The sequence below is a fragment of the Schistocerca gregaria genome, chromosome 5 (genome assembly GCF_023897955.1).
Source record: "Schistocerca gregaria isolate iqSchGreg1 chromosome 5, iqSchGreg1.2, whole genome shotgun sequence".
NCBI classification, from domain to species: Eukaryota; Metazoa; Arthropoda; class Insecta; order Orthoptera; family Acrididae; genus Schistocerca; species Schistocerca gregaria.
In genome coordinates, this window is record NC_064924.1 from 285,092,200 (window position 1) to 285,236,378 (window position 144,179).

A 144,179-nucleotide genomic window follows, 5' to 3' on the forward strand; every position below is an offset into this window, starting at 1 on the left:
ATGTTGCTGCGTTATCACCATGGCGGTTCCAGCATGGCAAGCTGCTCCTGATGAAAGCTTATCCCAGTACGCCAGTTGCAAAATCCATACCTTGTTACACATGTTAAACAAATCCATAAGATGGAAAATGAAAACTTTTGGAGTACATCACTGTTAGAAAAAATATAGTCGACAGAAAGCATGACATACACAACAACAAAGTTAATTGGTTGCAACTTCTTCGAATAAGAATAACCAAGGAGAAACCTTATTCATTGTTGATGAACAAGACTTAGATGAGAATGTCGTTGAAGTAAATACTCAGAGACGTACTGTAGGCGGCCTAAAGCTCCGCCAGACCTAACAACATTATTGACAAATTTGTGGCCAAATGATAAACCAGTATCACTGCCAAAATCCCAGGACATAAAATCAATAATGCATCTCATTCCAGTGAACGCCAGGTAGTTTTATCGAAACTTAACTTCAGAGCCTGACATTGTGGATGATGTCTATGATGAAGGTACAGTTGATTCCACTTTGAAGTAGTTTTAAAGTACATCAGTGTGTAAAAGAATCATATGGGTATAATTCATTTATGTACTTAACAGCAGTAATAAGTGTTAAAATATCAACTTTCATAAAATTTAATGAGATACTATAAAACAGTAGTGCATTTGATATAATGTTTCAACCATTTTTGTATTTACTTCTTCAGTTTGGTAGTCTTACATAGACACTGAATTGTTGAAAGATGAATTCCGAAATGTATTCATTTCAGTTGTATAAGTGTTGACTCATTTCCGCTCTTTCCAGCTACAAACCACAAGAACCAATTCCCGGTGTTAAATTTTAAGATAAGCAATAAAGAACTAGTTCCAATTTCGGCCCCCTACTCCCAGTGGATCAATAAATGTTGAGACTTAACAGTATTGATCTGATAGAGCATTAGCAACTGTTTATAATGCGAGAAATGCCATCGGGATACCGTCAAATCTGAATTTTATTTGTAAAGTTGCGCTAAAACAGTTCCAGTTCATAATGTAGATTTTGGAGTTGGTTCCATATTACATAACCAATTTTGACATATGACCGCCATAGCTTGGCAACCCATGTAGATTTTTGTTGACACAGGCAACGACTGATGCAGTATAGGATTTTTTTAAATTGTCTTTCGAACCTTATTGCTTATATGGAGGCAACGGATAAAGCTTCCACAAAACAACAGGACGACCATTAAATGCATGTATTTCTCTTCGTTCTTACAAAATTTGAATCGTTTCGCGCAAGTCTGAAACATGTTAAGTTGCGCAAGTATACATATGTACAAAAACGTGTTTTTTGCATATAATATCCAAATGAAGCTAGATTTTTGAAAGCAAATTTCAATTTCATCGTGACAATGATTTTTTTTTGTCTGACTCTCTGTAATTCGTTTCCTCGCATTCAGTTTGCATAAGAATGATTTTTATGTGCTACATTTACCTCGACTTGAAACCATAGTATCTCCACAGCGAATAAAGATTACTGGATGAAAATAATTCGTTTTGACTTTATTTTTTTACTCCATGTTTCTAGCTCACCCTCAGATAGGAACCGAGCACCAACACCAGCTTCCCCCACCCCTCCAAACCACGATTCTGCACACAGCCTTCTCCAACATGTTTTGTTAGTGAAAAAAGTTTGAACCGATTCGTACATGTTTAACGTATAGAGACAAGCTCAAAAAAAAAAAAAAAAAAAAAAACAAGATAACGTGTTTTTACACGTAGTTGTACGTAAAATGCGAATGGTGCACGTACAAATGTTGCTCTTAGCTAAACATTAATTTCAGCCCAATTAACAACTTTTGCAAAAGAATCAAGTATGGTGACTTTTACGTTTAAATTCGCTGACAGCACTAAAGACTGCTAAATTTAACGTTTAAGGTACAGTAGTAAATGATGACACTGACAACGCTAAAGATTAAACTGACTATACTACAGTACTTGTAACGTCCATGTTTGATCTTCAGTGCTGTCAGCCAACTTTAAACGTAATCTTTAGTCCTTTCAACCAGCTTTAAACGTAAGTCACCATGCTGGAAATAGAAAATGTACCTTTATCCAACGTCACTGTATATTTTACGTCAATGTAAGTATTATCTCAGTTTGTATCTTTTACTATGTACATTCCGACATTGCTCTTGTTCATTTGAAGAGCGAAAATAGTAAATAAAAATCACTCAGTGCGACTGGGGGCTGATTTTAAAAACTTGCTTCTAGAATTTTTTATCGCTTACGTGCTTAATGTCAAATATGTAAAACTTTAACTCATTTGTAAAGTAATTTCATGTTGAAACTGTTTTATACATGGAAGTTCGATTCGTTAAATAATTAGGGACATAGTGGTGATTTTAATATCTATTTAGCTGGAACACTGGAGCTGCAACAGTCTAGTACTTTACGTAAGTTGGTACATTTTCATTATCTCTTTCATAAATTGTTTATAAATAGCTTAGATGATGGGGGATAACTAATGTTTAATCTTGATTATTCTAATTGTAAATTTGAGGACGGCCTAATTCATCCGAACCCTCTCGTAGGAGTTAGATAAAACATCATATAGACTTCTTTTTGCATAGACAATTTAAAAAATTTCACTGGATTTTCGTGCGACAAAGTGCCGCCTTTCTGTAAATCTGTAGAGGTAACTTCTCTGACATCGTTGTCGTAATATCGCTGACAACAACAACACACTAGAGCGGACGTAGCCACGCAACACGTCACTGCTCTTTCAAAATTCATAGTGTTCGGGCGTCGTCCCAAGGTGCGGCCATCATGTGGCGTCTGGCGAAGCATCTCTCACGCCGGCCCACACTGCTGCTGCCCGGATGGACGGCGCAGCGGACGATGGCGAAGAAGGGCAAAGGCGAGGAGTTCGTGGTGACTCCGTGCGAAGTGGTTCGCTTCTGCGAGGAGGTGCTGGTTAGTGCAGGCGCCTGCCAGAGCAATGCGAAGGAGGCGGCGCACGTTATAGCCGCAGCAGACTACTTTGGCCGCAGCACACACGGCATCTTGCGGTTGGGTAAGTAACTAAACCAGCGTATGCGCCATAATTTTTAAATTACAGTGCGACATATCGTGTATATATTGTCGTAGTATATAATGGCCAAGTATCACGGCAAGTTGAGCAATGCACACGGGATGACAGACATCCAAACCACTAACAATTTAAATTCACATCTTCGAGGCAAAATGGGCATAATTATTGCCTATCAAACACGTGGTGGGGCCCAACGACATGTATTGAATGTGCGACTCAGTGTCGACTTCTATGAGCTGATTCCTGTCCCCCATCTGCTCCTATTCCTCGAACATATCCGCATACACTGCACCTCCCGCCGCCTTGATCCCCCTCATCCCCTGATTGCTCCTCTCCTCTCCAACCCCCGCACTCTGCCATGGCTTCACCGTTGTCCCCCCTACATCTCTACACCCTTCATCTCCTTTCCCAACGTGGCTTTCGTCGACTCCACCTCCCAGATGATGCCCTCTCTCCCTCCATTTATCCGTCCTATCAACTCTGATCCCCACCTCCCACTCCCTTCCCTGTCTTGTCCTGGCTCCCTCTCCCCCCCTTCCATCCTGTTTTTTCCCCACCTACCCTCACTTTGCCTCCCTTCTCTCACCTCCCCCCCCCCCCCCGAGTTCTTTTACATTTCCTTCCTCTGCCTTTCCCCATTCCTTCTCGCGTCCGCCCTGTCCCCTCTTATGAATCCTCTCCCTCTGTTGGTCCCCCCCCCCCCTCCTTCGTTTTTCCTCTCCTCCCTCCCATTTTCCCCCTCCTCTGTCCAGATCCTCCCCACCCCCCATCTACCCTTGGATGTGGTGTGTCACCTACATGTCGACTTTTTAGTGCAGTGTTTTCAGTGAGTGTTAAGTCTTGTGCATCTTTTCCAATGTGTTGCAAACGGAAATCATACTGTTGCTGGATGTGATTTTTGTATCTCTTGCGAACAGAAACCAGATTGTCGCCCTGTTTTTTCATTTTCTGTCTACTGTTTTACCTGTCTACTTCCTGCGTATTTTATCAGCATCGCCAACCCGTTGTTGTATGTTTTAACTTTCCAAAATTTTCCGCCGTCTTACAATTTAAGTCACCGTTTTATCGCCCGCTTTAATTCTTTCTTCTCTTCTTTTTATGTTTTAAAAACTCTGTAGGCTGAAGAGCAGCGTGCTAAGCAGAAGCCAGCCGACCCCATTCTGGGGGAATCGAAAGTCAATAAAGGAAAGAAAAGGAGTGTCGACCACACGACCATTGTGGTGTGAATTTTGGTAGTAATGGTACATGTGAAGTGCGTTGCCAGGGAAACACAGTTTATCGTTTTCAGATCTATTTTTTACTTTCACGTTAAGTTCCGTAGGACCAAATTGAGGAACTAATCTCCAAGGTGATAGAACATGTCAGTGCATGAAATTACAACCTAAAAGTAATAACACATAAAAATAAAATGTTCATGAACCCGAAAAAAGACAATCCATAAGTTTAAGTAAACGCAATCAACAATACAACAAGAATCAGCTTAATTTTTCAAGGAACTCCTCGAAAGAATAGAAGGAGTGACCCAAGAGGAAACTCTTCAGTTCGATTTGAAAGCGCTTGGATTATTGCTAAGATTTTTGAATTCAAGAGGTAGCTTATTGAAAATGGACGCAGCAGTATACTGTACACAAGAGTTAAGCAAGTCCGACCCCAAATGCAGGTTTGATTTCTGCCGAGTATTAACTGAGTGAAAACTGCTTATTCTTGGGAATAAGCTAATATTGTTAACAGGAAATGACAGCAAGGAATGTATATATTGAGAGGCCAATGTCAATATACGTAGACTCGTAAACAAGGGTCGACAAAAGTTTCGTCAACTTACACCACATATTGCCTGAAGCGCCCGTTTCTGTGCCAAGAATATCCTTTTAGAAAGGGAAGAGTTACCCCAAAATATAATACCATACGACATAACGAAAATAAGCAAAAAGTAGACTAATTTTCATGTCGAATGGTCACACCCTTTAGATCTTGCCCGGATAGTAAAAATGGCAGCATTAAGTCTTTGAACAATATACTGAATGTGAGCTTTCCACGACACCTAGAAATCTGAACTGTTCAGTTTCACAAATCATATGCTCATTCTGCGAAATTAAAACGTCAGGTTTTGATGAATTGCGTGTTAGAAATTGCAAAAACTGAGTCTTACTGTGATTTAGCGTTAGTTTATTTTCTAAAAGCCATGAACATAGGTCATGAACTGCACTATTTGAAATCAGGCCAATGTTGCACACAACATCCTTTTCTACCAAGATAGTGTCATCAGCAAACGTAAATATTTTAGAGTTACCCATAATATTACAGGGAACATCATTTATATACATAAGGAACAGGAGTGGCCCCAACACCAATCCCTGAGGCACCCCTCCACTCAGACCCCACATCACAACCGTTATCAACATTGTTAATAATTCCTTTTGCTGCCTGTTGCTAAAGTAAGAGGTGAACCGATTGTGAGCTACTCCTGTATTCCGTAATGGCCCAACATCTGGAGCAATATTTTGTGGCCAGCACAATCAAATGCCTTAGTTAAATAAAAAAACCTATGCCTAGCGTTCTAAAACTTTTGTTTAACCCATCCAATATCTTGCAGAGAAAAGAGAATATACCATTTTCAGTTGTTAAACGACTTCTAAAGCCAAACTGTACATTTGATAACAAATCGTGTGATATAAAATGATCAATTGTCTTTATGTACATAGACTTTTCATAAACTTGACAAACACTGATGACATAGAAATAGGTCTAAAATTGTCTACATTTTCTTTTTCTACCTTTTTATAAAGCAGCTTCACTACTGAGTTCTTTAATCGTTCAGGAAACTGACCAGCCCTAAAGAAAAAATTACAAATATCCACAAGAGTCGTTAGTTTTTAGTGACTTAATTATTGACTCTATCTCCCCCTTGTCTATGTCAAAGAGGAGTATTTCAGACATCAATCTCACAAAGGTAGTTGTCAAAAACGTTATATGATTACCTGTAGAAACTAAATTTTTATTTGATTCACCAGCAATGCTCAGAAAATGATTGTTAAGTACTGTACATATATCAGATTTATCAGTAACAGAAATATTTTTATTACGAACTGACTTTATATCGTCGACCTTGTGCTGTTGACCAGACACTTCCTTCACAACCGACCATATTGTTTTAATTTTATCCTGAGAATTGGCTATTCTATTTGCATACCACATACTCTTAGCCTTCCTAATAACATTTTAAGCACCTTACAATACTGTTTGTAATGGGCTACTGTAGCTTGATTGTGACTACTTCTAACATTTTGATATAATTCTCACTTTGTTCTACATGATATCTTTATCCCACTAGTCAGCCACCCAGGCTGCCTATTACTGCTAGTGCCCCTTTTAGAACTTTCTAATGGAAAGCAATCCTCAAAGAGCATGAGAAATGTGTTAAGGAAAGCATTGTATTTATCATCTATGTTATCGGTACTATAAACGTCCTGTCACTCTTGTTCCTTGACAAGGTTTAAAAAACTCTCTATTGCTGTTGCATTAACTTTCCTACATAGTTCGTGATTATATGTGCCATCTGTTTGAGAACAAAAGCCTTTTAATGTTAAAATTTGTGCATCAAGATCTGAAAGGCCATTCACCATTGTAATAATGGAATGCCCATCTAGTAAGGAAGAATGACTAAAAATATTGTCTATTGCTGTGCTACTGTTCCTCAGCACCCTAGCTGAAAAAAAAAAACAGTCTGCATGAGATCATATGAATTTAGGAGATCTACCAACATCCGTTTTCTTCACCATCATATACAAAATTTATATTGAAGTCAATCCATACAACTAATTTCTGGTACTCCCTACAATGTGAATCAAGAACCCTCTCTAGCTTGAGCAGAAATGCTCTGAAGTCATAGTTAGGAGACCTATAAACAACAACAATTAGAAATTTAGTTTCACTAAATTCAACTTCCCTGCACAACATTCAAATATCTGTTCAGTGCAGTGCCATGATACGTCTATGGACTCAAATGGAACACTGTTTTTTACTTAGATAGCCACTCTCCGACCTGGCAAGGAACTCCTTGAATAACAGCCACCTGGCAAAGGAAACCTCTGAATTGTCAAATTATTTAAGTGGTGTCCGATATAACAGTAATTTCAGAGTATCATCTATAAGCGGTTCACTAACGTAATCTCAAAATGGTTCAAATGGCTCTGAGCACTATGGGACTTAACAGCTGTGGTCATCAGTCCCCTAGAACTTAGAACTAATTAAACCTAACTAACCTAAGGACATCACATACATCCATGCCCGAGGCAGGATTCGAACCTGCGACCGTAGCAGTCGCACAGCCCCGGACTGCGTGCCTAGAACCACGAGGCCACCGTGGCCGGCGCTTAATCTCTAATACCTCTTATATACTGACGAAATATTCTAATTCTTTCTCTACTTGGAAACATGATGTCCCCTGAAGGTGAGCCATTAGATAGAGGGACTTCCTTTAAGCATGTATACCTATCAGCTGACTTCAATCTAAAAAATGTGTAGCTGTTACACCAACTACTACAGGAATTTTTCCATGAGTGATCCCACCACCACCCACTACTCTGTCATCTATAAGCTTTGCCAGCCTACCCTTACCATACCTAGTGAGGTGCAGGCTATGCCTAGTGAAACTCGATCTACTGATAGACCCAACTGGCACCATGGAAATGTGACCCATGCCCTCTGTCATCAGCACCCTCGCCAGCCCCCTGTTAACGCGCTTAACAGCCGCATTAAGATGAGTCCGATCATGACGCTGAAACCATTGCACGAAATGCACATTAGTGCCACCAGTTTTACCAGGTCACCGCCTACGTCATATTTCTCGTTCCTGTCAAGACTGTTCCCTGCTCCACCCACTATCACCACCTTATCCTCCTTTGTAAAATTCCTACATAACTCCCCTATGCTGTCAGTCACCTGCACCAACCCTACACTAGGCTTCCCAATGCTGGTGACCTGGTGCTCACTCCCCACACTTCCTGCGACTGCTGGTCCACACCTCTACCATGCGAACTACCTAGCAGCAGAACCTTCTTCCTTCCACTACTCACAAACCTACGACAGAGCCCACACTTCTCACTCGTGGTAAAATTTTACAGTTACTGAAAAAACTATACATCTACTCTACGTAAGTTTATTTACACCAGGATAACTAATTATAGACCTAACAATAGCGGTCTCGAAATTCCCTCTCTGCTAAGAAAGCAACTACTTGTATTAATATTACTACACCACATGTAATACCAACATCAACAAAACGTAACAATATTATTAGCTCAAACCAAAAATTCAAGCGGCCCCTGTAACACTCAACGATGCTGAAACACTGAATGAAAATTTTACTGAAATATTTCACTAGAAACAATAAGAAACCACTGCTTAAAACTTAAGCACGAAATTTACTAAACGACTTCGACGCACATAAAACTCTAAAAAAAAAAAAAAGCGATCGAACGTTTCCAAAAGTTTATTAAATCGTTATTTCTCCGCAAACAGCGCGAAACATCGCTGAAAACTGCTAAATTTAGTAACTGTATAACACTGCACAAATAACTTTGTCAATACTTAGCTTTATAACCGCTACAGCTGCAACTGCACGCCGCAAAATGTAAAAACACCACTCAATGTGAGTAGTAATGAGTGAAAGTACTGGAATTTCGACTGCCGAAGGTCTCACATAGAGAATTCTAATTCCTCAGTTACGTAGCGTGAAGAGTTGATTGATATTATGTTTGGAGTTCGGATTGCTTCCAAATGAGAATAAGCAGGAAATGATTAGAATGTCATGGATTCATCTCTGTGAACCTTCGCAGTAAAAGAGCGGATGCTGATTTTCTTTTGCAACTGTTTTGCACCCAGTGCCACAAGAGAACATTTTTAAGAAAGAAAACATGGTCTGATAGTTCCAAGCTATCCATCGAGAAGAACGTCATTTTAGTTTCTTGTTGGATAAGAGATAAGAGATTAAATGCAACAAGCGACTGCTTCTGAAACACTGTTGTTCAAGAACACCGTGAGCGATGACTGCGGTTTCTGCCAAGAACTCGCTTACGTCACGAGAGTGTTCCAATCAGAGGACAAAGCAAGGTTGTCGAAATATACGTATCGCATATAGCTACTAGGAACTTTGGTTCAAATGGCTCTGAGCACTATGGGACTTAACTTTTGAGGTCATCACTCCCCTAGAACTTAGAACTACTTAGACCTAACTAACTTAAGTACGTCACACACATCGATACCCGAGGCAGGATTCGAACCTGCAACCGTAGCGGTCGCCCGGTTCCAGGCTGAAGCGCCTAGAACCGCTCGGGCACCCTGGCCGGCTACTAGGAACTACCAGGATGTAGGAACGAACTCTAACTCTTCCAGTATCTATACGTAAAGATATGGTACCAAACTATGAACACTTTAAATTCACTTCTGCGACACAAAATTGGCCCCGAACGTGACAATTTTCTTAGTTCTGGCGTACACAAAGTTAGCTACAATGACTGTGAACAGCAGACGCACGCTCTTTTTAAACGCGATTTAGGGAAAACACTTATTTCCATAATAAGACAGGTTTTTGAGCACATATCAGTACAGAAAAGCATTCTGTTCAAGATATTAACGATAATATTTGCAAATATTAAATACGGGTTCAGGCGCCGCAAGACAGCTCAAAACATTTTTTTCTCGGCTTTGAACTGCCAACATAAAAATATCCAGTTCACAATGGAGTTTGACAGAAAACCCTTAAATATTACCATTACCCTCAATACACTAATACATTGTTTCAAAACTTATACAAGTACTATAACCTTCTTGCTCACGACGTCCAGTTACACTCAAAAATGCAGCTTTCCACTCAGTGATGCACCGTTTCATATCTGTTCCCATGTCAGAAGAAAATTTCAAAGGAAATTTGGACTGACTAATAACATTTATTGCCTCAACCAATAAGCGCAACTCTGTCTTGATTGACCACATATGGCAAAGCAAACAAAAATTGCAAATTGTACTCCTCCCCTATGCTCATTTGTTGCTTCTTCCAATGTCTGTACGAAATGGTGTGTAATCCTCCACTTAGGACAGGTATCACAGAGTGTAGCAAAAGCATTGATATCCTGCAGCTATAGGTTCCAAGAGTGAAATTTTCACTCTGCAGCGGTGTGTGCGTTGATATGAAACTTCCTGGCAGATTAAAACTGTGTGCCGGTTCATGACTCGAACTCTGGCCCTTTGGCTTTCTCAGGCAAGTGCTCTACCAACTGCGCTACCCAAGCTAGGTATCTCAGTTGGCAGAGCACTTTCCCACGAAAGGCATGAATCCCACGTTCGAGTCAGTCCGGCACAGGGAACTTAGAACTACTTAAACCTAACTAACCTAAGGACATCACACACATCCATGCCCGAGGCACGATTCAAACCTGCGACCGTAGCGATCGCGCGGTTCCAGACTGTAGCGCCTAAATCCGCTCGGTCACTCCGGCCGGCGATTTTCTTGCAGTATGAGGAATGTCACACCCCAGCGTATTACCAAAAACGAACATAAGACACAGTTATTAGCCTACAGTGACTAATGCAAAATTACTTGTTCTGATTGTGAGCAGTTTTACATTGTTTAGTCAGGCAGAGACAGCAACTTTGTCGGCTGACATTGAATGCATGCAGGTTACAGAATTATGACTCCGTATCTGAGTCAATGAGATGTAAGGACCCTGTGACGCGGATCAATGCACGTGACACTACAGGTCTTGCGACTTGCAGCGACCATCTCCAGCGAAGGGTGAGATCCTACTTGAGGCCATTTTAACATATGATAAAGTTCAGGTCATTATTGGGTATCTTTTCGTTGACATAATGATTTCCTGCCGAGCGTTCGCGATGTATGTCTGGCAAGGCAACTAGTGTGACGTCAAAAGTTCCTTGCCGAGACCCACGAGAAAGACAGGCCGTCGCGCGGTCGTCACAATACGGGACGCTGCATGTCTTACGAGTGACAGCAGTAGTTTCCGACGGCGAGCGAGTAATATTCCAGACGAGTTTAATAATTCTTGAGTGCGAGTTTTAACTACATGCAAGTTGGCTATAGCACACGGCAAAATTAAGGTCTTTAGTGGATACTTTTTGAATTAAATATTGATGTACTGTGGGTCTTGGAAGTAGCCGAGCCTTCACGAAGTGTGGCAGACAAGCCGACAAGTGTGACGTCATAAGTTCGCTGTAGAGCCAATATATCTCATTGGTTCCGTTCGTTGCAGTGCCCGTGGGCACAGCTCCACATTTGCTGAGCATGTACTGAGTGAAAGCCACAGCTACTAACCAGTCCATGTCCACCACTTAGCAAACAAAGATAAAAAAAACTCACCTTGTTGGAAGGTCTGGAAATCAACAGCATCTGGTCCACAGACCTGATTTAATATTAAAGGATCAAACACAGTTCAGTATTTCGCACAATCGATACTTCACTTAATCTTCACAGTTTTCCAATGCTTCCCAAACCATCATTTCCTTTCTATTCGTCAATTACCCTGTATTTATTTGTTTTATTGCGACTGCCTAAGTACTCCATATATTCAGTTATTGCGGTTGCCAATTCTATCTGTTACTGTGTTTCTGTATCACTTTCAGCATATAATACTTCTTTAAACCATTCTTTATAGTACTCTTTTCAAATACTGATTTTATTTTAATGGGATTTTTAATTTCATGTAAATGCTACGTAGGCAATTGTTCTCGAGTTTAGCACTAATATCTTTCCTGGTTTACTCCCTTTTTATTTATTTATTCTTCATATTTTTACGCTGAAGAGCCAAAGAAACTGGTACACCTGCCTAATATCGTGTAGGGCCCCGTGAGCACACAGAAGTGCCACAACACGACATGGCATGGACTCGACTAATGTCTAAAGTAGTACTGGACGGAACTGGCACCATGAATCCTGCAGGGCTGCCCATAAACCCAAAAGAGTGCGATGGGGTGGAGGTCTATTCTGAACAGCACTTTGCAAGACATCCCAGATATACTCAATAATGTTCATGTATAGGGATTCTGGTGGTCATGTTTAAACTCAGAAGAGTGTTCCTCGAGCCATTCTGTAGAAATTCTGGAAGTGTGGAGAATAGCATTGTCCTGCTGGAATTGCCCAAGTCCGTCGGAATGCACAGTGGACATGAGTGGATGCAGGTGGTCAGACAGGAAGCTTGCGTATGTGTCACCTGTCAGAGTCGTATCTACACGTTTCAGTGGAGTATAGCATTGTCCTGCTGGAATTGCCCAAGTCCGTCAGAATGCACAGTGGACATGAGTGGATGCAGGTGGTCAGACAGGAAGCTTGCGTATGTGTCACCTGTCATCTGTCATCTGCACACGGCCACATCATTACAGAGACTCCACCAGCTTGAACAGTCCCCTGCTGACATGCAGGGTCCATGGATTCGTGGGGTTGTCTCCATACCCATACACGTCCATCCGCTCGATACAATTTGAAATGAGACTCGCCCCACCAGGCAACATGTTTCCAGTCATCAACAGTCCACTGTCGGTGTTGACGGGCCCAGGCGAGAAATAAAGCTTTGTGTCGTGCAGTCATCAAGAGTGGCTCCGAAAGCCCATATCGATGATGTTTCGTTGAACGGTTCGCACGCTGGCCCAACATTGAAATCTGCAGCAATTACTTAAATCTTGGTAACTTGCCATTGTAGTAGCAGTAGCCGATCTAACAACTGCGCCAGACACTTGTTGTCTTATACAGGCGTTGCCGACCGCAGCGCCGTACTCGGTCTTTTTACACATCTCTGTATTTGAGTACACAAGCCTATAACAGTTTCTTGGGCGCTTCAGTGTATTTACGAGGATAGCCATGTGAGTAATGAATTTTCTTTTCCGGCAGAACAATTTTGTGACTATCATCGCAAAGGTATTAACTTGCATCGCAACATTTGTCAATACTTTCAGAATGTGTAGCTAGTGCCAAACAATTTGTTTAAACACTTTTGTTCTTTCTGCTCAGTAATATTGGTAAAATTTATGTTGTGATAATTTTTGATTCAAGAGTTTTAGTCTTCCTCCAAGCAAAGTTGAACGTCATCTGGATGCAAACCATCAGAGCTATGAGTCTTGCACAACAGAGATGTGTTTCATAGCAGTGATGGTGAACAAGTGTTCTTAGCTGCTCAGGCGTCCATTTTACAGCCCTTGTTTACTGGACATTTGTTTTCTTATTTTCGTCTATAATACCGCCTCTGAAGGGTGCCTACCAGACAATCGTAATATCAATGTCGGTACGTTTATTGCACTGTCAGAGGTATCACAACGATTTTAGTTTATAACTTTCGAATTGTTCGCTTGCAGACCAGGGTCCCTTATCCCAAACTGATATGTTTATCTCTTTACGCCATCCCTGAAAGTCTGCAACATTATCACGGAATCACTCTATATATACATACATATACAGTCGCTGGCACCTATTACTTTGATGCACTGTAGCGTCGTTCGATGAAGTTTCTGGACATGGGTTTCTATCCTCATTTTGTTTCTTAAGGCAGCTTCTCCATCCTGTCGAAGTTTGTAGGTATATGATTTTGAAACGTCCTGCGTAGATCATTTAATGTAAAAAATGTCAAACATCGATTGAAATTAAAAAAGGAAATGAAACGTATTATTCCTTAAAATATCAGGAACAGTACTAGTATATGTAGCAAAATCTAACATCATAACAAGAATGCAAACTAAAATGATTAAGTGGATTGATCACAAAATGGCATCAAAGGAAGTCAGATCCATGTCTGTTGCCCAGAAGCGAATAACTAGGAGGATGATCGAGAACGAGATCTAAAGACACTCTGAAAAGGGAACTAAAATCTTTAAAGGTTTCTAATTGAAGTTCGGTAAAATAGTTTCAGATCATCTGACATACTATGTTTTGCTTGATATCATTATATTATTATTTATTTCTTATCTCAGACATTATGTCTGCTCAGAAGTAGAAAGTGACGCGGACCTTGATCAAGCGTGACTTCCTTTTAACTGTACGGTATATGTTATATTGCATTTAGGAACTTTTGGGTAATTGAACATGTATCAGTAATTACGGATTTCTGTAGTTGTATATATAAGTTTAGATGTAGCTGTATTGCATTGATGTACTGGTGGATATTGTGTGGTATGACTCCTGTAGTTGATAGTATAATTGGTATAATGTCAACTTTATCCTGATGCCACATATCCTCGACTTCCTCAGCCAGTTGGATGTATTTTTCAATTTTTTCTCCTGTTTTCTTTTGTATATTTGTTGTATTGGGTATGGCTATTTCGATTAGTTGTGTTAATTTCTTCTTTTTATTGGTGAGTATGATGTCAGGTTTGTTATGTGGTATTGTTTTCTCTGTTATAATGGTTCTGTTCCAATATAATTTGTATTCATCATTTTCCAGTACATTTTGTGGTGCATGCTTGTATGTGGGAACGTGTTGTTTTATAAGTTTATGTTGTAAGGCAAGCTGTTGATGTATTATTTTTGCTACATTGTCATGTCTTCTGGGGTATTCTGTATTTGCTAGTATTGTACACCCGCTTGTGATGTGATCTACTGTTTCTATTTGTTGTTTGCAAAGTATGCATTTATCTGTTGTGGTATTGGGATCTTTAATAATATGCTTGGTGTAATATCTGGTGTTTATTGTTTGATCCTGTATTGCAATCATGAATCCTTCCGTCTCACTGTATATATTGCCTTTTCTTAGCCATGTGTTGGCTGCGTCTTGATCGATGTGTGGCTTTGTTAGATGGTACGGGTGCTTGCCATGTAGTGTTTTCTTTTTCCAATTTACTTTCTTTGTATCTGTTGATGTTATGTGTTCTAAAGGGTTGTAGAAGTGGTTATGAAATTGCAATGGTGTAGCAGATGTATTTATATGAGTGATTGCTTTGTATATTTTGCTAGTTTCTGCTCTTTCTAGAAAGAATTTTTTAAATTGTTTACCTGTCCATAATGTAGGTTTTCTATGTCGATAAATCCCCTTCCTCCTTCCTTTCTGCTTAATGTGAATCTTTCTGTTGCTGAATGTATGTGATGTATTCTATATTTGTGGCATTGTGATCGTGTAAGTGTATTGATTGCTTCTAGGTCTGTGTTACTCCATTTCACTACTCCAAATGAGTAGGTCAATATTGGTATAGCATAAGTATTTATAGCTTTTGTTTTGTTTCTTAATGTCAATTCTGTTTTCAGTATTTTTGTTAGTCTTTGTCTATATTTTTCCTTTAGTTCTTCTTTAATATTTGTATTATCTATTCCTACTTTTTGTCTGTATCCTAGATATTTATAGGCATCTGTTTTTTCCATCGCTTCTATGCAGTCGCTGTGGTTATCCAATATGTAATCTTCTTGTTTAGTGTGTTTTCCCTTGACTATGCTATTTTTCTTACATTTGTCTGTTCCAAAAGCCATATTTATATCATTGCTGAATACTTCTGTTATCCTTAGTAATTGGTTGAGTAGTTGATTTGTTGCTGCCAGTAGTTTTAGATCATCCAGGTATAGCAAATGTGTGATTTTGTGTGGGTATGTTCCAGTAATGTTGTATCCATAATTTGTATTATTTAGCATGTTGGATAGCGGGTTCAGAGCAAGGCAGAACCAGAAAGGACTTAATGAGTCTCCTTGGTATATTCCACGGTTAATTTGTATTGGCTGTGATGTGATATGATTTGAATTTGTTTGGATATTAAGTGTGGTTTTCCAATTTTTCATTACTATGTTTAGGAACTGTATCAATTTAGGATCTACTTTGTATATTTCCAATATTTGTAGTAACCATGAGTGGGGTACACTATCAAAAGCTTTTCAGTAATCAATGTATGCGTAGTGTAGCGGCCTTTTGTTTAGTTTTAGCTTGATATGTCACCTCTGCATCTATTATCAGTTGCTCTTTACATCCTTGTGCTCCTTTGCAACAGCCTTTTTGTTCTTCATTTATAATTTTGTTCTGTGTTGTATGTGTCATTAATTTCTGTGTAATGACTGAAGTTAATATTTTGTATGTTGTTGGTAGGCATGTTATGGGGCGGTATTTAGTTGGGTTTGCTGTGTCTGCTTGATATTTAGGTTTCATATAAGTTATTCCATGTGTAAGTGTATCAGGGAATGTGTATGGGTTTTCAATGTAACTGTTAAATAATTTAGTTATATGTGAATGTGTTGAGGTGAACTTCTTTAGCCAGAAATTTGCTATTGTATCTTTTCCAGGGGCTTTCCAGTTGTGCTTAAAATTAATTGCTTGGGTGACTTCATGTTGCAAAATTATCACTTCAGGCATTTGTGGTATCATCTTGTATGTGTCTGTTTCTGCTTCTATCCACCGTGCATGCCTGTTATGTTGTACCGGGTTTGACCATATGTTGCTCCAGAAGTGTTCCATGTCTGTTATGTTTGTTGGATTGTCTATTTTAATGTGTGTGATGTCTATTGTCTGGTAAAATTTCTTTTGGTTTGTGTTGAATGTTTGGTTTTGTTTCCTTCTATTTTCACTTTTTTGTATCTTCTAAGTCGTTTGGCCAATGCTTGTAATTTCTGCCTCTTTTCATCTAATTGCTCTATCGCTTCTTGTTGTGAGATTTTACCTAACCTTTTTCTTTTTTTCTGACATTTGATGTCTTATAAATTGTGTTATCTGTCCAATGTCTTTTCTCAGTTTTTGTATTCTGATCTGTAGCCTGTGTTGCCATGCTGGTTTTGTGGGTTTCTTCTGTGCGTTGGTTGGTTCTAATCTCTGACTAGTGTGTATATTTAGTGTAGTGAGTGCTCCTATATAAACCAGTAGTTGTAACTCTTCTATAGTTGTGTTTTCATTTATTTTGTTGTGTATGATTGAGTTGATAGTTTTTATAGTTGTTTCGACTTTTGGGTTATTTGGCGGTCTATGCAAGAATGGTCCAATGTCTGTATTTGTATCCTTGTATTCTATATATATCAGCTGAAATTTTTCTTCTATATCTAACATGTGTGTCACTTCGTGTTCTATTTGTACTTGTTCTGGTGACAGTCTTAAGATTTCGTTTTCCTCTGATTGTTTAATTGATGTGTGTTGTTCTTTGTTTGTTTGCTCTGGGATGTTTGAGTCCATTACTGTATTTTCTTCTTATTCTGATTGCACATTATTTTGTTGCAGTATTTGTTGTACTTGTTGTTTGATGTCTTCTCATTCTGACTGGGGTATCCTGTTATTTTTGATTATTACACGGATCTGATCAGCTGGTCGTTGTTCTGTTAAAAACTTTAATTCTGGGTATCTGGTAATAAATGTTGTGTATACTTGTGATCTGTATCCAGTTGTGTTGGTTCCTAGGTTTGTTGCTTGGTAATAACAGAACATGAGGTGTCGATTAACTTCATCTGACCATCTCATCCTCTGTCTTTGTTTTCCTTCTAGGGTGGTTGCAGGAAGCGTATCCTGCAAAACACCTCTATTTGGATTTAAATCATTTTCCAGTTGGCTAGCAGTGTCGTTACCATTGTGGGCGGGCATAGGTTTCAAGCGTCGTCCCCGACCATGACGGCGCTTGTCCGAGGCTTCTTTAGTTGTGTCCTGAACCAACTAATCACACTAAAAGGGGTTAGCCCTATTAGTGGTTTGTTCTTTTCATCGCCTTTTACGACTGGCAGAACATACCGGAGGCCTATTCTTTTCCCGGGCCTCCACGGGGATATTATTATTATTATTATTATTATTACTGATTTTATTGTCGTGGTGATTTCTTAGCTTTAACGCACTTCCATAGAACTCTACAACTTGAGTAGTTTATCGACTTAGTTCTGTTCTTTTAATGTCTCATAAAAGGTTTTAGCCCGCATTTCTCTTTATGTACGAAGAAGTCTGCATAATCCTTCTTCTGTTTAATTTGAGCCCAATAATTCTCGATTGCTTACCATTCAGTGACTTTAATTTCAAGTATCTGTTTCATTTATTATTATTATTGCTCTAAGAGTTCAAATAATACTCAGCATCTGTTATAAAAATTTCTTATCTCCATGGTGGACTCACCTGAATCTGGATCACAGTACCGAGCAGTCTACCGAGTGTTGAGTGCTCTAAGGGAGGGGTGTGTTTGTGTTACAGGCTTTTATGTGGACGAGCTGTGCAGCGGCAGAGTGAATGGGCAAGCGCGTCCGTGCCTCATACAGGAGACGTCTGCCACAGCCAATGTGGATGGCTGCAACGCAATGGGCGCAGTCGTCGGCAACTTCTGCAACAACCTCGCCTTGAAGAAAGCCAGGGACTGCGGCGTCGGATACGTCTGCGCCAGGCGTAAGAGGCACAGTGATTTACTTCATACAAAGCGCACTGCTAGCCATTAAAATTGCAACACTACGAAGAACGGTACTGAATGAAATTTTATTTATTGTGTGTAGAGTATAGTAGGAAGATACAGCGCGTGGCAGATCCAAACTCGATCACTAACTCGGGACTTCTCTTGATCATGGCAGCCATCTATGACACATGTACAGACACACACATTCAGAAAACATAGCAAACGCACTGCAACTGTAGAATATGTGGTTGCAGGCGACTGGATACACTCGAGTACAGTGCTATACTATGCTGTCCGACTAGGAAAACAGTGCATCTGCGTCATGTGTTGACAATTGTACTACTTCTACAAGCAATTTTAGAATACGTGGCGAGAAGTTATGTCATGATCGCACGGGCAGAAGTGACATAAAATCGATGAAATTACAAAAAATGACGAAATACGTATAAATTGGGGAGGGGGGGGGGGGGAAGAATACGTCAAAATGTGGGAGAAATTGAGGGGAATGAGGGACTACTTGCATGTCATTTGCTTGATGCGGGAAAATTATTGTTCATGGGAACGAATATGCGACACCAAGAGGAATACAGGGAAATGTAGACACGGAAGCACCAGGAAGCAGGGAAACAAGTCACTTTTCGTCGAGAGCGATAAAACGGTTGGAACAGAATGTTTAACGTGGATATCACCGAATGTAAACTAATAAATTTTTATGTGTCGGATCACAAGCCCCGGGGGACTCCAAAGATATCGGCAACCGCCTTATAAAATTTTATAAAGTATTCTTAGCTAAAGAGCGATGTATTACCAGCTTGGGTAACTGCAATATACATCTACAGAATGGACCGCGTGTTTGACCGTGCACAGGGCTGTTTAGCTGTTTTAAACCCTAACAATCAGTACTTACAATGTGCCTCTCTGTACTCTCCACTAATCACAACCTTGCGGCGTCAGCTAACAAATACCTCAAACAGCTTCTGTATGTTTTTTTAACAACATTCTACTATATGTATATTGAGGTAATAGTCATACATGCAAGTTGACTGGAAAAGAGAGCCATATGCCTGTTAACTGAAATAGATCTGCGTTAAAGGGTGGTAGAAATTAGGTGAAAAGATTGTTTGAAAGGGATTGTAATGAGGTATGATTTAATGTTAGATTGATGATACATTCTAGGGAGAAGGTGATGTTGCTGAAGGTCATTTATCACACATTTAACCATTTTTTTCCTTTGTTCTCTTGGGGTGTATCAGTTGTATGGTATAACTTGCGGTCGACTCGTATACAATTGTGTGTTCTGTGTGTGACTTAGAGCACTGTCTACCTGCGATCGTTAACAGCAAACCTCTCCATACCACAGTCATCAGCGGACTTCCAACACATGTGTGATGAAACATGTCCATCGATGGACATTGTACCCTCCTCTAGACAAACGAAGATGAGTGCAAAGTACCGCATTTCTCTGTCGCATCTTGGAGATAATTCGAGTCTTCAGTTCCATATAGCTACGCAGCCACTGTTACTACACTTTTCATTTTCGTCCTACCAAAAATGCATGCATATGGATCATTAGGGAGAAGGCAGGTCTTAGGATTCTTTAGTAGGTTAGTGTACAAGATGCGCTAATATTCTCGCAGAAAATCAAACAGTACAAGGGGTTTGTCAGCAATATGACCATATACATACGGAAAACTGTGAAAACATACGAAAAATGACATAAAACCGTTAAAATTCGAGGAAAACGTGACATAATTACGAAAAATCGATATGAGATATATAAAAATATAGGGAGATACGATGAAATATCTGAAATCTCGAAAACACAGTAAAAATACGGAAACTGACTGATAATACATAAAATTAGAGAAAAATACCATGAAATAAGAACTGAGCAAAATCAATAAAATTGTGTGTTCTGGAAAAGGAGAGTAGACTGAGGCTAGATATACACAATTTAATAGCGGAGAGAGGAGGCTTTCTGAAAACGATTCGCTCGCATCTCGTGGTAGTGCGGTAACGTTCTCGCTTCCCACGCCCGGGTTCCCGGCGGGGCCAGGGATTTTCTCTGCCTCGTGATGGCTGGGTGTTGTGTGGTGTCCTTAGGTTAGTTAGGTTTATGTAGTTCTAAGTTATAGGGGACTGATGACCATAGATGTTAAGTCCCATAGTGCTCAGAGCCATTTGAACCATTTATTTGGAAACGATTCGTCAAGGGGAATGGCAATATTATCCTGCAAATGAGTAATGCAACCTAACACCGGACCATGACTTCTGTGTGCAAATGAAAGGTTACCAGGGGTGGTGGTAAACTGCGGGATTGTACTTCATAAACAGCAGGCGTTCTGCATCTCTGGAAACATATGTACTTCTTTGTGTTACAAAGAATCGATTTTTTCTTTGGTGTGCAAGGTAGTCGTTTTATCAATTCATAGTTTGTTACCATCGTTTACTATGGAGAAAGATCAGGGAGAACGTAGGTCATGCTTTGGAAATGTATTTCTTACACTGGAATATTAACAGCGGTGCAATCAACAAGACCAATATATCAGACACCAGACAGCTCTAGCACTATAGCGTGTTTAAATGCAGGACCCATAAATTGGGAATAGTGCAGTCTAGTAATTGATCGGCGTTGAAATTACGGATAAAACTGGTAAATTTGATAAACCTGATCATGCTATCAGCTGTGGTGCTTATTACAGTACACCGCCTCATATTGACGGTGTCCTTTCCATCTCATCCGTCAACTGGTAACGCTGATGATTACCACATAATGGTTGACTGACAGCTCTTGTTTGAGATGGACAGAGAGTCTTGATGGGATCAGCACCTTCTGGAGATGGCCTTCACCCAAACAGTGATAGCAATATGAGGAATCAATTGCAAAGGAACACCTAGATATCTGCTACCGCGTTACTGTGGAAGATGAATTTATGTAGATGTCATCAATCACGTTCGGACAGCTGTTTGGAAACGCCCCACAATGCCGCAAACTTTTCCAATTTCCATGTGTTGTGATTCCTCCCACAATTTTTTTGTCAATAAGAACCGCCATCTCTGTATTTCATTCCAATAACCCTGTATTGTGAGTGTAGCAGCATAGTTTACAAAGAGCGATGTCCAGTTTCCTTTGAGAGCCAATGGATCGAGACATGTTAATTACTTTAGCACCTCTTACAGACCTCGAAGTCATAGTGGAAAAACAAAATGTGTGTAGTCATATATTGCCATATATTGCTCGGATGTGTTAAAAAAAAAAACCCACATCAGACTGCTAATGAAAGAACAACACAGGGCCCCTCCTCTTGAAATTGATAGCCTCTGGTATATGGTCCTCCTACAGTACAGATGACGAAACTTTACACTGGTCTGTGGAAGCGACTTCGATCACTGCCCAGCTGATCCAGTGGAGCAGTGCATGTACATTTCGTGGTATCACCACATATGGTCAATCCCAGCTCCCAGGTGGTATTTATTTTATGATATATCAGAAGACGTGCGTGCAGTAATAAGTTCTCAACCGGCTGACGTTAACAGAGATTTTATAGTTTGTAGTTTTTCTTTGTTGTATGGTACAAAATAACAAGGAGGGTAAGAGTGTTTGGGCCACAGTCATGTATGCACCCTGAGAGACTGCAGAAGCCCGCATCTCGTGGTCGTGCGGTAACGTTCTCGCTTCCAACGCCCGGGTTCCCGTGTTCGATTCCCGGCGGGGTCAGGGATTTTCTCTGCCTCGTGATGGCTGGGTGTTGTGTTCTGTCCTTCGGTTAGTTAGGTTTAAGTAGTTGTAAGTTCTAGGGGACTGATGACCATAGATGTTAAGTCCCATAGTTCTCAGAGCCATTTGAACCATTAGACTGCAGAACCTGTATGTAGTTTGGAGACAGTAGCAAAATCCTCATTCTCTTTCCAGCTCCTGTATGATGGGGCGTCTTCCTAATTTTCCTGATAAGAAACACCATCGTAACTGCTCTTACTGTCTTTTCTCCTGTTGAAGGAGAAAGCTTCGTTTGGCAGAGGCGTTACATACTGTACACAGTTGGCTGAGCTATGACAACACATTCCGATTTCCACCGAATGGTCAAAACACAGCCTTGTCACATTAACTCAGCTCACCTTGTTTCTCTATGGTATGCAGAATGTGTTAGATATGGTTCTCACTGAATCCGTCTTAAATTGGAATGATCACATGGACAAAGCTGCAGGAAGGGCGGGGTAGAGAATGAGCAACAGTTACAAGATGCATAGGGACTGTCAAAAAAACCACACTGAATTTTTCTGTATGGGATCCTTAGCAGATAGGTTTGAAAAAGGTGACTCGTTTTGAGACATGAGAGTGGCACTAATATGATTCACCATTGGTTGTAATCATTAAAAGACGTCTCGATAGCATCCAAAGGAAATGTGTGGCTGAATTTCTTCTGTCACCCAAGGATTTATACTAGCCCTCGTCTTTTTACCTACTTGATCCTCTGGTGCCTTCACTACTTCATCTCTCAAAGCTACCCATTCTTCTTCTACTGTATTTCTTTCCCCCATTCTTGTCAATTGTTCCCTTATGCTCTTCCTGAAACTCTGTACAACCTCTGGTTTAGTCAGTTTATCAAGGTCCCATCTCCTTAAATTCCCACCTTTTTGCAGTTTCTTCAGTTTTAATCTACAGCTCATAACCAATAGATTGTGGTCAGAGTCCGCATCTGCCCCTGGAAATGTCTTACAATTTAAAACCTCTTTCCCAAATCTCTGTCTTACCATTATATAATCTATCTGAAACCTGTCAGTATCTCCAGGCTTCTTCCATGTATGCAACTTCCTTTTATGATTCTTGAACCAAGTGTTCGCTATGATTAAGTTGTGCTCTGTGCAAAATTCTACGAGACGGGTTCCTCTTTCACTTCTCTCCCCCAATCCATATTCACCTACCACATTTCCTTTTCTTCCTTTTCCTACTATCGAATTCCAGTCACCCATGCCTATTAAATTTTCGTCTCCTTTCACTATCTGAATAATTTCTTTTATCTCATCATACATTTCTTCAATTTCTTCGTCATCTGCAGAGCTAGTTGGCACATAGACTTGTACTACTGTCGTAGGTGTGGGCTTCGTGTCTATCTTGGCCACAATAATGCATTCACTATGTTGTTCGTAGTAGCTTACCCGAACTCCTATTTTTTATTCATTATTAAACCTACTCCTGCATTACCCCTATTTGATTTTTTGTTTATAACCCTGTATTCACCTGACCAGAAGTCTTGTTCCTCCTGCCACCAACCTTCACTAATTCTCACTATATCTACAGTCCTGGAAATTGAAATAAGAACACCGTGAATTCATTGTCCCAGGAAGGGGAAACTTTATTGACACATTCCTGGGGTCAGGTACATCACATGACCACACTGACAGAACCACAGGCACATAGACACAGGAAACAGAGCATGCACAATGTCGGCACTAGTACAGTGTATATCCACCTTTCGCAGCAATGCAGGCTACTATTCTGCCATGGAGACGATCGTAGAGATGCTGGATGTAGTCGTGTGGAACGGCTTGCCATGCCATTTCCACCTGGCGCCTCAGTGGGACCAGCGTTCGTGCTGGACGTGCAGACCACGTGAGACGACGCTTCATCCAGTCCCAAACATGCTCAATGGGGGACAGATCCGGAGATCTTGCTGGCCAGGGTAGTTGACTTACACCTAGAGCACGTTGGGTGGCACGGGATACATGCGGACGTGCATTGTCCTGTTGGAACAGCAAGTTCCCTTGCCGGTCTAGGAATGGTAGAACGATGGGTTCGATGACGGTTTGGATGCACCGTGCACTATTCAGTGTCCCCTCGACCATCACCAGAGGTGTACGGCCAGTGTAGGAGATCGCTCCCCACACCATGATGCCGGGTGTTGGCCCTGTGTGCCTCGGTCGTATGCAGTCCTGATTGTGGCGCTCACCTGCACGGCGCCAAACACGCATACGACCATCATTGGCACCAAGGCAGCAGCGACTCTCATCGCTGAAGACGACACGTCTCCATTCGTCCCTCCATTCATGCCTGTCGCGACACCACTGCAGGCGGGCTGCACGATGTTGGGGCGTGAGCGGAAGACGGCCTAACGGTGTGCGGGACCGTAGCCCAGCTTCATGGAGACGGTTGCGAATGGTCCTCGCCGATACCCCAGGAGCAACAGTGTATGGTGGGTCTGACACACCGGTGTCAATGTGTTCTTTTTTCCATTTCCAGGAGTGTAACTTTAACCTATCCATTTCCCTTTTTAAATTTTCTAATCTACCTGCCTGATTAAGGGATCTGACATTCCACACTCCGTAGAACGCCAGGTTTCCTTCTCCTGATAACGATGCCCTCCTGAGTAGTCCCCTCTTGGAGATCCGACTATTTTACCTCTGGAATATTTTACCCAACAGGACCCCATCATCATTTAATCATACAGTAAAGCTGCATGCTCTCGGGAAAAATTACGGCTGTAGTTTCCCCTTGCTTTCAGCCGTTCGCAGTACCAGCATTGCAAGGCCGTTTTGTTTAGTGTTACAAGGCCGGATCAGTCAATCATCCAGACTCTACTGTAGTTGCAGGTATCAGTATAAGGGCTGCCACCATCTGGCGCTTTTGATCAGGGATTAGCACGACATCCAGTCTGTCAGCACAGGGTCCAAGTGGAAGTAGTGTGGTCTCTTGAACAATGGCGCGTGGTGCGGCCCAGCGAAGCGATCGGCTCGGTGCACAGGCTGTGCATTTGGTGCAAAAGATTTTTAATGGTGTAATTACTTTCAGTGAATTATGTTGATGGTATTCCTTGCACGATCAGGATTTAAAAAAAAAAACACCACAATCGTTCAATTATTGCATACTGCCTTGTCCCCCTTAAAACATTTAAATAAACAGTATAGTACACACTGCAACAGATTTCCCATCACGTTCTTTAAGTAAATAAATAAACTATATTCCAAACACTGCCTTTTGTCCTATAAATTGTTGAATAACCAATATTCCACACATTGCCTTGTCTGCCAGAAATTGCTTAAACACTATTTCGTACACTAGAATCGATGTAAACCAAATGGCCACTCAGCTGTATCTTTTCCCCTCCAGCTCCTGGGTGGGGGAGCAGAGGGGGAGAGTTAAGGGCTTTCCCAAAGGGGAAGCGATTAATTAGTTGATTGATTTAATTAATTACTGTGGCTTGAATCGGTGAGGGTAGTTGCCAGAGGAGTGTGGGAAGAGGAGGGGAAGTGGGAGGAGGAGTTTAAAGTGGAGGAATGGGGGTTTCTCGGACACACAGATTATCCCCGGGGGATTATAATCCTCTTAGCAGAACAATACCGGTAGTTTAAGGATGGATTATCTCCAGGGTGTCATAAACCTTTTTGCAGAGCAATAGATTAAGGACCTGTCAATCAATAGAGTACAATAAGTTTGCACCTGAATGCACACTTGTCCCTGATTAGGCAACCATCACTATCAAATTGTCCCCTTACCCCCATTGCTCTACTACTATCAACAGCAGCAGTCAACTTCGCCTGTGTAGTAATGGAAATCCCTACAGCAAGAAGGGAGCATGTTGCAGAGCATACATTCCCCTCTGTCGTGATCACACAGACTATTAAGTACCATGTTCCGCCTTGTGTAATGTCCTGGGGAATATCACGAATGGTGGTGAGTTCAATGCAATTATTGTCTTTGAATAAAAGTGTCATTTCTGTTCGTCTCGCTGCATATTTCTCTCAATTACCTACTGCTCTATACTACAGCAGTTTGATGGAGTTATGTTGCTTGACAGTGACACATCATGCAGGAGTTACTTGCATCCTTCAGTTTTGCACACTAATATATGTTGGCAGAAACCAAAAACAAATGAATACCGGCTGAAGACTTCTGGATTCTTCTGATACAGGTCTTGGGAGTTGATCAGCCAGCTTACAGTTGATGCATTGCATGGATTCTAGAACAACCTGCACATCTGACTCTTTTCTTGTTTCCAGATGCAAACCATTTTGGGATAGCATCGTACTACACCAGATTCATCGCGGACTGCGGTATGATTGTAAGTGATCCACTTCCAGGCTGCTGTATGGCAGAAGCGGCACCTGGTGGCCACATGTGAGCTCTCACTTTGTTCTGATCACCATTTGCAGGGAGTCGCGATGTCTGTGGCCGCCCCCTCAGTTGTTGCAGCAGGCTCGAAGCAGGTGAGACGTACTGATAAACGTAACACAAAACGTAACTTAATGCTGGACTTCGAATGTTTCAAAATGAATAACGAGCTTAGTGGTATTTATTACATTCAACTTACGATTATAAATAATACATCAAATGAAAGAGCAACTCAGACAGCTTTGTTTGTATACCTGTGTGCATGTGTATGCGCCGTTTCCTGAGTTTGCCGATAGAAAGCGCTAGTAGCAATGGTGGTGACTGGTGAGCAGAAAGCTTTTTGTGCTTTACCATTTGCAAGGAGTGAGTCTGTAGTTTCAGTGCAACATGCGTTCCGTATTTTTTATTTGTTTTGTTTATTCATTTATTTTACCTGATCTGATTAGGGCCATCAGGCTGTCTGTTACATAAAAAGAGGTTGCAAAAGTGGATAACCTTTTTTTACATCGTAGTTACCTAAGAAATAACAATTCTAATATGATAATTAGTATTAAAATTATACGAGTGTCTATAGAGATAATGTGAGTAAATAAAACAGACTATGAACTAATAATGTTAATACTAGCAGTACTTGTGCTACTGATGCTGCTGTCACTAATAGTGATAGTGATAGTAGTAGTAGTAGTAGTAGTAATTACAATAATAACAATTATTATAGTGGCACATTTAAAAATAATTTATTGATTTACGAAATAGATGTTTTCTTATATAGCGAGTTCTAGGGAAGGAAATTTAAGGAGACTGCACCATCTAAGAATATTGGGAAATGAGGGAGATCTGGATGGAAAGAAGGATGTATAAGTGTAACAAGTCCATACAGGCACAACGATAGTCATTACTCTTGCATTAGTAGACAAGTCATTAACTGTCTTCTGAAGCTAAGGATGTTATTCAGTTCTCTAATATAAAGCAGATGGTTATTCCAGAACAGTGTTGGTGTTATTGAGAAGGACCTAAGTGGCTGAACAATGTAATGGGACAGAAAGGATTTTACTCTGACGTGAACAGGTGTTTTTGCCATGTTGTTCAAACAAGAGGGTAAAGGCTGAGGACAGATATGACGACTGTGTACGTTGCTAAGACGGTAGCGAAGACAGAGGGTATGAAAATCTCTGTACTTACACTCCTGGAAATGGAAAAAAGAACACATTGACACCGGTGTGTCAGACCCACCATACTTGCTCCGGACACTGTGAGAGGGCTCTACAAGCAATGATCACACGCACGGCACAGCGGACACACCAGGAACCGCGGTGTTGGCCGTCGAATGGCGCTAGCTGCGCAGCATTTGTGCACCGCCGCCGTCAGTGTCAGCCAGTTTGCCGTGGCATACGGAGCTCCATCGCAGTCTTTAACACTGGTAGCATGCCGCGACAGCGTGGACGTGAACCGTATGTGCAGTTGACGGACTTTGAGCGAGGGCGTATAGTGGGCATGCGGGAGGCCGGGTGGACGTACCGCCGAATTGCTCAACACGTGGGGCATGAGGTCTCCACAGTACATCGATGTTGTCGCCAGTGGTCGGCGGAAGGTGCACGTGCCCGTCGACCTGGGACCGGACCGCAGCGACGCACGGATGCACGCCAGGACCGTAGGATCCTACGCAGTGCCGTAGGGGACCGCACCGCCACTTCCCAGCAAATTAGGGACACTGTTGCTCCTGGGGTATCGGCGAGGACCATTCGCAACCGTCTCCATGAAGCTGGGCTACGGTCCCGCACAACGTTAGGCCGTCTTCCGCTCACGCCCCAACATCGTGCAGCCCGCCTCCAGTGGTGTCGCGACAGGCGTGAATGGAGGGACGAATGGAGACGAGTCGTCTTCAGCGATGAGAGTAGCTTCTGCCTTGGTGCCAATGATGGTCGTATGCGTGTTTGGCGCCGAGCAGGTGAGCGCCACAATCAGGACTGCATACGACTGAGGCACACAGGGCCAACACCCGGCATCATGGTGTGGGGAGCGATCTCCTACACTGGCCGTACACCTCTGGTGATGGTCGAGGGGACACTGAATAGTGCACGGTACATCCAAACCGTCATCGAACCCATCGTTCTACCATTCCTAGACCGGCAAGGGAACTTGCTGTTCCAACAGGACAATGCACGTCCGCATGTATCCCGTGCCACCCAACGTGCTCTAGAAGGTGTAAGTCAACTACCCTGGCCAGCAAGATCTCCGGATCTGTCCCCCATTGAGCATGTTTGGGACTGGATGAAGCGTCGTCTCACGTGGTCTGCACGTCCAGCTCGAACGCTGGTCCAACTGAGGCGCCAGGTGGAAATGGCATGGCAAACCGTTCCACAGGACTACATCCAGCATCTCTACGATCGTCTCCATGGAAGAATAGCAGCCTGCATTGCTGCGAAAGGTGGATATACACTGTACTAGTGCCGACATTGTGCATGCTCTGTTTCCTGTGTCTATGTGCGTGTGGTTCTGTCAGTGTGATCATGTGATGTATCTGACCCCAGGAATGTGTCAATAAAGTTTCCCCTTCCTGGGACAATGAATTCACGGTGTTCTTAGCTCAGGATAGCTGTGCATATGATGGTGAAATATGATTAAGAGTCGAACAACACAGATATAACGAACACAGGCACTCATAGCCAGTTCCAAGGTAGCGTGATGCTTTCTGAGAAAGATTTTGCAGAATAATATTGCTGCAATGAATAACTGCAAGTATAAGTGTTTGTAGAAGTTTCTTTTTCAGATCAGGAAGGAATAGTTTTTTATAGTTTTGTAGGGCATAGAGAGATGCTGATGCCTTCTTACACGCTGCGGTTAAATGCTTCGTCAAATTTAGATTTTCATCTGTTATTACACCTAGAATCTTTGCTGAAGGAGGAAGTTGATATTTGTCCCATTTATGATTAAAGATGTTAGGGATTCCCAGTATTTCGGGCTAACGAGCCTAGAATGACCAACCGGTACCGCCTGGTTTTTGGATAGATTGAGCTATAACCTTATATTCTCCGCCGATTTTTATAGTGTATACATGTCGGTATTCAGGTTCTCGGTAGCAGTCTTCATGTTTAGATACGACTGGATGTCATCAGCGTACATGTGGCATTTGTAGTAGGACAAAACTGATACCATATCATTAATATGCAATGAGGCTTTTATTAACTGCCCCAAATTATGACTTTATGCTACTGGAAATGACGCACTACTGGCGAGACGTTAGGTATAAGTGAAACCATTGAACTTCACTTCGCGAGAAATTTAGACTGGTAAGTTTGGCAAACGAAATGTCGAAGTCGACAGTGTCAAAGGCATTACTGATGTCTAAAAAGCACATGATAGTCGCCTCTTATGCATCCACGCCAAGTTTCAGGACTTGCTGCAATGTTTACGGAAACCTGTTTGGTATTTGTCTAGTAGGTTATTTGTAGTTAGATAGTTTATATAGTTTGTATTTGTCTAGTAGGTTATTTGTAGTTAGATAGTTTACATAGTTTTTATTTGTCTAGTAGGTTATTTGTAGTTAGATAGTTTGTTATCTGGTCACGGACTAAATGTTCTAAGAACTTGGACAATGTAGGAAGAATGCAGATACGTCGGTAATCAGAGGGTCCTGTGGCAACGTGCTTTCTTGATAGTGGCTTAACTAGTCCCTGTTTCCAGGCCTCAGGGAAAACACTTGTGGTTAAGGAGTGGTTAAAGATATCTATTGTAGTGGACAGTAGTGGTTCAATAATAAGGTTATCATTTGAATTATGATGCCATTACGTCTAGTAGATGCAGATCTGATTCGCATGATGCCTGTTTTAATGGTATTGCAAGTAACATGCTTTAGACTGAATTTTTTCATGGCTACAGTCGTTTACTCCCTTGATGTAATCAATGAGTCTCTGTTCCGTTTGTGTTTCAGTTGTGGCTCTAGATAACATGAAGTCCCCGTTCTGATCTGTGGGTGGGCAATGACGTCAGCTGTAGCTTTTACTTTGCCTATACCAAGACCAGGCAGATTTTCCTACAGGAGAGCTGGCCTACTTCTGTTGTCGGTTGATGTACGGGCTTGTCTGAAGCTTTGCATTTCTCACAGCTTGACACTGCTTGTAATCAAAATGATTTTCAAACATGGGGCACAGTTTGTATGCCTGATGTGCAGCGTCTCTGAGATTCATGAGCTGTTTTAGTTATTCATTTAGCCAAGGTGCAGGTTTACTTCTTACTTTTCTGTCTTTAGGGAAGCATATTTTTTAGTGTCACCAGCTATAATTATATGCTCTTGTACTGTTTCGGGACTTTAAAGAACAGTTTGCAAGCCGATAAATCTTCCTACTTTCGGAGGTTTGGAGAGGACTCACATCATGTACTTCCTGTTAAAGGATTTGATCTCTGTGAACATATACTTGCTCCATTAAGTTTCTATGATGCAGCAGCATAAATTCCAAGTCGTCTTCAGACATTTCGGCAGTGTATCGTTCGGCCACCTTCAAAGTCAGCCAAACGACTGACGCTTCAGTTTTTTCCTCTTTATTGTTATTTCATGCCCCAGTGCCCCATATGGACTTCGATGTGGGCTGTCAGCGGTACAGGCAACCCGCTCTTCACAATGAGATATACAGTGGATGACTTTTTGCACTGTTACTTAAAACAGTAATAATAAAATGTAAAATAAAATACAATAAGCACACATTTAAAACATTAAAACCTACTGTTGAAGCACTGATGTGTAAATGAAGCACTTTCGTGTCACTAGAAATTGGAAAAACCTTCTATGGGAAGGTAGTCAGTTGTTGAAGGACGGAAGGATGGTGGGTGAAGAGTGTAGGAATGTGTGAGTATGAACATTAAGGACTGCAGCGATGGGGTAGTAGGCTGTTGGGACAGAAGAAGGTATCTGTTGGGAAAGGTGGGTGGAGAAAGAAAGACAGCAGGGAAGAAAAGCGGATTGAGGATATGGGGATGGGAGTGAGAAGAAGTCCTGTAAAATGAATGGGTGGGGTAGACTTATAGCTGGTAGGAACGGTAAGTACCAAGACAGAGCTCATAATCAGGGAGGGGGATATGCTTGGAGTTCCTTTGGGAGATCATGTGTAGGGTGTGTGAGTGGAGGGTTGGTGGAAGGTGTTGGTAGAGCCACAGCAGAGTAAGATGACTGGTAAATAGAGGAGAAACGATAGGGTTATTGGAGCCAAGTTTGTGGGTGGTGTAGATTGTTCAGAGATGTTTAGTGTGAATGATGAAAGGATCTTTGTGTGGCAACGTAAACGGATGCAGTAAGCAAGGTGGAGTCATGGAGTTCCAGGATCTGGAGGGAGTGAAGTAGTCCCAACATTCATCCATTTATTAGTTTTAGTCTGTTGTGGACTTTTCTGTTGGATGGTAGGGTTCCCACGTTAGTTGCCAGTCGAAGATGAGTCCAAGGTAGCTGGATGGGATGGTCATAAACGGTGAGGTAGAAGTCATGGAGGCAGGAGGTTGGGGTAATGAATCTTAAATTATTACCTGGCTTTCGGAGCGTTTAATCCTAAGGAGACATTAGTTACACCAGGAGATAAAGTGATTGAGATGCATTTGGAGCAATTGTTGGAATTTTGGGATTGAGTAATGCCAGTTGCATATGAGTGTATTCCAGTCACAAGTCCAGAGGAAGGAACAATATAAGCGGAGCAATATAAGCGATGGAGTTCTCAGAGAAGGAGTACAGCTTGTGGTGAGAGAGTGGGGTGGTGAGGATATATGGCTTTAATAGTGTTATTGGCATATTTAATGAACAAAGTAAGAGCATACGGACTATCAGATCAATTGTGTGATTGGATTGAGGAGTTCCTAGATAACAGAACGCAGCACGTCATTCTCAATGGAGAGAAGTCTTCCGAAGTAAGAGTGATTTCAGGTGTGCCGCAGGGGAGTGTCATAGGACCGTTGCTATTCACAATATACATAAATGACCTGGTGGATGACATCGGAAGTTCACTGAGGCTTTTTGCAGATGATGCTGTGGTGTATCGAGAGGTTGCAACAATGGAAAATTGTACTGAAATGCAGGAGGATCTGCAGCGAATTGACGCATGGTGCACGGAATGGCAATTGAATCTCAAGGTAGCGAAGTGTAATACATAGAAAGATAGGTCCCTTATCATTTAGCTACAAAATAGCAGGTCAGCAACTGGAAGCAGTTAATTCCATAAATTATCTGGGAGTACGCATTAGGAGTGATTTAAAATGGAATGATCATATGAAGTTGATCGTCGGTAAAGCAGATGCCAGACTGAGATTCATTGGAAGAATCCTAAGGAAATGCAATCCGACAAAAAAGGAAGTAGGTTACAGTATGCTTGTTCGCCCAATGCTTGAATACTGCTCAGCAGTGTGGGATCCGCACCAGGTAGGGTTGATAGAAGAGATAGAGAAGATCCAACGGAGAGCAGCGCGCTTCGTTACAGGATCATTTAGTAATTGCGAAAGCGTTACGGAGATGATAGATAAACTCCAGTGGAAGACTCTGCAGGAGAGACGCTCAGTAGCTCGGTACGGGCTTTTGTTAAAGTTTCGAGAACATACCTTCACCGAAGAGTCAAGCAGTATATTGCTCCCTCCTACGTATATCTCGCGAAGAGACCATGAGGATAAAATCAGAGAGATTAGAGCCCACACAGAAGCATACCGACAATCCTTCTTTCCACGTACAATACGAGACTGGAATAGAAGGGAGAACCGATAGAGGTACTCAGGGTACCCTCCGCCACACACCGTCAGGTGGCTTGCGGAGTACGGATGTAGATGTAGATGTAGAGATGGAATCTGACAATGTTTGCTGCAGGAGGGCTGTGGGATAGGGGATACCATTGGTTTGCTGGAAGGTTAGGCAGTGGCTTCGTATCTAGGTATCTATGGATTCCCAGTAAGCATTCCAGTTGGCACTGGTGTAGTCACGGACCATTTTTGGATGGTGATGGGGATGAGGCACATGACAACGAGGTATTGTGTAGGTTATGGTGAGGAGGACTGTTAGGTTGCCACTCCCAGTTGGGTCGAGGATTTCTGCCGTGAAGCAGCCAAGGAGGTTGGGAGACATGAGGACGACATTTGTGTTGATGTTGCTTTCAGGATGCGTGTGCTGACGTGCCCCGGCTTGCCGAGCGGCCCGTGTGGCCACGCCAACTCTGAAGTTAGAATATTTTCAGGGCGCCACAACTCGCCCGTTACCTCACACACCTCCACTTATTAACATTCGAGCTTGTGACAGAATGTTCAGAAGTAACACCCTTCAGTTCATACAAGTACATATAAAACAAATTACAAAGAACAGAATTAAATGAATAAAATTCCAGGCCAATATTGGTTCCAAAATTTTTGTAGTGGTGTTGAATGAATTTCGAAATGAACTGAAACTTACACAAATTATGAACGAAACGATATAATTAAAAATTACAACAGCTTTTCATTTATCCCTTAATAAATCATTTTCTACGGCTCGTCCCTTCTCTTCCAATTCTAGCGCACACACGTCCTGTTCTGTTCATCCCTCAATCTCATGTTGATCCCAAAATAATTCATTAAATATTTCCTTCGCCCCATATTCATTGCTTCCCTTTTCTAAACCTCTAACAATTTTAAACTTCTCTCGCTTCCACACATTCGGCAGTAATGACCGTAACGTTCTACTGAACCAACGCCAATCAGTCACACTAAAATCACACTCCTACTTCACATACAAATTCGTACGAACTTCATTACGCAAACTACCCCCATCCACACTATTTACTTCAGCCCTCTCTAAATTTTTTGTTAGTTCCGCCACAATTCTCGCCGATTAACTACCCACAGCTTGCACAACTTTACTGGTTTTTCCCTCCAAAATATGGACACTTGCAGCTTCAGCAAAATTACACATATGTTAAACACTTTATCTTCCTGAAATAATACATCGATGCCTAGGCCATCATCACGATAAACATTCATCTCAGCAACATTATCTGCTGATACGTCGTTTAAATCACTACATAATTCACATCAGAAACCTTACTTTCCTCCGTCGACAAATTAACTTTACGTGAATCGTACACAACTTTATCTTCCGCCGCTACATTACACAAATAGGAGCTACCTTGTCGTACGATTTTTGGACTTCCAGACTTGCTACATTCCGCTTAGATCGTACAAAAATCAGCACATACTGTCATTTCTACACACTTTTCATCCAGATTAATCCCCGATCTTAGTTTACATACATTCTCACATTCATACTTTGACAAACGTTTTAGATCCACACATTCATCAATAAGTTTCGTTTCGCCTTCATTCGTGACTGGAAATGCGTGAATTCCTTCCTCCGAAGTATCAACACCAGTAGCTTTTTCATCATTATATAAATTATCATTACTCTGTTCCTTTAAACAGAAATCATCCGCCGATACATTTTTAACTTCAACTGCTGGGGAGACCAGTGCTAAGCCACCCTATTAACATTGACGCTTTCTGCCGAAACACAATCACCCTCACATGCAGCTGGCGAGACCACAGCTACGCCGCCTTCACTAACAGCAACGCTTTTCGCCGGCTCACAAATACTTGCTACTGCAACACCTTGTTTACTGCAATTGCTACTATTTGCTAACACCTTTTCAGAACTCTCCACACAATTTGCTTTCACAACATTCATCTCCTCTTTAACTACTTTTTGAACCACTGAATCTTTCCATTCATCGCCGTTCAGACACTCATTCATTACACATTCATAGCTTACATCATTCCCCGCAAATTTATTCCCATTACTTTTAGTCAAAACTCTCACAAATCTATGCTTCTGCCGTTCGCGCCTGCTGTTATTGAAAGAGCCACATATATTGCCTTCCTCTTTAACGTACTCCATCTTACTTATTTGTTGCCTTTCTCCACACCTCTCAACATTTCTTCCATTACCATTATCTCCAGTCCTTTTCACCGCCTGTTCAGATCGCCATCCCCGGACCTGAGTTGTGACGAACATCAGTTTCGCCACCGGTTGTTATGCGACTGCAATTCGCGCGAGTTTCCCCTGTCAAATCTGCGTTCTTTACTTGATTCCCGTTGACAGAAGTTATCACTCCTGTTCGTTCTTCGGCCATTCTGCTCATTCCAGCTACTATCTCCCTGAGATATTTTGGTGATGATTATTTGGATTCCCATTTTGATAACTACCACTCTGAGGTTTGAACTTGAAAGCCCTCTCTATTTTTTCTACAAATGCTAGAAATTCGTACACGGAATCATATGGACTATGGTCAAGATCCCACTGCAAATTTTCGGCTAATCACCATTTTAACGTGGTGATTTCCATTAAAACCCCCAACAGATATTTCACATGCATAAGCTTGCCAAGTTCGCCCTTGCAAAAATCTCTCATCGTCCCATTACCGTACCCGTAACTCGGCCCATTCGAAAATTCATGCAGGGCGGAGTGGCCGAGCGGTTCTAGGCGCTTCAGTCTGGAACCGTGCTACTGCTACGGTTGCAGGTTCGAATCCTGCCTCGGACATGGATGTTTGTGATGTCCTTAGGTTAGTTAGGTTTAATTAGTTCTAAGTTCTAGGGGACTGATGGCCACAGCAGTTAAGTCCCGTAGTGTTCAGAGCCATTTGAACTATTTGAAAATTCATTTTAGATCCACGTCTGTTTTGCCTCGCTCCAAAATTTATTCAAAAAACACTTTTGGAACTCTTCGTACGATTCTCACGAACTACATTTAACATTTTCCAAAGACTGTGGGTCTCCCTCCAAATGCCGTTTAACGTATTTTATTTTTTCTTCCTCCGAAATGCCATGAACAAAAGCGTCCCTACACGCAACCAAGAAATTTACTGGGTGATGTCTTCCATCATCTGTGTAACATTTCACAGATCCAGTATTTGCCCAAGGGAAATTTATAAGTGGCGTGGCCTGTTGGGAGGCTAACGAATTTAAATAACTCTTTATCTTTTGCATTTGCTTTTTAAATTCATTTAACGAGTGATACTGGATTTTATTTTATCTTTAATTTCGCCACATCTTTCTCCCCCTCACCTACACGATTGGCAATGTCAGTAATTGCTAAATTTATATCGCTTGTACGACCATCTTGCGCTATTATACAGTCGCTTACCTAGCCCCCAAGTGCCGTCTGACCTTATCCATTTTTTCCGCAAGATCTTTTTCCACTGATTCGATTTTAGATGTTACTGTTACAACTTGGTCTGTAATTTTCCCCATATTCACTCGTACACAATTTATCATCAATAGCTTTTTCAAGGTTACCCATAAGTTTTTTAACTTCCTCTTTCATAGCGGAAACTTTCAGTTCGCATAGTACCTATATCTGTCTTAATTGTATCCGTAACTGTTTGCAATGTGCCCATATCTGTTCGCAATGTACCCATATCTGTTCGAATTGTGTTGATATTATTTGCCATTGTATTCATGTTATTTCCCAATCCCTGGATCATTTGCGTTAGCTAAGACATAATATCTCCCCCACATTCATTCCCTTTACCTGAATTCCTACCAGTTACACTTTGTCACTCTGATTTCGGACAAACCGGTTCACTTCTGTTTTCAGAATTACACATACTAGGTGACTGTTCTATAGAGGGTGAAAAGTATTTAAACCGACAAACTGTGGGAGGTTGTAGGGGACATCAAAACAAATATTTTTCCCTAATGTCATTTTTTCGAATGAGGAGTAGTTAAACCGGCAGAGGAAGATTTCTCAGGTGGCAAATTAATTAAACCAACAACCACTTTTCCATTTTTTTAAGACCAAGAGACAATACATTAACACAACCCAATTTCAATTACAGTAGATTTTCAAATATGCATCCACTGACACGTGAACAAAAGTTACACCGTCGGATCATGTTATGACACGGGCAAAACCCCAGGAGTATCTTGAATTGTTCCTGTTCCTGCTGCTGCTACTATCCGAGCAACCAGATCCTCTTCTGATGCAACAGGAGTTGCGTAAACAAGGTTGTGCATCTCTTCCCACACAAAGAAGCCCAGAGGGGACATATCTGGGGATCGAGCAGGCCATGGTACAGGACCACCTCTGCTAATCCACGTTTCTGGGAACCGTCGGTCCAGGAATCGAAGCACACGACGACAGAAAAGTGCTGGCGCCCCGTCATGTTGGAACCACATGCGTTGTCTTGTAGGGAGCGGGCCGTCTTCCAGCAATTCTGGCAATGCTCTGGCGAGAAAATTATAAGGTTCCTGCCATTTTATTGTCTACAGAGCAGATACCGCCCAATTAAACAGTCCCCAACTACACCGACCCACACATTAACGAAGAACCGCACTTGATGAGCGCTCGTAACTGTGGCATTTGGGTTATCCTCACTCCAAACATGCGAATTCTGCATGTTGAAGACTCAATCGCGCACGAACGTTGCTTCATCGGTAAACAAGACAGAGGATGGATATGTAGGATGCATTTCACACTGTTCCAGGTACCACTGCAAAAACTGTGCTCTGGGTGGATAATCAACTGGTTCCAGTTGGCTGGCTGTAAGTGAAATGGACGTAACAATTGCTCTCGAAGGACTGTTCTCACATTCATCTGATTCGTCCCCATGTTACGTGCAATTGCATGAGTGCTGATTGAAGGATCCCGCTCCACATGCTGCAAGACAGCTTCTTCAAATTGCAGCGCTCTTACCGTGCGACGGCGTCCCTGTCCAGGTAATTTGCTAAATGAGCCTGTCTCACGCCGACTTTGGATACGGCGTTTAGGATATTTTTGTTGATGAACCCGCTGTGCAGCTCGTCCATTGTGGTGCGCTACGTAGCAGAGAATGCACTACTACACAGGTGGACAGCAGCTGCCTACAACTGAAGAGCCTAATACGCCCTCTAACAACTGAAGATCGTAATACGGCCTCTAACAAATGACGAGCGTAATACCGCCTCCACCGGTTTAAATGATCCTCATAGGAAAAAATTACATTATGGAAAAATATTTGTTTAGATGTCCCCTACAACCTCCCAGAGTCTGTCGGTTTGAAATACCTTTCACCCTGTATTCGCGAGATCTATTAGTGGAGCGTGAACTTCAGAGTTAAACACTATCTCACTATTTGCGCAGGCGCTTATTTGATCTGAGATGGTTCCCTCTGCCATGGTGATGCCTTCGGTTGTAGTGGATGTCGACATTGAAGACTGCCCTGGAATACTCGAAGACGCTGCTATTGTACTGCTGTTGATCTGCGTCTGCCACAGGAGAAGTCGCTTGATGTAACTGTAGCTGCTGCCGGTTACCACTTGTTCCAACTGTCTCCTATACAGCTATCTGTTAAACGCGCGCACCGCTAGTGTTCCCTGCACTCTTACTAAAGCCATGCCATAGTACCAAACAGCAAAGCATTGTTGCCTAATCTTGCAAGACCAGATCGACTTGTTCTAACTCTAAATATAGATAAATGTAAATTAATGCAGATGAATAGGAAAAAGAATCCTGTAATGTCTGAATAGTCGATTAGTAGTGTAGCGCTTGACACAGTCACGTCGATTAAATATTTGGGCGTAACATTGCAGAGCAATATGAAGTGGGACAAGCATGTAATGACAGTTGTGGGGAAGGCGGATAGTCGTCTTCGGTTCATTGGTAGAATTTTTGGAAGATGTGGTTCATCTGTAAAGGAGACCGCTTATAAAACACTAATACGACCTATTCTTGAGTACTGCTCGAGCGTTTGGGATGCCTATGAGGTCGGATTGAGGGAGGACATAGAAGCAATTCAGAGGCGAGCTGTTAGATTTGTTACTGGTAGGTTTAATCATCACGCGAGTGTTACGGAAATGCTTCAGAAACTTGGGTGGGAGTCTCTGGAGGAAAGGAGGCGTTTTTTCGTGAATAGTTACTGAGGAAATTTGGAGAACCAGCATTTGAGGCTGACTGCGGTACAATTTACATTACGCGGAAAGACCACAAAGATACGATAAGAGTGATTAGGGCCCGTACAGAGGCATATAGGCAGTCATTTTTCCCTCGTTCTGTTTGGGAGTGGAACAGGGAGAGAAGATGCTAGTTGTGGTACGAGGTACCCTCCGCCACGCACCGTATGATGGATTGCGGAGTATGTATGTAGATGTAGATGTAGATGTAGATGTATACAGACATTGGCCGCTGTAACTGTCGACAAGGTTGCTGTCGCTCTTCAGTAACCAGACGTTCGTCTGACCAAATCTCAGACAGCCCTCCTGTATGGTTCACCTATGGTACAGTGAATAGTACCATAAGCCAATTAACTGCAGCAAAGTTCATGGTTCCTGAGTTGGGAAATAAGCTCTATCTAGTCAAAAGTATCTGGACACTCGTTTGTACTTAGGAACTGACCACTAAATGTCACGAGACGCAACCCATCAGTATGAAGGAGTTATGCAGTGCTGTGCTGTCAGTAGAGAAGCAGTGACACCACAATGGATCGATCAAGGGAACACAGTGAGTTCGAACATGGTCCAGCCATTGGATGTCAACCCTTCCAAAGTTGTCCAAATCGACTGTTGGTAAGGAAACTGTGAAACAGGAACCCAAAGGAACAACCTGAGCTAAACCAAGACCAGGCAGATCTCATGTACTGGCAGGCAGGGCTGGCGATGATTGTTGAGGTTAGGTGAAATCAGCGGAAGGGATCATTCGTGGGTTCCAAAATGCTACCAGCAGTCCATCTAGCACAATGACTGTGCGTAAGGACTTAAAAAGCTCCTCAACCTACAGGTCACTGGTAGGCGACGCTTGAGGTGGTGTAACGAGGGATGACACTATGCGTTGGGTGACTGAAAACGACCGATTTGGAGTAGTGATTACGCTGTATCCTGTGGCAAATCGATGTGAGGGTTTGGGTTTGGGGAATGCTTGGAGAACTTTACCTGCTATCAGTGAAGTGCCAGCAGCGAAGTACAGGGGAGATAGCGTAACAGGGCGTGGTCCATTACTGCGCTTTGGAAAACGCTAAATGCGGAAGGATATGAACTTATTTTACAGCACTGCGAAATCCTCACAGTGTAGGAACAAGACACCTTGTTTCCGCATCGTAATGCGGCGTACGATAAAACAGCATCTCTGGAGCAGTGGTTTGTGGACAATAGCATTCCTGTAGTGGACAGGTCTGCCTGCTATCCCAGCCTTTTCCCAACAGAACACCTTTGGGGTGAGCCAGAAGGTCGACCTCACTCCACACCCCACACCCTGATTTTAGCTCATGAGGAAGAATGGGCTACCATTCATCCATACACATTCAGACACCTCATTCAAAGTGTCGCCAGCAGAGTTCAAGCTGTCATAATGGCGAAGGGTGACACATCCAAAGTTAAACGTCGACCAATAGGTATCCAGATACTTTTTATAAAATAGTGTTGTGCACTTAAACTTGTTGCCTTAAATCCTGTGCCGGCCGTGGTGGCAGAGCGGTACTAGGCGCTTCAGTCCGGAACCGCGCGACTGCTACGGTCGCAGGTTCGAATCCTGCCTCAGGCATGGGTGTGTGTGAAGTCCTTAGGTTAGTTAGGTTTAAGTAACTTTACGTTCTTGGGGACTAATGACCTCCGATGTTAAGTCCCATAGTGCTCAGAGCCAAGTGAACCATTTAAATCCTGTGTTCTGAAGTCAGTATTGAAACAATACGTTAGACAGTTCTCAGGTGATAAAGTATTACCATAAGTGCGAACTGTCGTCTGCTTGCTTCTAATCACACATGATCTCGTTGGGTCATGGATTATTACACTTTTTCAAACAGCCCGGTATGGTCTCAAATTATTTCGCAAACTTCCGTGAAACATTGATGAACTACTGGGATATTAGGAATGTATTATGCAGATATAAGTTATGCTTTAAAGAATGGACCCTTAGGCGTTAAGAAAACCACAATATTAAGATGGTTCTTGGTGTAACAACTGCGTAAGTTCTTGCATCAGCCATTGAGCTCCCCTGTGACTCTCTTGAACCATCCATAAACACTGTATTCTAAGTATTACGCGGACACTCTAGTTGGGTGGTAGGTGAGGGGGGGGGGGGGGGGGGTTGTTTTGAACTATGGTTGCAGAAGATACCGGTATACATCGGGCCTAAACTATCTCGTTCGCGACTCCCTAAGATAGCAATTGCGCTGTAGTCGATATAAATGCTTAGTGTACTCTATCATGCTTTGGATTGTGCTTTGCTTGTTGTTTTCTTTTCTTATTATGATTCTCACAACACCAGGAGTTGGTGATTCCTACGATCGTGTGTCTACTTTAGAAGAAGCAGAGAACACGTGTGTAGGCTACCAGCCCTGCTTGGTGCTGATGGGGTTTGTTCCCCTGTACCACTCCTCATCCCTCTGGCTGTCAAAGTTCTCATTTGCTTACACTCGCGACCGTCTGCCGTGTTATAGTGTCTGCACTACATGTGCACTTGTTCCAGGCAATGTTTGGAACCAACCCATTGTCAGTGGCTGCACCAGGATGCGACGGGGACAACTTCGTCCTGGACATCGCCACGTCTAACGCCTCTGTCGGCAGGGTGAGTACGAGTATTCGGGACATACAGTTTTCTGTGAAGTCCAGTAAGTATCTTAACGCAACTTATCTGTCAGTATCTTAGTGCTCGATGCTCCGCTTGTGTATACTGTACGGTCTGTACAGATTATTGTTTGTTTTTCTTTAATTGAATTTTTATGATGTTCACAAATTGCAACATCTAAACTTCGCACGCTAATTAAGGCCACAGATGCGTGGCCTTCTCCTAATGTACTTCTGACCAAGCGAATCTTGTTGCTAGAGTCGGAGGTCTTGGTTAATCCTGGCTTTTGAATTCTTGTGGTGAAATTTATATAGAAATTGTCATCCCTATTTCTTTAGAAGTCAAATACAAACTTTCATAGATTTATCTTTGAAAGTGTTTTAATAATACGATGTACTTAGATAACAGTTTTCATCCCTTTGAAAGTATCTAGCCAAAATTGTTTCCTTTTAATTAGTGAAAGTATCAATGATAAAATTGTTTCAAATTAATTATTCAACAAACCTGCATCTGACTGTGTCTGCGAACTTGTTTCTTGCACTCCTCCATATTGCCAGTAATGAAACATGTATTTGACTCAGCAATCAAGTGTAAGAGAATAATGCCGTTTGTGCAATGGCATTAAGATGGTACTGAAAAATTAACTTTTGGCCCTGACGTTTACTTAATGAAATTATATCTTGACTTGAATAACGCCAGTTTTACAAACGCATAAAATTAGTTATTTTAAATAACTTTCATCTGATAACTTTAGTTATACCAAAATCGATTTCAAATCATGAACTGCACATATATGTTTCATAGAGGCCTCATTTTCTTTACGTTCTTTCATTGGTCGGTAACATTGCTTTCCTACTCATTTTCATATTCAATACAAGCAAAGGATGTGTGGATTATGATTCAGGCTGTTAGATTTAAACACCCTGTTGATCTCAATATATATATATATATATATTGTTAAAATTTTAAGTAATACGCAAAACCTACCATTTCCAACGTTTTTGTAGCACGAATCACTCTCACGAAAAATTTTACAAAATGCTTACCGCATCAAACCTTGGACATACAAATCCTGACGCTGAACATTATCTAACAAAAGCCACTTTTGAAATCATTATATATCTTCACTCATATTCGTGCTAAAGTTTGCTCAGTGTAACTGCACAATGAGGGCGCGTCCTACCTTAAAGCTGTCACCACATGTCTGCTTCCTCTGGGCACCTAGCTGCGACTCAAGAGTTTTTTTATTGCGTGCGCCTGGCTCTCTTAACCATCAAAGATCCTTCTACTCAAAGATATTACATTCATTCCACCTTGCGGTTGGCAACTACCGACTTTATTTTCTGGATCTACCCTGATCAGAGCTTAGCATATACCTTTCATAACCCCCTGGTCGGCTAGACCATAATTTTGTTGGGGCATCTGTGCTGTTAGCACAGGTTTCTCCACGAAATTCGTAAAGAAATACAATGTAAGATGCAATACAAAACATACATAGTATTCCAATTAAAAGAGTATCACACAACAATAAAATTTACCAGTAGAAATATAGAATGGGAACTTAAATACATAATGTCAATAGATCGTCAAATCTCAGTGAATCAAAGAACATCAAAATGTACAAAACAGAAACACGTAAATGTAGAGCAAAGACATCAGACATTTAGATTATTAAGAGAAATGTATGAAATAGTACTAAAAGATACAAAATAGAAGCATAGGAATGTGAGGTAAAATTTCTCAAATAATATCAAACTTTACGAAACTTAATGTAGAATGTGAGGTGAAATACATAAAATAGTTAAGTATCCGCTAGAAGTTAATCATATAACACAAAATGTGGATAAATGTCTCATAAAGAATTCTTAAAGCCATTGAAATATTGCAATAAAATACTTTAAGTTATAGTAGGATTAAATATAAAATATATGTCACATCAGGTGACAGCATATATTGACTTTCAGTTACAATCATTATCTTGTAGTAGACGTAGAGTACACACTGAGTTTCATTGACAATAGTAAATTAAGAAGCCATGTCACGTTAGGTGACGGTTTACACTGAGTCTAATTGGAAACTGCAGTAAACTCAGGTGAAGAAACACACTGAGCCACTACTAGTGTCGGATGTACAATCCATGTCACCTTAGGTGACAGTTAACACGGACTCTAATTATAAACCATACTAAAATATGGGGCCTCAGGTGATGAAACACACTGAGCCACAAGTAATTTTGCAATAGGTGTAACATCAGGCACTAAGACACACTGACGTTAGTAGTGATCAGTAGTACAATAAGGTTGAAGAAGAGTGGGCATCAGGTGATGGGACACACTGAGCCACCTTATTGTAACCGTAGAATACCTGTTAAGTCAGAGGATAACTCACCCTGTTTCGGTTGCCATAATGAAAATCTATATTATGCCACTAACAAGGGTCTCAGGTGATGAAACACTCTGAGCCACAAATAATCTCCATTGTACAATACCTGTCACATCAGATGATAGGACACTTTAATACTGAGCAGTAGTACAATAAAACTGAAGAAGAATCAGGTGATGGGGCCCACTGAGCCATGGTAGTATCGATTGTAAAATATATGTCAAGTCAGAAACAACACACACTGACATTCAGCCGCGAAATCCAGCTTTTGTCCCTCTTCCGGCCAGCAGGTAAACGGAGCGCGCTCGGTCCTACAGGCGGCCACAATGGGACGGACCGGTTCCGGCGGCGGGCTCTTTGTGGCCCACGCGAACGCGCAGTCGCTAACGGCTCACTTCGACGAGTTCTGTGACCTGTTCTGCCAATCGCTGTTCCACATTATCCTCGTCTCTGAAACTTGGTTGAAACCAAACATTTCTTCCGACGCTATCCGAATCGCTGGTTACTCTCTCCTAAGGGCAGATCGTGAAACACGACGCGGGGGTGGTGTGGGTGCCTATGTTCGCTCTGATCTGACACCTACTGTACTATGCACATCGGATGCAAAGGGCGAAGGAGAAGCAGAGTTCTTGTTTTTCGAAATAAATACATCAAATCAGAAACTGCTAATTGGAGTAATCTATAAACCTCCAAACGTCGGTGCCATGTCCTCCTTTCAGTCTGCCCTGTCCTCACTCGTGACACAGTATGAACACATAATCATTATGGGCGACACAAACATCGACTTACAGTTAAAATCTCCCTCTGCCGAAAAACTAAGGCGACTGTTCCACTCCAATGATATGAGTTTAACACCGCTGGACCCAACCCACCACACGTCACACAGCCACACACTCATAGATATAATAGCAACAAAGCGACCAGATAAAATAATCCGCGCCAATCAGACATCCGCTCCGGGACTCTCTGCTCATGACGTGATATTCTTAAATTACTCAGTACATACTACCAAAGAAAAATCTCACCTGGTAACCTACAGAAACTTAAAAAATGTTAACCATGACGCTCTTCAAAAGGATTGCTCAGACATCCCTTGGCATGATATAAGCAATGAACCGACTTTAGACGGAAAAATTCGGCAATTATGTAGCAAAATTATTGCACTGTATGATAAACATGCTCCTCAACGCACTGTCAAGGTAAAGAGAGCTCCTGCTCCATGGCTCACCACTGCATTACGCCAGTTAATGAATAAACGTGATGCTGCACACAGGGCCTTCAAGCGTAACCCAACTCCCGAGGCGTACGAAGCTTATAGGAAACTCCGAAACAGAACGAAGCAAAGCGTGAGAAATGCCAAAATCAGACATGCCCGCTCTGTCGTATGCGGCATATCAAAACCTGCTGCACTGTGGAAAAAGCTGCGCAGTTTCGGTATAGGGAAGCGAAGATATGACGCTGTTTATCAAGCGTCTGCAGAAGAATTAAACGATTTCTTCTCAACAGCTGTAATCTGCCACGCAGCGACAAATTACCAGCCCCAAGATATCAATCTCTTGAGAGACAAGTTTTTCCTAAAACATGTCACTACCGGCACAGTACACAAGGCAATTATGAGAATCTCTTCCGAGGCAGTAGGAAATGATGGAGTGAGCATTGGCATGATTAAAAACGTCGTAGCTACTATTATTCCAGTTATCACAGACATCTTCAACCTGTCTCTTGTCAGTAGTATATATCCTACTGAGTGGAAGCAAAGTTTAATCCAGCCTATACCCAAGACTGACAACCCTAAGTCGCCAGGTGACTACAGGCCGATCAGCATACTACCTGCAATATCTAAAGCCCTAGAATACATCGTCCATGAACAGCTGACGGATTACCTCAAAACTCATAACATCCATGACGAATATCAGTCAGGCTTTCGAAAGCACCATAGTACAGCAACTGCATTAATCAAAGTAACTGATGACATTAAACATGCTATGGACAGACGTGAAGCTACTATCCTAACACTGCTTGACTTTAGCAAGGCTTTTGACACAGTTGACTTCGATATATTACTAATTAAAATGAAACAGCTGAATTTCTCAATCAGCGCAATACACTGGTTCGACAGCTACCTCAAAAACAGAAGTCAACAAGTCGTTTGTGGGTCGGAAAAGTCATCATGGAAAAGCGTGCACTCTGGAGTTCCCCAAGGCTCCGTCCTTGGTCCACTACTCTTCTCACTGTATATTAATGATATTTCTTCAGTGATTCACTCCTGCAGCTACCATCTATATGCTGACGACATCCAACTGTACATAAGTGCAAGCCCCAAAAACATTGCTGGCGCAGTAGCGAGTATGAACGCAGATCTTTGCTCTGTTTCTCGATGGGCACAGAACCTAGGTCTGAAACTAAACCCCAAGAAATCCCAGGTCACACTTATATCTCATCCAAAGTTAATCAGCCGGTACTTTCGCGAAACGGTCCCTAAAATACTCCTCAATGGTACCCAACTACCATACCAAAAAACAGTAAAAGACCTTGGAATAATCTTGGATGAACACCTAAACTGGGAAGAACAAACAGTCACAGCTTGCCGGAAATCGCTCTCCTCCCTACATGCAATTCAAAAATTTAGAAAAATATTTCCAACCCATGTTAAACAAAAATTAGTCCAAACACTAGTCTTGCCTAATCTTTACTACTGCGATGTAGTTCAACACGGCACGAATAGTGAAAATTCTAGATGCCTCGAGCTAGTGATGAATGCTTGCGTCAGATACGTGTGCAATATTCGGTTGTATGATCATATCAGTCCTTCATACTCCCAGCTAGGTTGGATACGCCCACATAAGGCACGCGATCTCCACACGATGTGCTTACTTCATCGATTTCTTAGCCACTGGTGCCCTCAATACTTATCTTCTCACATTAAACATCTATCATCATTCCACAATCGCAATACCAGATCGGATACGTCTATCATCTTGGCTGTACCTTTACATAACACAAAATCTTTCTCCGTGTCATTCTCCATCTCAGCCATACGACTATGGAACGCACTCCCCTGTGATCTGCGTCTTATCCAGAACTACTCAACATTCAAGAGGGAACTCAAAACTTACATATTAGGGACGGTATAGCTACCATTTTTGTGCCCCTAACATCTCTTTCTTTCTTCTCTCCATCACAGCTTCGAATTTTACAATTCTTTTTCTCTTCTTCAAACCTATCTACCTCTTATATATCTCTTTCACCCCATTCTATCGTCTTATGTCTCTGCTCGATGAGAATAACTCACAAGCTGCAAGAATATAACGAGAAAATTCCCAACTAACTGACATTCACAAAAGAAATGCATGTTTACTTTCATATACTTAGTCACTATTATTATTATTATTATTATTATTATTATTATTATCATTATTATTATCATTATTATCGTTGATTGTTATAATTATTTTTATTGTTATAACTATCATTGTACTACTGTTATAATCTCAAATTTTTTTCGTTTGACATCAATACTGCATAATACGTTAAATGTTCTTAATGTTATTTAGTAACTGTAACTCGTTCAATCTGAGTATGCCTGGTTAGGTGTAAGAGAGGGCCTGAAGGCCCTAATCTTGCCAGGTAAAATAAATGCATAAATAAAAATAAATAAATTATGGTATTATATCAGTCATAGAACACATGTTATGTCAATAGCTCACACTGACGTACCCTTAAAGTCGTGATATTCAATTTGTTATAAGACATATTTTACATGAGAAGGTAGCTCACACTGACTTTCGTTATATTCTCGTATACTCAGTCCAGTTATTATGACAAGTGACAGTTCAGTCTGAGTTTCACTTATATTTATGTAGACTCAGGCTACTCGTTATGTCAGGTGGTAGTCCACTCTGACTCTTAAACACAATCATGAGATTCTCACAGATGCAAAACGTATATCCTGTCAGGCGACAGCTTAGTCTGACACTAAGTTAAAAACATTTACTAAAGGACATTTGTCATAGTGACAGAAACGTAAACTTAGTTATATTGATATTATCATTGTGCAAGAAATTAATATTAAAAGTAATATACAATAACTGTATGCAGTGGACATGTGCTGCAAAATTTTTATATATCTTTAAGGTAACAATAACGTCACATATACTGTAGCAATAACAGTAAATAGTTTTATAGAATCTATGTACAAAAAAATTCCTACTAAAGGTAGTATACCATAATAATAACACTATGCAGTGGACATTTGTTACAAAATAAATGTTTGTATGGCTTTAAGGTGAGTAGAACTTCACATAGTCCACAACAATGCTGTATTGAATTCGTCATTAAGACTCTATTTACAAGTGATTCATAGTCATATTAAATATTAATGATTACAATAACTTGCACAATTGCAGTAGTCATTTTAGTGTTAACTTTACATTAAGTATTGACAGGTAATGGCTTAACAAATTTTGTACAACCTTCTTAAATAACAGTTTTGATAAAACGTGAATAACTATTTTCATTTCACAGTATAAATCTTATTTATTTTCAGTACAACTATTAAAAAAAGTTGTTTACCAACAGATGACACTTACACAGATATCTTAGAAAAATAAGAAAAATATTTAGGATAGAAAAAAGAGTAGACTGAGAACTCAGAAAGGAAGAATGAGTTCTACATAACTCAAGGATATGGCGCACCAAAGCCATATGGTGTGTCAGTTAAAGAATAACCAACCCTCTACCCCATTAGTTTTTTGTATTGACCACAAGGATAATTTGTTATCAAGTGTTGACATAATGTCAATATTGGAAATTATTTGTGAGAAAAAGAGAAAACAAAGTTACTTAAATGAACGATAGACAGAGACAATAAAGAGGATATTAATTACCATAGCTGCAAAAAATGGTAGTTATGGTACACCAAAAAACGTAATTATCATGGAAATAAAAACACAATAATGCTATATTAATGCAGAATGAAAATACTATCACACTTAAGGAACAGGCATTAGGATTGGACAAAACGCCAAGGAGAGGTACTGTCATATCTCGGAAAGTAATAGTGTGACCAATCAAAAATATGCATAAATAGAACAATGTATGTATAGTAAGTGGCAACATAATTAGCGTCACAAAGCACAAAGGCAAAAACATTGTTTAAAAGATCCATAATCAGTCTAGCATTAAACAAAAAGTAATAGGCATTCAGAGAAAGTAAGGAAATGACTGTAACAAAAAGTAATATGTCAACTTCAGATAATAAAGCAAAAATGCCACCACAAAACAAAAATTTTAACTGAAAGTATAGAACATAACATCTTAATCCTGAAATAGGTAACACTACCAGAAAATAAAATTGTATAGACACATAAAGCAAAGCATAGCAGATGTGATAAACAATGAAATAGTAACAGATGATCAAATATTTGCTTGAAAAACACTTGAAAAGAGAGAAAGTCAGAAGGTAGCACAGAGACATCATAAAAGGTAAGTATTATGATACCTGTGGTGCTGTAGGTATAAGAGAAAAAATGATTAAAGAATACTTGTAGTATGTCATGAAGTAAGTTCTGAGTGGATCCTCAAAAATGAGTCCGATAACAATCCCAATTGGACTCTAGTAATCCCAAGTCATCACATTATTTCATTTATGGCATCTGAAAAATAGTTGAAAATTAATAAACAGTATATAATTGGAGACAAAATGTTAAGTTTCCAGAGAAGAGTATTTGCTTATTATAAAAAAGAAAGGGTCAGAAATGAAAGTTACTTGGTACATCGTTAAATAGTTGATACTTGTTCTTAAAAACTGTGAGGAAATTAATTGTTAAATACTATTAAAGTTAATTATAAAACTCGTCAGAAATTCACCATCGGCATTTCTGGAAAATGTATAACAACACCGCTCACACTTCATGTTGCTATGGTCATAACGTCAGCACACAGTATTTGCTAATCATCACTTGTAGTATCCAAGATTCCAAAGTCTCAAAAAAAGGAACTTAATACTAACAATCTCTCATTCTTATCACGAGTTTCAAATATCATCTTAAAAACTCGTATGAACACACCTTTCTTCAAATATCTTATAACCATCAAAATCATTAGTCTCATATTCTCAATTCATTGTCAGTACTCATATTGCATCCTTTAGCACGAAAACCCTAAGTAAACTTCAGGCTAATTAGTACCACTAGCTTAACATCAACATACAAAGTGGCCTTCGTTACTACAAAATCTTGTTGCGGTTAGGTCATTACGTAATATAATTATAGTTCAATGTAGTCATCACAAAGTAACAGAGGTGATCATCCAATAAAAAATAGGAGCAAAGATATCAGGTAGAAAGTATCAATATCAATTTGATGACCGAAATTCTCAACTGTAATGTCAACATTAAACGCCAGTATGAAAAGAGTTTCACAGATAACAGTAATGCAATTCATCAGCAATGTACTGAAATAATACCAGTTTATTAAAATAAGTAAGAAATCTATAACACTCCGGAAAGAAAGCAGGTAACACTACTAAGCTGTCTCCAGAAAAATATGTCTACAAACTCATGACTTTATCTAACGCCAGAACAGAAGGTGGGTGGCGTTATTTGGAGCTTTTACACGGGGAAATATTGAGGATGTTTGCACGCTGGAAAAGAAATGCACGCGACCCATGCCTAACGAGGTGAAAAAGGTTTCTCCCACTAGCGGTGCGTGTTGTATCCATTGTGGCCTACCGCCAGCTGTGACAGGAATTTGTGCCACGCAGGCCCTTAGGAGGGTTCCAGGCTACCACCGCAGAGGCCCTGCATGTCCGCAAACTATGCCTGGCACAGGGAGAAATAATATAAATAAAATAGCTGGACATATGTAGCTGGGATTTACCCTAATAAACCGAAGTAGTGAAACCCTAAATGTTACCAATGAAAACGGTACTGTCTATTCAATGAAATGTTTGCAGTTTGTGATATGATGTACACCACGTGATATTTTTGTGCGTAATGTTTGGATTTCAAGTGCATTAGGATGTGCTGAATGGACTACTCGATAAGGACCATTATATAATAGAAAATTTTTTTGACAGATTGTGGGCTTTATGGGATAGCCTGTGGGAGCGGACCAGAACTTTGTCTCCTATTTGAAAAGAAATATTCCTCTTTGGTGGCTTCATTTGGCGCAGCCGCTGGTCAGGAGCTCGTTTAATATTGTGTAATGTAATTTGAATAATCTCGTGATGCCGTAGGCACCAAGACTTCGGGAAAAGGATGATTTCTTTAATCTTGTCAGGCGGATGTTGATTCTTTAAAACAAGGTGTGGACACAACGGTGTGGAAGTATTTGGTAATGAATTTATTACATCCTGAAACATTTGAAGATATTTGTCCCAATCATCGTGTTTCATATGACAAAAGATTGCTCCATTAACCTTTCTGCGGGATTCGATGAAGCATGGTATCTGGAGATATAAATGAGGGAAATTTTGTGAGTCTGAAGAGTATGTCCCCAAGTGCGCGAACGGAACTGCGGCCCATTGTCGGAGATTACTGATGCTACATGACCCACTTCTTTCAGAAAATGTTTAGTAAAAGCACGTGAAACAGTGCACGCCGTAGCTTTACGTAATGGGGTGAAAGTGATGAATTTTGAAGTTAATTCCACACTGACAAAAACATAGACGTAACCTCTGTCTGGAGTGGGAACTGGCCAAATAAATCAGCGGCCGCTAGCAGACGAAGACAGAAGGGATAATGGGAAATGTCTGAGCAGCAAAGGATACAGTGGGTGGTTTTGCTTTTTGACAAAGTCTGCATTTTGAGAGCACTTGACGAATACGTTTTTCCATGTTGAAAAAGTAAGATGTTTGTTTGAGCAACTGAAAACATTTCGCGGTCCATAATGCGCGTACCTAAGATGAACATACCAAATGAGTTAGTTAATTATGTCTTCTGGGATACAAACCAGCCAAATTGTCTTATCAGGTTTGATACAGCAGAACAGAATATTGTTATGTATTAAGTAATACTGTCGAAGAGTGATGTTATTAACATTGTGCCATTGTTGTTTCACACCTTTCCAGATGGAATCCTTATCCTGTTCTGAAGCAATGTTGTGCAAGGCATCAGAAACAAACTTTTCAAATGCGACCTCGCGCATGTATAGCAAACTGAAATTGTTATGGAAAAAGGTGTTGGCTGGATCATTATTGTCGGTGTCTAAAGTGCGTGACAAAGCGTCAGTAACGACACTTTGAGATCCTGGTACATACACAATGAAAAAAGAGAATTCTTGTAACGAGAGTCAATTTAGCTAAACGACCATGATATAGTTTAGCTGACATCAAAAATTCTAGTGGTCTATGATCTGTGTATACTGTGGTGTGTCTACCAAAAATAAAAGGTCTAAATTTGGAAAATGCCCATACAACAGCCAGAGCTTCTAATTCAATGATGGAATAGTTTCTTTCTGAAGAAGATAATACTCGACTAGCAAATGTGATTTTGTTTTTTGTACCTTAGTTTCACCTTCAATGAACTCTTGAAAGAGATGAACTCCAAGGGCTGTGTTTGAGGAGTCTGTTGTGATGCAAAAATCAATAGAGAGACCGGTGTGAGATAAAAGGGGTGCATCTTTAAGAGACTGTTTTAATGTCTCAAATTTCTTTTGAGCGGTATCATCCCAAATCCAGACAGAATTTTTTCCTGTTAATTTACATAAAGTTTGCGTATCTAAAGCTTTGCTGTTAATAAACCTGCGAAAAATGTTAATCATTCCAAGAAAACCGCGAAGTTACTTTCTCATGTGAGGAACCTGGATGCCATGGGTTGATTTTAGCTTACCAGGGTCCGATGAATTCCGGACGATGAAATAAGATGGCCTAAAAATTTGATTTGAGCTTGTCCAGAATGAGATTTTTCTAAATTTACTGTAACACCGAAGTTAGAGAACGAGTCAAGAAGTTGAGACAATATGTCATTATGCTGTTGCCAGGAAGAAACGGCAATGAGAATATCTTCCACGCAAGTGGTAATCCTGTCTTTCAAATGAGGTGGCAACACAGTATTTAGTCCACGGATAAAGGCTGCAGAGGAGATTGTTAACCCAAAAGGGAGTCTGAAAAATTGGTAGCACTGACCAAAACAGGGAAAAGCTGTGTATTTGCAGCAGTTGGGGTGTAATTCTATTTGGTAAAAACTGGACCGAAGATCTAAGGAGGAAAAAATAGATACGCCGTGAAACTGTTGTAAGATTTCATCCAAAGTTAGTGCCCTATCCGTCTCTGGTATAATGAAAAATGTTGAAATGTGTGTGAAATCTTATGGGACTTCACTGCTAAGGGCATCAGTCCCTGAGCTTACACACTACTTAACCTAAATTATCCTAAGGACAAACACACACATCCATGCCCGAGGGAGGACTCGAATCTCCGCCGGGATCAGCCGCACAGCCCATGACTGCAGCGTCTGAGACCGCTTGGCTAATCCCGCGCGGGCGGTATAATGATCGTATTGATCTGTCTTGAACCCAAAACAAGATGAATTGAACCATTCCGTTTAGGCACAACTTGTATTGGGGAATTGTATTGACTGGTAGCAGTTTCAATAATATTGTGAGCTAACACATATTGGATTTTCTGTTTGACTTTGTCACGCTGAACTAACGGTATCGGAAAAGGTGGAACAGCAAAAGGGGTATGGGGTTTTACTTGAAAGACATATAAAAAATCTTTAATTGTACCTGGAGCCGTGTCAAAAACATGTGAAAACTCAGTTAAAATGGCATGCAAATCTTCCTTTTCTTGAACTGAAGCTGAATCAACTACCTTTATTTTATCCTGAATAATGTTACTAATGTCTGGTGTCATATCGTCATTGTCCATGTTTGGGGAAGGAACACTAAATGACGTCAGTGTTACGTCCGACGGGAGCTGAGACTGAATGAAATTAATTTTGTTAAGGTCTTACTCTGCTTGCGACAAATGTTCGTGAAAGTCCAAACAGAAGCAAACTCCATCATCACAGAGACGAATCCAATGATCTTCAAAATCTAAAACTGCTTTATATTTGTTCAAAAAAATCGATCCCTTAATGTCGTCTGTAGTGAGAAGCGGAACTATTAAGAATGTAGCATATAAAAAATGTGTATCGACTTGAAATTGCAAATAACATTGCCGTTTAATATCTACACTTTTTCCTGGAACATCACCACTGACCTTAGTATGCGAAAGCGGAAGTGTTGGAATGGTAGAAACAGTGGCGCATTTTTGGAAAGCGGCTTCACTAATAACAGAAATGGGAGAACGCGAATCCAGGACTGTAGAGAATTTGTTTGTGCCTATCGAAATGTTAATGAGGGGATGATGAACAATTGGTTGCAGAAGGTCCTCTCGTATATCGTCACAACGGATAACGCGTGATGTAAAATTTTCAGAAGAATCACGGTGCCGATCGCGCTGCAGCGAGCACGCGGTAGGCAGAGCAGTTAGTTGCTATTGTTGGTGGTCTGTTTCACGCTGATGATCTCTATTGTTTCGTGGATTTGGTGGACGACCTTCTATTGACTGTACTGTTCTACCTGATGAATTATTTAAATCATGTCTAGGGTGGAACCGGGAATCAGGTTGATGAAATGGTACTCGTCTGTCATTGCTGTAATTCTGTTGGCTGTCATTGGTTTGTCTCTAGTTGTAACTTGGATAATTATCATTACGATTTGATAAATTCTGTTGACTTACTGATGAGTCGGTGGGCGATCAAAGGTTTGTTGTCGTTGGTAGTAATCATTCCGTATGGCTGATGGCGGTTCTGGTTCCACATTTGGTTTCTTTGTACAAAAGAAGTGTTGGAATTATTCCGCTGATTCTCCCAGTTTCTCTCGTTGTTACTGTACTGCCGATTATTTTGTGGGGTGTTGCCATATCGACCATTGCGGAACGACGTTGATGGAAGGGGATGGGTAGCCATTCACAACATTCTGCTTATACTGGGGAAGAAACCGTCTTGCATTTCCATATTGTGGTCTATTATTCGGAAACTGCCTGCCGTTATTACGGAAACAGTTGTCTCTATTCTTTTGTGTTTCCGGGAAAGAATATTGACTAGATCGTGGATTGTGTGTTTCATCCAGTTCAAGAAGCTGTAAAGCATCACGAAAAGTGTTCAAGTTTTCTGTGCGATTCCCCGTCAGCAACGGAACTCTCAATGATCGAGGTAATTTTGAAATACAAAGCTGAATGAGATCGGAAGGGCTGCAAGGCTCAGTTAATTGTTGATTCTGTTGAATCATGTGGTCAAAATATTGCGTCAAACTGCCAAATTGTGAGTGATAAAAGGTTGGCATATTTAGCAACTGATCTTTCACATCACGCCGTGAAGTGGGATACCAGTAAGCACCAAGAAATTGTTGTTGGAATGACTGGAAAGACAAACATTGCCGTGTAATGTATCTCATTCGCGTTGCAGGTTCGCCCTCACTGCAGACATGTTCTGATTGATGTGCCACTGGCCAATTTGGAGGAAAAGCGAATGTAAATTGCTGAATCCAATCAAGAGGATGTAAATCCTTCAGGTTATTCTGGAACGTCTTAAATTTCTTGATTGACTGGAAGTGTTTGTAATCTACATTGTTTTGGCGTGGAAAACTAGGAGCATCATGGGGAAAAGAAAAATTTCTTGGGAAGGCACTACTTTGTATAGGGTAATCTCGTGCAAATGGGACCTGTGAAGATAAGAAGGGGGTGTTGTTACTGGTATGCAAACGGATTTTCCTGTTGTTCTGGGCCAAAATTACGAGGCGTACTGTCGTCCTGTAATTGTTGCTGAAGATCGGAAAGTTTACTATGAATTGAGTTGAGTTCTTGTTTTCGGTGTTCATTAATAGTGATTTGTTGACCCTTAAATTTAGCCAGATCTTGGTATTCAGTTGTCTCTGAAAAGGAAACTGGGGTTGTCTGATATAATACATTTTCTTCTTGAGTTTCCGAGGAGGCTACTCTATCCGTTATGTTTTCTAATTGTGAGTGGAATTGCTCACCCTGTACACAGACCTATGTTTTGAGTGACGTCAGATGTCACGGATTCGGTACCTGATTCTAAGACCTGTATGTGCTCAGAATGAGCAACGGACGTTTGTTGTAACTCTTCAATAGACTCAGGTGGAAGTACTGCATTGATTCGGTCCCTAAGGGCAGTAACGTCGCACGTATGCGTTTCAATGATATCCTGTAATTTATTGTCAATTACTTCTTTAAATGTGTCGATAGTTTGGGTTAATTTCTGAATGTTACCGGTGCGTTGTCAGCACACAAAGCGTCTAATCGTCCTGCTAATCTTTTGTCGCATTCTGCATTGTCTGCACAGTATTGAGCAAATTGTTCATCACGCTTTGCGTCACGTTCGCCAAGTACTCGAAGAAAACAATATAATTTATCTTTAACTAGAGCTGGGGATGTCACTTCGGGATTTTGATGTTGCAACACATATTGCTGGGGAGGGTTGCTAAAAACTGTTTGAGAAGATGAAGCAATTTCTCTGTCTGTGGAAGAATATTGCAAGAGAAATTGGTTGTCACAATCTACCACATGGCTTTGTGAAGGTTGCATTAACATGAACGAGTCATGGGAAACTGTTCCTAATTGCCTTACTACGTTCTGAGAATCAGAAGGCAGAAGAGGAACCGATGCGGAATTTTGTGACTCTGTGGCGACATTACTTACCACAAAATTGTTGTCAAATTCCTGATCACTTTGTAAAGTAGGAGGGTTAGCTGACAAAACTAGGCCATTGTCTGGTTGTTGTTGTTGCTTACGCGATTTTAAGGAACTGCGTAGTTGTACTTTATCACTCTGTCGATTTGTTTTGGACATCTTGAGGGAGACAATATGGCGGACAAAATTTCAAAATGGTCGTAATTCACAAGATGATATTTTGTACACAAAAAGTAAAATATTTAAAATAGACACATAAAATCAGTATAAGCAGAAGGAGAGCTAAAAATAAACATTCACAAGCGCAGCAGCAAACGCAATATTACGCAACTAGCAATGCAGCGCACAACTGAAACAGTGGTGTAGCAACAAACGCAATATTACGCAATTAGCAATGTGCGAACAGCTTAAACAGTGGAGGCGAAAGGAATGCTTGAAAACAAAGTCCACAGTTACGGAAAATATATCCAAGAACGTCACCACAGAGGATGTCGCCAAGTGAAAGTATCTAACCAAAATTGTTTCCTTTTTAATTAGTGAAAGTATCAATGATATTGAAATAACTTTGCTCTGATGACTTTAGTTATACCAAAATCGATTTAAAACCATGAACTGCACATATATATTTCATAGAGGCCTCATTTTCTTTACGTTCTTTCATTGGTGGGTAACTTTGCTTTCCTACTCATTTTCATATTCACTACAAGCAAAGGATGTGGATCATGATTCAGGTTGTTAGATTTAAACACAATGTTGATCTCAATATATATATATATATATATATATATATATATATATATATATATATATATATATATATATATATACTCCTGGAAATTGAAATAAGAACACCGTGAATTCATTGTCCCAGGAAGGGGAAACTTTATTGACACATTGCTGGGGTCAGATACATCACATGATCATACTGACAGAACCACAGGCACATAGACACAGGCAACAGAGCATGCACAATGTCAGCACTAGTACAGTGTATATCCACCTTTCGCAGCAATGCAGGCTGCTATTCTCCCATGCAGACGATCGTAGAGATGCTGGATGTAGTCCTGTGGAACGGCTTGCCATGCCATTTCCACCTGGCGCCTCAGTTGGACCAGCGTTCGTGCTGGACGTGCAGACCGCGTGAGACGACGCTTCATCCAGTCCCAAACATGCTCAATGGGGGACAGATCCGGAGATCTTGCTGGCCAGGGTAGTTGACTTACACCTTCTAGAGCACGTTGGGTGGCACGGGATACATGCGGACGTGCATTGTCCTGTTGGAACAGCAAGTTCCCTTGCCGGTCTAGGAATGGTAGAACGATGGGTTCGATGACGGTTTGGATGTACCGTGCACTATTCAGTGTCCCCTCGACCATCACCAGAGGTGTACGGCCAGTGTAGGAGATCGCTCCCCACACCATGATGCCGGGTGTTGGCCCTGTGTGCCTCGGTCGTATGCAGTCCTGATTGTGGCGCTCACCTGCACGGCGCCAAACACGCATACGACCATCATTGGCACCAAGGCAGAAGCGACTCTCATCGCTGAAGACGACACGTCTCCATTCGTCCCTCCATTCACGCCTGTCGCGACACCACTGGAGGTGGGCTGCACGATGTTGGGGCGTGAGCGGAAGACGGCCTAACGGTGTGCGGGACCGTAGCCCAGCTTCATGGAGATGGTTGCGAATGGTCCTCGCCGATACCCCAGGAGCAACAGTGTCCCTAATTTGCTGGGAAGTGGCGGTGCGGTCCCCTACGGCACTGCGTAGGATCCTACGGTCTTGGCGTGCATCCGTGCGTCGCTGCGGTCCGGTCCCAGGTCGACGGGCACGTGCACCTTCCGCCAACCACTGGCGACAACATTGATGTACTGTGGAGACCTCACACCCCACGTGTTGAGCAATTCGGCGGTACGTCCACCCGGCCTCCCGCATGCCCACTATACGCCCTCGCTCAAAGTCCGTCAACTGCACATACGGTTCACGTCCACGCTGTCGCGGCATGCTACCAGTGTTAAAGACTGTGATGGAGCTCCGTATGCCACGGTAAACTGGCTGACACTGACGGCGGCGGTGCACAAATGCTGCGCAGCTAGCGCCATTTGACGGCCAACACCGCGGTTTCCTGGTGTGTCCGCTGTGCCGTGCATGTGATCATTGCTTGTACAGCCCTCTCACAGTGTCCAGAGCAAGTATGGTGGGTCTGACACACCGGTGTCAATGTGTTCTTTTTTCCATTTCCAGGATTGTATATATATATATATATATATATATATATATATATATATATATAGTTAAAATTTCAAGTCATACACAAAACCTACTATTTCCAGCATTTTGTAGCACGAATCACTCTTACAAAAAATTTTACAAAACGCTTACTCCGTCAAACCTTCGACATACAAATCCTAACTCTGAACATTATCTAACAAAAAACATTTTTGAAATCATTACATATCTTCTCTCATGTTCGTGCTATTTCCGGCGCTGCGGTCGGCAACGCCTCAGTAACATAAGTGATGGGCGCAGCTGCTACAATGGTAGGTTTTCAAGATTTAGGTGAGTTTGACCGAGGTGTCATAGTCGACGTACGAGTAATGGGACTCAGCATCTCCGAGGTAGTGAAGAAGTGGGGATTTTCCCGTACGACCATTTCACCAGTGTTCCGTGAATATCAGGAATCCGGTAAAATATCAAATCTCCGATATCGCTGCGGCCGGAAAAAGATCCTGCAAAAACGGGACCAACGACGACTGAAGAGAATCGTTCAACGTGACAGAAGTGCAACCCTTCCACAAATTGCTGCAGATTTCAATGCCGAACCATCAACAAGTGTCAGCGTGCGAACCATTCAACGAAACATCATCGATACTGGCTTCCGGAGCCGAAGGTGCACTCGTGTAGCCTTTGTGACTACATGACACAAAGCTTTATGCCACTTCTGTTAATGGCTGGAATCGTGTTGTGTGATCGGACGAGCCTCGTTTCAAATTGCATCGAGAGGATGGACGTGTACGGGTATGGAGACAACCTCTTGAAACCATGGACCCTGCATGTCAGCAGGGGACTTCTCAAACTTGTGGAGTCTCTGTAGTGATGTGAGGTGTGTGCAGATGGAGTGATATGAGACCCCTGATACCTCTAGATACGACTCTTGACAGGTGACATGTATGTAAGCATCCCGACAGATCACCTGCATACATTCATGTCCATTGTGCATTGCGACGGACTTGGGCAGTTCCAGCAGGACAGTTGGACACCCTACACGTCCAGAATTGCTGCAGAGTGGCTCCAGGAACACTCTCCTGAGTTTAAACATTTCCACTGGCCACCAGACCCCTCAGACATGAACCCTGTTGAGCATATCTGGGCTGCCTTGCAACGTGCTGTTCAGAAGAGATATCCACCGCCTAGTACTCTTACAGATTTATGGAGAGACCTGCAGGATTCATGGTGTCAGTTCCCTCCAGCACTACTTCAGGCATTAGTCGAATCCACGCCAAGTCATGTCGCGGCACTGCTGCGTGCTTCCTGGGGCTGTACATGATATTAGGCAGGCGTGCCAGTTTCTTTGGCTCTTCTGTGTATAAAAGTCTAACATATTATGGCTATTCAGAAACAAAGAAAGTAAAGTCAGATTGGGCACGAAATGGAAACCACAGTTAAATTCCGATGAAGCTTTGCACATATGTGTTATGCAGTATCTCTAGTATTTCCGTCGTTCGCGTCACGTCACTCATTCGAGTTCTGAGGAAATAGCAAGCACGTAAAAATTCTTACAAAATAGTGTCTCCCACCAAGTAGGAGGAACTGTTGAGAGGTTTCGCCTGATGCAGCCCACAGTGCGTAACTGTTATGCATTTTATTCTTCGTTACAATATTCTCGACCACACTCGGTAAGGGTAATGAAGATGCTCCTGCAGCGTTTTAATGGGAAATGTTTGATCACCCACAATATTGGCTATGAGGACAACTTTCGGCGCAGACAGTGAGCGTTAGACTAGCTTTGAGAATTGATGGAAAGCAAAGGCGGCTGCCTTCTATGACGAGGGCATAAGAAAGGTGGTAAAAAGGTACGATAAATGTCTAAGTCGGAGCGGTGAATATGTAGAGAAGTAGCTGGAAAATGTAGCTAGCTGTTGAAAATAAAAAGTTTTTGTTTTTATCGCGAGTGATCGGATCTTACTTTCCGAATATCCATCATAATCTACGTATGCATATTTACTACGCAAGCCATCTACGATGTGTCTTGGAGAGTGCCTTGTGGACCAGAGTCGCTTTCTGTTTTCTTGTTGCAGTCGCGAATGGTGCAAGTGAAGAACACTTTCTCGTAATCTCTATCATTTTATCTTCATGGTCTTTAAATCTACTTGCTAGGTAATCTTTTTCTCGTTCGCCTCCGTAGCTGAATGGTCAGTGTAAAAAGCTATTTTGTGGAAGGTCCCAATTCGATTCGTGTTACTACCAAGGATTTTTTTCTTGCTGGAAGAACTGGTACAAGATGCACTTAGTCTCATGATGCCAATTGAGAAGCTACTTGAATGAGAAGTTAGGGCTTCAAGGTCTCGTAAAAGGGTAAAACATCCGGGTGAGTGGTGTGCCAACCACATGCCTGTCAATATAGCATCTGCCTGAGACTGAATGGCAGAGGATGGCATGGCGGCTAGTCGACGTTCCTCGGGACTTCATGGCCTCAACATCGAGCTCCAAGTCTTTTCTTAAAGTAAAAGGTGCGACAATAAAGAAGTGAGACTGATTTTCTTTGCAAGATGTGGCAACCCTGCAGGCTCGCGTAGGCACAATATCTTTGACCTTGACCTATAAGCTGCTTCTAGTCCAAGCGACACATCGATGCAACTGCTCAGTCGTGAGTTGTGCTGTAATAAGTTAACACGTGTTTGTGTCTCTCGTCACGGAAATGGAATCGCATAATATTGCGCAAGGATATGCCATTTCTTTTTGCGTTAAATAGGGTGAAAACGCGACAACAACTTATGGTAAGCTTCAGAAGGCTTTTGGAGAGGAGGTTATGCCAAGAGCTCAAGTTTTTCGTTGGCGTAAAATGTTTAGTGAAAGCAGAACGAATTTTGAAGATCAAGACCACAGTGGACGACCATCAACCTCATGGACCAATGTCAATTTGGCCAGTGTGCGTGAACTCGTACGATCTGATCCAAGATTATCCGTGAAAATGATTGCAGAAAACTGTACATAAATCGAAAAACGGTTCGTCTAATCTAATAATAGCTGAAGATCTTGGTATGAGAAAGATTTGTGCAAAAATGGTCCACAAAAATTTCACACCACAACAGCGAGAAACACGGAAAAGTGTGGCAGCCGATCTGTCAGAGCAAATGGAAATCAGAATTGTTCAGCCGTGTTATCACTGGTGATGACAGTTGTTTTTTTTTTTCAGTACGATCCAGAGACAACACGACAAAGTTTGCAATGGTGCTCAAAGGGATCACTCGGACCAATAAAAGCTCGCACGTCAAAGTCAAAAGTGAAATGCATGATTGTGTGCTTCTTTAATTCCAAGGGAATTGTTCATAAAGAGTGGGTGCCTCCTGGACAAACAGTTAACCAATATTACTACATAGAAATTTTAGAAAGACTTCATAAAAGAGTTCTTCGTATCTGTGTCAACATTGCTGATAATTGGATTCTGCATCACAATAATGCGCCATCCCGTACTGCTCTGTCAGTACAGCAATTGTTAACCTCAAAACAAATTTCAGTACTACCACAGCCACCTTATTCACCAGATATCGCTCCGTGCGACTTTTTTCTATTTCCAAGAGTCAAAAGGGCGGTCAAGGGACACCACTTTCAAACAACACAAGATTACAGAAGATGAGTTCCAGAAATGTTACCATAAATGCCAGAAACGCTGGAAAAAAGTGTGTGCAATCAGAAGGGAACTACTTTGAAGGAAACAACACTAAACTTGACTAAAACAGTAAGCAACATTTTTTTTCACATCAGTCTCATTACTTTATTGTCGCACCTCGTAGTTGTCCGAACTGTAGCTTCATATGAAATTTGCTGCCTAGGAAACAAAATAACCCATGATGGACGAAGCAAGGAGGACATAGAAGGCAGACTAGCACTGGCAAAAAGGGCATTCCCGCCCAAGAGCAGCGTGCTAGTATCAAACATCTGTCTTAATTTCAGGAAGAAATTTCTGAGACTATACGTTTGGAGCACAGCATTGTATGGTAATGAAACAAGGACTCTGGAAAACTGGGAAAGTAGAGAATTGAAACCTTTGAGATGTGTTGCTACAGAAGGATTTTGAAAATTAGGTGGACTGATAATGTACGGAAGGAGGAGGTTTTCTGCAGACTCAGTGAGGAAAAGAACGTATGGAAAACACTGACAAGAAGGAGGGACAGGGTGATGGAACATCTGTTAAGAGGTCAGTGAACGACTACCATGGTGCTACAGGGAGCTGTAGAGGGTAAAAACTGTATAGGGAGACAAAGATTGGGATAGTCAGCAAATAATTGAGGACGTAAGTTTCAAATTTTCTGAACAAAAATTGATGTGAAACATGGACTATTATAAACAATACAGCTAAGTAATTATTCATGCTTTCCCGGCGATCTGTTGACATCTTGGATATTCGGGAATCCAGCCGGATGTTCGCGTCGTTCTCGCACGATATTTCAACAGCCTGCCTCGCTGTCTTCTTCAGGTGTCAGCTAAGACCTGAATAGAAGCTTTTGAGGTATGCTGTTACAGGGAAATTCAAATACTTCATTTTATAGCTACAGAATACACGCTGCTAGACAGAAGTATTTTCACTAGTTAAAAGAGGAAGGCAGCTTAGAGAAAGTTTCACATTTCTTCGTACATTCAATACGGTTTACAGGGTATTCATGGCACCTTAAATTCTGCTGCGTATGGCAGATCAGGAATGGAACACTGTTGGTTAATACACCTGTTCTCAACAAGCAACAAACCTACAGGCAACTAAATGCGTCAGGAAATGTATCATCAAAACAGAGCTACACAACAAGTTGAACTACAGCAAAGCGGTGCTGTGGCATGCAGGGGTATTATGGCTATTCCTACAGAAGAACTGAAAAACGTTTAGAAAGTGTGATTGATGTGCAAACTGTGATCAAAATGGTAGATGGCGAACTGATGAAATCATAATCGTTCATTCATACGTTCAGTAGCACAATGGTTCCTGAGGTTATCAAGGTACGTTTCGTTCACTTAAACGTGAGACCTTATATGCTCAACCCAATGCGCTGTTTTAAACGCCAGCGCGTTGGGCACATGAGTTAACATGTAAGAGAGAAGTCACATGTGGAAAATGTGGTAAGGCCGCCCACGATGGAGTCCTTTGTTTATCTCCTCAGAAGTGTATTAATTGTTCTGGGATCAACATGTCTCGAGTAGACACTGTAATGTCTGCCTCGATGAAAGGAACGGACATGTTCTAACAGCAATAAGACGTATTCCGTGTAATGAGGCAAAAAAGAAATATAGACCAATGCAACATCCCGGTTTTACTTCTTCATTTGCTTCCTCTCTAAAGAAGCCTATTCAGAGACCCGGTGCCTCTACGCAAACAGAATGTATTCTGTCACCTGCGTTTTTAAGTGCAGTTACAACGGTATTGCTATTGCAAAGCCTATAGCTCTCCCAGAACATCAAGAAAGGCCACAGAGCACCTGGCACCTCAACAGCCAGACGCCAGTAAACCGGTCAGCGCTGCTACTGTCATTGTCATGAACGTGCTGCAAATTCTCTTCTAACAAACAAACCAAACGGGAAGCGAGAACGACAGTAGGCAGTTTGTAAGCCGTCAGATCATGTACATCTCATTCTATTACGTTTCTAATGACTCGGATTCTGGGATACTGGCTGGAATGCGAAGTGTGTCTGAAGCAATCATCTAGCCCCCACAATAAGGCTCCAACCGTCGCAGGATCCCCACCGCAGCAGAGAGACAGGGCAATAGAAAAACCTCATCGATAAAATGGCACCTATACTAAACTTGAATATCTATGGGTTCGGGACACTGGCTGAGGAACTGAAACTACCAGTGCAGAAGAGTCCCTTGTGCTTGTGTTTACAAGAAACACATTTTAAACTAACTGACGCCCCTGTGCTACAAGGCTATAACCTTTACAGCAAGAATGACCTGCATAGGGCCGAAGGAGGGGTAGCTGTGTTTGTAAATAACACACACCACTCCTCTTGTCCATCCCTGGTTATTGCACCAAGCGCCTGCTGTTTAAGTTCCACTCAGTGAGAGTCAGATCTCGAATCATAAGTAAGGAGAGTAAGAAAATGTCATAGCGAGTGTCCCTAGACTCTTATCATCGCTATAATTTTTACGATAGTGTGGGAAGCCATTAGGATGATTTCCAGTAAATACAGTCAGATGCCTATAGCAGCGGTGCTGAAGTAGGGGTATCTCCAAACTATGATGAGAGACATTGCCCAGACAAGGGCGGAACATTTTGCGATAACTACTGCAACAACTAGCCAGTACCAGTGTTCAACTGCTACTGTGCGAATCAGGGAGAAGGTTGAACTGATCTTCACCTCCAACCATTCCGTCATACAGCTGTCCTTTCCCCATCTGAGAGCTGGATTCGGCTCTGTGTGAGGCTCGTGATTCTACACCCGTTTACGACCAAAACCAGTCGAGCATGCTGCGAAACTTACAAACAGCATCAAAGAGAATCTTTCTAGAATGTTTTAATTGGTTATAGCAGACAGAACATTTTCCCAGCTCATGGACGGAGGCAACTTTGTTATCTCTCCTTAAACCAAGACAGGACTGGAAGTGTCCCAGTAGTTACAGTTACATCGCCTTAACGAGCTGTGTAGTAAAGATATCAGCGCGATGGTCAACCGTCGACTCATCTGGCTATTAGAGACCAGACAGCGTCTTAGCCGGCCTCACATCAGTGTAGAAGCAGATGTCAATCCACGGTAAACCATAGATGATCCTCCTAGCAGGCTTTCCTACGTGAACAGCTTTGGTAGGGATATTTTTTTGACATCAGTAAGACTACTTGGAAACCTAATATTCTAGGACAGCTCCGCCAATGAGGCTATCCTGGGATCCTGCCCACTTGTCTAGTATAGGGTGTCTAGGAAGCTGTTTTCTCGGATAGCTAGACAACATTTAAGCAATCTTATTAATGGAGTTTATTACAATAAATTAAACTGACAACTTCGCCTTTTCACAAACAGGTGTCGCAAGCAATTGCCGACATACAGATAATCAGTGTCCTTCGATGTATACAGTTTCTATGCAAGAAAGACGTAAGTCACGACTAAAGAGTTAGGATGATGGTTCGTCTTATAGTGCAGCACTTCGAGTGCAGTCGAGGCTTTTTTTCTTCTTTTATTGAATTTCGATTCACTCCAAAGGGGACAGGCTGGCAGGAGCTTAGTACGCCGCTCTTCAGCCTACAGAAGTTTTAAACCAGAAGAAGAAGACAATAAACAATAAAAGCAGACGACAAAAACGTTGACTGAAATTGTAAAATGACGGAAAATTGTGGAAAGTAAAACATAAAACAAAGGAGCGATGCTAATAAAATACACAGGAAGCAGACAGGTAAAATAGTAGACAGACAATTAGAAAAACACAGCGACAGTCTGGTTTCTGTTCGCAAGAGATATAAAAATCACACCCTGCGACAGTATGATTTCTGTTCACAACACTTCAGAAAATATCAACAACACTGAACACTCACTTAAAACAGTGCACTAAAAAGTTGGCACAAAGATGTCACTCCACAGCCAACGGCAGATGAGGGGGACGTGGACAGATGAGGGGAAAAAAGGGGGAAGGAGAGGAAAATCGAAGTGGGTGGGGAGGAGCCAACAGAGGGAGCGGACTTATAAAGGGGGGGGGGGGGGTAGCGCAGTGGCGAGAGGGAGTGCGGAAAGGCTGAGGAGGGGAGTGCAAAAGGACTTGGGGGAGAGAAGGAAGGCAGAGAGAGGGTAGGTGGGGAAAAAACAGAATGGAAGGGGGGAGACGGAGCTTGGGAAAAGGACAGAGGAATGGAGGGGGATGTGAGGATCAGAGTTGAGGAGGGATAAATGGAGAGTGAGAGGGCATCATACAAGAGGGGGATTCCACGGAAGCCACCTCGGAAAAGGAGATGAAGGGTTAAGAGGTGGTGGATAGGGGGGGGGGGGGGGCGCACAACCGTGAAGGCACAGCAGAGGGCAGGGGTTGGAGAGGAGAGGAGCAACCACAGGATGAAGGGGATCAAGGTGGCAGGAGGTGTAGAGGACACGGATATGTTCGAGGAAAGTTGAGGCTATATGGAGTGGCGCTTATATTCTCTTCGTGTAGAGGCTGCTCCTGTCGTGGTGTGGTCCTAGTCAACGTACCACTGGCTGACACCTTCTCACAGCCTTCTGTGCAGTATCGTTCAGGCCGACATGCTGGTGCTTGATGTTAGCTGGAACAGCTTTAGTGGCTAACTACCCATGTTCGCAGGTCTTTCTTATCCAAAAATCTGTTTAGATACCGAGTTGGTGACGTGTTGAGAAATAATACTGGACAGAAGAATGTGGACAATTTGCAGTGTTTTGTTTCTCCTCCAACACTGCAGCAGCGACTCGTCATTTACAATGTACAGTAAACAAGATAGAGAAATGGAAAGGTGGATTTTATTTTATTTTATTTTTTGAAGATAAATGTGTGTATGTTAAATTAAATCATTTGCGTCGTATTTTTAATTTACTTCACTTGCGTATGAAGGACACCGGTCCACATTTTAAAAGCGCAGTGAGGTTTCTGGACCTCATTTTTTTATTCCAAGCTATTGTGGCAACAAAACATAAAGGATCGGAAGGCCAGAACCCAGAAAGCACTAAATATCTTAAAGTACCTCAGCCACAGGTTTTGAGGAGTTGATAGGGTACATCTGCACCAATTTTAAAAGGCTTTCATGCGATCGGAGCTAGACTACAGATGCACAGTTTACGAACCAGCGAAACCTTCTTACTGGAAGATCACTGACGTTGTCCGCAATGAGGAGATCAGGATGCCACGGGCTCTTACAGGATCAACCCCATTCTAAGTCTCTGTGCTGCTACTGGGGAACCGCCATCCACGATCCATTCGCAACTCCTCTTGCTGCGTCCAGCCTCAATGTTGCCAATTCACCAGGAAATCATTGTGGGGTCTGCGGCTCGTTGGCAAAGATTTTGTTTCCTTATTTTTTCTATTATTGTACAATCCTTGGAGAGAGTCTAGTGAATGCGGCGGAGAACTGAACGTTTTGACTAGGACCGATTAATTAAATACGTGTTTAGGTAACCCAAAAAAGATGTTTCCTCAAAGCTTGCAACTATGACAACTAAACCCATTTGTGGGGGTAAATATAGTAGAGGGTGAGAAATGCTTGACAACAACAACCATGTTAAACTGGATGCAGGTTACAATAAGCATGTTAAAGTGTATGCAGGTAACATTAATTATGGAGAGCTGGTGAAGCCTGCACAGGACAGAGAAGCGTGGAGAGCTGCTTCACACCAGTCTTTGGAAAGAAGATCGCAATAACAACAACAAATTTTTCGAAATATTCGCAGTTTGACATAGCCTTTTAGTTGACCTTCAACTTTGTGAGACTTTTTCATTCTTCGACAGTGCTGGAAGAAAATCGGTAGGGCTGCGGCGTCAGGCGTCTCAAAGGCTGCTGATTGGCCAATGTGCGAAACATTCAAGAGAACGCTACAAGGGATATGGCACCGGGGCTATCACAGAAAACATGCGAAGCTCTCTGCAGGCAAGCAGGCTAGCAGTCATTCTCGGCAGCCATTGTACGATGAAACAAGTAAACTTGCAACAGATCTTATTCCATATGACATGCGATTAATACACTACTGGCCATTAAAATTACTACACCAAGAAGAAATGCAGATGATAAATGTGTATTCATTGGACAAATATATTATACTAGAACTGACATGTGATTACATTTTCACACAATTTGGGTGAATAGATCCTGAGAAATCAGTACCCAGAACAACCACCTCTGGTCGTAATAACGGCCTTGATGCGCCTGGGCATTGAGTCAAACAGAGCTTTGATGGCGTGTACAGATACAGCTCCCCATGCAGCTTCAACACGATACCACAGTTCATCAAGAATAGTGACTGTCGTATTGTGACGAGCCAGTTGCTCGCCCACCATTGATTGACCAGATGTTTTCAGTTGTTAAGAGATCTGCAGAATGTGCTGGCCAGGGCAGCAGTCGAACGTTTTTGTATCCAGAAAGGCCCGTACAGGACCTGCAACATGCGGTTGTGCATTATCCTGCCGAAATGTAGGGTTTCGCAAGGATCGAATGGAGGGTAGAGCCACGGGTCGTAACACATCTGAAATGTACGTCCACTGTTCAATGAGAACAAGAGCTGACCGAGTAATGTAACCAATGACGAATAACGCTTCCAATGTGCGTTCACCGCGATGTCGCCAAACACGGATGCGACCATAATGATCCTGTAAACAGAACCTGGATTCATACGAAAAAATGACGTTTTTCCATTTGTGTACCCAGGTTCGTCTTTGATTACACCATCGCAGGCGCTCCTGTCTGTGATGCAGCGTCAAGGGTAACCGCAATCATGGTCTCCGAGCTGATAGTCCATGTTGCTGCAGACGTAGTCGATTTGTTCGTGCAGATGGTTGTTGTCTTGCAAACGTCCCCATCTGTTGACTCAGGGGTTCAGATGTGGCTGCACGATCCGTTACAGCCATGCGGATAAGGTGCCTGTCATCTCGACTGCTAGTGATACGAGGCCGTTGGGATCCATCACGGCGTTCCGTATTACCCTCCTGAACCCACCGATTCCATATTCTGCTAACAGTCATTGGATCTCGACCAACGCGAACAGCAATGTCGCAATATGATAAACCGCAATCGCGATAGTCTACAATTCACCCTTTATCAAAGACGGAAACGTGATGGTACGCATTTCTCCTCCTTACACGAGGCATCACAACAACGTTTCACCAGGCAACGCCGGTCAACTGCTGTTTGTGTATGAGAAATCGGCTGGAAACTTTCCTCATATCAGCGCGTTGTAGGTGTCGCCACCGGCGCCAACCTTGTGTGAATGCTCAGAAAAGCTAATCATTTACATATCACAGCATCTTATTCTTGTCGGTTAAATTTCGCGTCTGTAGCACGTCATCTTCGTGGTGTAGCAATTTTAATGGCCACTTGTGTATTTTATTGGCAGGGCGCCGATTAACCCCGTCGACCGCCCCAAATCCAAAATTACTATTAAATGGTGTTTTCTCGCTGCAGATCCAAGAGTATGGCGTGCAGAAGAAGAAGCTGCCAACCGACTGGGCGCTGGGTAAGAAGGGCACCCCGACCACAGACGCAAATGACGCTCTGGCGACCAGGAAGCTGCTGCCCCTCGGGGGCTTGACAACGGGCTACAAGGGCTATGGGCTCGCCGCAGCCATCGATATACTTACTTCTGTGCTTGCAGGTAAAGTATTTCCTCTTCTGCTGCAACCCTGATGAGTGCCTGTGTGTGGAAACATTTGAGAAAGTATCGCCGCAGTGGCAGAATTTACGTTACTGATTTTTCAGTCATCAGGCCCAAAGCTTGCTTTGGTGCAGTACTCTGTCCCTGCCTTTTGGGAGCCGTCTTCTTCGTTTCAGCAAACGCTCTGTATCCCACATCATTAATGAAATGCTTTATGCACTCACATACTCATGTACTACTCCCAAGTTTCTTTCCTTCCACCATCTTTTAACCACAGTTTTCAGTAAAGATCGAAACGTAATATGTGTATATCCGTTCACTCTGATTCCTTGTGTTCTTTTACTAGGCATTTTTTGATTGGTTTGTTACGGTACATTGTTGAAAGTCTCTTCCGGTTTCCTGCCGGATCCTAAAATCAACTTGACTCGATATTTCGGCGATCCAGCTAGTCGCCATCTTCAAGAAAATTTTCCTTCTGCTGATGGTCCCGCTGAGAACTGATGCCATGCTGCAAATCGACGTCTTATATAGGCGACGGTTCAGTACACGGCGCATGCGCCGCGCATCACGGTTTCTGCCCTCCAAGACAGGGAGGTGGCGCCGCCGTTAGTGGAACACTGCTGGCAACAATATATCGCACTCAGGGCCGCACCGAAGAACGTTCAATTTTGATGCGAGACAATACAGGGTTCCACGTCTTGCTAAGAGGAAACCCATTGTCTCTGTTTATTAAATTATCCGGCAACCTAATTTCAATTGCCTCTTCATAGACACTGTTCCAAAAACCGGAAATGTTGGCAAGTACCACAGTTTCATCAAATTTCAAACTGTGTCCCTCATTTAAGCAGTGTTCTGCTACTGCCGATTTTTCCGGCTGTTGTAGCCTCGTATGACGGCGATGTTCCACACACCTGTCATGCACTGTGCGAATCCAACGGCCAATGTAAGCTTTCCCACATTGACACGGAATTTTGTACACACCGGGTTTCCTAAGCCGCGTCACGTAATTCATCTAGCACGCCGCTCACCTCCAAGAGGGAGCGAATTCTGGACACGGCTGCAAACATGCTTTCGAGCGACGCCATGGAAGCTTCGAGGTACAGAAGAGAGGAATGTTTAAAATTTTGTGATGCAGAGACTGGTTATTCATAAACAATGATTTTTCCTGCTGTGTGAACAGACTTAACCCTTTCAGAACCGAAACACTAAAAATTAAAATCTTTGAGTTTTGTAGTTTTTGTTGGATTGTTAGACATACATTGAGACAAAACAATGTGAAAAACAAGTGTTACATACATTACCTGAACACAAATGGCATGCTTTCAAATTGAGCCACTAAGCATGAAATGTAGTTACTTTTCTTGTTAAGGTAAAATGAAGTTCCTGTCTGCAGTTATAGTCATAAGGCTACTTGAGTGAGAGTACACTTCCATATGATTCCGTGAGGTTCCTTCCTTGTGGTCCAGGTACACATTGCCTTGAGGGCATTGTATTGGTGGATCCTTTGCTTTTGTTGCATGTTTTTCAACTAGAACAAAAGTATTTTTTTGGTTCTTTTTTCTAATCGTTCTTTGCTCTCACACCCTGAACTAATGCAAGACGACAATGATTTTTTCGTTCGAAAATCGATATCACTGTCTTCAGCAAACAAATCGTCTCCACTTTCACTGCCATTGTCAATCTCTGAGTCAACATCAGAAGAATTCCCTTCCAAAAGGCACGCCAGAATTTTCTATTCCTTTATTCTGCGATGGGATATTGTGTGAAACTGTAAATACAACAACCTGTAGCAACATTCATGTCGCCCTTAGAACTGCAGTGGTTTCAAAAGGAACCACCACAATAATTATGAAAATAAATATATAAGCTTAATTATTATCGCAATATACAGTACATAAATTTGGACATGATAGTTTTCTGGACCTAATCCATGTGAAAACCATGCCTTATAGAGACAAATTCAGTCACAATTTGAAAACAAAGGCAATCGTGTGCCTCTTACAGAAATGTCTCCTACTTTTGCTCGTCCAACTGCTAAGATGGTTGGTTGGTTTTTGGGGGAGGAGACCAGACAGCAAGGTCATCGGTCTCATCGGATTAGGGGCGGATGGGGAAGGAAGTCGGCCGTGCCCTTTGAAAGGAACCATCCCGGCATTTGCCTGGAGCGATTTAGAGAAATCACGGAAAACCTAAATCAGGATGGCCGGACGCGGGATTGAACCGTCGTCCTCCCGAATGCGAGTCCAGTGTGCTAAAACTGCTAAGATTTGAAACATATGAAGTAATTCAAGCAAGCAGCTGTTAGAGGGCAGCACCTACTGGAGATGTAAAAGATTGTTACAAATGTAGCTACTGTGCATTTGCAACGAAATGAAAAGCTCCTAGTTGGCTTCAAAGGGTGAATTCCTAAGGGACCAAACTGCTTAGGTCATCGGTTCCTAGACTTACACTACTTAAACTAACTTATGTTAAGAACAACACAAACACTCATGCCCAAGGGAGGACTCGAACCTCCGGCGGGAGGGGCCGCGCAGTCCGTAACAGGATGCCTCGCCGGCCGGTGTGGCAGTGCGGTTCTAGGCGCTGCAAAAAAAAAAAAAAAAAAAAAAAAAAAGTTTCAAATGGCTCTGAGCACTATGGGACTTAACATCTATGGTCATCAGTGCCCTAGAACTTAGAACCACTTAAACCTAACTAACCTAAGGACATCATACAACACCCAGCCACCACGAGGCAGAGAAAATCCCTGACCCCGCCGGGAATCGAACCCGGGAACCCGGGCGGGGGAAGTGAGAACGCTACCGCACGGCCACGGGATGCATGCCTAGGCGCTGCAGTCCGGAACCGTGGGACTGCTACGGTCGCAGGTTCGAATCCTGCCTCGGACATGGATGTGTGTGATGTCCTTAAGTTAGTTAGGTTTAAGTAGTTCTAAGTTCTAGGGGACTGATGACCTCCGATGTTAAGTCCCATAGTGCTCAGAGCCATTTGAACCATTTGAACAGGATGCCTCAAACAACGCGGCTTCAAAGGGTTGATAAGAGACAGCTGCGGCGAGTTGTTTTACTATATTGAGTAATGTTGATTATGTTACTCAGATAAGGGTTAAAAATCAAGGAACACATCATCTGCCACTGCTTCAGTTAATGAAATAAAATTTTATTAGACTTCACCTTCAGGTATTACACGCAAGTAAAATACTACATTTAGAGTAACATGCATACCTACAACAAGCACACGAACATTTTTAGATAATGAAACAAGGATTAGTTTGAAAAAAAATGAAATAGTTTAACTGTTTTTCAAAATATTTCCCTTTAATATCAGGGCATTTCTACATTTGATAACACCAATTCTTAAACGAATGATGCCATTCTTCCCGAGGCACTTCAGAGACCATATTTTTGCAATGATCCACTGGTTCATCTAACAACGAAAACTTGATTCCACGTATTTTATTTTTAATTTTTGTAAACAAAAACAAATGACAAGATGCCACGTGAGTGCTGTATGGTGGAATGAGCATGATGGCGACCTGTGGAGCATGAGTACTTAGTTTCTTTGTATCCATTGATGTGTGGTCGAGACAGAAAATTATTATTTCATGAGCTTTTTCAAAAAAATATGTTAAACAGACATTTGAGAACCGATTGCCAGTAACTCAACGCCCATCACGTCATGGTGTAATAACAATAGGCCTATTTTAGAAAAACAATACTGAAAATTCAACGGAGTTTTTTAGGCTTAGGTTATGTTCTAAAGACTCATTGAGCTTGTTTATTTTTCTTGTTCTAAAGACTCATTGAGCTTGTTTATTTTTCTTTTCAGGATCATAGCACTGAACAGTAGATTCATCATCAGTAACGATACTCCAAACCAAATTTGAAGTGTCGCCTTGGAATTGTTCCAGAGGCTTTCTGCACCAATCAGTCCGTTGTTGTTTTTGATCGAGGCTTAGTTTACGTGGATTCTGTCGATGTCAAAGTTTTCTCAGATATTACTATTGATGTAAAATGTTTTGGATTTGACTCATACCAGTGCTCAATGGTGCCTACATAAAGTCATATGATGTCCGTCTATATCCTTCAAGCATTGCTCAAACAGCGGCAATATTTTCATCAGTACGGGGCCTCCTTCACGAAAGTCATCACTAAACAAGTCTGTCTCTTTTGAATTCGCTGTTTAAATTAGAATTTGTTGCTTTAGATGGGGTTTATTCGCCAAATGTATTTCTAAGTCGATCTTCGCACAGTTTAGGCGTTACTGACGATTTAAAATCATAGAAAGTCATCTACTGTACATTACTGTTGCATATTTTGCATATTTTCATTTAATAATGTCATATGGAATAATGTTCTGGGGTAACTCGTCTTTAAGAAAGGAAAGTCTTAATTACTCAAAAACGTCCTGTAAGAATAATACACTCAAGTACCAAAGAAACTGGTACAGTTGCCTAATATCATGTAGGGCTCCCACAAGCACGCAGAAGTGCCGCAGCATGACGTGGCATGGATTCGACTAATGCCTGAAGTAGTGCTGGAGGGAACTGACACGATGAATCCTCCAGGGCTGTCTATAAATCTGTAAGAGTACTAGGCGGTGGATATCTCTTCTGAACAGCACGTTGCAAGGCAGCCCAGATATGCTCAATAGGGTTCATGTCTGAGGGGTCTGGTGGCCAGCGGAAATGTTTAAACTCAGGAGAGTGTTCCTGGAGCCACTCTGCAGCAATTCTGGACGTGTGGGCTGTCACATTGACCTCCTGGAATTGCCCAAGTCCGTCGGAATGCAGAATGGACATGAATGGATGCTGGTGATCAGACAGGATGCTTACGTACATGTCACTTGTCAAGAGTCGTATCTAGACGTACCAGGCGTCCCATATCACTCCAACTGCACACGGCCAATATGACTACAGAGACTCCACCAGTTTGAACAGTCCCCTACTGACATGCAGGGTCTATGGATTCGTGAGGTTGTCTCCATACCCGTACACGTACATCCCCTCGATACAACTTGAAACGAGACTCGTCCGACCAGGTAACATGTTTCAGTCATCAACGGACGAGGCGTAAAGCTTTGTGTCGTACAGTCATCATGGGTACACAAGTGGTCCTTCTGCTCCGAAAGCTCATATCGATGATGATGTTTTGTTGAATGATTCGCACGCTGACACTTGTTGATGGCCCAGCACTGAAATCTGCAGCAATTTGTGGAAGGGTTGCACTTACGTCACGTTGAACGATTCTCTTCAGTCGTCGTTGATCCCGTTCTTGCAGGATCTTTTTCCGGCCGCAGCAATTTGGAAGATTTGATGTTTTACCGAATTCCTGATATTCACGGTACATTCGTGAAATGGTCGTACGGGAAAATCCCCACTTCAATGGTACCTCGGATATGCTGTGTCCTATCGCTTGTGCGTCGACTATAACACTACGTTCAAACTCACTTAAATTTTGATTATTGCCATTGTAGCAGCTGTAACCGATCTAACAACTACGCCCGACGCTTGTTGTCTTATATAGACGCTGCCGCAATGTCGAATTTTGTCTGTTTGTATATGTCTGTATTTGAATACGCATGCCTATACCAGTTTCTTTGGCGGTTCAGTGTATATGGTGCTGACCCACAATCTTCTTGTAGACCTCAGTTTAAGGCGCTGGGTATTCTGACTACCGCTTCGCAGGATATTTATTTCATGAAGTTTGTTGTAAAATACCCACTGCAGTTCAAACGGAACAATGATATTCTCAATTATAGTAGAGAAGGAAAAATGGCATGTATTGCTGCACACTAAGTATGTCTTTAGCACAAAAAGGGATGCCAACGCTGCAAGTAAGCTTTTTGATAACTTACCCAGTGTTATAAAATGTCTGACGGACAGCAAGGTAAAATTTGAAGACAGACTGAAAATGTCTCTCCGTGACAATTTCTACTCCGTATAACAATATCTATTATTCCAATGTGTGAAAGGTGGTGCGTATGAATTACTAACTCACCCCTATGAACATCAAAAAAATTATCTTATAAATATTCAGCATGGAGCGTTATTTACAATCTAATTTGCGGGTGTGAATGTAGAATGACTCGTTCCATATCATGACGATTTATAGTACAAATAAACCATGAAACACGAAATTAACCAACCATCTAACTAACTAAGCGACTATCGCGGAACCCGGAACCCAGGATCGACTGCAGGTTGCCAACCTAACAGCATCCAATAACCAGAGGATAATACACTGCTATAAAAAAAAGACTTTGGGCGTCTGCCATACTCCATTGCGTAATAACTGAAGACTGGGTATGTTACCAAATTATACCTTTAGCTTTTCCAAACAAAGTGCACAACAAAACAACATTACATCCTCTATCGTTTACATAAAAAACTGAAATGTCCGACAGGTGTTGCGAACAAAGTGGAAAAGATCATTCATCCCGTCATCTTGAGTGCATTTCACTGGAGTTTGAGAGATTCAATAGCGTGCATGCCTTCTGCGAGCGTTTATTGCTGCCTCACATGTACGTGGCGTACTCCGTAAGAGCCTACGGATGTCGCCCTGTAGCACACGTTCTCATTCTTCAGTGGGAGCCCATGAGAGTTACTGTTAAGTCTGCGGTGAAATAGGAGACCAAGAACATATCTGTCAAGCGTGTCCCACATACGCTCGATGGGGTTTAGTTCGGGACTATTCGCAGGCCATTCCGTTCCTTCAATGTGCACGCTTTGCCAAGACATCCTTGGTAACGCCCGTCACATTAGCCCTGGCATTAGATGGAATTCAGGGCCACCACCGCATCCAGTAGTCACAACATGGGCCAACGGGATCCGTCCGATATACTTGCAGGCGGTAAGGCGACTATGGGCAAGATCCGTATGGTTGTCAACACCAATGCCTCCCGACAACATCACAAAACCTTGGAAATCTGTCGATTTGTTGGTCAACTTTTGGCAGGTACCGCTCACCACGGATCTCGGCAAACAAACACAACCATCACCTTGCCTCGAGGGGACTCGTCTGTGAATAACACGTTTCGCCAGAGACGAAGTTTCCAGTTGACGAGGGAACGTCAGAACTGGGGCGAGCTATAAGATGTCGATGTGCCAAGCGGGGTACCCAGACAGAAAGCCTGGGTCGTAAGGTCGTCTTTCGCAACCTGTGCATTACACTCTGACTTCCTTCAGTGGTTCCAATGGCCCGTCTGAGATCGTTTTGCAGTGCTCTGTCGGTATTAGTACGACGCTGCAATGCAGAGATGGCCTGATATCGATCTTCACGCGGGGTTGTAATACGTCGGTGACCTTGCCCAACTCTCCTTTTGTACTGACCTGTCTCCCTGCAGCGTGTCCACAACGTATGGACAACACGTAAAGAGGTATTGGTACCTGCAGCAACACGACCGCGAGTCCATTCTTTGTGGATCAAACAGGCCGCTCTTGCAACTTGCGCTGCATTAAAATGTCGCACTGCATGTGCTTTGTTGAATACAACCTCCACAAATGACAACTACCATCTGTGGACCCCACTGGAAAACACTACGGACACCAGTTCTCACTTCCTTCTGAGTGGTCAACTGACTAGAGATGGGTCGTTCGTGAACTAACCGGTCCAAAGGAGCGGTTCATCAAGATGAACGGAACGAGCGCTGAATGAATTCTAAGGAACGGTCTTTCATAGTTCACTTCGGTCACCGCTTTCTGCTTGTAGTTCCCGGGAACGTGAAACGGTCGGTCTCGTTCCCGCAACGGCACGTCAGCCGGTCTCATTCCAGCCTCGGTCCCGTTCCCATCTATCTCGGTCTCGTTCGGCCGGACTCGTCCTTCTTCGCGTGGCCACTCGTCGCAGTTCCACTGCCGACTGCTCATAGGTCAGTGTAGAGCTGTTCTTTTCGTTCGCTGCGCACGCCCATTATAGATCTGTTTCTTACATTTTTCGTACTCTGAACTTCTGGTTCTTTTCGTATTCAATTCAGCGTCCATGACCCGTAATTAAAATGTATATATAATTACGCAAAACTGTATAAAATTACGTGATATGTACTGAAATACATTTTTTCAGGTAACAAAACAGCATATCATCTTACTTCACTTTTTCGATAACAGCAAAAGAAATACGTGTAAAAAGGCAAGATTTTTTTTTATTACACATGCAAAGGAAGTCGGCACGGCACACACGAGTGGCCATTTTCCGTCTTTTTTTGATCCAAGGTAGAAGAACATGTTCATTGTTATGGAGGGTAGACCGACTTACAACCGAATGAAACCCGCGTTCAATAATCGAGTGTCTGGAGTCACATTTTGTAAAGAAAACTTCTTCAATTTTGGTTCTACAATATTGGTTCAGTGGTACCGGATGGCGCACGAAAAATCGACCCAGAGTATTAGACTGCTCATTGTCGCCTACCAATCGTCATCCATTGTTTCGAAGTTCTTGTTAGCATTCGCTTATTTGTTATTTCTTCACTGCCTATGTTATTCTGCTCGTAGCGGTCAACAAATCTTGCGTAATTGGCGGGCAGTCTGTACTCGGGGCCTGTTTTCCGTGAGCCACCTTATATTATTTCACTGCGCTCAGCTACATAACGCTACAGTTGGCTAAACGATAGGTTTTGCAGAATCACGAAAATTACAAGTGTGTGAGAATTCCGTTATGGACAAAAACTCTGTACTCCAGGGCGGAGGCAAGTGTCCCTTCTTGGCGCCTTCCATCTTCAATATTTTCAATTTTTCATAAGAACCGTTTATCAAGCACAAATGAACGGTGAACGAGTAAAAATGAATTGTTCCGAAAAAAGAGCGATCCCATTTCTACACCTGCTAGTGTAATGCACAACGTAGCCAACAGATGGTGAATGATTTTAATTCGTACCTACACTAACAGCGAAGATCTCAGGCCATGCAATGAGGCTGTAGGTACCGCTTGTATCAAAACAGGTTTAAAATACCGGACGTTAATATACGTGGTCACATAATTGTTTCGAACAGTGCATTACTGTATAACACACTTCAGAAGATACGGAGTCATAAACTTCGAGGTTTGTTAAAATCTAGGTTTTGCTTAAAATGGAGCGTAAATTACCGAGACTACATTCATCCTATGTTACCTAGCGAGGTGGCGCAGTGGGTATCACACGGGAGGACGACGGTTCTAATCAGCGTCCGGCCATCCTGATTTCATTTTCCGTGATTTCCCTACATTGCTTCAAGTAAATGCCGACATGGTTCCTGAGAAAGGGCGCGGCCGAATTCCTTCCCCATCCTACCCCAATCCGATGGGACCGATGACGTCGCTGTTTGGTCCTCTCCATCCTATCAACCAACCATCCTGTGTTACATAATGTGAGCACTAAGCGACTATCAAAAATATTTAAGCATAATTTCGCACCTTTTAAAAACTTTTTCTCGCTTGCATACTTCATGTTAAATATTTAGCACATTAACCCACTTGTAAATTAATCAGACGATTGAGCTCTGCTGGCCGTTATGGCTGAGCGGTTCTAGGCGCTTCAGTCCAGAATCGCGCTGCTGCTACGGTCGCAGGTTCGAATCCTGCCTCTGGCATGGATGTGTGTGATGTCATTAGGTTTAAGTAGTTCTAAGTCTAGGAGACTGATGACCTCAGATGTTAAGTCCCATAGTGCTCAGAGCCATTTGAACCATTTGATTGATGCTCTCTTAGACATGAGAGTTCGATATATTAAAATAACTGAGGGCTTAGTGATAGCTCAGAAACGTCCTCTAAAGAAGTTAATTTTTTGGTGTACACAAAAAAATGATAATTGACGGAGTATTAGAGCAAATTCAACAAACTACACCGCAGTCAAGTCGCAAAACATTATTAGAAAGCTCTTATCAAATATAAATAAATTGCATCTGTTTTTTGAACCATGGCATTCTAAAAATTTTCGATGTCACCCTCATACTAGTAAATATTCTACAGGTCCCCACAACCTTAAGGCAACTTGCTTCAGAATCTGCTTCAAAAAATCGATTTTTTGTTTTTCGTCTCAAACAAAAAATGGTTGTAAGCACTATGGGACTTAACATCTGAGGTCATCAGTCCCCTAGACTTCGAACTACTTAAACCTAACTAACCTAAGGACATCACACACATCCATGCCCAAGGTAGGATTCGAACCTGCGACAGTATCAGCAGCGCGGTTACGAATTGAAGCGCCTAGAAACGCTCGGCCACAGCGGATGACCGCCTTAAATCGATATTTAGAGTTTTTTGAACAAAATGGTGGTTAAAAGAACTGATGTGGACATCAGGAAGGTGTTAAAAAATGAACTTAAATATCTTTCAGTGTGCGTCGACACCCATGTTACCACTGCTTTAACTTGTCAGTGTTGTCATTAGATTTCTGTTTGTGAAACTCATACTATACAACAGATTATTTAGTTGACAGCCCTTTTAGAAGATACGCTTTGCGATGCTCTTACGTTACCTTGTATACCTTTGGTTTTCGAGCACTGTTTTTCTTAAAACTTTTCTGTAGATTGAGTTGCTGCTATTTTGTTGTTACCCAAAGGTGTGTGTATTGTACTTTGCGTATTGAATCGGGGACCTAGGGACGATGGAGAGGCTTCGTCCCGCCATAGCCCTCAGTGTTCACAACAGGCAACAGCAGTCCACCCAACGCCCCACACCGAACCCAGGGTTATTGTACCCAGAGGTAGTAAGCATGTAATCTATTTTTGCTGTGGAGCGGTTAGCAGAAGTGATGTTCTAGAGTTGCTAAGAGTATACCAGTCTGGGTTTAATATAAGACATTCACTGTTGACAGTTGATTCCATGAGAACTGCCGAATCAGAAAATGGGTACTTGAAGCAACTAAGGACGCCAGAATAACAAAAAAAAAAAAAAAAAAAAAAACCGACGAGAGATGATAAGGAACACGTAAACCAGGAAGATTATGCAAGTGGAATGTATTAGGAACAATAAAGATGAGTTACAGACCGCCGGCCAGAGTGGCCGTGCGGTTCTAGGCGCTACAGTCTGGAGCCGGGCGACCGCTACGATCGTAGGTTCGAATCCTGCCTCGGGCATGGATGTGTGTGATGTCTTTAGGTTAGTTAGGTTTAATTATTTCTAAGTTCTAGGCGACTGATGACCTCAGAAGTTAAGTCGCATAGTGCTCAGAGCCACCTGAACCATTTTTAGTTACAGATCGAATGTAACTTCGAATTTAGGTTCTCGAAAGTTAAATTTTCTGACATTTTTATTTTATGTACCAACATTTGGTCAAAAAAAAAAAAACATAGTTCAAATGGCTCTGAGCACTATTGGACTTAACTTCTGAGGTCATCAGTCTCCTAGGACTTAGAACTACTTAAACCTAACGAACCTAAGGGCAGGACACACATCCATGCCCTAGGCAGGATTCGAACTTGCGACCGTAGCGGTCATGCGGTTCCAGATTGAAGCTCCTAGAACCGCTCGGCCACAGGGGCCGGCAAACGATGGAGGATGTAATGTTGTTTTGTTGTGTACTTAATTTGTGAAAGTTATGTATCTGTTTCATTATATATATAAACAGTTCATCAATCCTGGAAATAAAGAAGTCGACGATTATTGTCTGTTGACGACATAAATACTGGCAAGATATCGGTCTTGGTAATTCCAAGATAGTCGAGAATAATTTAATGTTAAGTCTGAAGCCAGATAAAAAATGACATAAGAAATATTTTTGTGTGTAACATAATTAAAAACTAACCATTTTTTCTGTTTCTTTCCCTGTACTTGTACTGTGAAACCACGCTTCCTCCAAATTTCGTGATTCTACACTACTGCCCTTTAAAATAACTACACCAAGAAGAAATGCAGATGATAAACGGGTATTCATTGGACAAATATATTATACTAGAACTGATATGTGATTACATTTTCACGCAATTTGGGTGCATAGATCCTGAGAAATCGGTACCCAGAACAACCACCTCTGGCCGTAATAACGCCTGGACATTGAGCAAAACAGAGCTTGGATGGCGTGTACAGATACAGCTGCCCATGCAGCTTCAACACAATACCACAGTTCATCAAGGGTAGTGACTGGCGTATTGTGACGAGCCAGTTGCTCGGCCACCGGTGACCATACGTTTTCAATTGGTGAGAGATATGGAGAAGTGCTGGCCAGGGCAGCAGTCAAACATTTTCTGTATCCAGAAAGGCCCATACAGGACCTGCAACAAGCGGTCGTGCATTCTCCTGCTGAAGTGTAGGTCTTCACAAGGATCGAATGAAGGGTAGAGCCACGGGTCGTAACACATCTGAAATGTAACGTCCACTGTTCAAAGTGCCGTCAATTCGCACAAGAGGTGATCGAGACGTGTAATCAGTAGCACCCCATACCTTCACGCTGGTTGATATGCCAGTATGGCAATGACGAATACTCACTTCCAATGTGCGTTCACCGCGATGTCGCCAAATACAGATGCGACCATCATGATACTGTAAACAGAACCTAGATTCATCCGAAAAAATGATGTGTTGCCATTCGTGCACCCAGGTTCGCCGTTGATTACGCCATCGCAGGTGCTCCTGTCTGTGATGCACCGTCAAGCGTAACCGCAGCCATGGTCTCCGTAGCCCATGATGCTGCAAACATCGTCTGTTGACGACATAAATACTGGCAAGATATCGGTCTTGGTAATTCCAAGATAGTCGAGAATGTTTTAATAATGGTTGTTGTCTTGCAAACGTCCCCATCTGTTGACTCAGGGGTTCAGATGTGGCTGCACGATCCGTTACAGCCATGCGGATAAGATACCTGTCATCTCGACTGCTAGTGATACGAGGCCGTTGGGATCCAGCACGGCGTTCCATATTACCCTCCTGAACCCACCGATTTCATATTCTTCTAAGAGTCATTTGATCTCGATTAACGCGAGCAGCAATGTCGCGATACGATAAACCGCAATCGCAATAGGCTACAATCCGACCTTTATCAAAGTCGGAAACGTGATGGTACGCATTTCTCCTCCTTACATGAGGCATCACAACGTTTCACCAGGCAACGCCGGTCAACTGCTGTTTGTGTATGAGAAATCGGTTGGAAACGTTCCTCATATCAGCACGTTGTAAGTGTCGCCACCGGCGCCAACCATGTGTGAATGCTCTTAAAATTAATCATTAAATATCACAGCATCTTCTTCCTGTCGGTTAAATTTCGCGTCTGTAGCACATCATCTTCGTGGTGTAGCAATTTTAATGGCCAATAGTGTATTTTTAGACTAAAATCTTACATCTGAAATGATATGACTGTAGTCTACTTTGTAGTTATACGGGTTGCTGATGTGTACTTAAATTTTCAACCACATAAGTAAGGTAGTCAGGGCATAGATTCCAAGTATAGGCCATCATATAAGAATGTAGTTTACTGATATTCAGAAAAATGTTGTAATAAAGTCAATGTGAGAAATAATATGATTTATTATGTCAGGCTGGTGCAAAAGTTGGTAGCCTTTTTGCTTCACATGGTGGTATTCCTCTTCCTCTGGCTTTCTTTATCGAATGTCATTTTTTACCTGTAGTTCATTGTTGGTATTTGAGTTTACATATTATTATTTTGTCATTTGGAGATTGTAGCGCTGCAGTCATGGACTGTGCGGCTGGTCCCGGCGGAGGTTTGAGTCCTCCCTCGGGCATGGTTGTGTGTGATTGTCCTTAGGATAATTTAGGTTAAGTACTGCATAAGCTTAGGGACTGATGACCTTTTCAGTTAGTCCCATTGAAACGTCCCCTTTGAAAAATTGTACACGACTGTGCTTAAACTGACACACAATAGTTTTAGCACAACGCAATCTGACTTTCAAAAATCCCTACAAAAGAATGGCCTTGACTAACATTAACCTATACCTTTCACAAATCACTTACTTCACAAAAAAATCTTTGTTACTCGAACTACTGCAATACAGCGAGTACCACTACTGCCAGCTAAATAAAAGATTCAAACTACTGAAGGCACTAACTACTGATAGGCATAGTTAGCGAATGAAAGATTTTAATAGAGTACAAACAATGTATTTACCTTAATAGTCATAATATATATATATCAGTTCATGACACCAATTCTCACAATTTTCAAAACTCCGCCATCTCTCTCCCCACGTCCACCACTGCTGGCGGCTCACCTCCAACTGAGCAACGCTACGCGCTGTTAGCATCCAGCTGCCGCTGCCCAACACTACAATGGCAGACAACAATGCAAACCAGCCACAGACTGCACATGGCACAGCCAGTGATTTTTATACAGAGCGCTACGTGGCGGCGGCATTACCAATAAAAAAACCTAAACAGCCTACTTACATAGCCCCCATGCTCCCTACAAAAAAATTAACAAATTGTTTTGGGCAGTGGCCAATACAGATTTGAAAAATTTTTTCATAATTACAATGACAAAGAAATGAAATGCACACACTTATCGATACAATGTTGGTCAAAAGCTAAAATTTTCTCACAATCCATAAAGACAGTCCTGATCATTCATCAAAGTAAAATTGTAGTGTTTTTCTCAAAGTCTGAGTAGTAAAAGAAAATGCACACGGAAGTAGTGGATTTCAATGCAGTCTTGAAGAAGTAGTGTTGTCCTTCCAACGGAAAGACAGTGCTGACTCTTGACATGCAGACAGGTAATGGGGCACAACAGAGCAAACCCACAGCAGAGTCAGTCGAAGTTTTCAAGAATATTGTTAGGTAGGTCGTCACAGAGTAGACCCATTGTAGTCCTGGTAGAGATTACGGTATTGGTGGGCCACCAGAGGTGTAGACCCACTGCAGTCCCTGTAGAAATAATGGTATCGGTGGGTCGTCAAAGGTGTAGACCCACTGTAGTCCTTGTAGAGATGGCCAGCAGCCATCTGTTTGACTGTACAGGTGCACAATCACCATTGAAGAGTCATGCGGATAATATAGCAAGTCCATAACCACCACTTGTGCACTCACAAAAATTGTTTTTGAAATGTTCTTACAACCAGCAATGCTGTTATCCAGTCTCTTACTGAATTATTAACACACGTGCAAACACTATCAGTCCCTACTTCTCACATATTGTCCATATACTATGACCAACAGAAATGTGTGCAGTGAAATGTAATTTACAAGTTACTTAATTTGATGAACTGGTGTCAATTACAATTTTATAACATAAGAATACAATAACAAAGGTACAAAATATATCATTAAAGAACATAACAATACAGATAACATTTGTAGTAGTACAGGCTTTACAAAAGAATCGAAATAGCAAATACATCAGTGTTACAAAATTACGACATAAGTACATACATAAAAGATCAGAATAACTTTTGAATCATCAACTTCACACATGAGCATTAAAACAGAACAGAATAAATAATTTCTAAACATATTTACAAAGAAAACGACATATTATTAATGCAAATTATATTTGAGGATAACAGTATTCCTCATCATAGTGAATGTAGCTGAATATTAGAAAATTCTACAACATAAGTATTATCAGATGAACATATAAAGACAGGAAGAACATAAATACACAAGGGTACACAAACACATAGTGGGATAACACAAAAGGAAAGGACAGGGTTTGTTTTAAGTGTAACGTTTGGTACTGCAGTATAACCCAAAACTTCATTCTGTAGATCTTTCGTCATATCTCAACATTTGTTTCCACCAAAAATATCCTATCCAAGCATGCTTTCTGTATTTTGCTCACATCCTCTTTCAAAAATAGTTTTTCTCCACTGTACACTACTTTTTTGGCCAAATCATTTTCTTATAGCTTCTCAATGCATTTCTTCCAATTCATAACTCGTTCTCTTATATAGCCTACCCCATCTTAAGCTAACTTAAATCTACTGAGCTCAGATGCTAAACTAAGGGACGAGGCAAAGCAGCGGCACAAAACAATTATTACAAACAGCAATGACAAAAAAAATGCAAGTAAGCATAGCGAGCAGCAATAAATGTAATAATTTATATCTAAACATGACAAAGCTGAAGCAGAAAAAATATTACTGTAAAAATGTTTCATACCTATGTCACATCTTAACACCAGAGTGATGCATCACGAGAACATACGCTAGCAGATAAGTTACCAAATCGTAAAAAAATTATTTTTGCAATTCCCGTGATGGGAAATGTCTATTTGTGCTCTCTTTTCCAAGAAAGTAAATCATAAAATGATTCTTTACTGGGTCTGTAGACAGAAAATAGTGATATTAGTACATCTATTAAATTTTATTTTAACCTATGCTGCAGAGCAGATAGAAACTGAATATTAAACAAAATGAGCAATCTCTCAGCTAGAAAGACAATAGATATAAAATGTTTCTCATCATTTCATTTCAGTAAATATCATAAATTAAGAACTCTACAGTGTAATCATGTTTTCAAGTTTGAGGGTGCGGTATTTACGATGCTTTCTACAAAAGAATGTCAATAGCGAGGATAATGGCCTCTTTTTTTTTTTCACCTGTGTCTCCGACAGGCACACGCTGGCTTTCTTTTGTCAGGTGGTTGTCGCGCAGCTGGGTGCCCACGACGCATTACGTGCAGGTGGTCACTTAACTGTCTTATCGAAATATTTACGACACCAGTTTCCGCTATGGTGGCAGTCTCATATAAAAAAAATTCACAGGTCAAGAATTTGCGTTACAAATCTGTAGAAATAAAATCATTTAAATATAATAGTGTCCAAAAAACTTTCACCAGCATTGTAATACATTACGCATTTACACACATTTCATAACTCTTAAAGTACGATTCTTGGTTTCCAACATCCTTTTTCACAAACCAGAGTCCCTAACCACTACACATTATCCCTTACCTTATTGCACATATACATATTCGTCGACACTTTTTCAATATTTCATCGTAACAGATTAGTAGCATAACCAAATAACTCACATAGCATCAGCTTAAACATACCTCAGTAGCATAATTCACATCGTCGTCGTAATAATATCATAACACCTCAGTCAAATTCTCAAAATCTCCGTAGCTTCCTCCAATAATTTCAAAACCTAAAATAAAATTCTCTGCTCAATTCAAAAATGTCATCTGCCTCAAACGTACTTTAAAAATCGTGATCCCATACTAAATACACCATTCAAAGCTCTCATAGTATCACAATGGTTCTGAAAAAGTATGAACAGTTCACAAAGTACAGACAAAATACAATTTCATAAGTGTGAAGTTATTCAACCGTGTAATTACGTAAACATCTGTCACTGAAGTAGTAAAATAAATATTTGTCTCTCTCAGTTAAATGATCAGATAGCTGTGAAATTCGGTGTTAGAGAAATATGGTACCAATGTGTAAAGTTGTATAAGCAAATACCATATTAGCTAGGGCTCCTTGTGCTTGCCAAACACATGGTACACAAAGTAAGCGTGTACCCCCCTAAGGATTAATGTAATTATATCCTCAGATGTTGCAGATTACAGCAATGGAATGAAATGTATCACGGAAAACCTTTGTATCATTGTACTTCAAATATCTTTAAAAATAAATATTTTCAGTACAAAATTAATCACTCAACTACCTGTACTGTAGCGCTAAACTGTGCGTCGTGTTGTAAGATAATCTCTGTGGAAGTGTCCTGGTTATCGTCCTCCAAAAGCTAAGTTCTGCAGAAGTCAATGTACTCACCTCATGATAAACAAAAGTGAAATTGCTGTGATGAAGTAAGTACTGTACTGTAACGTATTGTTATGCTACAGAAAAGGCTGTCTCATTATAGCTATACCACAAACGTTACTACTAAAACATGTTTTACTTTCCAGAAAAATTCAGAAAAACTGTGCAGATATAAAACAGATAAACTGCAAAAGCAACATTGTAAATTGTCACTCATTAGTAGCGTCGTGATAAAATCGTGTAGCTGTCACATAAACTAACCACTGTGTCATCTGGTATCTCACAGAAAGTACTTTAAATCCAGAATGTATTTTCAAGTAAACCAAAATGTTGCATTAAAATCTCATTAGCAATACTGGTAAATGTTCTAAGTATGTGAGCCTTATAGTCGTTACGTAACCGTGCAAGTAACAAGCAAGAAAGTACACATGCAATAACACAGTGATGTCTGTTCACTATAACAATGCACTCGTAAATACTGTCTAAATAAGTTCTCTAAGTTCTAGACTGGATAGTTAACTTCAAAACATTGTTGCATGTTAACAGTTTCTCAGTGTGACAAAGCATACTAGAAATGTTTTATGGCAAAGACAAAGTTAAAAAGCAGATTATCTTTCAATAAACGGTTTTACATGTGAAATGTGGTGTAAACCTTTACACTTCCTAGTACGCAGACTGTCAACTGAAAAGCAATTATCATGTGATTACGTCGGTAAAGAATACTGGAGTTTTTCTCAAGGTTAGCGTCTATGTTATTTTTCTCTGAGCCAGCCGGCGCACGCGGCTGCCTGCGGTGCGAGTCATTGTCTGTCTCTTTGTTGGCGCGCGCCGTTATTGGGATTAGGAGACCTAACTTCTACAAATTCACCTTGACGAGAAGGCCCTGCCCTGTTTGAAGCTCGCCAGTTCTGATGGATTTCAGGTCTGTCGTTTTGTCGGTAGTTTACATAGTTTCTTGTTTGTCGGTCACGTGGTGGAGAATTTCTCTCTGAATCGTAACTGCGCGCTGGACCGTTGCGTCTAAAGTTATTCTGTCTCTCTTGATAGTAATTATTTTGGTTCCCATATTGTCTGTTTCTCTGATTGTCTCTGTGATAGTCACTACCGCGGAGAGGTGACCTTTCCCTGTAATTATTACTAACCTGCCAACGGTTGTCATACGGGTGGTGTCTGTTTTTGTCACGATTTGTATTGTGAGAATAGCCTTGTCGTGTGCAGTTATTATTTCTTTCATCGCGGAATTGCGACGGATGTGACCTGTAATTGTTGTGTTCCTGTTTTCGCGTTCCGCGATTGTCAGTGTCAATTTCTAATTCTTGTAAGAGTCCCTGAAAAGCTGCAATGTCGTCTTTGCAACGGCCTGCCAAAATAATATGCCGTAAATGTTCAGGCAATTTGATTAAGCAAATGCGGATGAGTTCTGACGGGCTGTATGGGTTTGACAGGTACTGATTCTTGTGCAACATGTCTTCAAAATATTTCACAAGACTGGAAAATTCAGATTGTTCGAAATGTTTCATCATCATGATGCCATGTTTTACTCGGTCTTGTGTGGCTTGGGACCAATATGCTGAGAGGAAGGCATGGTAAAATTCTCCTTCACTGTGGCAATCGTGAATGACCGATCGCATTCTTACAGCTGGTACATTCTCTAAGTAGCCACACATAAATTCTAATCTGTGCTCTAGTGACCAGTTGGGAGGAAAACAATGAGAGAATTGATGGAGCCACGCTTATGGATGAATGTCGTTGCCAGAATTCTTAAATGTTTTGAATTTACGTGTAGTAAATCATCGTGGCGGCGGGTCGCATATCGGTCATTGTTACGTCGTTTCGGCGGTTCCATCTCAAAATTCGGTGTACTTTGCCAGTTTCTTTCATAATTTCCGAAATGCCCTGTGTTACTATTTTGTGGCTTTTGCGTATTTCTAAGTCCGTCTTCCCGTGTTAGAGCGCTAGTGTCCTCTGAAATACATAATTCTTGTATTACCTGTGTCAGCTGATCTTGTACTTCCCGGATTTCTCTTTGGTGTTGCGTATTAATGTGATTCTGATTTTGTTTCAATTTTCTAATTTGTTCTCACTCTTCTGTGTCATTAAAGACTACCAGTTTTGTGTCATTCAGATTATCATCTACCTTCGTAGATAAATTATTTAGCTGATCCGAAAGTTCAACTACTTTCTCTGATAATGAACTAATGTCCTCCATGTGTCTTTCTGAATCAATTTTCAGAGTATCTACTGTGTCCTTTAAGTTTTCTTGAGTTTTTGCAAGTTGCGTAACCGAATCGGTAGATGCAATTGAGTCAATTTTAGCTTGCAAGGTCTCATGATTTTCATGAACAATTGTTTGCAGTTCTTTTATGGCTGCTTCGTGATTCTGTAATGCATTTTCATGCCGCGAAAAAATAGGTTGGAAATGCTCACAAATTTGTGTTTTTACGTCATTACAGACTTTTTGACATTTCGATTCGATTTTATGTAATTCAGTAGTTAAATCTTCACGTGTTTGTTCAAGCGTATGTTCCACTGAGTCTAACTTTTGAAGCTTTTGCTCCATTGCGTCTAACTTTTGCTGTGTTTGTCTCTGATTTTGTTCCATTGTGTCTAACTTTTGAAGATTTTGTTCCATTGTGTCTAACTTTTGAAGCTTTTGCTGTGTTTGTCTCTGATTTTGTTCCATTGTGTCTAACTTTTGAAGCTTTTGTCCCATTTGTTGCATTAATTGTAATAACAATGCACTGGTGTCTGAAACATGTTCCTTAGTGCTATTCGGCAATGCATTTGAACCGGCAATATTCGCAGTTTGAAAAACAGAAAATGTGTCTTGACTTATTTGAGAAAGCGGTGAGGACGCAAAACCTGAATCTACAGTATTTGCAAGAATGTGTCCTGTCATTTCAGAATCCTGAGGCGAGCTGTTGCCGACTGATCGATCGATAATTGTTCCCTGTTCACTACTTATTTCACTGTCTACACCATTGTTTGCAGCCCGCTCCATTTCCCTATGTACAATTACCAAATTACTACTTTGAACATTAGTTAATTCCTTACACGGTGGCCCTAACACACTGCTTTCGTCTTCATTTCTCAGTTTACTTTGTAGCCTAGTATTACGTTTTTCACACGTCATTATTGTCACAATATTTCACACGACAAGACATAAAAACACAATTTGAAGAGCAAAAATAAGAGAACACATTGACATAGCAAATAATATCTAGTTAATTGCAAGCGCAGCTGCGAAATACTTGGTGCAAATCTACATGCATGCCACAACTGTTTTACTGTACAGCAATGAAAGACTACAACTACAAAGGAAATTCTATGATTACTCGCTAGCAATAAACAAAATCTACACTAATTACACAAACTACAAGAAAAAAATCAGAAGATTCCAGTGAGGTATCCTCGGCTAAGAGTCGACATATGAAACGTCCCCTTTGAAAAATTGTACACGACTGTGCTTAAACTGACACACAATAGTTTTAGCGCAACGCAATCTGACTTTCAAAAATCCCTACAAAAGAATGGCCCTGACTAACATTAACCTATACCTTTCACAAATCACTTACCTCACAAAAAAATCTTCGTTACTCGAACTACTGCAATACAGCGAGTACCACTACTGCCAGCTAAATAAAAGATTCAAACTACTGAAGGCACTAACTACTGATAAGCATAGTTAGCGAATGAAAGATTTCAATAGAGTACAAACAATGTATTTACCTTAATAGTCATAATATATATATATATATATATATATATATATATATATATATATATATATATATATATATATATATCAGTTCATGACACCAATTCTCACAAATTTCAAAACTCCGCCATCTCTCTCCCCACGTCCACCACTGCTGGCGGATCACCTCCAACTGAGCAACGCTACGCGCTGTTAGCATCCAGCTGCCGCTGCCCGACACTACAATGGCAGACAACAATGCAAACCAGCCACAGACTGCACATGGCACAGCCAGTGATTTTTATACAGAGCGCTACGTGGCGGTGGCATTACCAATAAAAAAACCTAAACAGCCTACTTACACCATAAGATTTCACACACATTTGAATATTTTTTGGAGATTGTTAGTGGCTCTGTGGACGCTATAAAATGGACCGCTAAGTGCAGAAAGCGTAACATAACGAGAAATATATTTTGTCTACGTTTAGTAGATTAGTGACAGCAACTGGGGCAGCCAGAAACGTTTGAACCGTATAAGGGGATACTGCCATTGTACTGAGCACGGTAACAAAACGGTTTTCTCGTTTTAAGGAGGGTAGTTCTGACATTAGTGACTCGCCATTCTTAGGAAGACCTTCGGAGTTTGATGAAGATCATTTAAACGCAATAATCCGCCATGATTCACGTCAGTATACTTCAAAACTGGCAAGCAATGAACAGTGATCATTCCATCGTGCGACATTTGCATGCAGTGAAGAAGGGTAAAAAATCAGGTGTGCGGGTAGCGCAAGCTCTAAACCAAACTTAAAAGTTCAGCGGCTGACCATATGTCCATCTCTGTTTGCTCGTTATCAACTGGCTCGTGAACAACGTGTGTCACTCCTATCGTGTATCTTCACTGGTGACAAGAAATGGTGACTTTATGTTAACATAAGGAAAAGAATGGAATATCCAAATAAAGGAGCAACTCCTTGCACAAAGACCAGAAAAGATAATGTTAAGCATCTGGTCGAACAGTGAAGAAGTGGTGTACTACAAATTGCTTCCCCGACTTGTAACCATCACTGTTGCCGTTTATTGTGAACGGCTGAGACATCTTAGATACACAGTGCAAGAACAGCGAGCGACCAGGCGGACCGCGTGAAGTGATGCTACTCCGTAATAACGGCCGTCCACATTCTGCTAGACCGACAAACAACACCGTACAGGAGTTTGGTCGGGAAGTCATTTCGAGTACACCTTATTCACATGATCTTGCACATTCAGATTTTCACCTTTTCCGCTCTCTATCGAACAGCCATTAAGGAACTTTCTTTGCAGATAAAAATGCGCTTCGAACATGACTCGACGACTTCTTCGCCTGAAAACGACTTTATTTGTACAATCGTGGTATCGAAAACTTATCCCAGCGTTGGCAGATTGTTGTAAATAGTAAAGGAGAATATATTATTGACGACTAAAGTCTCTGTTATGTGATTACATTAGATTAGATTTACTTTCGTTCCAATTGATCCGTAGTGAAACTTTTTATGGCTGCTGGCAAGTTATTGAAAATGTGTGTTCCTGAATAATGCACACCTTTTTGTACAAGACTAAGTGACTTTAAATCCTTGCGAAGATTATTCTTATTTCTAGAGTTGATTCCATAAATTGAGTTGTTCGTTGAGAAAGTGATATATTTTTAATGACAAATTCCATTAAGGAATAAATATATTGGGAAGCAGTAGTTAGTATCCCTAGTTCCTGTGTTATGTTTGATGAACTTAAGGAAAAACGCTACGCACTTTTGCACCAACGCACTATACAAATATGTTCATCAAGAAACACTCCTATTGTCCCACAATTTTCGTTCTACTGAGAGCGCACGATTTTTAGTTAGAGGCATGCTAACTTTATGAAAATTGTATTTTCCAGGCGTTCACAGAGAACTTACCTTTAACCCTGTACAACTAGGACTGTTGATATTTAAAAAAATACCTTGAATCCGATATGTCGATATTTAAAAATATTTCATTGTGGTCCATCGATACATCGGAGAAGAATCGATATATCGATATGCAGACGGAAAAGTCATCGAAGTACCAGCGTATAAAAGTATCGGTTGCACAAATACACTGCCGATTTTGGATCTGCGTAATTAAGTACTGATTTATTATTAGATATTCACTACATCAACAAGCTAACTGCCTGCTTATCCTCCTTAGAGCACGAACTGAAAGGGAACTGATGCACGTTCACGCTTGGCGACAACTACTTTACAACAATGGTAACTTCATGTAAGCGGTACAACTGAGGGTGTCCGTCATTCGGTTTCGTCGCATATCGGGTCTGTCCACAACGCTCCATCCCAAACTATCCTCTTTTTTCATTTCTGCCAACGCCAGCGAGCTAGCAGCTGTAGTATCAAAATTGAGCTGTGAAGTTAGATGTTGCGGTTTTTGTTGGTTGCCGGCTGGTCCCGGCGGAGGTTCGAGTCCTCCCTCGGGCACGGGTGTGTGTGTTTGTCCTTAGGATAATTTAGGTTAAGTAGTGTGTAAGCTTAGGGACTGATGACCTTAGCAGTTAATTCGCATAAGATTTCACACACATAAACACTTTTGTTGGTTGCGCCGAGCGTCGATTACGCCAGTATTTCCCCTCACACGTCTCCGTCCACCTCAAAGACCAATCTCGTCATTTAAGTTTTTGTTCATCATTTTCAGCGAATGTTTTCGAAGAACGCCGACGTGAAGGAATAGCACACTAGTTGAAATGGTTCAAATGGCCCTGAGCACTATGGGACTTAACATCTGTGCTCATCAGTCCCCTAGAACTTAGAACTACTTAAACCTAACTAACATAAGGACATCACACACATCCATGCCCGAGGCAGGATTCGAACCTGCGACCGTAGCAGTCGCACGGTTCCGGACTGCGCGCCTAGAACCGCGCGATCACCGCGGCCGGCTCAAATCTAAACTCATGGCTTCAATGTGTACAGTATAATGTATAATTAATGTTTCGCGTCACTGTCTCAAAAATGACTGCCGTCTGTTGGCAAATCTGCAGCGGTGCTCCGTGATCTGTGTCCCAGTGCAAACACTCCACACTAATGCATGTCCGGCGGTGACTGCCGTGAACACAGTGATCTTGTCCGTCACATGTGGCGAGGGTGCGTCACTGCTCTGTCATAGTGTCACGGTGAGGCAGTGTAGTGTCCCGGTGTGAAAGCTCCAGTTCAAACGAATGTCGGTGACTGTCGCTGATGACCGTCACTAGTGTCCCAGTGTGAAACGAGCCAAAGATTGTACGTGTTGAAAGCTCAAAAAGCAGAAAGACTCCTTCACACAGCGAAATAAAAATAAAAATTTCGGCACACGATATTGCCACTGTCGTATCGATATACAGGGTGTTACAAAAAGGTACGGCCAAACTTTCAGGAAACATTCCTCACACACAAAGAAAGAAAATGTATTATGTGGACATGTGTCCGGAAACGCTTACTTTCCACGTTAGAGCTCATTTTATTACTTCTCTTCAAATCACATTAATCATGGAATGGAAACACACAGCAACAGAACGTACCAGCGTGACTTCTAACACTTTGTTACAGGAAATGTTCAAAATGTCCTCCGTTAGCGAGGATACATGCATCCACCCTCCGTCGCATGGAATCCCTGATGCGCTGATGCAGCCCTGGAGAATGGCGTATTGAATCACAGCCGTCCACAATACGAGCACGAAGAGTCTCTACATTTGGTACCGGGGTTGCGTAGAGAAGAGCTTTCAAATGCCCCCATAAATGAAAATCAAGAGGGTTGAGGTCAGGAGAGCGTGGAGGCCATGGAATTGGTCCGCCTCTACCAATCCATCGGTCACCGGGTCAGTTATTGAGAAGAGTACGAACACTTCGACTGAAATGTGCAGGAGCTCCATCGTGCATGAACCACATGTTGTGTCGTACTTGTAAAGGCACATGTTCTAGCAGCACAGTTAGAGTATCCCGTATGAAATCATGATAACGTGCTCCATTGAGCGTAGGTGGGAGAACATGGGGCCCAATCAAGACATCACCAACAAAGCCTGCCCAAGCGTTCACAAAATCTTTCTTGATGACGTGATTGCACAATCGCGTGCGGATTCTCGTCAGCCCAGACATGTTGATTGTGAAAATTTACAATTTGATCACGTTGGAATGAAGCCTCATGCGTAAAGAGAATATTTGCACTGAAATGAGGATTGACACATTGTTGAATGAACCATTCGCAGAAGTGTGCCCGTGGAGGCCAATCAGATGCTGATGGTGCCTGCACACGCTGTACATGGTACGGAAACAATGGTTCTCCCGTAGCACTCTGCATACAGTGACGTGGTCAACGTTACCTTGTACAGCCGACATTAGGGTTATCGTCAACTGCACGAAGTCCTCGTCGTTCTAGGTCTTCCCCAGTCGCGAGTCATAGGCTGGATGTTCCGTGCTCCCTAAGACGCCGATCAATTGCTTCGAACGTCTTCCTGTCGGGACACCTTCGTTCTGGAAATCTGTCTCGATAGAAACGTACCGCGCCACGGCTATTGCCCCGTGCTAATCCATACAGCAAATGGGCATCTGCCAACTCCGCATTTGTAAACATTGCACTGACTGCAAAACCACATTCGTAATTAACACTAACCTGTTGATGCTACGTACTGATGTGCTTGATGCTAGTACCGTAGAAAAATGGTTCAAATGGCTCTGAGCACTATGGGACTCAACTGCTGTGGTCATTAGTCCCCTAGAACTTAGAACTACTTAAACCTAACTAACCTAAGGACATCACACACATCCATGCCCGAGGCAGGATTCGAACCTGCGACCGTAGCAGTCGCACGGTAGAACAATGAGTCGCATGTCAACAAGCACCGAAGTCAACATTAGCTTCCTTCAATTGGGCCAACTGGTGGTGAATCGAGGAAGTACAGTACATACTGACGAAACTAAAATGAGCTCTAACATGGAAATTAAACGTTTCCGGACACATGTCCACATAACATCTTTTCTTCATTTGTGTGTGAGGAATGTTTCCCGAAAGTGTGGCCGTTGCTTTTTGTAACACCCTGTATTGGGAAATCTTATCGCATGTGCTTATCGATAGTTTTTGGAAAGAATATCGATATATCGATATTTTACCAAAAGACCTTATGTACAACATACAATTTTGTAAGAAGTGAGCGTGTCGCAAGTAGTTGTGACGATGACGTGTGCTGCTGGTAGGAGCGCAGTCGGGCCCAAACATCCCCGTGCCCAGCAGCGGCGGTAAAGACTGCAAGGACCCGCCAAAGCACGCGTGTCTGGGCATGAGCTTCCTGGTGCTGGACCCGGACGCCTTCGGCGAAGGCTTCCGCCAGCGGCTGTCGGTCTTGCTGAGCGCCCTGCGCTGCGCGGAACCGGTGGACACTGCGCACCCCGTCCGCGCACCCGGCGACTTCTCCAAGAAATCCGCCGAGCAGTGCGACTGCCGCGGCGGCATCGCCTACGCCAAGCACCAACGCGCCGCCATGGCAAGTGCACAACTCACTCTCTAGTAAAGTAAACGTATGCCACATCACAATGAATGTGTCGTCAAATAGTTCAAATGGCTCTAAGCACTATGTGGCTTAACATCTGAGGCCAACAGTCCCCTAGACTTAGAACTACACTACTGGCCATTAAAATTGCTACACCAAGGAGAAATGTAGATGATAAACGAGTATTCATTGGACAAGTATATTATACTAGAACTGACATGTGACTTCATTTCCACGCAATTTGGATGCATACATTCTGAGAAATCAGCACCCAGCACAACCACATCTGGCCGTAATAACGGCCTTCATACGCCTGGGCATCAACAGAGCTTGGACGGCGTGTACAGGTACAGCTGCCCATGCAGCTACAGCACGATACCACAGTTCATCAAGAGTAGTGACTGGCGACGCCAGTTGCTGGGCCACCATTGACCAGACGTTTCCAATGTATGAGAGATCTGGAGAATGTGCTGGTCAGGACAGCAGTCGAACATTTTCTGTATCCTGAAAGGCCCGTACAGAGCCTGCAACACTCGGTCGTGCATTATCCTGCTCAAATGTAGGGTTTAGCAGGGTTCGAATGAAGGGCAGAGCCACGGATCGTAGCACATCTGAATTGTAACGTCCACTGTTCAAAGTGCCGTCAATGCGAACAAGACGTGACCGTGACGTGTAACCAATGGCACCTCATACCATCACGCCGAGTGATACGCCAGTATGGCGATGCCGAATGCACGCTTCCAATGTGCGCTCACCGCGATGTCGCCAAACACGGATGCGACCATCATGATGCTGTAAACAGAACCTGGATTCATCCGAAAAAATGACGTTTTACCATTCGGGCACCCAGGTTCGCCATTGAGTACACCATCGCAGGCGCTCCTGTCTGTGATGCAGCGTCAAGGGTAACTGCAGCCATGGTCTCAGAGCTGATAGTCCGTGCTGCTGCAAACGTCGTCGAACTGTTCGTGTAGATGGTGGTTGTCTTGCAAATGTCCCCATATGTTGACTCAGGAATCGAGACGTGGCTGCACGAACCGTTACAGCCGTGCAGATAAGATGCCTGTCATGTCGAGTGCTAGTGATACGAGGCCGTTGGGATCCAGCACGGCGTTCCGTATTACCGTCCTGAACCCACCGAATCCATATTCTGCTAACAGTCATTGAATATCGACTAACGCGAGCAGCAATGCCGCGATACGATAATCCACAATCGCGATAGGCTACAATCTGACCTTTATCAAAGTCGGAAACGTAATGGTACGCATTTCTTTTCCTTACACGAGGCATCACAAGAACGTTTCACCAGGCAACGCCGGTCAACTGCTGTTTGTGTGTGAGAAATCTGTTGGAAACTTTCCTTATATCAGCACGTCGTAGGTGTCGCCACCGGCACTAACCTTGTGTGAATGCTCTGAAAAGCTAATCATTTGCATATCACAGCATCTTCTTCCTGTCGGCTAATTTTCGCGTCTGTAGTACGTCATCTTCGTGGTGTACCAATTTTAATAGCCAGTAGTGTATAATACGTATTGATTCACGGGTATATACATTATCTTATTTTTAAATGTACTTTGTCGAGTAGAAGAAATACGATTTCTGAAATACATGTTCGTATTTCGGTTTTAATGTTTTCCATTGTATTTTCTGAAGATATGGTAAAAAACAGAAAACTGTTATTGGATCCTGCAGAAAATAAAAACTTGTAACCCCTTCAGATTGTAAAACTATAGGTATTACAGTTCTTGTTCACGCATTTCCAGACCTCTTCATCAGCGCTCCACATAAGGGTAGAACTGGGTGGTAACTCGGTTGTTTTGCCTGCTGGGCAAGTCGTGGTTTGGGATTGGTGTGGGGGTGGATTAGTGGAACCTTCCTCTACTTTTTCTGAGTGCAAATTTCACTAGGAGCAATTTACAGGATACCTGTGTGACTGTGTCCCGTGCGGAATGAACTGGAGCAAAAAAACCTTCTAGGACATATTGCTGTGACGCAGTTTCCCGAAACACACTCAAGAGACTTTGTTCGCACAGTCCTGTGACGGTTTACCCTTACGACCTTACGAGAATAATCTGTAGGCAATACACAATGGCAGTCCCAAGAAAGAAAACCGATATGCATCACCTTGCTCAATGATGACTGTGGTCTTCACCTTTTCCGGCAGTTGTGAATGCACATGGTTTCCTTAGACCTGTCGCGTCTGGCTGCCCCGCTTGGCGGCGCGGTGTAATCAGAGCCTTAATCTCGGGGTCATAGTGAAAACCCAGCACATGTACATGGTGTTAGCCGAATAGAGAAGTCACTTGGATGAAAAAGCTGCAACATTTCCGCTGTTGCCTTTGTTCGGCGGGTTTCTTGAGAGGTTATGAGCAATCTTTGAACCAGCAGGTCAAGTCAGATGTTACGAGGGTCACTCCAAGAGAAATGCACACTATTTTTTTAAAAATCCATCTTTTATTCTACATGTTTGAAAGTTTTACAGTGTGTAGATACATCCTTTAGGAACAATATTTTCATTTCTCCACATAATTTCCATCCCACTCAACTGCCTTACGCCATCTTGGAACCAGCGCCTGTATACCTGCACGGTAAAATTCTGGACCAACCTGTTGGAGCCACTATCTGGCAGCGTGCACAAGGGAGTCATCATTTTCAAACCTTGTTCCATTAAGAGAGTCTTTCAGTTTCCCAAAGAGATGATAGTCACATGGAGCCAGGTAAGGACTGTAAGGCGTGTGTTTCAGTGTAGTCCATCCGAGTTTTGTGATCGCTTCCATGGTTTTTTGACTGACATGTGGCCATGCATTGTCATGCAACAGCAAAACATCCTGCTTTTGCCGATGTGGTCGAGCGCGACTCAGTTGAGCTTGAAGTTCCTCAATGTCGTCACATATGCATCACAATTTATGGTGGTTCCACTTGGCATGGTGTCCACAAGCAAGAGTCCTTCGGAATCGAAAAAAAACCATAGACATAACTTTTCCAGCAGAAGGTGCGGATTTGAATTTTTTATTTTCTTGGGTGAATTTGCATGATGCCACTCCTTTGATAGCCTCTTCGTCTCTGATGAAACACGATGGAGCCATGGTTCATCACCTGTCACAATTCTTCCAAGAAATTCATCCCCACCATTCTCGTACTATTCTAAAAGTTCGTTGCATACCGTTTTTCTTGTTTCTTTTTGAGCCACTGTCAACATCCTGGGAACCCACCAGGCACAAACCTTTTTTAACGCCAACACTTTCAGTATTCTGCAAACACTTCCTTCTCCTATCCCAACGTTGCGTGACAATTCGTTCACTGTGATGCGTCTGTCAGCAGTCACCAATTCGTTAACTCTCTGCACATTGTCTGGAGTGTGTGCAGTACGAAGCCTGCTGCTGCGAGGACAATTCTCAATATTGCCGTGCCCGCTTTCATCACGTAACGTGCTTGCCCACCGACTAACTGTACCGCGATCAACTAACTGTACTGCGATCGACAGCAAAATCTCCATACACCTTTTCAACCTCTTGTGGATGTTTCCCACTGTCTTGTTTTCACAGCACAGGAATTCTATGACAGCACGTTGCTTCTGACGAACGTCAATTGTAGCAGCCACCTGGAAGACATGCTGTGACGGCGCCACTCGCGGGAACAGGTTGAATTGAATTTGAAAACAAGCGGGAAGGATGTATCTACTGCAAAACTTTCACACATGCAGAATGAAAACTGTATTTTTACAAAAATAGTGGGCATTTCTTTTGGAGTCACCCTCCTAAAAGACTGATCCATGACTGAATTTCACTTTTTCCACTATCGCCTTGATTACTGAATGCAAGTGGCTCCCAGATTTTTAGAAATGCATTGTCTGATACATCATTCTTCGTTATGCGATCCTTTTTTACCACAGTGGAAACTGCTGTGTCACTGGCGTTCATAGTTGCATCACACTTCCACCAACTGAGTGTGGTCTGTTCCAGCTTTGTTCTCCTTCAGATGCAGAAAACGTATTATCGAACAATACTCCAGGAGAGAAATCAGACTGTCGAGATTTCTAGAGGTTTTAAGAGTAGGCCTACAACTTCCCGGCCTAGCAACTCAGAAAATTTTACCACCGCCTTCTGACATTGTGTGGAAAAACGAGAAAAAATTTGCGCACTGGCGGTGAAACGCTCCTGTAGGCTCTTAGATCCTACAGCCATCTGTAATTTTCCGTTGCACAGAGATCACCTGCGAAGTGCGATCCAGTTTTGAAATTCCACAACATTCTCTTCTTACACTTGCTGCTAGTCGGTATCTATCACACATATTGGCTTTCTTGAAAGTGATCCTGATTTGTATGTGTGGCGAGGAGAGTGGTTTTGCAAAAATCGTAATTTTCCCACTCGCTGTCGCTAGGGACGCCCTGTCTCACACATCTAGTAATGTACACTGATAGCCGAAACATTATGACCACTGCCCACCGCGACATTGGATGCCGCCTGGTAGCGTTGCGGGAACGTTACGCGGTAACAAAAGTATGTAAGCAAAGCAGAGACGGACGGGTAATTACCCTAGCGAAGATATGGGCTGCAGATGGGAAAATCCATTGAGATAAGCGACTTTGACAAAGGTCAGATTATTATTACACAGAGCCAATAGACGAGTATATCTCGAAAACGGCGAAGCTGGTCGAATGTTCACGTGCTACTGTCGTGAGCAGCTATGGAAAGAGGCAGAAGACAGTGAAACTACCACTACGCGCTAAATGGTTAGGTGTCCACCATTCTTCACAGAACTGTTCTGTAAAGTGGTATAGATGGTGACCTGTGGCATCTCTGCCGAAAGAGCACAATACTGGTGCACAACCAAGTGTTTCGGAGCACATCGTTTAAGGTACATTGTTGAACATGGAGCTCCGCGGCAAACCACCAGTACATGTTTACATCTTTGGCCAACGACATCGTCAATTATGGCTGAAATGGGCACGGGACAATCGGGATTCGATCATCGATCAATGGAAACATGTCGACTCCTCGAGTTAATCATATTTTTGCTACATAAGGTCGATGGTCGTCTCCACAAGCGCCGACATAGAGGTAAAAGGCGGCTCGAAACGTATAGTGCACCACAAACGCGGGCTGATGGGAGCAGTATTATGCTATAGGAGACATTCTCCTGCGCTAGCATGGGACCTGTGATGGTAATCGAAGACATGCTGACAGCTGCGAGCCACATGCATCCCTACTTACTTGATGTCTTCCCCGATGGGGATGTCATCTTTCACCAGTATAATTGACTGTGTCTCGGAGCAAGAACTATGTTACAGTGTTTTGAGGAGCATTGTAGTGAACTCACGTTAATATCTTGCTTACCAAATTCGCCTCATGTAAATCCTTTGGAAACCACCTGGGTTGCTATCGGGCGCCATCACCGCATACGCAAATCAGTGGCCTGTTATTTACGCGAGTTACATGACCTTTGCATATACATCTAATGCCACACATCTCCACAAAACCACCAACAAACTGTCGGATCCCTGACACGCAGAATCAGTGATGCCTTTCGTTCCAGAGACGGACAAACAAGCTATTGATCAGGTGGTCATAATGTTTTGGCTCATCTGTGTAACTGACCTGCACACATAGCAAAGTAAGCCCATTGGAGGCCCAGAACGGTAAAACTAAATAAGGCTCCCAGTCTGCCTAGAAATTGATGTTTTTGTAGGGTACATTTTGTAAAAAAAAAAAAAAGAGTTATGTAGATACAATGGCTGACAAAAAAAAGTCAAGAGTGTGTAATGTGTGTTCTCTTCGCTCTAGTAATTGTAATACAGAAATGGGTGAGAAACTTAGAATATGAATCAGCCTGTAGTACAGAAACTACTGGGCATAGTGCTAAGCAATACTAATGAATAGAGTAAGAAATTACATTTTCTTTTATATGTTATGAAGCAAAGCTTGTTCAGTCACAGTATTTGTTAGTTTCGTAACCTTAGTATGAGATAACAATTATTATTGATAGTATTGTAGTACACGTTTCTCTGTGTCTTAATTTTACTGAAATGATCAGTAATGTCGTTTACATTTATTTCATATAGTTGTTTTTGATTCACTGTACAGCGAAGTATTTTTTATTATTTCAGTTTAGAAAAATTTCTCTTACGTGATCCGACAGAGACACAAATGGTCAAGAGATATTGAATTCGATATTGCAGTGTCAATGTTAAAAAGAACGATGTAATGCTGCATCGTTCTTCTTAACAACACGGGCACTCGAATATTGTATTTATCCACCGACACCAGGCAGACTTTCGGTTAAAATGCCCTTCCATGAATGGGAGATAGGTAAAGGGTGTGCGAAGACAGGTCTGCCCATGAGTCGCGTACGGATAGACAAAGTTCTTAAGGTGACCGTTCGTGTAAAACGGGAAATGCAGATTCGAGTCCCGATTCGCCACAAATTTTCGTTGTCATTGTCTTATACAGCTGATTGTTGGTTGTATTCGCAGCTGGGAATACATTTCATGTAAATGTTGCATTATGGGTGATATACAGGGTAAGGCGTCAGTAAGTCCTATTTCATTATAAACTGAAGGATTTATTGGCCTGACGAATTAGCAGGAATGCCAACAATCGCACCAGTTGCACGTAGATGCCTATGTTATTGGAAGCTTCAACCATGATTCTTGTTTCAAAAATATGGAAAATTTTCATTATTTCTTTTTAGCCATTACCATTCTTACAATTTTTACATAAATTTGTCCATACTTCAAACAGTGACTGACGAATTTATTCTTGAACTGATAATAATGAGCTATTTCACCTGGCATTGTTTTATTTACCTTCCTTCTTCCTCATTGGTCAATGTTAATGCCATATCATTGCGCTTTTAGTAGCCAAAAGTAACAGCATTGCTATCATTGTATTTAGATTTGTGACTAAAAACTGATTCAGGATTTTTAATTTGGAGAGTCCTTAATCCACAGTCGCTTTTGGAGGCTGTATCTATTTTTCGACTGAATGTACTTCCTCCAGTACTGTGCGACCAAAAGTGGTGTAGGCCCAAAAGATAAAATCGCATCACACAAGGAGCTAACACATCGCAGATATAGCATCAAGGTTTGCCTTGGATGGATCTTGCATTTGTTTCCACGGTGTTTTCTTTATTTTTTTATTTTTTACTTTAAATGAATTGTAAAGAGCGCTACAGCGAGTATGAGACAATCTTTTGAAACTTTTACCTGTGTTTTCTACAAGTGCTTCCCGTCTACGAGGGCGTACTGAAAAGTAATGCCTCCGAATTCTTTATGTGAAAGCCCTTAAAACTTTTTAAATAAAACAAACTTCATTAACATTCCACATCTTAATTCTTCATGTCTACATATTTGTTTCTCAAGATAGTCGCCCTGGCGACGAACATATTTCTGCCAACAAGACCAATTTTTTGATACCGTCACTGCAGAATGTTTGACCCTGTTTGCACCACTTCATCACTATCAAAATGACGTCCTCGGAGGTGTTCTTTAAGTTTCGGAAACAGATGAAAATCGGATATGGCCAAGTGCTGATTATACGGAAAATGGTCGATGGCAGTGAACCCAAGGTGTCGGATGATGATGATTTTTGGTTTGTGGGGCGCTCAACTGCGCGGTTATCAGCGCCCATACAAATTCCCAAACTTCGCTCAGCCCAATTTCGCCACTTTCATGAATGATGATGAAATGATGAGGACAACACAAACACCGAGTCATCCCGAGACAGATGAAAATCCCTGACCCCGCCGGGAATCGAACCCGGGACCCCGTGCCCGGGAAGCGAGAACGCGACCGCGAGAGCACGACCGCGAATTGTTGCTATATCATCATATGTCGACGCAATAATCACCATACACAGGTTTCACTTTTCTATGGATTTCAATTTGAGGCATGTTCTCTGCAGCTTGAAACTCACGCTATTGCTCACGCGCCAACGTAGTTATGTTCGGAGACCTGTAATGGCAGACGTTTGCAACTTGTATCAGCGAAGTAAAAAGTCGACACAGTGATATGCATGATATGTAATACCTCAACCCACATTGGGAACAGATTGCAAAATTCGTTAGCATTACTTTTCAGCACGCCTTCGTGTAAGTAGAAGACAAGAAGAACGAATATAGCTTCTTAAACTTTCAAACAGGTAATGCTAGAGAGGACATAATGAAAACGCATGAGCTCCACTACGATTTAAGAAATGATTAGCACAGAAACTGAACAGAGCTTGTGGACTGACTTGTCGAATTTTTCTTTGTGCGTCTCCATGCAGACTGGACTCGCATTCGGGACGACGGTAAATCCCGTGTCCGGTCATCCTGATTTAGGTTTTCCGTGATTTCCCTAAATCGCTCCAGACAAATGCCGAGATGGTTCCTTTGAAAGGGCACGGCCGACTTCCTTCCCCATCCTTCCCTAACCCGATGAGACCGATGACCTCGCTGTCTGGTCTCCTCCCCAAACGATCCAACCAATCCAACTTCTCCATGTACACTTTACACTAACGCAGACTGGTGATACCTCATAACCACGAGCCCTCCGCAACGCAATATCCAGACCATCTTGTTCCAGTCGCTGTTGAAAATCTCTTGACATACTCTCTGCAGTCTTTCCCGACATGAAGAAAAACTAAGAAGGATTTTTGAACTTCCACAACGTCCCCTTCTGTAAAGGCGTATTTCAATATTTGACTCACTTCGTCAGTTCTGCTTTCCTCGGGAGTGCCGTCAAAAATTATTCTGTAATATTTACCGTTCGTTATTTCTGGAATAATTTTTTACTTTACATGTTCACCCAGAATAAAACTAAACATATTTTGAATCCCTTTGGGCAAATAAGGCACACTCTACGACCCACCATCGGATACTTCAAGTTTTAAACAATGTTCTTCCAATACTGGAACATATTTCGCGATCAGTTGTGTCAATTGTAAGAAATTTACTCTGTTTTCCATGAAACGTCTTCATGATGAAGTGATGGAAAGCATGGGTTTGTCGGGCTAAAAACAGTGTAACATCTAAAAGCCGATGTTTCTCCGTTTCCTAGAAACATCATTAACAACGTTCTGATTATCTTTGTCAATGGTTTTATTAAGTTCCATAAAGAGTGTTTTCCATTTTTCTAAATTTGGTAGATGTTCAGGCCATGATTTATGATTTGATATCTTTGGATCCAATTTCTGCCGTTGTCAGAAGCCAGAAATAAATTTATTTTCGTTGGTTCGCCTTCAGAGACAATAACTCAGCAGCAAAAACACTAGTTTCTTTGTTGATGATCCATTTCCTTAGACATTTAGTCTCATTGATACGTGAGTAAAAGCATACCGAAGTTAGACAATGATGTGTTAAAGTGATCTTACTACATATTCAAAAGGTCCCTCCATGTTTTGATATACTTCACTACTCTTCTCAATAATTACAGTGCTCTGGAACAGGTACTGGATCAAGAGGAGTCAAAGTTAGATTATCAAAAATATGTAATTTTTTGAGAACTTTCGTTATTGGAAAATCATAAGTCTAGCTAAAATACTTTAAAAATGGATTGAAAACAGTCTTAACCCAAATAAAATATTTATTTGCAATGGCAACTGCTTTCGGTCAGAATGTGACCATCTTCAGACCATTTAGACCATTGTGGTAAGAGATTACAGTGAATAGAACAGGTGCTGTAGCTCCACAAACTCCCTTTCACCGACCCACCTATCATCATATTATAAAAGGTCTGAAGATGGTCACATTCTGACCGAAACTGATTACATCTGTTACTATTGGGAGCAAATATTTTATTGCGGTCAAAGCTATTTTCAATCCATTTTCAAAGCATCAGAAATACATCCATTCTCAGTAACTTTCTCATCATCACTACCTTTATCATCATTTCTTCAGTGTATTTTATATCAAAGTCTTCATGAAAATTACATGCCATATGCTTTTCATTTGTGTTTGTAATCTCAAAATCAATAATTTTCTATACGCCAGAGATAGATTCAACAGTACGAATAATCTTCCCTTCGCCATTTTTATTTTCTCCATGGGCAGAAAGGTAATTGTATAAAGATGCAACGAGTGATACCGGTACATCGGTGCATTCTTTACACTAAAAAAAATATTTCGGTGAGAGATAATGGCCTAGCGTCCACTGACAGTAACTTCTCTGTATGCAGCCTACCTGTAGGCTCGCACTAGGGAGTAGATAAGTAAATGCATGGTCATTTTCAAATGAATGCTATGGATAGCATTTCTGTCGTCGCTAATAATAAAGCCAAATTTTATGTGGATAAACAATTACGGTACTTCTTATTTTACTGTTAGATAAACTGTAATTTGTTTGTTAAACATCTTGAGTCTTCAGTTTATAACGCATTTTGATATAACAACAAAGTGTTATTTGCTGTAAAACAAGGTGAAGAAAGAAACTAACGTTTGTAAAGTATAATGGGACACCAAGCGCCTGTGCACTTCTGATCCTGATGATTTGTATTAGAAAATTTCGAGATAATAATAACATACATAGACATGTAGGTACTTACCTTTTGGGGTCTTGTTATATTAGGCTGTCCATTTCATTTTCATTGAAAAGGGAGACATTTAAAATAAATTAGAGAAAAACCTAGGACAATGAAGAAAGAAAAAAAAAACACGACACAAATATTGTATTGACTAAATTCGATACACATACAAGTTTACCTTTACAACATGCACTCAGGTGATCCCAAATGACTTGTTACAATTATTCTGCCACACTATCACTGTACTTTTCACTTTTATGTACTTTATCAAGAAGTGCATTTTCGTTTGAAATTGTATCACAAAAGTCAGTACACGATACACCATTAAAGTGTGTTTTGACAATGAGCAAGGCCCTCACTGCTTCAAATTTGATTCTGTTTTTCTCATCTGACCACAAAGAGTTCATTAACGAAAACACACGTTCCACAGCAGAATTTGACCCAGGAATTGTCCGACAAAACTCCAACAAATGAATCATGTTTTGTATGTTAATGTTTTTACTTTTGAAATAAGCGAATATTTTACACCATGTTGCACTAACACTTTCTTTGTCTCCTCCTTCACTTTTTATGAAGTTCTGTGCACATGAAAATTCATTGAACAGTTTGTCTTCGTCAACAGGAAAATTTGATACAATACTTTTCACAAAAACACAACAGACCTGAATATCTTTCCACTGTAGCTGCTCCCTTTCAGTATTAACCCAGTCAGATGCTTTAATATACTCAATGCAAGAGTCATAGGAGATGTCAGCATAAATATGAAATTGTTCTACAGTAATTTCACCCTCTTCTTCCAGCGTTCTTAAAGTCTCATGTACAAAGGATGTGAGAAATATTTCAGATTTTCTACATTGTAATTTGCCCAATAATTTGTTTATTTTGTGATAAACTTCCACTATTGTGATTTCTTGTTTCTCAATACATTTAATTGTTGTGGAGAACGGTTTTAGCTGGCTAACAAGAAAATGTAGAAGAACAATAGACACAGGGTTATCAAAGAATTGTTTAAGGATAACAAGACACTTATTAAGGGAAATGAAATATGATTTCAAAGCAGGAAATATCTCTACAATTCCTTCCAATACTGGTAGCAGAGATAGCCACCTTGTCTTGCTGTGCCCAAGTACAGTTTTGTATTCAGTTTCTGTAAACTTACAGAATGACTTCAGTTATTCAACCCTTATTGTATAAATGTGGAAATACTGGTAGATATTGTTTACAATAAATTGGCAGTCGATGGCTAGGCAATCTGAGCCAGTTTGTAAGTAATTGTGCACCACATGTGCTGGACAGCCAACACCTACTATATTATTCACTGTGTTCTGTTGAATTTTATAGAACAAATTGTTTTCTTTTTTTGTTCCTTTCCACTGCTTACCACCAGAATTTGTGTTAGTGTTGTCTGCAGAAACTGCAATCACCTTTCCCTCAAGATCACATTTCTTTAAAACCTGCAGCACATAATTCTGAAGCAAATCTGAAGCTTCTCCAGCTAAATTAACTAATTCGAGCACTTTCACTGTGATGCCATTTTCAGGGTGAAAATACCTGATAAGGAGAGGAACCCACTTCAAATCCAGATGATTCAATGTATCAATCATTACAGAAATGAATCGAGCACTTTTCAATTCATTTAAAACCTGCTGATCTGGGTACGGTGCTATAACATTTGAAATGATTGCATTACATTTCGTGTGTCCACATGTGAATTTAGGATTGAAAAGCTTTTTAACTACTGCTGTAGTATAGTCCATTGACTTAAAGCTATGTTTATGCATTGCATTGAGGTATGCAAACATAGCTTCTTGTGCTGCCAACTGCCTATCCATTTCTGTTACTGATTTTAAGTTTACATAGTAGTCATTCACGCACTTATTTGCTCTTTTCGTTTGATCACTCATGCGATGTTTCATCGTCTTAATGTGATTCTCAGTGTCAGACCTTCCACCATGACCAATAGCAAATTTTGATCTGCACAACGTACATTCTACAGTTCTCCACTAACAGTGAAAAAAGGAAACTCACTTTTTTTATATTGCTGTTAAAATTACACTTTCGTTTTGGCATAATGAAACAGTGACTGCACAGTGCAAAATATGAATAGTGTGCTGACGAAAGCCAGAGAGCAAGTATCAGTGGTGTAGAGTATCTCTGGACCGAAAGGACGGATTCAGTGGATCGATTTAGAAGAGAAGAATCTTCTTTGTTATTCGTACCCTATAGTGCGTTTAAAATTACTTGCGATTTTTGACAGTTCGGTACATGTTTGGGGTATGCTGAAAGTCATCATACGCTTCCTAGCGTAAATAATTGCACAGTTAATAGCAAGTCAAACAACCAGTAGCGTTAAATACTCCAGCCAAGCGGAATAATTAAAAACGGTACCTTTGAGCGTCCCCAAAAAAACTTTCGGGACAGCGGAACATTTTTGTAAAAAACGGGACTGTAACGGGAAAAACGGGACTAATGGACACTCAATGTTACATACATTATAATACAATCACTGAATTAACTCGGTTAACTTGTCACAACAAAAATCAAAGAAAAAATTAAGTTGATTGCTTAGTAGGCCCTATTTTTAATCGAGCCTTATGAAAAATGAAATGAGGTTAACACAAAACAGGTATTCTAGAGCACTGTTTGGATTTTCCCCATTCTGACGTGTATTCGCGTCCAGGAGAAGTCCCACAACTGCTACTATCTTCATTTGGTCTCCTAACAAGTTACAAATTATAATGTAATTTTACGACATTAAGATATAAATTTGATTGCCCTTGTTGCTGTTCTTGAATAGATATGTTGTTCCTTTTCTACGAAAGGAATCATCACATAATTTCTATGTTCGGATTGTTAATGCTTCGCATCGAAGCCGCCATAAAGCGAGCAGAGCTCCCTTTAAGGCGCTTCCTATAAATAGACAAAAATTTAAGCGATACTGGGTGTGTTTGGCTGAAAAAAAATCGTTTTTCTACGATTAGTTCAGGCCTATAAAGTCAAGATGACTTCAGTGTTAGTAAAAATCGTTGCTCATATCTATATGACTCTACTCTAGTTTATCTAGTTGGATTTTCATATTCATAGAATAGTTATGCATAACCTTTGAAAAAGCAGTGTTTAGAATGTGATACTTTACTTAAAAAATAAATAAAATACTGGTAAGCTGTTCACTGCACTCGTGCACGTATTTTTCAACTGTAGGCCTTTCTTATGTAGGCCTACACCTGTGTAGAAGGCATGCAGCAATTTGTCTCATCTACATATTTCCTTTCTTCCAGGAAGACATTGCTAAACGCAGTAAGATCAAGCCAATGCAGCCAAATACGTGATATAAGAGTGCTTGGATGAGTTCTTCAGGTACTGTACATCGTCTGTGTTTGCTTATAAGAACGTATTTCAAGAAAGCATGTCTACAATTTCTTGGAAATCCAATAAAACTACGTCTGCACAGTGTTTTTCTGTCAACTTTGTGTACGCTTTTGGCACTTTCGCAAGGAAAGTGCGTTTCGCACATGGATGTTTTTTCGGAAATGGAAGTCTCCTTCCCGTCCTGGGAAGTTATGCGTTATTATAGAGCGACGACAGCAATTCTATGCGTACAGAGACTAATCAGTATATTGTACATTTCTCTTCGTAATTTCTATCGATTATAAACAAAGCTCGCTGAAGTTCATATGCGAGGGCTATTCGAAAAGTAAGGAACGATAGGTCCCGAAATGGAAACCACAGTGAAAATCAAAACTACACTCCTGGAAATGGAAAACAGAACACATTGACACCGGTGTGTCAGACCCACCATACTTGCTCCGGACACTGCGAGAGGGCTGTACAAGCAATGATCACACGCACGGCACAGCGGACACACCAGGAACCGCGGTGTTGGCCGTCGAATGGCGCTAGCAGCGCAGCATTTGTGCACCGCCGCCGCCGCCGTCAGTGTCAGCCAGTTTGCCGTGGCATACGGAGCTCCATCTCAGTCTTTAACACTGGTAGCATGCCGCGACAGCGTGGACGTGAACCGTATGTGCAGTTGACGGACTTTGAGCGAGGGCGTATAGTGGGCATGCGGGAGGCCGGGTGGACGTACCGCCGAATTGCTCAACACAGGGCCAACATCCGGCATCATGGTGTGAGGAGCGATCTCCTACACTGGCCGTACACCTCTGGTGATCGTCGAGGGGACACTGAATAGTGCACGGTACATCCAAACCGTCATCGAACCCATCGTTCTACCATTCCTAGACCGGCAAGGGAACTGGCTGTTCCAACAGGACAATGCACGTCCACATATATTCCGTGCCACCCAACGTGCTCTAGAAGGTGTAAGTCAACTACCCTGGCCAGCAAGATCTCCGGATCTGTCCCCCATTGAGCATGTTTGGGACTGGATGAAGCGTCGTCTCACGCGGTCTGCACGTCCATCACGAATGCTGGTCCAACTGAGGTGCCAGGTGGAAATGGCATGGCAAGCCGTTCCACAGGACTACATCCAGCATCTCTACGATCGTCTCCATGGGAGAATAGCAGCCTGCATTGCTGCGAAAGGTGGATATACACTGTACTAGTGCCGACATTGTGCATGCTCTGTTGCCTGTGTCTATGTGCCTGTGGTTCTGTCAGTGTGATCATGTGATGTATCTGACCCCAGGAATGTGTCAATAAAGTTTCCCCTTCCTGGGACAATGAATTCACGGTGTTCTTATTTCAATTTCCAGGAGTGTATTTCATTTGCAATGGTTGGCTACACCTTCCAGCTACTCCTCTACACAGTTGCCGGTCAGACTTAGATATCTGTCGTAGCGTTGTACCAACTTTTCAAGCCGCTAGTGCTTTTCGACAATTTTCTGCTCTGGACTGCAGCTCGTTGTGTCAAAATATTGTATTCATAGCGATCGGTTCATTTGAGCAGAGATGAACCTCAGGGGCAGCCGTTTATGTGGCTGATCAAACACTTCCCATCGAAAACGCTGCAGGAGCATCTTCATTACCCCTGCATAGTGCGACCGAGAATTGTCGTGTAGAACGAACCACATGACAATTATGTTATACATCACTTGGCGGGAGACGCTAATTTCCAGCCATCTTTACGTTCTCACTGTGAGCTCAGAACTGAAAGAGCGTCATGAGGCGACCGACAGGCGTACTAGACACAGTTCCCAACACATCTGTGCAAAGCTTCATCAGATTTTCACCGTATTTTCCATTTCGCGACAGATCGTTCCCTGCTTTCTGAATAACCCTTGTACCATGTCACTCCTTTCTGAAAGTCCAATTCAGAAGATGATATCTAGTAGAGCTGAGAAAGCTTTCCTAGAGTGGAATTTTTAAATAAAGTATGGCTGTCGATCTTCTAAAATAATTTTTAGATTTTTACATTCACATCGAGAATTATTTGATGATTACGAGATGAAGCTAAAGGAGAAAAGAGACACCCAATACAGTGATGAGAATGAGCATGTGCAAAGCAGGGAAACTCATTTGCCTGAACTAGATATGCTGGGTACAGAATCTCTGTTTGGATTTCTAACAGATTCCTCGGCAAACTCCAACTGTGAAATTAGAGAAGTTTGTACAAAGTTTATGAAACATTATTGCAAGGACATTGAGCCTGTATTTATAGACAAGGTGGTGCAGTTCAAGTGCTTTATCTCACATTTAGAGGATGATGGAAAAGATAAAAATGCACCTGCCTATAAATCGTATAATCTGATTTTTGGTAGTATTGCATAATTAGCTTTCCTGAATGAATGACAGCATTGCAAGTATATAGAGGTCAGCTAATTACAAACTCCATGAACGAATGTAACTACCCAAAATTAAAACTAAGCAAAAACTGTGTTTGTTCATTAATGTCACAGAGCAGTTTAAATTCACTGGTGATTCAAAATAATGCAATGGAAAAGGTTAACTTTCAAGATGTTTTAAACGATTTTATATCTAAAAAACTTGGAGGAGATAATACCTATGCATATTGTGCTTTAGGAAAATATTCAATAAAATATACACATTTTTCCTTTCATTTGTTTCAGTTTTTTACTGAGTAGGGTGTTGGAATACCTTCATAATGTAGTAGAAAAATCAGCACAGTTTCATTGTGGCAGAAAAAAAATATTTTAGGAACTTAGAAAAGCGTAAAGTGGACGTGAGACATGCATTGCCTGGGCCACAATATGATTAATCTGGCCCTAACCATACGTAACAGCACTCCCTCCGTCTCGTCAGATGAGACAAAAGTATTCCTCGTTTGGTTTGGAGTTGGAGTCAGACCTCCAATGCATTGATTCCTTCGTCAATGCACAGGAATAAAAGTGTCTAATGCTTATTAAAATTTGTCTTTCTTTCCAGATTATGACACTGGTATGTGCCTTAAAATGCCACTAAACCCAAATTTTAAATTATTTCATTTTCTAACTGTATGTTTCTCAGTACCTTTTCGTGTTTCTATGAAGAGGGGCAGCAGCCTTTTCATCAGTTGCAGGGGCAACAGTCTGGATGAATGACTGATCTGGCCTTGTAACACAAACTAAAACAGCCTTGCTGTGCTGGTACTGCGAACGGCTGAAAGCAAGGGGAAACTACAGCCGTAATTTTTCCTGAGGGCATGCAGCTTTACTGTATGGTTAAATGATGATGGCATCCTCTTGGGTAAAATATTCTGGAGGTAAAATAGTCCCCCACTTGGATCTCCGGGCATGGACTACTCAAGAGGATGTCGTTATCAGGAGAAAGAAAACTTGTGTTCTATGGATCGGACTGTGGAATGCCAGATCCCTTAATCAGGCAGGTAGGTTAGAAAATTTGAAAGGAAAGTGGATAGGTTAAAGTTAGATATAGTGGGAGTTAGTGAATTTCAGTGGCAGGAGGAACAAGACTTTTGGTCAAGTGAATACAGGGTTATAAATACAAAATAAAATGGTTCAAATGGCTCTGAGCACTATGGGACTCAACTGCTGTGGTCATTAGTCCCCTAGATCTTAGAACTACTTAAAACTAACTAACCTAAGGACATCACACACATCCATGCCCAAGGCAGGATTCGAACCTGTGACCATAGCAGTCGCACGGCTCCGAACTGTGCGCCTAGAACCGCGACACCACTGTGGCCGGCAACAAAATCAAATAGGGGTATTGCAGGAGTAGGTTTAACAATGAATAAAAAAATAGGAGTGCGGGTAAACAACTACAAACAGCATAGTGAATGCACTACTGTGGTCAAGATAGACATGAAGCACACGCCTACTACAGTTGTACAAGTTTATATGCCAACTAGCTCTGCAGATGATGAAGAAATTGATGAAATGTATGATGAGTCATGGGTGACTGAAATTGGAGGAAAAGGAAGAGAAGGAAACATACTAGGTGAATATGGATTCAGGGTAAGAAATGAAAGAGGAAGCCGTCTGGCAGAATTTTGCACAGAGCATAACTTAATCATAGCTAACACTTGTTTCAAGAATCATAAAAGAAGGTTGTATACATGGAAGAATCCTGGAGATACTAGAAGGTATCAGATAGATTATATAATGGTAAGACAGAGATTTAGGAACCAGGTTTTCAATTGTAAGACATTTCCAGGGGCAGATGTGAACTCTGACCACAATCTATTGGTTATGAACTGTAGATTAAAACTGAAGAAATTGCAAAAAGGTGGGAATTTAAGGAAATGGGCCTGGATAAACTGACTAAACCAGAGGTTGTACAGGGTTTCAGGGAGGGCATAAGGGAACAATTGACAGGAATGGGGGAAAGAAATACACAAGAAGAAGAATGGGTAGCTCTGAGAGATAAAATAGTGAAGGCAGCAGGGGATCGTGTAGGTAAAAAGACGAGGGCTGGTAGAAATCCTTGGGAAACAGAAGAAATATTGAATTTAACTGATGAAAGGAGAAAATATAAAAATGCAATAAATGAAGCAGGCAAAGAGGAATACAAACGTCTCAAAAATGAAATCGACAATAAGTGCAAAATGGCTAAGCAGGGATGGCTAGAGGACAAATATAAGGATATAGAGGCTTATCTCACTAGGGGTACAATAGATCCTACCTACAGGAAAATTAAAGATACCTTTGGAGAAAATAGAACCACTTGTATGAATATCAAGAGCTCAGATGGAAACCCAGTTTTAAGCAAAGAAGGAAAAGCAGAAAGGTGGAAGGAGTATATAGAGGGCCTATACAAGGGCAATGTACTTGAGGACAATATTATGGAAATGGAAGAGGAGGAAGATGAAGATGAAATGGGATATACGATATTGTGTGGAGAGCTTAACAGAGCACTGAAAGACCTGAGTCGAAACAAGGCCCCCAGAGTAGACAACATTCCATTGGAACTACTGACGGCCTTGCAAGAGCCAGTCCTGACAAAACTCTACCATCTGGTGATCAAGATGTATGAGACAGTCGAAATACCCTCAGACTTCAAGAAGAATATAATAACCCCAATCCCAAAGAAAGCAGGCGTTGACAGATGTGAAAATTACTGAACTATCAGTTTAATAAGCCACAGCAGCAAAATACTAATGCGAGTTCTTTACAGAGAAATGGAAAAACTGGTAGAAGTCGATCTCGGGGAAGATCAGTTCGGATTCCGTAGAAATACTGGAACACGTGAGGCAATACTGACCCTATGACTTTTCTTAGAAGAAAGATTAAGGAAAGGCAAACCTACATTTCTAGCATTTGTAGAATTAGAGAAAGATTTTGGCAATGTTGACTGGAATACTCCCTTTCAAATTCTAAAGGTGGCAGGGGTAAAATACAGGGAGCGAAAGGCTATTTACAATTTGTACAGAAACCAGATGGCAGTTATAAGAGTCGAGAGGCATGAAAGAGAAGCAGTGGTTGGGAAGGGAGTGAGACAGGGTTGTAGTCTCTCCCCGATGTTATTCAATCTGTATATTAAGCAAGCAGTAAAGGAAACAAAAGAAAAATTTGGAGTAGGCTTTAAAATCCATGGAGAAGAAATAAAAACTTTGAGGTTCGCCGATGACATCGTAATTGTGTCAGAGACAGCAAAGGACTTGGAAGAACAGTTGAACGGAATGGACCATGTCTTGAAAGGAGGATATAAGATGAATATCAACAAATGCAAAACAAGGATAGTGGAATGTAGTCAGATTAAGTTGGGTGATGCTGAGGGAATTAGATTAGGAAATGAGACATTTAAAGTAATAAAGGAGTTTTGCTATTAGGGGAGCAAAATAACTGATGTGGTCAAAGTAAAGAGGATAGAAAATGTAGACTGAGAATGGCGAGGAAAGCGATTCTGAAGAAGAGAAATTTGTTAACATCGAGTATTGATGTAAGTGTCAGGAAGTCGTTTGTGAAAGTATTTGTAAGGAGTGTAGGAATGGATGGAAGTGAAACATGGACGATAAATAGTTTGGAGAAGAAGAGAATAGAAGCTTTCGGAATGTGGTGCTATAAAAGAATGCTGAAGATTAGATGGGTAGATCACATAACTAATGAGGAAGTGTTGAATAGGATTGGGGAGAAGAGGAGTTTGTGGCACAGCTTGACAAGAAGAAGGGACTGGTTGGTAGGACATGTTCTGAGGCATCAAGGGATCACAAATTCAGCACTGGAGGGCAACGTGGAGGGTAAAAATCGTAGGGGGAGACCAAGACATGAATACACTAGGCAGATTCAGAAGGATGTAGGTTGCAGTAAGGACTGGGAGATGAAGAAGCTTGCACAGGATAGAGTAGCATGGAGAGCTGCATCAAACCAGTCTCAGCACTGAAGATCACAACAACAACATGATATCACTATTATTTTTATTTTCATTTTAAATGTTTGAAATCATATGTAAAATATTAGTTTCTGGTGCTAATTATGTCAATGACATGCATCATTAGCATCAACTGTTGCTTTAAGCAGATAGGAACTCTAAGTGTGTCTTGATAGTCTTCTGCAACTGGAAGCATTGTTGAATAGGGGACATGGTCATGCCATTTGGTAATGGGAAAATGACAGAATGGCAAACCACCATGATTTTCCATAGAAATGTTTTACAGAAATTATTAACATATAATTTCAAGTCCGTAACAACGAAATTTGGATTCTTTATCTAATTAAGCTAATAGCCCTTGAAGAGAATGAATTTAATCTAAATGAGAAACTGTAAGGATACCTGAGGAGTAAGCCTATGCCAGGAATGTTGTTGATTCACATGTTATAAAGTCCAAGGGATTAGCTTTGTAAGGTATCATCACCATCTGGTTGTCCCAAGGGAGTATGTGCCAAATTATGTACATTGGTTTTAACTTTCATCCACAGACCAGAAGGAGAAAAAACAGTATTTGCAATTCATATTCTGCTAATAAATGTAACCAGCACAATGAATTTCTTAATAACCATTGCATTTCAAATAAGGCAAATTTTTCATATTATGCATTATCTGAGCTGACAGAGCTAATGTTACTGGACAGATTTAAATATAATAATGTTCATTAATGTCATTCACACAACTGCAAGGCGATAGTATATATGCAGTATTGTCAGCTGTTACTGAGCTTCAAAAATGATTGATGAGCAGGTCAGACTGTCACTTGAAATTGATATGAATAGTGATATGCTGAAACTTATATTGGGTCCACAGTAATAATAGGTGTAAGAGTGTTGTTCAGCAACTGTTGTTCCTGTTTGATTCTGACCTGCTAAGTAGGCACATGTGTATTCCGACAGTCATCTATTTTGTGAAGCTAGTATTGCTGTTGTGATGTTTCTTATTAATATCAGGCACTGTCAGTGCACCCTCAATAGGTCAGACTTAAGAATGAGCCAGATAGTTCAAAACTAGTTGCCAAATAGACATACCACAACTTAACAGATATGTTAATAAATTGGAAACAAAATTTACCACATCCTTGTACAGTTTTGGAACAACCAAATATTTTGACAAGACATGACTGTGAGAGCAAAAGAACAACCCCCTCATCTGAACATGCATGTCTTTGGATAGGCACATTTGCAGGATGGGTGTGGATATATTGCAAAAAAAGTAGACGTAAGTTCAGAGTATAAATAAAGAATTAATTAAAGTATTAAGGATACAGGGTACATTTCCAGCTCAATATTATGTATACTTCTTTCAGGCACTGTTTATAATGTATATGTTTACAGATTTTTTGTTGATATCAGGTAATGCAGCACACCTTCTAAACAGATTATAAGTATTTTGAATATTTTTGAACCTGTTTAGGGTTATTAAGAAAATTACAAAGGAATTGATGCATTTTTTTTTCAAAAATGCTTCCCAAATTGAGGTACCATTTAATCCAATGTTATACATTTGAAGGAGACCAAATTTTTACCAGATATGCATGACTTGATGGCTAAGGTACTAGACCTATTTAATTTGAGCTATTATGTATATTACAAGGATAAAAAATGACAGCTTACATTTTAATTTTTATAATTTCTTTTCCTAATAAGATGTTATTTTTTCTATAATTTAGTTGATTCTGCAATAAAGCTTAGTTCTAATATGTAAGTATGGACTATTGCAAGTTACAGAAAAAGTTAGATCAGTGCTTTATAAACTTTATGAAATATTTGTACCTGAATTCTGAAAAATACAACTTATGGGAAACTGTGAATGAAGATAGGAGTCCAATCAAACTGTGCCTCAGAACATTCCGGAAGCATAGTCTTCCTCCTGCAGCATTTCTTCATCTTCAAGCTTCCTCTTGGCATTCTTTTTAGCACTTCTTACTTCTTTGGTAACTTGAAGAGCGAATCTTTCAGCTTCATGCGCCTGTTGCCTGTCACACGCAAACAAATGATCTTCCATATTAGAGCCATATTTTATGCCTAAATTTCTCAGGACTTCCAACCTTCCTGTCACTCCACCATTGAAACATATCACTGCATCTAGTACACCAACTTTTAATCTATTTAGTCCCACAAAAACTTTCTTGAGTAATCTTTCCCATATGCCATGGTTGAACCTTTTATTTGTATTCTGAGTGCCCCCCTGAAGACATTTACTAAGCAAAACAGGGTCATTCTGGTATCTAAAACTTGGTTTTATTTCATTCATAACAAGCTCAGGAAGAGAATGCTTTTCATTGTATATTTGACCAGTTTCTTTTGCTTTTTCATAACCACACCACAAATCTGCTCCTTTAGGGCAAAGTTCATGAGCATGGTGGTCATCTGTGGACAGCATATGAAAGTAGGTGGCCCATACAGCTTTTCTCATTGCTGTAACACCATTCAGAGGTGCAGTTCATCTAATGTCCAGTCCATAATAACTTTCAAGAAGGTTTATTTCAATTTCTGTCAATCTGTCACAGCTAGACAGAGATTTTCCATCAGATAGGATCTTTCCTTTCATTTCTCTTCATAGCTTCCTCAATCTAGCACCCATCCTCTTTTGCACATGTCCACAACACTCCAGTTTTGTTACCAAGGTATCACAATAAATATTGAACTCATTAATTTTGTTGAAAGCTTTAGAGTCCCAATCACCTAGGTACTTCGTGTATCTAATGTTATAAATGAGCATCGGCCTCTGAAATATTTTTAGAGCTCCATCACACTCCACATCTCCACTGTAACCTTCATAATTCTTAGACCACTGATGTTCAATATGTCCTTCAGTGTTACCATGGCAGGTGTGGCAGTACTTAGATAACATCAACAACTTTTCCATTGTGCAGAGAAGTAGCACTTACAACATCATTCAAGAAACAATGTCCTCAACGTTGCCATGTTTGATCAAGTGTAACAGCAATGTTCCTAGTTTCAGTAATATTTAAGGTTTCTTCTACTGCATGTTTCATAGGTGATTTACACACAACCGTCAAGGCACCTAAAAGTATTTTTATGTACTTGCTGAAGACACTGGGAGGAGGAGGAAGGTCCATCAAACCACAAAGTGTTTGGGCAGCCTTTTTTCCTTTTCCTATTGCACACATTGCATACACTAACTTCAAATTCACATCATATGAATTATGAACAATGTTTGAAACCATTTTTGAGGTAGATTTATTGCAGGATCTACACACAACAACTAATTTTGACTCTAAACCCTTCCTGCTGCTTTGTTGTTCAGTTATTTCCAGACAGCCTACACCATCGCATTGTTTGCATTTTGCCATTTCCTTTATCAAAGAAGGTAAGATGCCCACATCAACAACAACAAATCCATTACAAACAGTGTCATTGTTAACACAAAAATTTGAATCACCAGGAGGCATCCCATGTGGGGGTTTCTTCCCTGAAGAACAGATATATAGGTTACTATCAACAGTGTGGTTTGCTTTGTTTGTGAAGTGGTTACCACGGAATTTCCTTTTATTGAATTTTATGATGTGTGGCATAGTTTGTATTTATTGCACACTAAAGGATATGTTCCACATATATATGTAGCACTTGGGCAACAAACATTCAGTAACATGTCAACAAACTGCTTCAGTGAAACAAAAGTAAATACTAGCAAAGATAATCATTTACAGACACTAAAAACCTACACTGTTACCATCATATACAATTATCATATGTATAATCCCTACAAACAGAAATTATACAGTTCTTTTTGAAATAATACCGGTTTCTGTAACAGAAATAAAGAGGGTGTGGCAGCACACATGACCATAACTTTTAAAATTTGGTATGTATAGGTCATTTTTCATTTGAAACCCCATAATGTATATATCAATGTAATCATAAAGACTATAGAATTTAACAAAGTTATAAAAAAATCTAGATTTTTCCACCATTTGTAAGTGCCCTGTATCCCTATTTTGTATAATTGGTTGTATTGATTGTGCCATGTAACCACTAAAACGTTCGAATAATTATGCAGTTGAATTGTCTTTCCAAGAAGACAGTACCTTTTTGTTCTGAAAGCTGTCCTGATCGAACGCATATCTGCCATTGCTGCAGATAATTATTTGGCCCACCACCATTATTCTGTGAGATGCAATCTCACTAGGCAAACTCACAGTTGCACACAGCAACAGAATTAGTGTAAGTGTCTATGTAATTTAATTTAGTATAATATTTTGTGAATACAGTGACATTATTTAATCTTGTGTTTCATTTATGTTGCAAGGTATTGTTCCAGTTAAATGGCATCTTGGCATGGCTGAAGGTTCCATGTTACAATTATTGTCAGTGGTCCAGCATGAACCAGATTTTTGGAATTATTCAATCTATGAAGTCTGATAAAGAAATATTTTCAGAAAAATCACTCATGGTCAAACTTAACAGTGAATGGACCTTATGCAAAAAGCCATTGTCATGTATCCAAAGTTTGTATCCTCTGATCACATACTACTATCATTACCTATTATTATTTGTCTGTTCTTTGATATTTTAAAACCAGACTGGAATAGCCACAATAAATCAAAGCGTGCAAGCATGCCCACCCATATACAAAGTGCACATGCACGAGAGAAAGAGAGAGAGAGAGAGAGAGAGAGAGAGAGAGAGAGAGGTGGTTTCAATTTGTGCTTATATAATGTCTAATGTTTGTTTAAACTGTGTGCTGTAGTGGCCAACATGTGGGAAAATTTTCTGGAATGTGAAATCTGTCATGAGATGCCCTATCTACAACATTCATTATTATCCTGCATTGTTTTTTGGTTTAATTTGCTGTTACCATCACAAAATGTTCTTCAATCATTATGTTATGTAGTTTGATGAACAATTGTAAGCTTTAAAATGGTACTACTTTTCGAACATAACATGACAAGTGGCCTGAATATTTTGTTATGTAATTTGATGAACAAATTGTAAGCTTTAAAAGGGTACTGTTTTTGGCTCACACCATATCAAGTGGCCTGAATATAACCAAGGTCCTCACTCAACCTTCTTCAATTTTGATGAAATTTTTTACAGGATGTATGTAGAGGCCATACCAAATCACAGTTTAGTGTGCTGGGATATTATCCTAGCTTTTGTAAATGCCAGCTTTTCCAAATCATGAGAGATTAAAAAAAAAAAAAATCCGAGTTTGCTTTCCTGTTGCTCATAATCTAAGGGAATTCTCCTACTGAAACTTGTTGATTTAACTCAACTTTTGAAGTACAACAATCTTGTTGCGGAACATCAGCTCAGTGCACAGCAAAATTATCACAATTTGCTATCAAAGTAGATCATAAATTTTGTCATGAGAAATTTTGATAATGTTTCATCCATGCGTATCTTATAATAGAATGACTTTCTGATGGGCATTTTTCATTTACAGCCAGCCAGCATATTATGATGCTGTGAAAGTGACATCCTGATTACTGAAATAATTACTGAGTGATCTAAGATCATAGTCCACTCAAAAAATTTATTCATCAAATTTTCAAAAGACCATATCTCAGAAAGGTCATCTTAGGTTTGATTTTTCTTTCCACAGTTGAAAAGAGCTCATTCTGTTTGATCAGGAAAATTTTGCTTCAGTGGCTCATGGGCATTACATCAGACAACTTTTTGAAAGCTCCACAGTATTTCAATGAGACAGCTGCTTGTCATCTTAATGTTCTTACTGGTCTCTCTCTGTTCACATGGGTACCTCTAGTGGATTCACTAAAACTCATAAGAGCTAAGCTGGAGGAGGAGATATTAAATATTTTCAAATATGTACTTACCTTGACGTACTTTTTATTTAATGAATAATATTTTGAGCAAACTGATGGTGTTGATATGGGTAGCCCTTTGTCTCCCACAGTAGCAAACATTTTTATGCAAGTCTTTGATGCAAAAGCATTTTGGTCAGTAGTTTTTAAACTTAAATGTTTCTGGAGATATGTAGACAACACCTTTGAAGTATGGCCACATAGGGCAGCAAGGCTTCCTGCATTTCTTGACCATCTTAACTCTCTCCATTTGCACATTTGCTTTGCCATGGAAGTGGGGAAAAAAGGGGGCCTCCCATTTGTAGATATCTTGGTCTGCAGAAAAGATGTTTCTTTGGTTCACAGTGTGTTCTGTAAACCAACTCACACTGATCTATATCTACATACTATGAACTGCTATAACCCATCTCAGTGCAGCGGTGCATTATAGATCTCATTCATAGAGATAGAGCTACCACAGATCCAGGGACCTCATCAGCTGAGCTTGGCCCTCTTCACTCTGTGTTTGTATAAAACAGGTACTCTGATAAGTAGATTTGAAATACATTTCAACCTGTATGCCAGAAGCCAGAAGAAATTGAGAACTCCACAAGGGTGGTTTTTCTACCCTATTTTGCTTGCATTCAAGAAACATCAAATAAAAAGTGTCTTCCGCCCTTCACTGTGAGTGCAAATAACACTAGACTCTGTTAAAGACAACCTAGGTCTAAGGGGAGGAGGGATATATAAAGTCCCATGCCAGCATAGGAAATTATACGTTGGTCACACTGGTTAAGATAGATGTACTGACCATATATGTCACACCAGATTGGGTAGCCACTGTCTTGGTATGGAACATAACACGAACTATGGAGAGACAAAGATCATTTCATCTGCCTCCACTTACCAGGACTCTATCATTAAAGAAGCAGTCAAAATATGTTTAAGAAATGATCTGATTAATCAACACACAGGATTTCATTGTAGCAATGCTTGGGAACCAGTACTCACAGTACGAAGTACAGGTCAACACAGCTGTGGATTCAGAGTCCAGACACTTAAATTGTGCAGCACTGGGCCCCCAATTTTTGGCCACACGTTCCCTGCATCATGCATATGAAGACAGTGGCACATTTTTTGGGCAGGGGGCGTTGAATGTTGACATTCTCTATGATTCATATATGATGACCTTATGGCCTCACCCCTTGGTACCTGCACTTTTCTAGAGAGCCAGCACATGTACTGGCAGGCCACTGCAGTAACACATCAGTAAGCACCTGAAAATGATGAGCAGCTGTCTCACTGAATTATTGTGCAGCTTCCACAGCATTATCTAATGTGATGCCCATGAGCCGCTGAAGCAGTTATTACATCGGACAAGCCTCAAACAACATGTGAGGAACAGTTTGTTTCAATCGTGATTTCAAAAACATGGTTTGACTGCTATTACAGGTGAAGAATGTGTGGACTGAATATGCACATTATCAAATATTGTGAAACCTATTAAAGCAGATACTAGTCTTTGTTTCTTCTTAAAATAAAAATTAATTTGCTGAGCCCAGACTTTTAGAAATGTTTTATATATTCATTTATATTGTTTCTGTGCTAATTTGGAATTCACCAAATTATTTTTTACCAACAATGAATATGCCTTTAATTTTTGTGAAACTATCCTGTAATTTTACATTTAATAGTTTAAAACAAAATCAAATGGAAATTAGAATCAAACTTTAGTTTGATAGATGTTCAAGACAATTTTTCAATACAGTGTAGCACTGAATTTGCAGTTAATTCTACATGTCATGTGAGAGCATTTGCAACTCAGAAAGGTGCCAAAGAAAGAAAAGAATTTTCTGCAGAAGGGCTTAATTAAGGAAGTGAGCCATGTTCTACTGGAAATGTTTGCTCCTATACACAGACTCTTCCCCTCCCCTTCTCTGCCTTCCCCTAGAACCTGAAGTAGAGTATTTATTCATTTCAAAATTACCATACACTTCTAGAGATAACTTCCTGTGATTCTGCTAAACTTAATTAGTCAAATGTAGCACTCCATGGCTAATAGCAGTGAGACAGTGCTGTGGCTTTAGCTGTTGCTGTATAACTTATATCAGATTTTTTGTTTTAAGTATCAAAGTATTCTACCTTTAAAAATATTGATGTTGTAACAAAGTTCTGGTTGAATGTAAGTACTTTTGGATTAAGCACACGCATGCTGTGAGTATTTTACTATAGCTCACAAAAGGATTAGCGGTATTCCAAAGATAGCAAGTTTTCTTTCTTTTTTGTATGTGCCTATCGATGACTCAATGCTTCCACTTTTTGGCAAATGGCTATCTTTAATCCGAAAGTATAGCAAATACTGAGTGACAACCATCAATTCTCAGAATGTAATAAGTTTTTTGTGTCACATATAAAATTTAGTTCTTGTGACATGACATGTCTCAAAACTGACCAACTCATTTACATCAAAAGTCATGAGTGTAGAGCCTTGTGCCCCCCCCCCTCCCCTTCCTTCTGCCACCCTCCACCTGTCTAGTAGATTTCTGTGTACACCCATACCTGCATGATGAAAAAAAAAAAACCCTACAATGAAAGCCACAGATCCAATAAGTTAGCATTTACAGGGGGTGGCAAGAATATGGGACACAAAAAAGCTACACATTTACATTGCTAATACAGTGTATGAAAAGCTGGTGTATTTGTTTGGATGCAGGCTCATTGCAGCAATACACCACCATTCTCACCTCAGCCTTCCAGACCTTCCAGAAATATAGCACAAGGCCGCCCTATTAAACTTAGATTATGTTGAAAATAGAGTTTTGTAACCGAAAGAGCCACCCCCCCCCCCCCCCCCCCCCAATGAACCATGGATCTTGCCGTTGGTGGGGAGGCTTGTGTGTCTCAGCAATAGAGATAGCCGTTCTGCAACCACAATGGAGGGATATCTGTTGAGGGGCCAGACAAACATGTGGTTCCTGAAGAGGGGAATCAGCCTTTTCAGTAGTTGCAGGGGCAAAAGTCTGGATGATTGACTGATCTGGCCTTATAACACTAACCAAAATGGCCTTGCTGTTCTAATACTGCGAACAGCTGAAATCAAGGGGAAACTACAGCCGTAATTTTTCCCGAGGGCATGCAGCTTTACTGTATGATTAAATGATGATGGCGTCCTCTTGGGTAAAATATTCCAGAGGTAAAATAGTCCCCCATTTGGATCTCCGGGCAGGGACTACTCAAGAGGACGTTGTTATCAGAAGAAAGAAAACTGGCGTTCTACGGATCGGAGCGTGGAATGTCAGATCCCTGAATCGGGCAGGTAGGTTAAAATATTTAAAAAGGGAAATGGATAGGTTACAGTTAGATATAGTGGGAATTAGTGAAGTTTGGTGGCAGGAGGAACAAGACTTTTGCTCAGGTGATTACAGGGTTATATATACAAAATCAAATAGGGATAATGCAGGAGTAGGTTTAATAATGAATAAAAAAATAGGTGTACGGGTAAGCTACTACAAACAGCATAGTGAACGCACTACTGTGGCCAAGATAGACATGAAGCACACACCTACTACAGTAGTACAAGTTTATATGCCAACTAGCTCTGCAGATGACGAAGAAATTGATTAAATGTATAATGAGATAAAAGAAATTATTCAGGTAGTGAAGGGAGATGAAAATTTAATAGTCATGGGTGACTGGAATTCGTCAGTAGGAAAAGGGAGAGAAGGAAACATAGTAGGTGAATATGGATTCGGGCTAAGAAATGAAAGAGGAAGCCACCTGGTACAATTTTGCGCAGAGCATAACTTAATCATAGCTAATACTTGGTTTAAGAATCATGAAAGAAGGTTGTATACATGGAAGAACCCTGAGATACTAGAAGGTATCAGATAGATTATACAATGGTAAGACAGAGATTTAGGAACCAGGTTTTAGATTGTAAGACATTTCCAGGGGCAGATGTGGACTCTGACCACAATCTATTGGTTATGAACTGTAGATTAAAACTGAAGAAACTGCAAAAAGGTGGGAATTTGAGGAGATTGGACCTGCATAAACTGAAAGAACCAGACATTGTACAGAGTTCCAGGGAGAGCATAAGGAAACAATTGACAGGAAAGGGGGAAAGAAATACAGTAGAAGAAGAATGGGTAGCTTTGAGGGATGAAGTAGTGAAGGCAGCAGAGGATCAAATAGGTAAAGAGATGAGGGCTAATAGAAACCCTTGGGTAACAGAAGAAATACTGAATTTAATTGATGAAAGGAGAAAATATAAAAATGCAGTAAATGAAGCAGGCAAAAAGGAATACAAACGTCTCAAAAATGAGATCAACAGGAAGTGCAAAATGGCTAATCAGGGATGGCTACATGGATGTAGAGGTTTATCTCACTAGGGGTAAGATAGATACTGCCTACAGGAAAATTAAAGAGACCTTTGGAGAAGGAGAACCACTTGCATGAATTTCAAGGGCTTTGATGGAAACCCAGTTTTAATCAAAGAAGGGAAAGCAGAAAGGTGGAAGGAGTATATAGAGGGCCTATACAAGGGCGATGTACTTGAGGACAATATTATGGAAATGGAAGAGGATGTAGATGAAGATGAAATGGGAGATATGATATTACGTGAAGAGTTTGACAGAGCACTGAAAGACCTGAGTTGAAACAAGGCCCCCAGAGTAGACAACATTCCACTAGAACTACTGACAACCTTGGGGGAGCCGGATCTGACAAAACTCTACCATCTGGTGAGCAAGATGTATGAGACAGGCGAAATACCCTCAAACTTCAAGAAGAATATAATAATCCCAATCCCAAAGAAAGCAGGTGTTGACAGATGTGAAAATTACTGAACTATCAGTTTAATAAGTCACAGCTGCAAAATACTAAGGTGAATTCTTTACAGACGAATGGAAAGACTAGTAGAAGCCGACCTCGGGGAAGATCAGTTTGGATTCCATAGAAATGTTGGAAGACGTGAAGCAATGCTGACCCTACGACTTATCTTAGAAGAAAGATTTAGGAAAGGCAAACCTATGTTTCTAGCATTTGTAGACTTAGAGAAAGCTTTTGACAATGTTGATTGGAATACTCTCTTTCAAATTCTGAAGGTGGCAGGGGTAAAATACACAGAGCGAAAGGCTATTTACAATTTGTACAGAAAGCAGATGGCAGTTATAAGAGTCGAGGGGTATGAAAGGGAAGCAGTGGTTGGGAAGGGAGTGATACAAGGTTGTAGCCTATGCCCAATGTTATTCAATCTGTATACTGAGCAAGCAATAAAGGAAACAAAATAAATATTCGGAGTAGGTATTAAAATCGATGGAAAAGAAATAAAAACTTTGAGGTTCGCCGATGACATTGTAATTCTGTCAGAGACAGTAAAGGACTTGGAACAGCAGTTGAACAGAATGGACAGTGTCTTGAAAGGAGGGTATAAGATGAACATCAACAAAAACAAAATGAGGATAATGGAATGTAGTCGAATTAAGTCAGGTGATGCTGAGGGAAATAGATTAGGAAATGAGACACTTAAAGTAGTAAAGGAGTTTTGCTAATTGGGGAGCAAAATAACTGATGATGGTCAAAGTAGAGAGGATATAAAATGTAGACTGGCAATGACAAGAAAAGCGTTTCTGAAGAAGAGAAATTTGTTAACATCGAGTACTGATGTAAGTGTCAGGAAGTCATTTCTCAAAATATTTGTATGGAGTGTAACCATGTATGGAAGTGAAACGTGGATGATAAATAGCTTAGACAAGAAGAGAATAGAAGCTTTTGAAATGTGGTGCTACAGGAGAATGCTGAAGATTAGATGGGTTGATCACGTAACTAATGAGGAGGTATTGAATAGAGTTGGGGAGAAGAGGAGCTTGTGGCACAACTTGACTAGAAGAAGGGATTGGTTGGTAGGACATGTTCTGAGACACTGAGGGATCGCCAATTTAGTATTGGAGGTCAGCGGCAGGGTAAAAATCGTAGGGGGAGACCAAGAGATGAATACACTAAGCAGATTCAGAAGGATGTATGTTGCAGTAGGTACTTGGAGATGAAGAAGCTTGCACAGGATAGAGTAGCATGGAGAGCTGCATCAAACCAATCTCAGGACTGAAGACCACAACAACAACAACATATCCAATTCTGGTACTGCTGATATTTCCAAAAAACAGCTCCAGAGCACATCACTTGTAACTCAGTATTATCCTGGTCTTGAGAATGTATTAATCAGCTACTTTAGCAAGGCACAACCTTTAAAAATGCCCTAAAAGGAGGTCCACTGTGTCTGAGATTTTGCCCACCAAACCTAGAATAGCTTTTCATCACTTTCCCAATCTCAGTAATATCCTTCTCAGATCCTACGCTCCTTCTGCACCCATTTCCTGACCTTATCACTTCTACCTCTGTGACCAACCCCAATGCAAAGCTGTCCTATGCACCCTCGTTTCACCACCTATACAAGCCCTGTAACTGGCAAAACATATACTATCAGAGGAAAGGCTGTCTGTGAAGCAACATATCACACACCAGCTCTTATGTAAACACTGTTTGGCCTTTTACACTGGCATGACTACTACCAAGTGATCTGTTAGGATGGAAGGAAATAGCCCGGGGGTGTATACCAGCAAGACACCATATTCCTTTGCAGAGCATGCTCTACATTAAGACAGTCATGACACGTTACATCTGGATTCTTCACCCAGACGCCGGTTTCTCAGAACTCCACAGGTGGCAACTAGCACTATAACATGTCCTCGGTTCTTGCCTCCCACCTGGCCTTAATTTACATTAATTTCTTCCACCTCAGCACTTCTTCACTGTAACTGCTTCTTTCTTCTCTCCATTTTAGTTTTCTATGTCTTTCATTTTATGACCTGTCTAGTTTAACCTTCGCCCTCCCACCTCTGTTACATACAATGCACTTAGCTTGTTACTCTTATTAAGTCATGCATTATGTTTTAGCAGCAATCTCTGTCTTGCACATTACCCTGACATCCATCTTTAAGCTCTCCGGTTTGCAAATCTCATCCAGTACAGTGCTCAACAATCAGTTTTTCTGTTTCACCTATCTGGTAATTCTCCCCTGACCTGGGGTTCTGGATGACTTTTCCAAACTCTACCCCTTTTCCTAAACCTCTACAGTCCTTTTCCTTCACCCCTCTTCCTTCCCCTTCATCCCTTCTGCTTAAAGAATAAATCAATGTCTCTGAAAGCTTGCACACATAAAACATTTCTCTCTCTCTCTCTCTCTCTCTCTCTCTCTCTCTCTCTCTCTCTCTCTCTCTCTGTGTGTGTGTGTGTGTGTGTGTGTTCTCCTGCCACCACTTGATGAGTAGATTTATCTAACCAATTATGTTATATTGTCAAAAATTGATTATTTTCTTTTATAAAAAGTGTTTGAGTTGTACTTTAAGTTGGTAAATGGTAAAATTCTTTAATTTTATTTATTGTAATAGGCAATGCTCTAAAAATATTTTGGGTTGAGTAAAGCAAAGGATTTTTGTGTGGCTGTCTGTGAAAATCTTTTCTGTTTCTTTTTTTGTAGTTATGAACCTGGTTGGTCAGCACTGAAAATTCTTGAAGAGATTTCAGAAAACACATACTTTCATTAAAATCTACAAGCCAGCAAATTTCATTATAATTCTTTAATGCTGTCCTTGTATGGCTCTCTGTGAGAAATTCCTTTTAATTCTAATTGCCCTTTTTTGAAGTTCAATTTTTTCTCCACACCGAATTTTTCCCAGAAGAACTCACCATATTTAAGCAATCTCTTCATGCGTGAATAATAGAGACACAACAGAAATTCATTGCTGCAATAGTCTGAAAGCATTCTTTGCACATAATGACATTTACTTAGTTTTTAATTCAAACATTCTGGATAGTTTTACCATCTCAAGTGCCTACCCATCCATATGCACAGAAATTTTGCATATGTGTCTTGTGCAATAGTCTAGTTACCTAATTCATCCCTTATGTTGCTTTTAACTTTACTTCCGATATTCATCCATAGGGTACTTTGTTTTCATATTTACAACCAAAGCATCATCCCTGAATCATTTCCTTGCCCCATTTGTTGTCTTGGAGACTCTTTGCTGTAGATCATCCATAGTGCATCCCACTATGGAAAATGATTTTATCATTGGGAAACATTACTGTATCTGCTGTCATCAAATTACTTGACAAATCATTTACACATATATCAGGATGTGGCAGGGATTACTCACCTTTGTGACATTGTTTATGCTAAGTTGTCTATCAGAGAGATATATCTTGATCCAATTGTAGGCCACTCCATGGTGTAACTGCTTATTTTTATGATGCTATAAATGGAAGCAGAATCAGTGACATGCAGAGAATGACGAGGAAGTTATCATTTGAAATTCAGAATAGTTAGACACAGGTATATAAATTCTATGTAACTAATATTTGTATTAGATACCATAGATCCTCATTTTGCCCATATATAAACACATGATAGGCAGTTACATAAAAACTTTGTTTAAGGTATTACAGAAAACCAGCAGCTCATAGTAGAGGAGGAGGAGAATGAGCAATGAGATTTTAGAAGTGCTGCAGTTCCATTGTTTGTTTTTTGCCTAAAGTAATCTAGAAATAGTTATGATATTATCAATTACAGTAGATTAGAACCAGTCACAATTTGTTGTTAGTATACTTTACAGTAACTGCTGGTTGTGGTTTTTTTGCTGTTAATGTGTAACATTCATGAAGGGATTTATGGAACATGATGTGTCAATGAATGAATCAATTAAACCTACAAGAGTTCTCAGTTTCTCATGGCACTGTGGGAACAAGTGTTGTGTGCTGTTCCATAAATTGAAATGCTGCTACAACTTTTCTATTCCAGGAGACAGTTATTATAATCAAAGCCAGCTCTAGATATTTCACCTCCTTAGGTGATTAATTGTATTTGCTGCCTCCCCATCCCTCTACCTCAGCCCCCTTCCCCACACCACAGTGTCTTATTCCAGTCACTCAAAAGGGAACAACTCTAAATAGCACTGATTCAGTGTGCAAATGGGTAACTACAATTATAATCTTTGTGTACTGGCTTTAGTAAGAATTTGTAAGATCCACAGGTAAGTTTAAACTGGAGAAGCTTCACAGTAGTAACAAATGAACAAGATTTCAGAGTTATGAGCACTAAAGAAAAAAAAATTGATTGCTTTCTGCTTTTATGTGAGAGCACAGCAGTTACATTCCCAACACATCTAATTCTGCACCTATGCCACTAATGTCAATTTATGTATCAGTTCTTGTGATTGATTTTGACAAGAGTGATCTAATACTACTACATGATTCTTATAGAGCCTGAATCTCTATGTGATTTGGCTTGTGGTGAGTTTCTGTATGAATTCCAAAGTAAAACACATGGACATGTAATCTCTTGGATTCAGATGAAAGTTTTGTTTGCAAACTTACCATAAATTTCTGCTTTCTTCGCATGTAGGCTACCTGCATGCGTGATGTAACCACATGTATAAAATGCAGTGCAAGCTGTCTCTTTATTAATGTTTGCTGTCCTAAAAATTTTTCATTCCTTTCAAGGTGACTAGAAATTATTGAATTTGAGCTGATTTTATGAATAGCTTATATCTGCTTAAAAAAAACAGAAGACTGGCTGTAATAATAATAATTTACTATGTGAAATGTGAAGTACCCTTGCAGCCAAGATTTTAAGCCTTCTTAATGTCTATTGTTGGACTTTTGTATGATGATCAGCACTTTTTCAAACATAAGTATTCCTGCTATGTTCACAAATAACTGGATTTTATTTCTGCAAATACTTAAAGGCAATTCATATGACTCTGTTAAAATTGTAAGAGAGAAGTCTGTGAAAATACCTAAATACTGATGTACTTTAGTAGACTGCAGAGATTTGCCGGCATCACTATATACCTTTCACAACTGCATGAAATCATAAATCACACATCTGGATCTTTATATTTGCAGTAGAATCACAGGAAAGTTAAATCTGTGCATTTTGCATTTTTTTCTTGAACAATAAATGGTGAGATAGGTATGGGACAAAGGAAGAGAACAGTTTGTCTTCTTACATTCCATTAACACATTATTATTTTCTTTGTGTAAATATAAGTGTTGCATTATATATATGGCACAGAAAAAAAAGTTTATTAATAGCAAAGTGGGCACCACATGTGGTTGGTGCCTGTATAGCTACAGGAGAAATGTTTTTACATTATTCTGTTCAAGAGGCAAACTTATAAAATATAAATGGACAGGAAACCTAATTTGTTCTTGTTTTTGTCCAGAATTAATATCCCACACCAAATTTCAGAGCCTTTGGTGACTGTGTAATTTGCCTATAAAGTAGAGGTGGCTGTGACATCATCCTCTGAAGCATTTCTTGTGTTTCCATGGTAATGTAGTGTGAGTTCCCTCAATGAATTGCTATTTTCTCTCTCCATTTACTTATGAAGTTCCTATTTCATAAAGTGCAACAAACAACTGGAGATGATGATTACTTTCCTCTGTGTGCTATAGCCATTCATTAGATCACATGGTCATCAGAAAGAAATTTGGGCACCCGACAACCACAAGACTTCCTGTAGCCCAATCAGACAATGACCACAGTTTTTCCGTATTAGTGAGAAACAATTTTGTGGAAGTTTGTCTGTGACTAACAATGGTGATTCACCACTTACATTACCATACACATTGATAGTAGCCCATAAGACAACCATCTAGATGGATCACTTTATGGGAAGACAAATACAGATAGGCTTCTCACCACCCACACTGCAGACAGTGTGGTGAATCAACGTCTGCTACACCTGGCACTAAATGTGTCACAGATATTCATAAATCACCAAACAACATTAATGTGTGCTGCCAAAGTCTTGGAGATCAGTGTAGAACAGGTGGCATTCTTGGAGGGCTCTCCAACATGCATCATCTTGTGCTGTCATATTTTGGACCAGGAGAAAGAATAGTGGATTGAGGGAACTAGGGGCAGTGTCCTCTGGCCATGCACTATGCCCAGCTACTTTTTTTACTTAAGTGATTCTATGAGGGTAATCCCAAAAGTAAGGTCTTCCATTTTTTTATAAGTACATAGATCTGTTTATTTCTACAATGGTTTATATCAGTTTACAGCTTGACCATTTACCTATTTTTCGACCTAATCACCATTTCTGTTGATGCATTTTTGTAGATGCTGTGGCAGTTTTTGAAAGCCCATGTCATACCAGCTCGCCGCCATGCTGTTCAGAAAGTTATGAACCTCTTCTTTCACCTCGTCATCAGAGCTGAATCGTTGGGACCACAGTTAAAGCTGATAGGTACTGTGAGACTCTGAAAAAACTCAAACAAGCAATTCAGAACTGGAGAAGAGGAATGTTGAGCAAGGGCATACACATTCTCCATGACAACGCTCGCCCAGACATCGCTCAGCAAACCATTGCTCTCCTGCAACAGTTTCAGTGGAACATAATCACCCACCTACTCTACAGTCCTTGGTGCCCAGTCACTATCACCTGTTCCCTAGGTTAAAAGAACATTTGGCCAGAAAGTGATTCAGCTCCAATGACGAGGTGAGAGAAGAGGTTCATAGCTTTCTGAACAGAGTGGCGGCAAGCTGGTGTGACATGGGCATACAAAAATTGCCACAGAATCTACAAAAATGCATCGACAGAAATGTTGATTATGTCAAAAAATAGTTAAATGTTCAAGCTGTAAACAGAATTAAACCATTGCAGAAATAAACAGGTCTATGTACGTATAAAAAAAAAATAGGAGATCTTGCTTTTTGCAACTTGGGCCAAGCAGAGAATTTTTGTGGTGGAGCTGGTGGATTTTCCTCACATGCATGACACTCTGACATCATCTGTTCTGTTTGGGTGTCCATACCCTGTCAAGTACAGTGTCGACGTGCTATCTGTTTCATACAAACAATCCCACAGTGTCCTTGGTGAAGTAACTGCAACACTTCTTTCTGCAAAGCTTTGAGTGTCAACACACATGACTGTCCTCTGGCAGTTTGAACAATAATCACATGATGCTGTTTAGCGAAACTATGCCAATGTGTAAAGTATTGGCACATTACAGAGTTCTTTATGCTATGCAGTGAATGAGGCCAAGATGTGCAAATGTATTTTAGCAGAACATTAAAATTTGAATCAGCCTCCATGGCATGTGCAATTTTCATATAGTTCAGGGGAAAAGATTGAAGCAATTCATAATCGTGAGCATCAATGTGCAACAAGATGCAGCAGAAGCATCAAAGTCTGTATCAAGGCCAATCAGAAGACATGAAAGTGCATCTACATTATGATGTTGAACTGTTGGATGCTACAGAATCTTGTACTGTTATTAAAACAACAACAAAGACCATTGTTGCAAATTTTGGGCAGTTCATACAGGAGCCAGTTTCATCGGATGAAACAAGGACTGCAACGGCCTTTGATCCATTACTAAGTAGAATTTTCTGCCATACAAATAGTGGTGGAACTTGGTGACACCATACACAATAGCCAATGCCTGTTTCTCTATTTGTGAATAGTTGCACTGACCTTTGGACAACACTTTTTGTGCGAAAGCAATAGGCCTGTCTTTATTGCCAAGTCTGTGCAAAAGCACTGCGCTGATTCCGTAAGAGGAAGTGTGATTTTGCAACACAATTGGTTTGTCAGGATCAAAGTGAACCAAGCACTGATCGCCGAGCAATGCATCCTTAAGTTTCTGAAAAGCTTCTTGGCACTCATCTGTACAAACAAAGGAGACATTCTTGCGATGCAAGTGATGCATTGGTGCTGCAATTTGTGCAGTATTTGTTGTGAACCAAATATAGTAGTTCATTTTCCCTAAGATTGACTGCAATTCTGTGACATTGCAAGGAACTGCAGGTCATGTATGGCTAACAAATGTGCCTGAAGAGGATGTAGACTTTGACTGTTTATGACATGACAAAGGTAATGCAACTCAGGTCTGAAAATAAAAATGCTTGTCTAGTCTACACTTTACTCCTGCATTAGATAACAGACAAAACAAAGCACACAAATTTTCAATTTGTTCTTCAGGTGTACTATTGGCTACAACAATATCAACCAAATAGTTTGGATAGTTTGGTATTTGAGCATTTAGCTGTTCCAAATATCATTGGAAAATGGTGGGTGCAGAAGCATTTCCAAAATGCAAATGAGTGTTCACAACACACATGGTTTGAGATACATTATTTAGTGATATTTGAAGATATGCGTCATTCAAATCAATTTTTGAAAAGTAGCAACCGGCACCTAATCTGTCCACAAGATCTCTGGGCATGGCACTGGGTAAGTATCAATCAGTTTGTGGGTTGACTGAAGACTTAAAGTCAACACAGAGGTGAATGCGACCTGAAGGTTTGGGCAGCAAACCCAGTGGACTTGGCCACTGACTAGTTTGTATGGGTGCAATAGTTCCACTATTTTGTAATTCTTTAAGTTCAGCAGCCACATTGTCCCATAATGCAATGGGAACAGTTCTGGCCCAGCAAAATTTTGGGCCGAGCTTTGTCTTTCACAGTAATATGTGCAACAAAACTGTTAGCCTTGCCTAAACCTTCGAAAAGAGTTCGGGAATTCTCTCAGCAAGCTAGCTACACTGTCTTTGGTGCTGAATGCAGTCACTGACAACACTTTGTCCTGAATTTGAAAGCCAAACAAATCAAATGAATCAAGGCCAATTATGTTCTCACAATTGTGTGATTGTAGCACAGTGAAAGTCACAGTTCACATTGTGAGTGATACATGGCAGGCAAAGTACATTTTCTGAGAGCAGGAATGTCTTGTCCATTATAAGCCATAGCATGCATGCTAGTTTTAGACAGGCATGGGGACCTTAACAGTTCATATGTGTCACAATTCAGCAACGTAACAGAGGCACCCATGTCTAACTGAAATTTCACACATTTTCCACTAAGAAGCAAAAGAACAAAACGTTTATTGGACTGACATAGCACTGAAGAAACTGTTTGCTTGCTAGTTTTACTAATGCTTGCAGCAGGCTTCGAATACACTGCATTGATTACTTGGGCCTTGTAACCAGATTTTAGTGAGTGGGCATAATTCTTATGTTTGCTCCATTGCAAACATATGGATTGTACATGTCAAGCGCAACACTGTGCTTGTCTGCACAGGCAATCTCGGCGTTTGTGCCATGAATAGTACCAAAGGTATGACTTGATTCTATACACTGATGTAGCCACCTGTTTAGAGAAATTCTACACAGCTTCGTACATGTATGCTGTTACTGCCTACTGGGCCAGCGATGAGCGAGGGATGACTCAACCTGACAAATTGGTAGCTGCTCAAATTTATGGGCTGCTATGGCACCTGAATCATGCTCATCTAGAGTTTGCACTATGTGATGAAATGATGGATCTGACTGTTTCAATACATGTTCTCTAAGGTTTACATCAGTTATACTGTACACGATCGCATAACGCAACGTAATATCAGAATATAAAGCACTACAAGCACATTTGAATTTGCATTTCCTCATCATACCCTGCAAATCTGTTGCTTACTCATGATAAGATGGTTCTGACCTTTTCTTGCAATGAAAGAATTGGTACCTAGTTGCCACCACATTCATTTGTTGGTCACAATAGCTAATTAAGAGATCCTACAAGCTGATTATAGGGAAGTCCACTCACAGTAGCTTTAAGAAACAATTTATGAATGAGACAAAAGACTGCACTTCCTACTGTTGACAATAAGTAATGCAGTTTTATAGTACCTGATACTTTGTGAGCAATGATGTGGGCTTCATACTGTTGCAAACACTCAAGCCACTCCTCTTCCTTTTCATTAAACTGATGAAAAGGTGGTATGGCACTCTGAGCTGCTATTGTTGCATGTTGTTAGGGTGGTCTCACTGCATTTGTTGCCTGATTGGTGAGTAACTTCTGTACTGTATTTAGAAGGGTTGCAATCTGCTGTGTTGAACTGAAACATCTGTGTTAGCTGCACTGCACCAATCACTTGCAGCTGAGATGCCTGAGCCTGGGTGTGGGAGAGAGGAATAGGCAAATACAATAAACAGACAATGCAAGCAATAAAAATAAGCACACAAGCAATGAAAATTTCTGCAATGCCCACCACAAAACACTGAATAGAAAAAAACATTATAAGAGACACTGCTAAACAGGTAAACACACCCCTGCAAAGAGAAGATGAGGTAGAATTAAAGCACCAGCAAAATGCAAAAGCCCACAACAGAGACAATCTGTGGCAGCTGGTGGCTCTGGGTACAAAGCATTAATAGGTTGTCACTATGTTTTTGCTCCTATTTCAACAGCACCATGTTATTCATACATCTCTTCACCATGTTGTTGTGTCTAGGAGTCCTGCATACTCGGTTTGCTAGATAAACAAACAACTCATATCAATGAGTTTTATTACAACAAGACAAGTACATATACTTAACTTTGATCTGACTCTTCTTGTAGTCCTTCACACATGATCATCCACAAATGCAATTACACAAATGTGTCGTAAACAAAGGATGGCATACAGAACAATCAGTCTTATTCAGAATAGACAGACCCAAGCAACACTTCTTGTCCTAGTGACCACTGCTAACAAAGGTCTGTCAACTGAACTGCAGTGACTGCTGATCTCTAACTGTGCTATGTTGTGGTTGCTAATGAAGAGACTACAATGTGCCTGCTAACAAAGTAGGTAACATTGAAGCTTCTATCAAAGTGGGCTGTCACCAGTCAGGTGCAGCACTTATCTCATCCTCACATAGGGGTGACTATTGTTGTGTTTTCTGTCATTCACAACTGGCATGCCGGCACTGACTTTTTGCCATAACATTGAATCACAGGTGTATGGTTATAAATCTGAAATGAAACAGCTATCTTTGCAGTGGAAGACATTGTCCTCTCTACAACCCAAAAAATCTCACTAAGTTTGCACTAACACCAAGTCAGTGCTAGTGATTTTTTTTTCATATTCATGGAATTATCCATAAGGAGTTTCTTCCATGTGGTCAGAGTGTCACAAGAAAGCTCCACTGTGGTCTTTTGGGGAGACAGAGATAGTGTTAAATGTAAACAGTCTGAGAAATGGGAGAACAAAGACTGGTTGCTGCATCACGACAATGCACATGCATGTACCTCACTCATTCTCAGGAAATTACTGGCAAAAAACAACGTGAGAACTGTGCCCCATCTCCTAAATTGACCGATCTAGCTCCTTGTAATTTCTTCCTCTTCCTGAAAATGAAACTGAAGTTGAAAGTATGGAGTTTAAGTTTGATAGAAGAGATTGAAGTGAAACTACAAGGAATTTCAAACACAACTCAGCCACAGACTTTGTCATCACTGGTTACAACAATGGGAAAATTGTTAGAAGGGGTGGGTACAAGTGTGAGGTGCTACTTTGAAGGTGACAAAGGAAACTAATATGTAAGGTAAGTTATCTGCTTTTTTCAGTGATACCACAGGAAATTTTGGGTGGCATCTGATACGTAGCCTACAGTACAAACAATATCTCATACGTAGCATACAGTGCGAATAATGTGCAGACAAAAATTATTCTTGCATTATTTTTGTTTGGCCAATGGTTAGAGAAAAAATGTGAAAGTTCATTGTTTACAGGAACAAACTTCAGAAGATGACTGTGGTGAGAACAGATGTCACAGCCAGCAACTGTATGGGAGACTTCCTGGTTCATGTGTGGCACATTACAGGAAAACTATGCTACATTTGTTTCATGACATTCACCAAGTAGCCTGCTATCCAAGCACAGAGGAAGTATGGTGTTTCCAAACTTGTCAGCCTTTTTTGCTTGGTTCACTACTGAAATTGTTCCTGCATTTTGAAAACAATTTATTCCACAACCTATCATTAGCACAGTGAAAAGGAAATGGTACAGATTAACAATTAAGTTATAAAAGCATTTGATCCAATTTCTTTTGAGTCAGTTCTAAACAATGACTGAATAGATGGCAAAAGAAGTAAATGAAAGAGTAAAAACAACCTAGGTAGCTTTTGGTATAGATACGGTTGTGGATACTCCATAACAACAAAGAAAATAATGGTGGCCAACTGATACCTTGCTCAAGTGACTTTAACTAGCAATTAACTTCATGGTTTCTGAGTACACAGATATGTATTGTGCTTGCACCACCTTAGCGAAAATAAAAAGTGTGCTTATTCAGATTCTGGTTGTGTTATTATACATCCTGTATCTCATTCACAGTATTGCACTACAGGTTCCCTAAATTATGTTTTCAAAAAGAAGATTTTATGGTCAGTGTATATTATCAGTTTTGATTAGTGGTAGAAATTATTTACTTTTAATGTGAAAACTGGAAGAGACAAGAGAATGAAAAAATATGTCATGTAACAGGTGGAGATAAAGGTATATTTATGGTTGAAAGGTGTAATTATGATTGTAATGAAAATGAAATGAAGATGTATGGAACATGCAGCCAGGAAAATGGATAAAAGATGAACCAAGGAAATGCTTCTCTCAGTTGTAAGAGATGAGGAGAAACTAAAAATGACATCTTAATGGAAGGTAGGTAGATGATATCAGAAAAACATGGGTCCTACAGATGAACATCATAAGCCATGGAAATATTTAGATAATGCCTTTATACAGCAGTGGATGATAAAACAGATGGTGATGACAGTGACACAAACTTAATATATACAGGATGGTCCATTGATGGTGACCACGAAAAAAGCATCAAATGAAAAAACTACAAAGAATGAAACTCTTCTAATTTGAAGAGGGAAACCAGATGGCACTATGGTTGGCTGGCTAGATGGTGCTGCTATAGGTCAAATGGATATCAACTGTGTTTTTTTTAAATAGGAACCCCCATTTTTTTATTACATATTCGTGTAGTACATGAAGAAATATGAATGTTTTAGTTGGACCACTTTTTTCGCTTTGTGATAGATGGGGCTGTAATAGTCACAAATGTATAAGTACATGGTATCATGTAACATTCTGCCAGTGCAAATGGTATTTCCTTCTTGATACATTACCTATGTTAAAATGAACTGTTTACCAATTGCGGAAAAAGTCGATATCATGCTGATGTATGGCTATTGAGATCAAAATGCCCAACAGACTTGTGCTATGTATGCTGCTCGGTATCCTGGACAACATCATCCAAGTGTCTGGACCGTTCGCAGGATAGTTACGTTATTTAAGGAAACAGGAAGTGTAGAGCCACATTTGAAATGTCAACCACAACCTGAAACAAATGATGATGCCCAAGTAGGTGTTTTGGCTGCTGTCACAGCTAATCCACACATCAGTAGCAGACAAATTGCATGAGAATCGGAAATCTCAAAAACATGGGTTTTGAGAATGCTACATCAACATCAATTGCACCTGTACCATATTTCTAAGCACCAGAAACTGCATGGTGACGACTTTGAACATCGTGTACAGTTCTGCCACTGAGCACAAGAGAAATTATGGGACAATGACAGATTTTCTGCATGCACTTTATTTAGTGATGAAGCATCATTCACCAACAGTGGTAATGTAAACCGGCATAATATTCACTATTGAGCAATGGAAAATCCACGATGGCTGCAACAAGTGGAACATCAGCGACCTTGGCGGGTTAATGTTTGGTGTGGCATTATGGGAGCAAGGATAAGTGGCCCCCATTTTATCAATGGCAATCTAAATGGTACCATGTATGCTGATATACTACATAATGTTCTACTGATGTTATTACGAGACGTTTCACTGCATGACAGAATGGCGATGTACTTCCAACATGATGGATCTCTGGCACATAGCTCGCATGTGGTTGAAGCAGTATTGAATAGCATATTACATGACAGGTGGATTGGTCATCGAAGCACCATACCATGGACCGCATGTTCACCGGATCTGACGTCGCCTGGATTTCTAACTGAGGGGAAAGTTGAAGGATATTTGCTATCACGGTCCACTGACAATGCCTGACAATATGCGTCAGCACATTGTCAATGCATGTGCGAACATTAGAGAAAGCGAACTACTCGCTGTTGAGAGGCATGTCATTACATGTATTGCCAAATGAATTGAGGTTGACAGACATCATTTTTGGCATTTATTGTATTAATGTGGTATTTACAGGTAATCACAGTATAACAGCATGCATTCTCAGAAATGATAAGTTCACAAAGGTACATGTATCACATTGGAACAACCGAAATGAAGTGTTCAAACATACCTACGTTCTGTATTTTAATTTAAAAAACCTACCTGTTACCAACTGTCCGTCTAAAATTGTGAGCCATATGTTTGTGACTATTACAGTACCATCTATCACAAAGCAAAAAAAATGGTCCAACTAAAACATTCATATTTCTTTACATACTACATGAATATGTAATAAAAAATGGGGGTTCCTATTTAAAAAAAATTTAAAAAAAAATCTGCAGCTGATATCCGTTTGACCTATGGCAGCGCCATCTAGCAGGCCAACCATAGCACCACCTGGCTTCCGCTTTCAATCTGGACAATTTTGTTCTTTGTAGTTTTTTCGTTTGACACTTATTTCGTGAGATATTTGGCCTGATCATGATCAATGGACCACCCTGTATAGATGTGATAATAATGACTAAGAAGTACAATACTCACAGGACCAAAATAACCAAACTACAAAATCTAAGTGCTCCTAGCTTAGTGCACTACATTTTATATATTACTTATTCCTGAAAATTATGGAATTTTTTCAAAACTTAAAATATGGTATCTTTTATTATTTTTACATTTGTTTATGATTTTAAGGTTTTTTTTTAAAATTTACATATGGCAAGCTTATGTGGACAGTGTGTACTATTATTCAGTAATGGCCATGTGTTAGTTAGAAGGAGGCCAGTTGAGGACCTGCAACCAACGTGTCTGTGTACTAGAGGTACTGACTCTATAACTGGGGTAATGGTCTGCAGCGCTGTTTCGTATCACAGCACAAACACTCTCATGGTTATCCCATGCACCCTGACTGCAAAACTGCATGTCAGTCTGGTGGTTCGACTTCTCATGCTGCCATTCGTGAAAGCATTCCAGGATGTGATTTCCAGCAGGATAGCACTCACCCAACATGTTCATTTTGCACAGTGTGTCGATTTGTTGCCTTCGCCTGCTTGATAACCACATCTGTCTCCAATGGAGCACATATGGGACATAACCAGAGGACAACTCCAGCATCACCCACAACTAGCATTAACTGTCCCTGTGTCGACAGACTAAATGCAGCAGGCATTGAATTCCATCCAACAAAGAGACATCTAGAGTTGTACAACACAATTCATGCACATTTGCCTGCTTGCATTGAACATTCTGGCGGTTACACCACTTATTAATATACCAGCATTTCACATTTGCAATTGCTTATCTCACTCATATATTAACCTGTGATCTTGTGATGTTAATCACTTAAATATTTGACCTAGGCAAATGTATTTTTGAAATTTCATTACTCTACATTAATTATTTTTCAGTTTTGTAATTTTTTTGGTTATGTATTAATAACTGTTTTCTGTCAACAGCCAATAATTTAGTTTTGAATGCTTCCTTATTTGACAGCCGACAGTTTCTAAGAAAAGCCTTCCAAAACAAGTTCGATAAAATTCATCTTCATTCTACATAACCAAAAGAAGTTTTCAATGTTATCAAGCCTCACAAACATAAATGTGCCAGTGGTGATGATGAAAAC

The 144,179-nt window shown here is 41.0% G+C and overlaps 1 protein-coding gene across 1 annotated transcript; it reads left to right on the top strand.

The window, feature by feature from the left end:
* Positions 1–2,684: 2,684 nt before the first annotated feature.
* Positions 2,685–111,382, top strand: LOC126272448 (uncharacterized oxidoreductase YjmC-like). The gene is made up of 8 exons (XM_049975324.1): positions 2,685–3,045; positions 18,189–18,377; positions 26,377–26,438; positions 26,530–26,583; positions 41,913–42,011; positions 70,396–70,585; positions 97,138–97,424; positions 111,208–111,382. The coding sequence occupies exons 1-8, from the start codon at positions 2,799–2,801 to the stop codon at positions 111,256–111,258; spliced, it is 1,179 nt and encodes a 392-aa protein (XP_049831281.1). The 5' UTR covers positions 2,685–2,798; the 3' UTR covers positions 111,259–111,382.
* Positions 111,383–144,179: the final 32,797 nt, after the last annotated feature.

What these genes read in the sequence shown, in the direction of transcription:
- LOC126272448 (XM_049975324.1), top strand. Translation starts at nt 2,799, where the DNA reads ATGTGGCGTCTGGCGAAGCATCTCTCACGCCGGCCCACACTGCTGCTG. An exon ending in CGGATACGTCTGCGCCAGGC is followed by an intron (nt 18,378 to 26,376) that starts GTAAGAGGCACA and finishes TCTTGTTTCCAG; the next exon opens with ATGCAAACCATTTTGGGATA. An exon ending in CTAACGCCTCTGTCGGCAGG is followed by an intron (nt 42,012 to 70,395) that starts GTGAGTACGAGT and finishes TTCTCGCTGCAG; the next exon opens with ATCCAAGAGTATGGCGTGCA.